The sequence below is a fragment of the Dama dama genome, chromosome 15 (genome assembly GCF_033118175.1).
Source record: "Dama dama isolate Ldn47 chromosome 15, ASM3311817v1, whole genome shotgun sequence".
In the NCBI taxonomy this organism is placed as follows: domain Eukaryota; kingdom Metazoa; phylum Chordata; class Mammalia; order Artiodactyla; family Cervidae; genus Dama; species Dama dama.
In genome coordinates, this window is record NC_083695.1 from 32,802,684 (window position 1) to 32,940,003 (window position 137,320).

The 137,320-nt window shown below is 47.1% G+C and overlaps 2 protein-coding genes across 22 annotated transcripts; one reads left to right on the forward strand and one right to left on the reverse strand.

Moving 5' to 3' along the window:
• Positions 1–312: 312 nt before the first annotated feature.
• Positions 313–55,299, reverse strand: CAMK2G (calcium/calmodulin dependent protein kinase II gamma). Of its 20 annotated transcripts, none has more exons than XM_061161853.1 (22): positions 55,121–55,289; positions 53,670–53,764; positions 42,528–42,587; positions 35,346–35,400; positions 34,434–34,499; positions 32,162–32,234; positions 31,912–32,014; positions 31,400–31,483; positions 30,868–30,962; positions 30,195–30,317; positions 26,765–26,848; positions 26,449–26,491; positions 23,873–23,935; positions 21,889–21,932; positions 11,290–11,316; positions 10,076–10,120; positions 8,584–8,632; positions 7,282–7,395; positions 5,252–5,327; positions 4,802–4,896; positions 2,825–3,069; positions 313–2,343 (listed from the first exon to the last, which is right to left on the reverse strand). In XM_061161853.1, the coding sequence occupies exons 1-21, from the start codon at positions 55,183–55,185 to the stop codon at positions 2,837–2,839; spliced, it is 1,692 nt and encodes a 563-aa protein (XP_061017836.1). In that variant the 5' UTR covers positions 55,186–55,289; the 3' UTR covers positions 313–2,343; positions 2,825–2,836. The 20 variants fall into 20 exon arrangements, with proteins under 20 accessions (XP_061017836.1, XP_061017834.1, XP_061017840.1 ...); XM_061161851.1 differs by having other exon boundaries at positions 11,248–11,316; XM_061161857.1 differs by lacking the exon at positions 31,400–31,483 and having other exon boundaries at positions 11,248–11,316.
• A 31,162-nt stretch (positions 55,300–86,461) lies between these two features.
• Positions 86,462–92,235, forward strand: PLAU (plasminogen activator, urokinase). 2 transcript variants are annotated; one of them, XM_061161872.1, is made up of 11 exons: positions 86,462–86,579; positions 86,927–87,015; positions 87,466–87,499; positions 87,636–87,743; positions 88,055–88,229; positions 88,420–88,511; positions 88,699–88,918; positions 89,117–89,277; positions 89,864–90,004; positions 90,356–90,504; positions 91,149–92,235. In XM_061161872.1, exons 2-11 carry the CDS (start codon positions 86,959–86,961, stop codon positions 91,323–91,325), a joined length of 1,314 nt encoding a protein of 437 aa, XP_061017855.1. In that variant the 5' UTR covers positions 86,462–86,579; positions 86,927–86,958; the 3' UTR covers positions 91,326–92,235. The 2 variants fall into 2 exon arrangements, with proteins under 2 accessions (XP_061017855.1, XP_061017857.1); XM_061161874.1 differs by having other exon boundaries at positions 89,129–89,277.
• Positions 92,236–137,320: the final 45,085 nt, after the last annotated feature.

A 137,320-nucleotide genomic window follows, 5' to 3' on the forward strand; every position in this document is an offset into this window, starting at 1 on the left:
GGGGGAGCCGGGCCGGCACACTGAGGGGCGGCGGGGGAGGGGGCTGGGCGGCCCGAGGCGGGGGCGGGGCCCGGGGCGGGGCGAGACTCCGAGCTCTCCTCTCAAGAGCGCAAGCTCTCACCAACCCCAATCCCGAATTCGCCTCAGCAACCGAGTGGGGTGATTGGAGGCCGATGAGTTCAGGAGGAAGTTTTATTCTAAAATGGGTCCAAAAGGAGTGGGAGAAGGTTCAGCTCTCCACCAGAGGCCTTGTAACCCAGGCTGTTAAATCTAAATCCCTGGTCATAAGCCTCCGACAGCAGTAACACAATGGACTGTTTAAAGGTTATTTTATTAAATATCTTCAGTTCAAGGTTTCATTGTAACAAAGCTATGAAGGGTCTACCAACATTCAGAACAAACACTAACTATTTTTAAATTATTTCTATGTCATCATGCAAAAATTCTGCATCAAATGCCTTCCATTTCCTGTTTAAAAGGTGTTGTTGTTGTTGTTGTTTTTAATAGTCTATTGTCTATAGATGCTGACATTAGCCCCAGAAGAGGAGTAAGAATGCTAAGAAGTGGCGCTGGAGCAGCCATATGAAGCTATGGGTCTTAATGAACTCTAAGACCATTTGTCTTCAAGCCAGCAAAATCAAACCCCGTGGTGAAGGTGTCTGCGTGCTGGCACTGCAGGCTGCAGGGCGGGAGACGGCTGGGACCCGGGGGCTGCGGCATGCAGGAGGTGCTCGGAGGAGCCTGGCTAAATCCAAGCACCAGCACCTGTGAGTCTGCTCTTCTCAGCTGGCTCCAAGGTAAACCTGTAGCTTTGCCTCTTCTCCCAGCTCCTGTGCCTCCTTAAGGCAGTCCAGGGAGCTGGGGTCTACCCATCTCTCCCCCAATAGTGCAGACATTTGTGCAGACAGACCTGCACAGTTGTTTGGGGGGAAACCAAGGCCATGACCAATTGCTCCTCCATTATCGTCTCTGCTATCTGCTTAGAATATACATTCTTCCCTCCTGGAATGGAACTCCTTGAGCACAGACAGGGACAATGAAGGTAGGAGCCTTGGCTCTGGACATCTCTTTTGGGTACATGCAGGTGAGACGGGGGTGATGCCCATGCAGATTGTCCAGCAGTAAGTCTATACTTCAGTTGGTCAGTAAAGAAGTCTCTTTATAGAGGATACCTCTTCTTGCCAGAGTAGTCAAGTCAGTCTCAAAGACAGGAAAAGAGATTGGCGTGCAGCAAGGGAAGAGTAAGAAGGGAGGCAGCCCTGAGGGCAGCCTGAATGCATAGAAACAACTATCAACTCAATCCCGCTGCCTCACTCCTCCCATCCCACAGGGGCACCTGGCAGAGAGCCCAGGCCCAGATGAGAGTCAGCACAGGGACCACCACCATAAGAAGGCAAGACAAAGATGGTCCAAGTCAGCACGGAAACAGAACTGCCAAAGGCGGCAGGGGGAGCCCAGACCAAGGCCTGGCTCTCTCCTTGCTAAGTTATAAGAAAACAAACACAAAGCAAAGCGGCAACCCCTCCCACTTCCCAGCTGCTAGGATTGGGCCTCAAGATCAGAGCCCACGTGCATTGTGCATCCTATAGAAATGGATGAGTAAGTGAGTGCATGTCAGACTAACACGAGGTTTCTCATCAGCTTCGGAGCAGACACGCTTCTGCAGCACCAATTCTCTTCCCTTCTACACTAAATGGTAGAGTACAGCAACGTCCGGGCCCTGCTTCTCAGTCCTGAGGCCACTGCTTCTCAGCTGCCTCCACGGCAGGCTGGGAGCTCCGCATTCTCTCCCAAGTAGGTCTGTTGGCCACGGTGTTCTCATAAGCCTCGTTCTAGGCGCGTATACAAACTCTGAAGTCCATTCTGAGACCTGGGGCAGGCAGGCCATCTCAGAGGCTGCAGTCACATCACACAGCCCCCAGAGCTCTGTCAGAGTTTTTGCCTGGTCCCGAGTCCATGGAGGCCAGAGGCCGAGCTCACCTCTTCAGGGCTGGTGGGTGAGCCCACTGCTTGTGCCAGGATGGGCGTCACACAGACTCCTGCCTTCTTGCCAGCCCAAGGGCTGTTGGTGGTTTTAAAACACATCATGGTATGGATCCTGCTTTTTTTTTAAACAATCTTTTTTTTTCTTTTTTTCCCTTAAATGTAAAAAACACCTCGGTACAGCAGAGACAGACACGAAGGGCGGGCGGGAGGGCTGCATGCAGGGGCGTGCATTGGCTGCTGCCGCTTTGTAATTTAATTGTTTTAAACCTCAAACGAACAGGACTGCCGCTGTCACTCAGGCCCTCCAGAGCCACTGGCTGCGAAGGTTTGACCTCCGGCTGGGATCTCCTCATGCCCCTGTCAAACAGGACAGACGTGGTAACAGGACAGAGGACAGTACGCACACAGGAGTTCCAGAGGCTTAAACACACTACACATGTGGCCAACTCTGCCTGAGAAGGTGGAGGATGAGGAAGAAGCTAGTATTTAAACATAATATCGCCTCCCATTTGCTGAGCACTTACTAAGTGCTTTACTCACAAGTACCTTATTTAAATCTCACAACAAAGGAGGCAGGCACCGCTCCTTCCCTCTTTTTAACAGCTGAGGAAAATGAGGCTTAGGGAGGGGAAGTAACCTGTTCAAGGTCACCCAATGTAGTGTCATGGAGCCAGACCCAAGCCTGACTTGAGAGCATAACTTATTACAACCACCACACTGTCTGGCCTTCACTACTCTTCCGGGATGGCCCATATGTCCTCCCCCAAGGCCACCTCTCAACCCCTTCTTCCTCCTCTGAGCCCACTTGTCCCAGCCCCCCGCCCCCCACCAGGTGCACCTGTGGCTGAGCTCACTGCAGCGGTGCGGCAGGGGCCCCTGAGCAGTGATAGTGGACATTGAGCCACTTGCCATCCCGGCGATGCCAGACCCGGGTCTCCTCCGACTGGCTGGTGCGAGGCCGACCCTGCCCATCGATGTACTGGGTGAGGCGGATGTAGGCAATGCAAGCTGCGTCCTCTCCGATCACGTGGACGTGTGGGTTCAGGATGGTGGTGTGGATGGGCTTGCTGTTCTTGGACAGGACTGTAGTGGGCAGGGCGGGGTGAGGTAGGTAGGAGGGCATCAGGCCTGGGGACGGGCATTTTCCTCCCAGCCTGCACTTCCTAAGTCTCACCCTCTCTCCAGTAACCATTCTGGGAGTCGCCAAGTTCCCCCATACACTCTCCAGAGGCTGGGAAACCCCGTTAGATTAGTTTCAATTATTTAAAAGGAAGAGAAAGGTGGGGAGCAGTGTTAACAGCAGCTAGTATTTTAATCAGACAATGTACTGCGGGTTTTACATGCATGAGCCATATTCCTTGGTCAATATTATTTTTTTCGTTATAAGATATGGAAATAGGCTCAAGGAAGTTAAGTAATTTGCCCACACAACATTTGAACTCAAGATTATCTTAACGAAAGACTATGATGATCTTTTTACCCTGACAGGTGGGTTTAGATTTCACAAGTGTTGTGTGCGCTCAGTTGCGTCTGACTCCTTTGCAACCCTATAGGCTGTAGCAGGCCAGGCTCCTCTGTCCATGGGATTTCTCAGGTAAGAATACTGGAGTGGGTTACCATTTCCTTCTCCAGGGGATCTGCCCGACCCAGGGATCAAATCCTTGTCTCCTGTCTTGGCAGGTGGATTCTTTACCATTCTGAGTCATCTGGGTAGCCCTCATAAGGGTTGGCTTGTCCCTAATTAGGGCTGTAGAGCAAAACCAAGAACTTAAAATATTCAAAATTGATTTTTGATTTTTACAAAGGTCCAAAGTTAAAAAAAAAAAAAGTCAGCAAAGCACCAAGCTGAGGGTACTCCCAGAGTCCCCAGGATCCTCTGGGGGGAAACCAAAAGAAGATGGGTTGCTATTATCAGCAAACACCATGAACTGTGTTGCTTTTACTGAGATTTACATTTTAGTTCAATTCTAACGTTAGGGGCTACACGAGACCTTTAAGAGAGTTTCTGTGAGCTTTGGAATTGCTTCTGGCTAATAGAATTACTTAGATAACCTAGGGTTTATAACTGTAGCTGAGACATGGAGAGGATTGTAGTTAGCAGAGAAAACAGTGAGAAAGTAAAATTTAGGGCAGGATGGGGAAGGCCCAGAATAAAGTGGAAAAGATGAGGGAAAAAAATAAGGAGGGGGGGTGGGGAAGTAAAAAAAAAAAAAAAATAAGGAGGGGGATGGTCTTAGTGGAAAGAAAGATGGGAGGAGGTGATGAATTAGCTTCTTATCCTCTGGGACTTCCAGGAGCTGCCTGGAGCACAACACCCCGGCCACCCACCCCTAGCCAGGACGCCTGTCTCCCTCAGTGGCTGGAAGGAGGACCCTAGCCACAACTTCCGATCTCACAGTCACCAACGGTGCCCTGTTACTTGCTTGCACATTCTTATCCTGGTTTTAATTTCCTCTATTGTGAAACCTGCAGACACAGAGCTTCATTATTACTTGTTGATATCATCTCAACCTAACCTCTCATGGTTTCCAAGTGTCTTGGAAAGAGGTAAGGCTTAAAGCAATACAGTGGCCGTGATCATTATACAGCGGCACTGGTGCAGAACAGGGGCACATGGGGCTCTGCGAGGAGGGCCTTTGGAGATGCCAGCTGAAGACCATCCTCAGGCCCCCGGAGGCAAGCACACAGACCAGGGTGCGGCAGGCAGGCCCAGGAAGGGAAAAGCGGGCGGCTGGAAAGAGGAGAAGGTGAGCGGGGACAGAGGCGAGGGGGTGCGGGGCAGGCAGGAGTATCTCGGCAGCACGAACCCACTCACGATTCTCAAAGTAAAACTTATGGAAATCCATCCCTTCCACGAGGTTACCCAGGGCCTCAGGCTCAAAGGAAGTGAGGCCTGGATCACAAATCTTCCTACAGGAGAGAGAAAAAAAAAAAGCAGCCCGTCAGTCTTATATGAGAATTACTGTCTATCTTCCTCCTCAGCGGCAGCAGGTTAGCTGTAGGCTGGGCCTGACAAGGTGGTTGAGATCTCAGGGCCCTGCCAGCCGAGCAGCTCAGCTCCACCTTTTCAACCCACCAGCTCGGGCACCATGGGTGGGCTAAATCACCGACGTCTACCTGCAAGGGCTCCCTGGGGCCTGGTGTTTAACTCAGATGTTGTGCCCAAGGCCCAGCCTTCTCTTTTCCCTGGGTCCCAACTGCTTTTTGAAAGGCGGGAAAGGCTCGAGAGATGACTTGGGTGTCAAGGAAATGGGTCTCTACTCACGTGTAGGCCTCAAAGTCCCCATTGTTGATGGCCTCAATCAGTTGTTCTGTGATCTTAATGATCTCCTGTTTCCGCACTGTAGGGGGAAGAATCCAGCAATTTACCCATGTGAGACTGGGATTCTCCCAAGTGACGCAAAGCCCTCCCCAATCCAGCAGAGAATCCCCTGTAATCTCTTTGACAAAGACATCCCTCTTCTCTCTTTAAGGCCCTTCTCTGGAAAAGCGAGCCCACCGTTCTCTCCCGTTTCCCTCTGTTGTCCATAGAGCTAATGACCCTTTTGTCCTAAAGCCCGCCTTATGATCCTCTGGCCTTTGCCTCCCTCTCCATCAATAACCAGGATGCAGAAAACACTCTTGTCTTTAAAGCCAAGGAGCCTGACACCCTGTGAAAACTCTGCCCTCAGTCTTTGTATCCCATCCCCACAGGTTCAGGCTCTCAAAGAAGCATCTCCTGGATATGGCTGTTTCCACCACTCATTTCTCTCACCTGAAGGGGCTCAGTCAGGTCTCAATTACCAGCCCGCCCCCCACTCCCCCAGCCCTCACTCAGTGGTCCAAAACTTAGCCCTGGGCACCAGCCAGCCTGAAAGCAGACTCTAGCCAGGGTTGAGGAGGGCTCCAAAGGATGAATAGACCCCTGGGATGGACACTTAATTCTCTTTGCCTTATTCGTCTCCTCCACAGGGCTTTTTTGGGGTAAGGGGTCTTGGAACTATAAACACTCTTTTTAAATGGAGCCTCTTACCAGCTCCATTTACCCTTGGAAAAACTATAAATCTCACACCAGCTCTCAAGCCAGGATGTGTCCCTCAGGAACACCAAGGACAAGGCTCAGACTGACAGGCAGGCAGAGTTGGTGCCCTCGGAGCGTCCCCCCCCACCCCAATTCCAAGCCAAGGGACTGCTGGTGACACCCCGCTCTCGTGGGCAGCTCACTTACAGGGAGTGCCACTATTAGCAGAGGGCGCTGCCAGGGTAAGGGAGGCCTCAAGCGGCTAACCCTGACCAGAGCCCCAGGCTGGCCCAGGCCACGAGCGAGAGGCTGCAAGACAAATGTGAGCATTAGAACAGCACAGCCAAGGGGCGCGACTGGGAGAGGACAGCGCAGCCAAAGGTACAGAAGCACGGGCCCCACAGGCATGAGCACCATCAGGGGGGCGGCTCGAGGCGAAAAGCAGGAGGTTAGGGGGACCACAGAGCTTCATCCACTTTCTAAAGGCAAGCAGGTATGTGCACACGCACACACAAACACACACACACACCCCCTCTCCAATCCCACCAAGCCCATCTGCAAGACCTGACTGGGGCCCTACGGGTGAAGAGGCTCGTGTTTAGAAACTCTAGAAGGATCGATGGTAGGAGGGAAAGAAGCAGACGAAGGCATCCTCTACAAAAACACAACTGAAGATGTAAATACGAGCTACCACTAACCAGCTAAGCATCATGGCAGAACATTCCACTATCCCATTTCTGAGGTGAGTGTCATTTTATTACCACTTTACAGATAAAGAAACTGTAGCTCCAGGAGGTTAAGCTACTTCACACATTTTTTAAGGTAGTGGAGCTAGATTTAAACTCAGGTCAGTTTCATCCCGAGCTCTTAGTATGATATTATGCTGAGCCTCAAGAAGCACCAAGGGGAACACGTTTTCTTGACTATGAGTTTCTCCACCACCTCACACCTACTACCATGGACCTGACTTCTGACTCCACCTTTCTTCCCGCTCAGCGCTGAGATAAGGCCCTCTGCGTATCCCACTGGCTTTCTACTCCTTCCCTCCTGCCACATTCTTCCACCCACTTTTCTTCATGTCTTTGGACCCTGGTCTCAAGGACCCCTGTCTGGTCTTAACAGCACCTCCAATCAGCTCCCCCACCCAGCAGAGGCTGAGCTCCCGAAGCTGACTAGATGGATAGCTGGGCTGGGCTGACAGCTCTGGGGGGTGGGTGGGTGGGGGGGCGGATCCCTGAGGGGCTTCAGGATGAGCCAGGGAGACGGAAGCCAGAATGTTCCTCCCTCACACTTACTGGCTGAGGAGCAGAGAGAAGGCTGGGGCTGCATGCCTGCAGAGGGGGCTGTCCTGTCCCGGGAGCTCCGTCCTTCAGGCATCGAGCTGCCATTCCCAGTGCGGAGCGGGGCAGCTAGCCAGCCAGGGCAGGGCAGGGCAAGGCAGAGCAGCCAAAACAAACAGAACAAGGCAGGTGAGCGAGCAAGCCGGACAGGACCCGAGCCCGTGGCACTGAAGAACCGAGGCAAGGCGATGCCTCGGGTTGCTGTGGACCTGGGACCACGTCCACGCTGCCAGAGAGGCCTCCCAGCTGAAAGCCCCAGGAAGGGGCACAGACCTGGGTTTGCGGCTTCCAGAGGAGCCTTCCAACAGCCTGTACAAGGAGCCCTGCTCCCAGGGAAGATGTTTTAGGGACCAGGGCTACAGGGTCAACAGCCCAGCAGTGAAGGAGCCGCTTACTCTGCCAGTATCACCAGAACTGAAATGACCTAATCTCAATCCTGGCAGCCCTGAAGGCACTGTTCTTTACTGCCTTATATGTTTATGCTTTTTCTTCTTTTCTTGATTGCTCTCGTATTGCCCTGGGTGTGCTCTCTCAGCTGTGAGCTGCAACATTCCTCTGACTTTTCTGAGAACTTGGCCTAAGGTCACTTACTTAAGGCAAAGGGAGCAATCCCAGGAGGCCAAACCAAAGAGCCGGACAGAGATTCACAGTGGTCTGGCCTGCCATGCCTTCCCACATCCCCTGGCGCTCTGGGCAGGCCCAAACTTAAGCTGGTGGTCCTCACAGGACCACTGGGGCAGGGCCAAATGTGGTTCTGACTCCATCGTCACTCATGCCAAGGCTTTGTGACAAGAGTGACCCACCCACCCCAATGTGTCCAGGACTGTTCTAGTTTTAAAGCCCAAAGTTCTACATCCTGGGGAATTACCTTAGTGCCGGGGAAACTGGGATCACTGGTGACCTTATTAATGGCTCATGACATCTGCAGGCCACCTCTGCGGGGACTCAAGATGTCCCTGATCTGGGATATCACACTGTAGCAGCGCTAAGAGCAGCTCTCTGAGCCCTGGGAATGGACAGGCTCAGGAAAAGCCCTCGTTTAACTCTCCTAGACATGGCGTCAAAGAAGAGAAGCCACCTGCCCAGCCCAGAAACACAAAACAGGGGCCTCATTCCTGGGCCCATGGAAAGTAGCTTTTAAGCCAAACCCTCTCCTGGGGTACAAGGAGCCGCCAATCTCAGTTCTGGGGGCAGATGAGGCAGGTGTCCCCTTGGAACACTGCTGGGGCCCCTTCCCCACTATGGGCCAATACCTACCTTTGAGGTCCTCATCTTCTGTGGTGGTGTTGCAGCTCTCTGTGGAGCCCTGTGGGCCAAAAAAAAGAACAAGTTTCTATAAACTCAGGCCCTTGGAAACCAGAGGAACCAAGCAGAACAAAAGCAGAGTATGTGTTCCTATGGGAGCTACAAGGAGGAATCAGACCCTTGCCATGTGACTCTTATAAAACTCTGATTCCCAAACACCCTCCCGAGTCTTCCCTAACTCAGTAAATGTACCACTTATCCAGTTGTTCAGGCTAAAATCTGGAGGTCTGATTTTATAATATGCTGATGCCTTTCTTTCTTCCCCTCATGTCCCAATTATCCAATCTAAAACCAAATCGGTCAGTTCTACCTCCAAAATAAATCGCGTCTTAACCTCTTCTCTTCCAATGCACAGCTACAACCCGAGCCCAAGATACTAACATCTGGTACCTGAACTCCTACCGTAGCTGCCTGGCCTCCCTGTTTCCATACTTGCCTTTCCCCTAAAGTTCTTGCCCCATAACAAGGCCAGAGCTTTTTGACGTGTAAATTGGACTCCATTACTCCCCTGCTAAGAGCCTCTAACAGCTTTTGTTGCTACTGGTAAAAAATACAAACTGACCAAGCAGGTTCCGCCTGGCCCTCCAGCTTCACCACCCTCCTGCCTTCCTCTCCTTGCTCACCACGCTCTGGGCTCTGATTTCCTCTGTGCCAGGCCCGGACGCCTGCATCCTCACTGTCTAAGGCACTCTGCCTCAGGGTCTACCCGGCTGCCACCTTCCAGTTGTTTAATGTTTAGCTCAAATATCACCTTCTAAAGGAGGCCCTTCCTGACCACTTAATTAGAGGCCCTGTTCATTCTCTATTTACTTTGTGACATTTTCTTCATAGCACTTATCGCTACTGGATTCTATCTTATTTGTATAGTTTTTGGTTTATCATCTGCTTCCCTTACACTTGTGGAGAGAGATTTCCTCTTGTCACCTCTGTAAACCAGAGCTGTGGATGGTTCAATAAATATTTACTAATGGCAGTGAAAATAAGGAGACAAGGATATTGAGGGCATCAAGGAGAGAGGCGATGGAGAATTAATGCTCTAGGATTTGATTATGTTTCTGCCTCTGTTTTACTAGCTCATGTTTACTCTAATTTAAGCTTCACCAGTCATGGAGAAAGATTTTATTATTATTAGCATCCCCAATTTTCAGATAAGGAAACTGAGGTGCAGAGTGGAAGGGTGACTTGTCCAGTGGCCCAGGGCCAGGATGCAAATGCAGACCTGTCTGCCTCTAGAGCCTGAGCTCAGAATCACTGGAGTATGATGTCCTTCCCAGGAACACAGTGACGACAAGCCATATGCTGTCCCCAGCCTAGACTCTGCAAACACCCTGGCCTCTAGGTGCAGCCTGTAGGCTGCCATCTCCAGGACCCTGAGACCCTGTGACCCAGCCCACCTGTTTCCTGCTGACCTGGAAAGAAGGAAGCCAGCTCAGGAGCCACTCACCTTGATCCCATCGGTAGCGTTGTGTACCACAGTGGTTTGTGGCTCCTGTGAGAGAAGATGAAAGTTACCCTCCTGGCCTGGGAACAGGCCTACGTCTCTCCCCTGAGGGACCCCAGCCCTCGAATATTGACCCTTTGATGACCACTGAGGCCTGCTCACCAGTCATTCTTACAAGACAAAATACCCTGGTTCAACTGGGTCCCAGGCAGCTGGAAGCCCCAGATTGAGGGGACAGCATTGGCTGGTTGGGAGGAGAGGCCTGGTACTTAATGGAAGCAGGTACTGGGGAAGCTGAGGACAAGGGCCCCTGCTCTCAATTCCAGCCAGACCTGAGTGTCCTTTCTCCCAAGGGACAAGTACACTGGAGCAGCTGTGGGGCTGAGGGCACAGGCTGGGCCTGGCCAACAGTGTTCATCAGGGGGTGTGTGGGAGACAGGGATACTGGGAGAGTGGACTGAGGTCTCCCAGAAAGATTCACAGGTGGCCCTCAGCGAGTTGAGCCCAGACTGCTGCCTGTTCCACCCACCCCTGCCTCTCCCCAAGTTCCTGTCCTCAGCAGACAACTCTGGAGGACAGGGCGCAGGAAGGGGGGGGGGGCGCAGCACCGGTTCCCCTCCCTCTCTCCCAGTCACCCCCCTGCTGTCTCTACTTAGCCAGCAGCAGAGGGGGCCCTGAGAGCACATGGTGCCCTTGACTGAGCCAGGACAGAACTCAGACCGCATGGGGGCTCCCCAGAGACCTCAGCACCATCTAGAGGTGGGGGACTCCAGCCCCACTTCCTATTCATTGCTTTGTAAAGGAGGGGCTGAGGCAGATTTTACAAGGAGGCCTTCAAGAACTGAGGTACAGAGCCCAGCGAAGCTCCTACCCTCTCCCTTTAGAAGCAGCTCACCTTCCTAGCCCCCCAGCAGACCCATTTGGGGCTGGGAGGCTTAGCTGAGAGCCCTGATCACTCTTCCCCACCAAGAGCACTGGGAACAGGAGCAGAGTTATGCCATGCAGGAGGGAGCACGGCCAAGCGGGAACACCAGGGGGCAGAACACAGAGCCACCTGCTCTACAGGGAGAGAGGGGAAGTGACCAAGGGGGCCTGGCAGGGGGGCGAGAGAAGGAAGCAGGCAGAAGCGGGAGGTAGCCAGGGGCAGGGGCGGAGAAGCCGTAGTCAGGAGGTACCATGGCCGTCTGCAAGGGCGCGGGCTCTTGGGCTGGGCTTACGAGACTGTTTTTGTTGTTGCTCTGTGGCTGAGACAAGAAAACAGATGGTTTAGTTCCTCTAGAGTCACCAAAGTCACTTGGATTTGACTCCCAGACCTCCCTTGTGCCCCGGCCTGGTCCGGAGGAGCTAGACCTGAGGTGGGCTAACACTCCTGTAACACTCTGGGGTGGGAGCAGTGGCTGGATAGATGATCAAAGGAGGTTATTTGGAGGGACCAAGAGACCTAGTCCTGGAGGCATCCTCAAGGTGGAAGGAGCCCAAAGACTTGTTTTAAAGCATCTCTCCAGAAATCTTTGCTGATGCTAGGTGCCCTGTCATCATACAATCATACTTCACCCAGAGAAATTCAGGATATTCTCACTTTATAGGGGAAAAGAAATGCAGTTTATAAGAAAGCAGAACAAAATTCAGGAACTCTGGGTCCCCTAACTGTGGGAGCCCCCTGCTGCCCTTTCAACCTGCATTTTCTGCCCCTACTAGACTGAAGCCTGATCTGAAGAGGAACAAGAAGAGAAAGAAAACCTGGTCGAGGAGATGGCATCCACAGAGGAAAGGGGTAGAATTTGACTCTGGATACAAAATGCAACCACTGACCCAGGGGAGCAGACGCAGGGCTGTGCTGTTGGCCTGTTTGCCTGATGGATCTTAGATGTGATCAGCTGGGAACATGGGCAGAACTCCCAAGAGCAGCAGGGGAGTCCAGGTGGATGCTGCATCAGCAGTCCTGCTGCTGCTAAGTTGCTTTAGTCGTGTCCGACTCTGTGCGACCCCATAGACGGCAGCCCACCAGGCTCCCCATCCCTGGGATTCTCCAGGCAAGAACACTGGAGTGGGTTGCCATTTCCTTCTCCAATGCATGAAAGTGAAAAGTGAAAGCGAAGTCGCTCAGTCGTGTCCGACTCTTCACGACCCCATGGATTGCAGCCTACCAGGCTCCTCCCTCCATGGGATTTTCCAGGCAAGAGGACTGGAGTGGGTTCTCCAGTCAGCAGTCCTAGTCCTTAGGAAACAGGAGGCTGCCTAGCAGGCCAACAGCAGCAGACCACCAGGCTACCTCCTTGCCTTTCAGAATATTACACTGAGTGGCACAGCAGGGGAGGTGGGAAGAGGATGGCGAGGAAGGAAGGAGGCCGATCTCCAGGGCAAGGAGTCATACTGATGCTCCCTGCCTCTTACAACCCCCTAACCAACAAATACACTTAGTCTCACTAGGAGTCCCTGTGGAACTGGGGGCCACTAATGGAGCAGCCTGATGCCCGTGAGTTCTCCAACATGCAGACACACAAATGTCCAGCGACCATCAATGTGCAGGGTGCCAATGAGGGCACACTGGCAGCTAGGACATGCTTTTTCTCCCCCAGAACACATCCAGAAAGCTATCCAGACTGTCCCACTTCTTGCCCAGAAGCCTCTTTTGTGGCCCCCTCGGACCACACCCAAAGCTGTAACTTGCTATCAGTGGTCAGTGGTTGAGATGTTCCCAAATCTGGGGCTCAGCATGGAACCTCAAGCCAGGCACCAGGTGCTTTAAGACTCTGTTCAACTCTGCAGGCTGGAGAAGGGGGCCCCAGGAATAGACAGAATGTGGGCCTAATCTCACAAAAGCTCTGCTCTCTTCCATATCCCCCCAAAAGTGCAGAGCCCTCCTCGCTCAGCTGCTGACATGGACCTATTCGGGGCTGATTGAATGAAGCCATTCTGTTTGCAAAGCTGAGATAAAGACCCTGGCATGGGGTAAGGACTGCATCGTGTCTGTAAAACCTGCCATATCTGCGGAGGGCTGGGATGTCACCCAGGTAGCCCCACCTCTGGCTTTAGTATCGAGTTGGCCAAAAAGTTCATTTGGGTTTTTCATGACACCTTATGGAAAAATCCAAATGAACTTTTTGGCCAACCCAATAGATGTTTCATAACGATTCAGGCTGCTGCATTCCACTGGGTGCTCTGTGTCCCTTGAGAAAGAAGACGAGCTCTGCAGCCTTTCAGCTGGTGTCCCTGTGGGTGGGGTGGGAAGGACAAAACTCTGGGCACAGCCGGCTGAGGGGCACCAGCACAGGGGAAAGCCGCGAGAGTGAGAGTGAGGCTCGGAGCCTCCACCCGGCTCCTCCGCACCCCACACGGAGGCCCCCTGGCTGCCGATCTGTAGGAAGTAGTGCTTGTGCCCAGGGCCTCTCCTCCTGAGCGACCATAAGTGAGGGTCTCCCCCAGTGCTTGCCACCTGGCCCCGAATCCCTACCAGATCTACATCCTGCCCTGGGGCTGCTGGGGGCAGTCCAAGCGCGGCAGCAGGGAGTGCCACACCACTCCTTCCAATGCCTAGTTCTGAGGCCGCCGGGTGACCTCGGGCACTGGACCCCGCCTGGCAGGACAGGCCACACCTGCCCGCACGGCACGACATGCAGTGAGGATGAGGGAAGCACACGCACGTGGCAGCGCGGGTTTGCGTGGCCGGCAGGCGGGCGCAGGCAGCATGGGGCGGGCGGACGGGTGGGCAGGCAAGGCTCACCATTAGGTGCACGCTGGAACTCGACTTCCTTTTCTGGACACACCACAGCAAGAGGGAAAGAGAAGGGGAAAGAGGAGGTAAGAAGAGAAGCACAGAGACGCTGCAGGTTAGTGCGCCAGCGTGGGCTCTGCCTCAGGAGGAAAGAGGAGGAGGAGACCTGGAGTCCAGCACCAGAAGGGTTAAAACAGTGTCTAGTCGGACAGGCACACACATCCCTCCAGATCCAGAGAGAGGGAGAAAGAACTTCGCTGTCAGGTTCACAAACACTGAGTATATTCTGAGGTGTCTCAGCTTTGCTCTGAGAAACTTCTTTAAAGGAGATTAAGTCACAGGTCTGAGAGTAAGTAACATTTCACTGCAAATTTATAGGTTTCGGCTTATCGAGCTCACCTATAGGATTATTTCTCTCACTACTAGGTCTGCCTGAGATTTGAGTGAACAGCTATCAGGTAAAGAGCCAAAGCTACTCTTAAGTCATGCTCAGCTTTAACAACGCTTCACTTCTGAACCTAAACTTTTTCACTGCACCTCTATAACTTTTCAGATAAAGATGTTGGACTTTTGAAATCATTTGACAAACATTATAGCTTGGCACCCATTTCTCTGTTGGTATGGCCAGGCTCATTTATGAGATTTCAATGTTTTACTACATTTTGCAACTAGGGGGCAATGGAACAACAGGAGTGTGGGTGGTTAGAAGTGCAGTTATCACATGGACACAAAGACGCCAACCACAGGAAATGCTGAAAGCATGGATGCCTTAGTCTCAAGTAGATGCTCAAAAACTTTATGTTCAGATATGAAACAAGCACAGAAAAATAGACTGTATGGAGCACTGAAAATACATCTCAGAAGACTGTGTCTAAAAGTTGAAAGGTAATTAAGAATTTTATCATTAGCTTGCTGGGAGACAGAAGTCCCCTTTGAATATGTCTGTCTGTCTTTTGACTTGCATATTCATCTAACAATACCCAACAAATGCTTGTTGAGGACTATTCTAGGCATGGTGAACACAGATAGATGTTTCTGCCCTCAAGCAGTTGACATTCTACTTGAGAAGACATTTTTGTGAATGTGTTTTTTTCCCAAAAGAAGGGGACTACAAGTATTTAAAAGAATGGCCCACAATTTTGAAATATATCTAAGGAAAAAGAAAGTCTAAATATAATGAAGCCTCTTGCTTTTAGCCTTTCATATATACTCACATAGGAGATTTTACTTCCAAATTATCCAAAAAAGAGGGATTTGCTTTACATTCATATATACTTATCACTTTATCCAACCAGATGGGTAACACTTTGAAGGAAGGTCTGTATCTTATTTGTCATGGCAATTTAGCAAAATATCTTAAGAGTTAACATGCGATCAACAAATGTTTGCAGAGTTAAACTGGGTTTGTGGATTGCTGACTGTGGTTTTCCCCTGGGTTAAAGCAGAGCACAGGCTTCTGACTCGCCTGGAATCCCAGCACTGAAAACAGCAGGGGCCCAGCCCAGGGCTGGTCTTGTCACAGGCCATGCAGGTTGCTTTCACTCACATCTTGCCTTCACTTTCTGCCGTCTGCTTCAACTAATGAGGAATAAGTTCCCAATTTGCTCCCAACTGGCTCTCTTTTTCCTAAACTGCCCTGCAGGAAAACCCAAGATAATCCTTTCTACTCATGGCTTAGTTTCTACCAGGTGAGCAGACTTCGTTCCATTTCTTTCTCCCATTCCTTTAGGGCTTTGCCCGCAGTTGTGCATAGCTGGCCTCCTCCCCTGCAGCCAGCAGCACTATTTAATTTCCAGATCGTTTTTTTAAAGAACCACACCTCACTTATGTTTAACAATGAAACATTTAAAATTTTAAACCAAAAGAAGGTTCAAGCGTCCATCCCACACTGAAACATTCAAACAGTACTTAAGGAAAATAACAGGACCTCTCTCCCTTTTCTTTTTCCTCCCTTCCTCTCTCCCTTCTTTCCTCCCTCTCTTCCTTCTTTCCTTCCCTTATTTCTCCCTCCTTTTCTTCCTTCTCTCTCCTTAAAGACTGGATGGCCCTCTGGCCTGGGACTAGTGGAATGCACAAGTTACTCTCAAGGAGAAGTCTGTCCTCCTAAATGGCTCTGCTCCTCCATAGACCCTGGGTCACTGGCATCTACTTTTGAAGAAACCTAAGCAGAACCTGACGTCCCCAAATTCAAATGCATGAGGAAGACTTGCTGCTCAAACCAATGCTGATACCTGAGAGAGTCTGTGAAAGCTTCTGGACAGCAAGAGAGAACTCTCCCTATGGACTCCCAGCAGGAACTGGGGAGTCGGGTGGGGCTGGGAAAGGAGGGTGGGGTCTAAAAGAAAGGTCTGGGATGCGGACAGCTCAGGATCTTCTGGGCAGCTTCACAGGTCTTCCTCATAATACAGATCATCACCTTGATGTTCAAGAAGGCCCAGAAAAGCAAAAACCCCGCATACCTTGCCTTGTCTTTTCCTTCCGCTTTTGTGGTACTTTTATCCAACCACGCTGTTCATTAATATATACTTATTCCCGATTATAAAAGGACTGCAACCACATTACAAGCAGCTTGGAAAAGAGGGGAAAAACACCCAGAGTCCTATCACTCTTGCCAGTCTTTTGTATATCCAATTTTAAAATATCATTGTAAGCTGTATACGAGTTTATCGTTCCTTTATTTTAATACCTTACTTTAAAAATAAATAGCATCTTAATTTTTATTCTGATTATCAAAGTAATACACAGTCTAGGTGAAAAATGTAGAAAATACAGAAAAATATATGAAATAAGTTTCCAAATTCCCATCACCCAGTGAAGCTACTAGTAACACTTCAGTGGGTTTTCTCCTTGTTCTTTTTCTATTCACACATTATACACTGAATATAATCTAAAAAACTTTGTTTTTTTAAAACAAAATTTAGACAGTAGTGTACGTACTGCTTTGTACCTCATTTTTCCACTTAAAACATTTCTGTCATTATATAGTCATAAAAATTAATAACTTTGTTAATGGTCAATTAGAATTCCCATAATTATCTAGTCATTATCTTATTGGCTTTTGATGTTCCCCATGTCATTATCTTGTTAGCTTTTGATGTTTCTCATCTTCTCATGGTTATAAATAATGTCATGTTGAACATATTTCTGCTTTCAGTTTTCCCATATTTTGAATGATTCCTTTAGGAAAAATTCCCAGAATTAGAACTAAAGGGTAAAACAGGAACGCTTTTATGGCTTTTGACACACAGGCTGTTTTAGGAGGGGTTCATTCTGATTTACACTACTACCACAAACTGAAGAGTCAAAAAATGGGGACTTCCCTGGTAGCCCACTGGTTAAGACTCTGCCCTCCCAGTGCAGGGTGCACAGGTTCGATCCCTGGTCGGGGAATTAAGATCCCCCATGCCGCGTGGTGTGGCCAAAAAAAAAGTAAAAAATGGTACCGCATTTCAACCTGCCTCTGACACCAGTGAGAGGTTAACCCAAGCTACTTCCTCTTTTCATACTGTCAGTTCATCTTCACTGACCATTTATCTGCCAGGGGTTTTTAGGGAGTATTCTTATTTATTACAGAAAGCTCTTCTGCATAAAAATAATATTAACTCATCCCATCACTGGGCTTCCCTGGTGGCTCAGATGGTAGCGAATCTGCCTGCAAATGTGGGAGACATGGGTTCAATCCCTGGGTTGGGACGATCCCCTGGAGGAGGGCATGGCAACCCATTCCAGTATTCTTGCCTGCAGAATCCCCATGGGAAGAGGAGCCTGGTGGGCTGCAGTCCATGGGGTCACAAAGAGCAGGACATGACCGAAGCTACAAAGAACAGAACATCCCATCACACCTGCTGAGAATATTTTCCCCAATCTCTTATTGGCCTTTCAATTTTGGTTGGTCATGCCCTTCTTAAAAACTTGCATCTTAGTTTCTGGTCCCACCTCTATATTTAAAGTCTTTTCCCAAGCATAAAACTCATTTATGGAGCACTCGATCAGGGTCAGACCCTGGGCTAGGTTCCCCAAAGCAATTTAACTGCTGATTCTGTTTGCCTAGCCTGCGTTTCTGTGTTCCTGTAAGGACTGGCTTTGCTGCACACTTCTGTTCTTCATCTACCTCTTTCTCCATTTCCTTTGCTGATTCTTCTTCCAGCCTCTTAAAAACAGATATCCCTGAAATTTTTGCCTTTCCCGGACTCTTAAACCTTTGTGTGCTTTGGATTCATATGCAGGAATGGAATTAGTCAGATTCTGCCTTCCACCCAAGGCTTTCTGAACCTGAAGTCCAGGCTGGGCCCTGGCATCTGTGTATTTTACCTAGCTCCTTAGGCTAGTCTTAATGGCTGTGCCTGAGGCCAGGATCTACAAAGTTCTGCTAGAAACCTATTCCTTAATGACACCTTTAACCATCCTCTCACCATCTCAGCTGTCACTGCTTTCTTTCAGGTCCTATTTTGAGCAACCACTCTTTGCTTCTGCCATATAAAAGCTAACAGAGTTCCCAGAATCATAATGCTGTTTCAAACTAGTGTATCTTCACATGGGCTATTCCCTCCGCCTGGAATGTCTTTCTCTTCCCTCCCCTTAACTTGGCAAAATCCAACTAGTCCTTCAAACTCAGTTTCCTGTTCTGGCTCAGATACTGGTCTCTGCTCCCCAGTGACCATCCTGCATGCACCTCCCTCCTTGCCCTTAACAGACCACACCAGAACTCGTGGTTTCCCTGTCTGTCTCCCATGGTGAACACTTTAAAGGATGGATCATGTTGCTGCCGACCCAGAACTGGCTGAGTAAGTGGACTCATGCGATTCACTCATGTGAGACACCCTTTGCACATCCAGTGTTGACCTCCCTGGGCTATACCAGCTTTAACGACCTTTCCACCCATTCCCTGGTGGTCTACTCATTGAGAATCTGCCTGCCCAATGCAAGGGTCACGAGTTTAATCCCTGATCCGGGAAGTTCCCACATGCCGGGACTAAGCCCCATGTGCCACAACTACTGAGCCAGTGTTCTAGAGCCCGTGGGCCACAATTACTGAGTCCCTGTGCTGCAACTACTGAAGCCTAGGCGCCTACAGCCTGTGTTCTGCAACAAGAGAAACACTGCAATAAGCCTGTGCACCGCAACAAAGAGTAGCTTCTAGTAGCCACAACTAGAGAAAGCCTGTACACAGCAGTGAGGACCCAGCAGAACCAAAAATGAATAAATAAATCTTAAAAAAAAAAAAAAAAAGACATTTCCTCCCAGAACTCTACCTGTCTCTCAGTCTCAATGTGGTTCAAAAGAAAACATCTCTTCCCTCTGAAACATTCCTTCACTACTCCCCATTCCAGCAGAGATACCACCATTTCTTTTAACAGTTCTGAAACTTTGACATTACCTTTGAAGGATCCTCTTTTAATCCCTGAATCCAATGGGAACATCCTTTGCCACACCTCTTATCAGGGCTAATGTCTAATCCGAGCCTGGCACTCATGGGCAGAGCTGGACCAGTGACCCATAGGCAGCACCTATGCCAGATGGTTGGTCTGTGCTCCTCTGGTTAGTTTGAATATTAACTCTTTATATTTCTCATCATCTTTACTTCACCCTATACCCAGACTATAATAAGTCCTAGTTGATACTTCTGTGTCTAGCTCCTACTGTCAACTTAAAAAATGTACCATGTGAGAGTTGTGAATTAAGTTTTATTTGGGGCAAAAATGAGGACTATAGCCCAGAAGACAGCACCTCAGATAACTCTGAGAAAGTGCTCCAAAGAAGTAGAGGGGAAGGTCAGTATATGTGTGATTTTGGTAAAGGGGAAGTACATGCAATCAAACACATATTTTTTTTTCTTTTTTTCCGCAGAAGGTTTCTGCTAGTCACAAGGAACATTTGTCACCATGAAGGACTTTAGTGGTTTTCTAGATATGGGAAGTTATAAGAATGAATTGGGCTCATAAAATTGGCTCTTGATTATATCTAACTATCTGAAGACCTGTTCTGCCAGTTTTAACCAGAGTATAGAGTGCCTCATTTCAGCTCTCCACCCTGAACTCCTTTTAGGGGGTGTTGAAAATTAGTAGCTGCAGCAGCATATGATTTAATCCTTGTAGAGGTAGATGGTAAGTACCAATGGCAAGTGCCAATTTGTGGTTGACACTAGCGTCCTCTATTTACCCTGACACACTTAGCCAAGTCTTTCAAAAACACCACTCTTAACCTTCTCTGCTCAGTGGCCTTCAGTGTTTCCTGTGGTCTAACACACAAACCTCCAATTTCTCTGCCCAACCAGACCAATCCAGCTGTGTTTTCTGTATCCCTTTACCATATACTCCATGTTTCAGTTGAGCAGAGAACATCAAGATATATAACAGAACCTATAAAAATATCTTTTTGTTGTTTTTAAGTTACAAAAATAATACATTCCCATTTTGAAGAAAACATGTATACAAATTTAAAAAATAAAGGTGTGCCTTCCCCATCCTGCCCTTGCCTCCAATCCCATTTTCTAAAGGCAGTCACTGACGTGGGTCCAATCTTCCTATATCCTTGTAGCTTTCTCCAACAAGTTTCTTCCAAAGCTTCTTGGACTGAACCATCCCTTATAGGGTCCATACACCATTCAGTGCTTAGCTGATTCCAGGTGTGTCCACTTTCCTTTTCAATTAACCTTGCAACTTCTTGAGGCTGAATGAAATCTGCATCTCCTCTTATACCTCTTATGTGCCCCTAGCACTGAGCCTCTGATAGGTATTTAATAAACACTTTGTGAAGACAGATTCTAGCTTCTTCTCCAGAAAGACACATGCAAAATCTCTAAATAAACTGACCACCTTTCCCTAGGGATTCCTAGGTGGCTCAGTGGTAAAGAATCCACCTGCCAATGCAGGAGACACAGGTTCAATCTCTGGGTCGGGTAGATCTTCTGGAGTAGGAAATGGCAACTCGCTCTAATTTTCTTGCCAGGATAACCTATGGACAGAGGAGCCTGGCAGCTACAGCCCATGAGGTCACAAGAGTTGGACACGACTGAGCAATGAAGTTCACATACACACCTTTTCCTAACTTGGCTCCACTATCTAGCCCACAGCCCTGAAACTGAGGGGCTGTCAATCAACCCCAGCTCTATGGCAGCAGGTGTGTGTGGAGCCCAAGCTCCCCTCCTTAGGGCAGAAGTACACGGAAGCAGGCATGCAAAGAATGAGAGAAAAAGGAAGGGATGGGCGCAGGGAAAGGGGCACAGGTCTATCTCAGCGGGGAACATAAGATTCCAGGGAAAAGTCTCATTTAAACTTTTGTCTTAATTTAAAGGTTTGCATGATAATGGTTTGAACTTCTCTGTGGTATAAGTTGGTAGGTTTCAAGATAGCATGAACTCCTATCTATCTCCCCAGCCCAGGGCGCTTTCTGCCCCCAAAGCATCTAGGAACACCTTGAGCTTTGTGTGGACCCCTCTACCTTGGCCAAGCAGGCACCCTCACTGAGACTTCCTGCTTATGGGGCCCGGTCCCTCCTCATGCCTTGATCCCCCAGAAAAGTTTCCCTCACCAAATGAAGACGAGCTGTGACAACCAAGTCCCTTGCCTGTTGCTAAGGCACCTGTGCCTCGAGACAGTTCAAGACGCTATCCCTCAATGGTATTTGAGCTGAGTTCTGGAAGTGCTTTGGAGATCAGAAAAAAGAGAAAAGGATAGTAGCTTCAGGTGCCAAGCCTTGTGTCCTGAGTCAACCAGGCAAACTTTGCTTTCATTTGATTAAATGGGTTTGTGCTTTAAAAAGAAAATAAGATTAACGAATAATCTAAAAAACCCAGACAGTCAAGCCCTGGAGATAAAACCTGTGTCTGGAAGTCAAGTTCAGGATTCAGTTCTAGCAAACTATAGTTTGAATCACCTCCCCTGAGTCTTTCCAATCAAGCTAGGGTCAGATGAAGCACGTATCCCTCTGCCCTCCCAGGCCAGTGGAACCTGCTGTTCTGAGCACAGACGTTTCTGGTTTAAAGCAAAAAGCAAGGATAGGGAGGTTCTTGGGGAAAGAAGTGACAAAGTGCCAAGGAGTCCCAGGAGTGACTTTTTGGGGAGAGGGGCCACACTTGGGCTGGAGGAGTGGAGACACCTACCTTGACACCGCCGTCCGACTTCTTGTTCAATAGGCTTTTGGCAGCTGTGAAAACAAAGAGAAAAATCAAGTCTCCTGCATGGTACCCTCTCCTCAACCTGAAGTCTGGCAGCTGGATCCGCAAGAGACTGACATGTTTGACAAAGGGGCCAGGAGTCTCCTGAAACCCCTAAATGAGGCCCTTCCTGAGGCCCCAGAGCAAGAAGGGCATCTCAGGCGGCGTCAGACCCGCAGGGTGGCACCCCAGGATTTCCTCTGCCATGGAAGAGGACTCAGCAGAAACAAGGACACTCCGGGCTTAGGAGAAAACCACAATCAACACTGGGGCTGCCTGGGCGATTGGGAACTCTGCCTTCAACAGCTTCCACCTAGGCCTGGAAGCAGAGTGCCAGGGTGAAAGGTGAGGGCTCCACCCCTAGATGCCATGGAAATTCTCAGGATGGCCAAGCTGCAAGGATGCAAGACATCTCCTGAGTGTTCTCAAGAAACAAGAGTGTCACAGTTCACGAAGGAGACCAGACGTGAGGACAGACAGACACAGACACGGAGACCAGGAGCACCCACAGGAGGGCTTTGCCAGGGGGGCTGAAGCCTTGACGGGCAGGTCCTCAATGCCACCCTTTCCTCGGAGTCTAGTCTCTGGACCCACTGAGCAGAAAGGACTGGGCAGACAGACTCTAGCCAGGGACAGGGTGATGCTGATGAGCTCCACTAGGAAGGATGGGGATGTCTGTTGGCCACAAAGGCCACAGGAAGGTGGCAGGCAGTGGATGGGAGATTCCAGGGAGAGGGAATCAGTCCAACTGTCTGATCCACCCTGACTCTGATGGGCTTGCATCTTGGGTCTACTGCTAACTAGCTGTGTGAGTTACCTAACCTCTCTGAACCTCAGTTTCTTTATCTATAAAATGGGATCATGGCATGAAAAGCACTAAGCAGAGTGCCTGGCACATAGCAAGCACTCAACAAGTGTTAACAACGGTCAGTACTGCTGCAGCGCTTTCCTTCATGTGGCCATTCCTACCCAAGCTGGGTCTCCCAAGGGAATCACAACAACTCTGACCTCCACAGACAGACTTTGGTTCTATCTCCAGTTAATGCTGGGGTGATCTGAAAAAAAATTTTTTTTTTTACTGTGCTTACTACTATGTCTGACCAGCCACTGTGTTAAGTGCTTTACATACATCAAAGTTCTCAACTCTGATAGCCCATTAGAATCACTTGGGAATTGGGAGAAACAAAAACAAAAACAAAAACCTTATGCCTATCCCATGCCCTAGGGATTCTGATTTTATTTGTCTGGGGTGGGGGTCTCAGCAACAGGGATATTTTTTGGACAAGTCTTCTCCTACAGGCAGCGTTGAGAGCCTTAGTAAAAAATGATTTTAACTGTTATTAGCTCCATTGGAGAGATGAGGAAACTGAGGCTGGGAGAGCTGCTGTGACTTGCTCGGGGTGAGGCAGGGCTAGGATCCAAACCCAGGGACGGCTGTCTGCACAACTTCTGCACTCTATTGCCTTCCAGACCCAGAGGCTTGCAAGGCCAGACCTCACAATTTTGAGGGGCGTGGCTTCCTCCGCGGCGGGGCGGGGCCTACCAGTGCGGCTGAAGCCTAGTCCTGGTCCCCAGCGCAGGTCGCGGCCAGGCCAGGGCTGTCTCGGGTCGCCTTGGCCGCAGCCCTCACAGGTAGGCCAGGCTGTCAGGCGGGCGGCGCATTGGGAGGAAAGCCTCCTGCTGCCCAGCTCCACGTCCCCAGGCTATTGCCTCCTGAGAGTTGGCAAGCGCCCAGCATGCACGGCTGGTTAGGGGGCTCCGTAACACCGAGGCGCTCGCAGATGCCAAGTTAGGTGGTCCGTCCGGCATGCCCATCTCAGCCCGCAAGCATGGGACTCGCCTCCCTGGTGAACGGGCCTGGCATGCTGGCCCTCCTGGTGGGGTGGCAGGGAGCCGAGGCAGGCGGTCGGGGAGGACTCATGCCACGTACCTTGCCCGGCCAGGCCGGCGGCGCTCGCGGCAGGCGAGGCGGGGGCGGAGCTCTGCCTGCCAACTGAGGGGATACAGTCTCTCAGTGCACAGAGCTGCCGCAAAGCCACGGGGGCCAGTCAGCAGCGAGCATGCCCCAGAGCGAGGCGCAGGAACCCGCTGCCGCCGCGCACAGCAGGATCCGGGCGGCGTGGCCAAGCTGGCCGAGCTGGGGGAGCGGAGGCGCCGGGGGCAGGCTGGTGAGCAGGTGCAGCCAGTCCTGCAGCAGTCTGGGGACCTGAGAGGGCCAGGCTCGGACAGGTCGTGGGGAAATCCCGGGGCTCCACCTGTCCCACGACCACCTCGGGTGGAAGGTCTGCAGGCCCAAACCTGACTTGGAGAGGGGTGGCCGTCCTTTCCGAGGCAGCCCAGCCCAGCCCTAGCTTAAGGCTGTGAGGAGTCGGAATCTCATCTGCAGACCTTCCTCCCGAGGGGACCTAAAGAAGGACATTTTCAGATGGCAGCCCTTTGCTTCGCCCACATTCCAAACGGTACAGAGATGGGCACCTGGGGCCCGGGGAGGGTCTGTGGCCCTAGTTCACTGATCTCCACATCCCCCAGCTTCTCGGAGACACAGGTCACTTTCCCTCTTCAAGGCAGGTGGCCAGGGAAGGCTGTATTTCACAGTGTTCCAAAGGTGTAGATGCCCAAAAAATGAGCCCCCAGAAAGAAAATCAAGGCTGCTAAAGCAATACATTCTAGAAGCCCCAATTTCACCTTTTGCCAACCTGCTCGAATCCAGGGATAAGCTGAACTTTCTACTTGGGATCAACTCAGAAAACAGCCTCACTTGTTCCTGAAGAAGCACACACGTGCCCTTTCTTCTTGATTATACCTGTACATACCTCTTTCTAGAGAAGCTTCTGGAGACAGGCTCTGTCTTCACCTGTCCCAGAGTCAGGGCAGAAGAGGTTATCCTGGAATGCTTGCAACATTTTTTTTTTTTTTGTCTCTTGAGCCAGGGCAAAGTGAGTGTGAAGGCCAGACAGAGTCTGAGCCGCAAGGGCAGGAGGCTCTTTAGGGACCAGTGAAGGTGCTGTGTCCTGACAGAGACCGAGTTCCTGAAACTAGGACACCAATTTCCTGAAATGGACAGAAGAAGCTGATGCGGAGGCTGTCTCAGGGCTGGGCACATGCTATTGATTTCCTAGCAGCCTGTTTCACGTCTCTTCTACTCAGAGCAAGAACAGATCACCCCATTCCAGGGTGGGCACAGAACTGCCCTTGAGCATCCTCTCGAAGGGCTTTCTTAAACCCAGAACATAGAAGCTGTAAGCAGAATTAGACGACCAGAGGCCCGAGGAGGGACAACAGCTCCACCTCTGCTGGAGGTGGCTCACTGTGCCCGCCTATCCCCATTTGTAAGGTGAATCCAAAACACAGCCTTTCCTTCATGGGTGCCCACAACACAAGACTGAGCCCTGACCAGGGTCACAGGTCCCTCTGAGGAGGACAGTCTCCCAGCTCACTGTCTAGTCCTGACCTTCCGGGGCCCTGTGGCTCGCAGTCTATAGAGTTCATGAAACTCCAGAGGCAAGGCTGGAACTACTGGAGCCAGGCCTATGGACTCAAGTTCAAGGGGCAATCTCTGCCCAGGGAGCTGTCCACCTGAGCCTTCTGCACACCGCTCCCCCCACCCCCACCCCACACCATGGCTGTGCAGAGGGAAAGCAAGGGAAGGAGTGTGGTTATGAGAAAGCAGGGGAAGTCTTGAACCAAACTAGTGGGGCTGGAGGTGAGGGGGAGGGAGGACAGGGAAAAAGGCAAGTTGGGAAGAGACCTTTCTGTCTTTTAAGTCCTGTCATTACTCTTTTCCTCACAGAAAAGCCATGATGCTTCCCAACTAAAGGTGAACAATGATGGGGAGGCGGGGGGTGGGGAGGGGGGCGGGAAGGTGGAGTGTCTTGCATCTTAAAAAGAAATGTCAAGTGTGATTTACAAATTATTGGTCCCAAGTCTCCGAATTCCATGTACGAATTTAAGCAAGTTCCTTTCCCTCCATCCTGCTGGCCTGTTTCTTCATTTTTACGGTTAGTATCACAGAGAATATTTTAAGCATAGTCACTGTAAATGCTTTAAACATCTGGAATGATTTCTATTAGTCATCGCTGCTTGGACACAACGATGTAGATATCGTCCCAGTTGGCCAATTAATGGGGGTAACTGGGAAGATTCACTCTATCTCATCCCTTTCTTTTCCCAAGCACATCCTCCGGTGCCCTTGAGACTGTCTAAAATCTTAAAGTGCTGAGAGTCTTCAGAGAATTAAGAATCCCCAAGGACAACGTAAATGGAAGACTGGGCAGGTTACTCCTTGTGAGGTTCTAGGAAACGCCGATCATAAACCTGAAGTCAAGTAAAGTCCCCCAGAATTTCAGGTTACAAGACTCAGCTGTAGCAGGGCCTCCAAACAGCATCCTCACCATCCTGGTCAAGGTGCTGCCTGAGATACCCAGCATCGGGATGGCATGATACCTGGCAATGGCCCATCCTGACCCACTCACCTCAGAGAATGAAATGGCACAGCTGAACACATACCTGAAAAGTTCCTGGAGACAAGCATGGTCGTGAGGATGGCACCCTGGAAAAAGAAAAGGGTCCTGTGAATTCCATCAGGCTCTACAGAAGCATGCTCTGTTCTCAGGCAGAGTGCAACTGCTGCCGAGGGGCCCTCCTTGGGTACAATGTTCACAGCTCAGCTCCAGCCATGAGAGATTGTCCCAGCCGGCCGATTAATGGTGGTGATGACTGGGAAGATTCACTCTATCTCTCCTGTTGTGATGGGGCAGGGGGCGCACTGCCAAAAGGAATGATTTCAGGCCGCTGGCAGCCTGGCCCAGAAGGCACAACTCACCTTCAGTTTTCTCCGGGCATTGAACTTGCGTAGGCACTCCACTGTCTCTTGACGATGCATCATAGATGCCACGGTGGACCGTTGCTGGAAGCCAAACAGACAGGCCTGTGAGCCCCCAGGCACATCCTCTGCCCCCTACCATAGTCCCAGCACCGGTGGCCTTGTGCTCAGCCACCCAGAGTTGCTCCAAAGGTAAGACGAGGTCATAGATGTGAAAAATGCTTTTACAATAAAAGCTCTACCCAAAACTCAAGGTTATGTAAGGACAATAATTTGAACATGAAAACACCACCAGTAATTGATGCTGGATGAGGGTGCCCGAGAGAGCATTTTGATCTTTCTTAGGGGATGGAGGCTATGGAAAGGGTGAGTATTCTGTGTGTTGTGATCCTCACGCAGTTATTCCTTCACCTACTATTTAGTGAGCACCTAATGCACTCCAGATTCTGGGCAGTGAGAAAACAGGAGGGGGTCCTGCTCTCTGCAGAGAACATTCATTCTTTCCAAGAGCTCCTCTCAGCAGCCCCCTACAAGGTCCTAAATGAAGTTGTGATGTGAGAAACTGAGGATCTTCACCTTGAAGCATCAATTCTCTTCACCATTTTGGATGTGAATTTTTCTTCAATGTATTACTGCTAACTTTTAAACAGAGTCCCTTAGACATGATTTACATTTCCCTGATAACTCAGGGTCAGCAATACAAGCATTAATTATTACATAATATCCTAATACAGAGGTGTCCTCAGGGGCTACTGAGATATACAGGATGATAGGGTGGAGGGCCCACAAACAGGCCCCCAGAACATACTATTCCCACAATTCTTGAATACCCATTTTAAGTGGCTCATCCCTTTACTCTGCTCTTGTTATATCTTGGCTAGTCTGCTAGAAAAATAAAACCTACAACATGTAGCCTGGTGCCCACACCCCCACGGGACTACCCTGCCATCCTTGCCCTCATCCCTGGCTTCTCCCTTTCCTGGTTCCTGAAGCAACTCTCCCTTCTGTCGACCTTCTGGAGTCGGGGGCGGGTGTGTGTGTGTGTGTGTGTATCATATTTCATTTCCTCCTCCAAAGTGTAAACTTCTAAACCAGAGAAATGAGAGATGATCGAGCAAGAACTTCTTCAGTTCCAGCCTTCCCCCCACAAGCTGATTTTCAACCCCCTGCAACCTAATCCCAGGTCTCAGAAGCATCACCCCTCATGTGCTGGCCCCCTGACCTGGGCTCCAGAGCCCCTCTCTTGTGCTTTCCAAACACTGGTTCTTCAGTTAGCCTATATGTGTGTGTGTGTATATATATATATATATATATATTGTTTTTTTACATAAAACAAGTCAAATTATCTTCCAGATTAGTAGATAGGACACCTTCTACAGGTCTCACATTGAGCCAAAATTTAGCCAATATTTTAAACCCTTTATTCTGGATAATATTCTTCTCTGCAGTCAACATAATATAATCAATGGCAAGATTTTAAAACATCCCCTGACTCATCCATCTTCTCTAGCAGTATCATCGGTCTCTCTGACTGCACTGCCTCTTTCAGTGAAATAATGAAACAATGCTTCTAAGTGGTCACAGGCAACAGGCTCTCTTCCATCTTTATCATGGACTTTCTGAAGCATCTGATTACAGACCCTCCCTTCCTGAGACCTCCTGTTTTGTAGGATCTCCTGATCTTCCTTCTCCCATGGACATTCTCATTCGCAGCCCCCTTTGCTGGCTCCTCTCCGGGCCACTAAATGCTGGTGGCCATATCTTCTCTTACAACAGCCCACAGTAAGGATTCAATTAGCAGAGAACCAATCCCATCTATTTCTATAGCCCCAACACCATCCATACAGAAATGACCACAACCTGTATTTCTGATTAACTTCTCCATACTTCTAACTCCCCACGGGATGTCTCCAGCTGGAGGCCCCCATACTTAACATGTATGAAACTAAAATCATCATCTTTTCTTATAAAAGGGCTCCTCCTCTAGGTTTCCTCTGGGTCAGTCAATGATACAACCCTCCAGCTCAGTTACCAACTCAAAACCTGGCAATTCCCACAGATCTCTCTCTCAAAAGACCTTCACTTTCCAAATCCAGTTGGTCACAAAGTCCTTTTTATTATCTCTCTCAAATATCTCTCAAATGTGTCCACTCCTTGCCACACCACCTATCCTATCATTACCCTTAGCTGAAACCTTGTCTGGCCTTGCTTAGACAACCACAACAGCTTCCTTAGCTCTCTCTGCCCCTGCCTCTTCAATTCCATTTTCTACACAGCTTCCAAAGTGATCTTTCTTAATTGCATATTTCATTCCCTTCCTCGAAACTCTTAAATGGTTCCCTATGCTTTCAGAATAAAACCCAAACTCCTTAGGCAGAAACTTGTATGTCACTGGCATCGTTTTTGGCTTCGTTCTCTTATATTCCTGTAGCCCTACCTTCACCTACAACCAAACTACTTAACATTCCTTAAACTCATCATAATTCCCCATAGCCACTCACCTTAACCCGTGCTAACCTCAGTCTGCAGGTTATCATCCTGGGGAATTTCCCGTAATCTGCCGAGAACCAGGACAGAGCTCACCTCCTCCAGGCCTTCAGCAATCCCACTGCCCACCAGAGACGGCAGGGGCTCCTATACACTCGTTAGATTTTTTTTTTACGTACTTGTCACATTGCACTGGTTGCCTGCTTGAGTGCCTGTCTCCCCAGATCATCTCTGAGATCTGTGGGGGAAGGCACCAGGCCTTATTCATCTTTGTATCTCCAGCACACAGGGACCAGCACCAAAGAGGCATTCAGTAAACATGGAAAAGAGCAAATAAATACATGCATCATGGTTTGTCAGGAGGCCTGACTATAGCAGACCCTGTTTGAAAAGAGATATTGCAGCCAGACAGAACTTTACACAAAAACAGAGCATAATGACGACCCACACTGATAGCCTGGGGGCTCTCCTAGGACGAGCTTTGTAACTGAACTTCAGAAGCTCTTTTTTCATTGCTCACAGGCCTCTTTTGTTTATTTGTTGGGTCTCATCACCTTCCCATTAGAGCTGTCTGATTTGGGATCTGGATGTGCACTCTAGGCATGGCAATTTACTTTTGAGTTCTGCTGGCTGCTTTCTGTCATCAACCGGAGTCTGCAAGGGTCAACCTAAGCCCTCATTCAACAGCAAAACTAAGTCATACCTGCCAAATGAGTGGGGGAAGGTCACAGAGAGGCCAGTTAGTCCCAATCGCTTCCCTGGCTTCTCTTGGTGACATTTGCTGCCCCTGGGCCCCACCCAGTCCCCTGTCCCCTCTGCAGCGTCTTAGCTCAAGGCCCCAAATGATCATTCTCTAGTCACAAGAAGGGGGGTAAAGACAGTGCTATGAGCACGTTGAGAGCTGATATCCTGGATCTCCTTGACCTCGGGAGAAGACACTTACACAGACCCATGGGTGCTTGAGAGCCTGGTCAGCTGTGATACGCTTTGCGGGGTTTATGGTCAGCATCTGGTTGATCAAGTTCTTGGCTTCTGGAGTCACTGTGTCCCACTCTGGTGATGGGAACTAAGTGGGAACAGGAGAAGGAGGGATATGAAACCTGTGCACCTTATACCCCTTGTAACCAGGGTTACAAGGTTAACCCTGGTTAACTATCGAAAGCTGCCTAGCACGAAGTGGGCTAAGCACTGAGTATCCCAGGACCTGAGTCAACTTACAGACTGGGAAAGAAGAACAGAACAATCATGGTTAGAATGCCAGAATATCACACCAGGGGACCCTGACATCTGGTTCAAGTCCATCTCCCCACGAGGAGGATCCCGCTGCTCAACACTATGCCCAAGGCCCCAAGCAGTGGGAGAAGCCGCCACACTTCTCACCTCGATGTCACACGCGCACTACACAGCCACAAATAACAGAACAAAGGGCTTTAGTGGACTCCGTGATTTTACAGCCACCAACAATGGCTGTGCAAAAAAGCTGCTCCCTGGGACAGGTGGTGACAAGAGTTGAGGCCTATATGGTCCTCAAAATCCCTGACACTCCCCACACCCTGCAACATACTCAGCACACCCCCTTCCCCTGGACAGAGGGGCAGGAACAAACTGGTCCTTACATCATAGGCTCCAGCCTTGATCTGCTGATACAGCTTGTGCTGATCCTCATCCCAGAAAGGAGGGTAGCCCACCAGGAGGATATACAGGATGACCCCTACAAGACAGAACACAGGTCACTGGGGTCAGTCACCTGCTTTGCTGAAGAACCAAGAAAAGCCACATGGGGCTCTGAGCCACCCAGAAAGTCAAGGACCATCCCAGAGAGAGAGGTGGATGGCAGCCGACAATGCCGTGCCACTGTGCTTCACACCCCACGTCACCACACCATGTCTGGGATTTCTTCAGGCATAACCCACCCACTAAGGCATGGGTAAATCCCTCTTTGAGAAGGAAACATCATCATCATCTAGGAAGCTGGGGAGGAGGTTGTGATGGGAACAGCCATCCCGGGGGACACCAGAGCAAATGCTGTGACTTCACATATACCAGATGCCTGTGGGACCCGCAGGGAATAGCAATGCCTCTTTCTTGTCATCGCTGGAAGTTGAGCGCCCTTAACACCAAAAAGCTGAGTATGTGGAATGGGCTTACCGCAGGCCCAGATATCCACAGGTTTTCCATAGGGATCTTTCCTCAAGACCTCAGGGGACAAGTAACCTGGGGTGCCAGCAAAACCTGTAGCGGAAGAGAGAGCGGAGGCACACTGAACCCACTTTCTCTCTCATTAAATCCACATCAGCAGTTTTCCCCAAGTCCCTTCTTACTTCTGTTGATTTGGCTACATAAGCTCTCAGCACTTGGGCAGCAAGAGACGACAGGCTGGGCTTCTTGTAGTGCCCGGAATCTAAACCAGAGGGCAAATACATGTGCCTTAAAGGAACTTCCATTGTCCCCGGAGGCAGCAAGAATGCAGTGCTGACAGCAGCTAGTCTCACTGTACTGCGTCATGGAGGGCCAGGGGGAGCTCTCTGCCCTCCCTGCCTCCAGTCTCTGAGGAGGCCAGGACCATTAAGGGTCTGGCTTGTAGTTCTGAAAGAGGAAGGCAGATCAGGAAGAGGAGGAAGGGCGGGAGCTGCATTCCAGGAAGACGGGGTCACGCTTACCAAACCAAGCCTGTTGCTCCCCCTGTACTTCGATGGCTAGGCCAAAATCAGCCAGCTTGACGGCAGCACCCTTGCATTTACTCGCCAGCAGCAGGTTCTCAGGCTGTATAAGGAAGACAGAGAACCTCGTGAGGCACCAATCCCGCAGCCCAGACGAACTTAGCTTGGGACCATGCAGTACTATCACCTGGCACCAGGTGGCGCCAGTGCTTCACAAACAAGAGGCAAAGGGGAGCCTGGCAGTAAGTACCTTCAGGTCCCGGTGGACAATGTCGTGCTGGTGGATGTGGTTAACACTCTCCAGAATCTGATGTATACAGTGGCTGCAAAAGCACGAAAAGAAAGGTTAGTGCAGGGTTAAACCATCCACGACCACATGCCGTAGACTAAAGCACTTAACCCTGGGTCATGGATTCACACAGAACCACTGAACGAGGAGCTAAAACCTTGGACTTCGGACACCATCTGTTCAACCTACTTTACGAAAGAGGAAACTGAGGCCCAAGCAGACTAAGTGGTTCGTCCAGGGTCTCCCACTAGATAACAGCAGAGGACAGACCAGAACAGGGTCCACCAAGCCTCCTTAGATTGTGAAGGCTCAGCATATCCAATTCGTTTCTAAGAAAGAATACCTCAGACGCCTGAGAAAGAGACACCATCCAACCCCTTCCTCCTTTCTCTTTCCCCCTATAGTAACTGTGTTCTTGGAGAAGAGGCTTGTGGTGGCAACTCAGGAAGGATAGTCCCACCAAGCCTAAGTTGTTTTGGGGGTAGGTAAACATTTATCAAGCACCTATAAGCACTGGACTGGGTATCACACCAGCTGTATAGGGGACCCAGTGCCGGCCCTGAAGTTTATCATTTGGTAGGGGAGAGAAAATGAGTACACAGGCATCATTGAGAAATAAGACACTTAAGAGAGTCCCAAAGCGGCCCCCCCAAGGAGCATTTCTCATCATGCTTTTGCACAGAAGAAGACAAACTAGCATAGAGTCACACTGGGCTGCTGATTCTCAAATTCTTGAAGGCCGTCCACCTTCCAAACCATCCTCCACGCCTGTGGTCAACTCCCGGTGGAGTGCCCCAGCAGTCCAGAGCACTGGTGAAAACCAGAGGATGATTTCGGCCCCCAGGGGACATCTGGCAACACCTGGAGACACTGCTGGTTGTCACCACTGAGAGGGAGGGTGCTATTGGCATCTAGCAGATAGAGGCCTGGGATGCTTCTAGACCTACAATGCACAAGAGGGGTCCTCACGACCAAAAATGATCTGGCCCAAACATCAGTAACCTGGACTGACAGTATTCCTTCCTCTGAAATCTGAGGCTGGGGCTTCCACAAGAGCCAAAGTATCTCTCTGGGTTCCTGGAGGCTGAGGCTCAGGCCTCCCCATAAGGACATGGTCCAAGAGTAGGCCGAAGAGACTTTAAGACTGAGCTGAAGAGGCGAGTCTCCACAGAAATATATAATTAGAACAGAGCCAAGCTAGCAGGGAGAGCCTTCTGGCCAAAAATGGCAAAAGTGCGAAGTGTCCCAGCAGAGCCAGGCCAAGCCCACTGGTACAGTCACCCGCCCCAGCTCCCCCTCCTCCCCGCCAGGCTCCCTGAGCTATCACCGCCTCCTCCTCCCGCCCCAGAGCCTGGTCCTCCCCTGCTGGCACTGGAATTCATCTCCCACTTGAGAATTTTTCCTGAGGCTGAAGCATCTGAAGCTGATCAGCAAACGTTGGCCTCTAAGGGTTGAGAAATCTGTGAGGAAGCTGTGTCCCCCCCCCACCCCCACACACACACACACCCAGAGGCAGCCAGAGCTGCCACATATGCCTGAGAAGGCTGCCGGCAGGACACTCAAAGTCAGGTTGTCAGGACATCACCCTCAGAAAAGATTCGGGGGTGGGGGAGGAGCCAGGGCAGGAAAGGCAAGCCAAACAAGTGCCCAAGAGCTGTGGTGTGGGAGGAATTCTGCTGCGTCATGTGAAGAAGCTGCCAGGGTTTCTTAGAGGGCTGGGGGCTGAGGGGTGTGGCCGAGGAATGGTCCTCCAACCTGAAAAGCTGGTCCTGGTGGTCAAGACACAAGGTGATGATGGGTGAAATCTCCCAGGAAGTTCCCTGTATAGATTATTAGCCCAGACGTTTACACTCCTTTGGGACACAAACCATGCTTTCCCCATCTCTGGATCATTCCCAGGATGCCTTGTATGCAGCAGAATTTGTCAGAAGAAGGAAGTGGAGATAGGGAGAGCCCCTGGGCCCTCGTGAGTATACAGCGGTGCAAAGGAAAGGTATTTCTGGTGTGACAGGGTGAAAGAGATTTGTAAGAGCTTTGCAGAAAACTGATCTGGGAGTGCTGAATTATTAACTTCTAAGCATGCCCATGGAATGTAGCCTGAGTCCAACTCTACAGAATCTTTGTCCAGGTAAGAGCTCTTCTGATCGCTTCCAAAGACGGTTCAAACAGGCACCATGCCCTGCCCCCTAAGATGGTTAAGAGGCACACTTATGCCACAGGGCCCTTGTCTCACCTGGCATCGGCTTCACTGTAGTATTCCCTGGCCACAATGTCTTCAAACAGCTCTCCGCCGGTAACACTGCAAGCAACAAAGAGGGTCAGAGGAGGCAGCATCCAACAGGTAACCAACAGCCACACTGTACAACGGCTTTCAGAGACGTGTCAACTCTACATGTGCTTTGAATGCAAGCTCAAAACACACCAATCCTTCAACTAAATGGAGCTTCTTCCTGGGACAATGTGAGCCCTCCCCTCCTCCGGCACACTTCTGTTTCTATAATTTGTAGATTACCTAATACTCTGGTAAAGATGAATTTACAGGCAGTTAAGAGAAAATAACTGACTTATTCGAACAGTCTTAGCTTTATTTGAGACCAATATGAATACTAAAATCCAGCTGCCCAAGAAGGACTGACCTACTACTGAAGTTGAAGAACAATGAGACCAAGGACACAGAGGCCCAACCCTGAAAATACCAAAGAGGCATTTCCATTCGGTGAAGAACCACTTTTAAGACGTTAAACCACAACCAGAGTGGAGGAGAGACCAATGGGAGCCCAGTTTACAGCTAATAAAAGGTGCCTTCAGTTTCCCAGAATTCTTAAGGTCATGCAAAGAGCTATGTTCTATATCTCCACCGAGAAACAAGACAAAATAAGCATCTGCACAAGGTGTGCTACTGAACAGAAAATGCAAGAGCAATGCCACCCCAGGGTCAGAGCCCTGGAGAAACACTGAGGGTGCAAGGAGACCCTCGGCAATCAGCTCATCACCAGAGGGTGTTCAAAATCAAACCCCTCTCCACGGGCAAAGGAGAGGGACCCTTGGCAGAGGCTGAAGACTCAGTTTAGGGCTTTTTTTCCAAGCCTTCCTCTTGACCCAGCTGGAGGGAAAGGCCCCCACACCCTCAGAAAGTAGCACTTACAGGTCAAACACGAGGTAGTGAAACCCTTCTTCAGAAATACTGTCATGGAGGCGTACTGCAAGAGAGGAGATGGGGACAGAGATTAACAGAGAGAAAACCTGGAAAGCCTACTCCTCTCCTCCTTGGCCACCCCAGCCCTGCCCCATCCTGTCAGCCCCACAGGCTCTCTCCCAAGAAGGGGCAGATGCCCAGCATCCCTGGGTCCAAGATGCGGCCGCAGAGCAGAGATGACCAGACCACAGGTCCAGGGCTCGGGTCAGCACCTCAGACCGCCTCAGATGTAGGCGAGAGACAGAAGCTTTGTGGCTAAGAAGGCAGGCAAGACAGAGAAAAGCAGGAACCTTCTTCTGAGAGCGACTGGTCCCAGCGAAGGTGATCCTGGGATGTGATGTGTGAGGGTGATGTGTGAGGGTGCAGTGCAGAGTGAGAAGCACCTAGGGATGCAGACGGCAGAGGGACAGAGAATGACAAGATGGGAGACCCTGGAGTAAATGGGAGCAGAAGAGTTAGGGGGAGGGGAAGAAGTGGGAAAGGCAGAGCCCAGCAGGCAACACACAGATCCAGGCAACGACAATAACCATTTATTAAGTGCTGACTACGTGCCAGGCCTTGAGTTAGGCTCTTTGCCATACATTACTTAAGCTACAAGTATGTATCGAGGGCTGACTGTGTGTGGCAGATGGTAGGATTTAGGAAGGACATAGTGTCTACTTCAAGGAGTTTAATATTCCTGATGACCACTCCGAGATAAGTATTACTCCCATTCCACAGATGAGGACAATGGAGGCTCAAAGGCATAGAGTTTCTTGCCGAAGGCCAAAGATCTGGTGTGTCCAGATGTGAACACAGCTCTTTCTGACTCCGAATACTGGTTTACACCAGTGTTTCCTCCAAGAAATGTGGAGGATCCCACACACCCAGGCGACAAAGCAGTGGAGCCTGGAGAGAAACGGCTCACGAATGTGCCCACAAGATGGGTACGGGAGGCTACTGCATGGAGCTGCAGTAGAGGCGAAAGAAAAGGCTGGTGAGCAGACTCTCTTCCCACTCAGCCTCCAGAGCTCTTGGGCAAGAGCCCAACCTGATGCTGCTGAGGTCTCCTCTTCAGGCTTCAGCCCACAAAGCCACCTCAGGGGGTTAAATGCCAACCGCCCCCCTGAGCATCATTCTAATGCAAATGCACGTCTGCTTTGACCAACCCTCCCGCTCAGGTCCCTTCCCTCACCTGCACTCGCCTGATGGGAGAGCCTGTGTCCCAAGGGGCTCCCTCTGTTTGACCTTCACGCAGTTCCAAGAGCTCCTCACAGAGCACTTCAGCAATGGCCTGACACCAAACCAACCAGTGAAGTTCTCAGATACAAAGAAATCTCTTCTGTGTCAGGCCCCTACCAGCTCGAATGATACCTTCCATTTCCAGTGTGAGGGCATCTCCTCAGGACTGAGGCACTTCCCTACCTCCCCTTTCCCCCAAAGCAAGATGAGCTGAATGTAAAATCTAGGCCCTCAGCCATCGCTGGAGCCCTGAGCTTTTCCTCACTTGACAAATGAGGACTTGGGCCTGCCAGGGCGAGAACCAGGGCCCAGCAATTGTTTATGCTTCATACTGCCGACCTTATTAGATCTGATCTGGTTACTCAACCTCAAAATTCCACCAGAACTCAGTACTTTTGCAATTTACCAACAGAATCAAAGGCGGGTAGTACTCCTAAAATCCCTCCTCCTCAACTGATTCTCTCCTGTACTTGGGCGAACAAGCTCATACTTCTCTAGGCCTGTGGGTGACAGAGTGAAGAAGCTACAGCGAGACCCTTGCCTCCCCTCTACCGTCACTAACCCAGGCATGCTCAGGCGAGCTCCCCCAAAGCCGAGCTCCCCCAAAGCCATGCCACCCTCGTTCCTGACTTGTGCTTCTCTGGCCGGAATGGGCGTCTCATGCTGAGCCCTGCTGCAGCTGCTGCTCCCTCGCTTCCAAAAGGACTTTCCATTTAATTAAAAATTTGCTATTAAAAAGCATTAAAGTGTGTAATACAAATAATCCCCTGGAAATCAGCTGTCCCAGAAGCTAAAGACCAGCTTCATTAGGGAGGTGACTAACAGCAGCAGGAGGAGGCACTAACAGGGCAGCAGGTACAATGCTAATAGTGATTCCCAGGGGAGTCCTGGCACCTGGCTATCCTAATCCCAGACCCACACACCCCACCCCCCAGCCCCGAGCCCAACAGGGCAAAAAGGGCAGGCACCCATGCCTCTGCCCAGACAGGGAGTCATTGGCACTTGCCCTTCACCAGTAAGACCACACACAGAGTCCAGGTGTGAGGAAACTGGGAGGGGAATCAGATGGGCAGAGATGCGAGGGAAGACGAGTCCTCCCAGGCCACCCAGCCCAGAGGTCCGCTTTGATGTGTGTCTCAGGGCCAGGCGCCGCCAAGGCAAGGAGGGACAGGTGTGGAAGGCTCCATCACTGAGCAAGACTGCTATCTTTCTTTTTCCATTTGTAAAGAAAATGAACAGGGGACTGAGGACAAGAGGAGAAACTTGATTGCACCGCTCTAAGTGCCAACCTAGCAGATTCTTGATAATAAAGATCCAAATTATAATACCTAACACTTAGTTGAGCCGTTTCAATGTGCCAGGCATTATGCCAAGTGCTTTACACATGTTATTTGATTGAACCCTTGCATTAGCTCTGTGGGGTAGGTACTTCTATTAACGTCTGTGTAACAGGACAGGAAACAGAGGCTCCAAAAGAAACTCACCCAAAGTTACACTGAGTGGAAGAGCTGAGACTTGAGGCCAAAGCAGGCCAATATCAAGATCCCTGATTTTGTAGAACTGCCCTGAGGGAGTCACTTTCTCCATCCTCTCAGGCAAAGGAGCTCTAACCTGTCCCTATTAGCCCTGGCCATTCTGACTTGCTCAACAATGTCCATGTGGCACCCTCCCTGAAGCAGGCATGGCTGGACACGCCATGGATACAGCTGTGAACAAGAGAAACCCAGCAGCCTCTGAGGGGATGGGCTTTAAAGAAGCACTTATACAAACACATAACCAAGCATTAGGGGCTGTCGGGAAGAAGTAAAGGATGTGTGGGGGAAAAAAATCCAATACCCAGGCCATTCCATAGTCATGAGAGGGTATGGAGGCCAAGGAGAACCAGACCAACCTTAGACAGAAGATCTGGGAAAAGAAGCACGAAGCATTTGCTGCATTACAGTCGTAAACCTAGCTATTGTTCTTTACAAACTGTGGAAGGAAGAACAGGCCAAAAAAAAACACACTCAGTGTCTCATACCTTCAAGTACTGACAAAGCCACAACCCAAATCTTGTGGCTATTTCCAATTCTTTAAAAACCACCGGACAGTATGCCACATTTTAACTAACAAACTTTGATCAAAAAAGCACTGACAAAGTATCACTGTTCATGTCCATGGAAATAACACGGCGGGGGAGGAGGTCCTGTCATCCCAGGGGGTGCTGGTGAGGGAATGAAGGCTGCCCTCTACGAAGGAGCAGGTGGGCATGGGTCTGGGAGCTGCTCACTTATGCTCCAATGTTTCCATCCCTTTCTTTGCAACTGTTATTGCTACACTTACTATTTATTAGCTGTGTGTGGCCTGGGCCCAAGGTAAAAGGCAGCCAGGCTTGAATAACATGTGTGAACTGAGTTGGGGCTGGAGGGACTACTTCTGGGAGCTGGAATCTCCAGTTTTATCACCTCCATTGATTTCCTAGGCCTCGTTCACTTGCTCAACCTTCTCAGAACAACTCTGTGAAGAGGCACAGATGACAAAACGGAGGCACAGGTAAGTAATATCATGCGCCAGAGGTCACAGCTACCCAGCAAATCCCAGATCCAGACCTGGAGGACTGGACACCAAGGCCACAGACCTTTGCTTCTCCATATGCTGAACCAGCAGCATGAGCTTCACCTGGAGACGCGGGGAAGCTCAGGTCCACCCCAGACCCACTGAATCAGAATCTGAATTTTAACACGATCCCTAGGTGATTCACAAGCACATGAAAGTTTGACAAGTTCTGCTCTAAACCACAATGCTAGGCTGTGATCGAAACTGCTGGGGCAGCTCAGCACGAAGGAAGACAGAGTCTATTCATTAGAGGAATTCAGAGCAGGGAGCAAGCAGATCACAGGTAGAAGACACTTCATTCAGACTCTAGACGACCGGCACTACTGCTGTTTCCTCCTCTCAACTCTGCACCTCTGGCCACTCTCCCAGGGCTGTTTTAGGTTCTGCAGTTATGCCTCAAAACCAACAGGCTTTAAAAAAAGACTTTATCTCTTAAAGCAATTTTGGGTTCATAGCAAAACTGAGAGGAACACACAGAAGCTCGCACCTACCCGCTGTCCCCACGCACGCACAGCCTCGCCCACTGTCAACACCTCCACAAAAGAAGCATGCTCATCACCACTGATGAACCTACACCGACACAGCATTATCACCCAGACACCACGGTTTACATTAGGGGTCACTTGTCCAATAGGCTTTCAACTCCTGGGGTAGAGTATCTATCAAGGGAAAAAACTGGGGGTGCCTGGCTCCTTGTACCAAATACCCTTCGGAATGCAAGTGCTGGTGAGTCTGACAATGATCAGGGGTGGACCACGTGCTCTCTGCTTCCTCAACTCTGCATCACTCTTGGGCTGGTCCACTGGTATCCCTGTGGGATGGAGTTAGAAGCTAAAGCCAAAAGGGCCACCGCTCTGAAGGATGGAGCAGTGGAGAGAGAAGAGGAATAGTGAATTAAGGGGACAAAACGGGCTCCTCTTCTGCCACAAGCCAGGTCAAGATCCATGGCAACCCCCATCTCCTGGACCCACAGCTCCCCCTCATCTCTAGGAGTCCTGGTTCCCACCAGAGGATGGACAGCCTGGCCAGATCGTTCTCCCAGGACATGGTCCTGACTACTCATCCTTTCCTCTCCCTTCCCTTGACCCCAAAACAGGGCCTCAGACCAATGCCCCTAGGGTCTGCGAGCAATCATGAAATGGAAGCACAGTTCCAGGCAATGAGACGCTGACAAAGGGAGAGGGCCTTGCCTGGCCTTCCCTGGGTCCTGCTGTCTCCCTAACAGAGCAGATGGCTGGGGGAGACAGTCCCTCCATCTGCCTTGATTCTGCACTGGGGACTGGTGGTTAAAGAAAAAAAGAGCTACCAAACCAAGTCAAGTCTAAAAGGTTCAAAAGTATATATCTAATTTTTGAAAGCACAGAAAAAGAAGGCTGGAGTGTTTTCCAGCTAGAATTCCAGTTCTGTACTTCCGGGTTGATTCTCAATTGTCTTTACCCGACCCTGACCCTTCTGTGGTCAACCACGCCCATGTTGCAGGTAACAAGGACATGGTTCCACCTCTTGCACCATCGACCCCACCCTTTGTTCTCCCCTCCCTCAGGGGGGGGCAGTTCATCATCGCTCTGTGAGTTGTTCACTTGGGGCATAAGGAAAGGAAGTTGTTGTCCTCAGAGCCTGAGACCTGGGACTGGAACACCAAAACGCTTCTGTGCTTGTAGATGGCTTTAGTCACCCACCAGCTTTTTTTCTCCTGTTCTGGCACTGCTAGCTCAGAGTGACAAGCTCGTAAAGCCTAGAGGTACCAGGTAAGCAGTAGAAAGTTAAGTTAACAGTATAGACAGTGGCCAGCAGGCTAAGGGGGCAGTCACTGCCCAGGTCCAGCTGATTCTGGCCATGCATGGATGTGGGCTCGGCAAAGCCAAATCTTCTGATGTGAAAGATTGGGAAATAGATTTTTTTTTTTCAAAATGTGAAATCTCATTTTAAAATACTGGCAAATAATAAAAATATTTTTAAACCACTAAGCCAGCCAAACAAAACATGCCTGAATTGGTGACTTCTGCTTTAGCTGTTCCTCTTGTCGTTTCTCTCCTACCTAAGGTGACAATTTCCCCACTGTGCTGTTTTCAGGTGAGGGTTGAACTTCAGAGAGCGCAGGGGTTCCCAGCCCAGGACTTGTGGGCTGAGAGGTGCCGGCTTCGTGGAAGACTGCACCAGGCAGAACTGAGCACCAGTTACGCCAATCTCTGTCGCGTGTAAGCCAAGCTGCTGATTGTCATCTACAAAGCCGTGCACGGCCTCAGTTCTGGTTACCTCAAAGCTCCCTTCCCCTCGGGCTGGAGTACGACCCTACTCTCCCGTGTCAGAGCTCACGGTGAAAATCCCAGTCCTGGGTCTGTGAAGCTGGAGGCTGAGTAGCTCGGGGGGGAGCACTGAACTTCAGCAAGTCACCTCAGTGCCAGCCACCAGCCCAGCAGCGTGCGCAGCCCCTGGAGCACCCCTAATATTTAGGCCGTGCCTGAGGAGCACAGAAACTCACTGTCCTTTGTGGTAACTGGAGCTTTCAGGGAAAACCTAGGAGATGTTCCCTGCTTTTCTACCTCAAGTCAAGCCTGGGGTTTCTGCTCAGACGCTGAAGCCAGCCCAGTTCCTGTCCCCTCCGAGAGAAGCACCAAATCGGGGCCAACGCTTTTGGCAAAGACTACTTCAGCTGAACAATGTAAAACTGAGCCAGAGTGGGTTGTGGCAGGCAAACCTCCTCAGGCTTTAGAACAACCAACAATGTGCTCTTGTCCCCCGAGTCAGGGTGGGAGCAGGGAGAAATCCTCTTAATTTTTTCTCCTTCTCCGGCTGAGTGGCTCCTACCACCCCTTCTTCAGGGAAGCCAAGCGGGTGGGCAGCTTGCTTTCCTGGCTCCAGGGAATACAAACGGGAGCACCATGGAAACCCCCAGAGTGCGCATGATACCGCAACAAGGAACAAAACTCTTTCAAGTCCAGAAACAAAGTGCGGACCCTTTTATGACGGCCGTGGAAGGCCCCTGGTGAGGGATGCTGGCAGGCTACTTGCCCCGAGCCTCACACGCCGAAGACCTGGACCTCAGCCCAAAGACGGAAGGAGAGGGGAAGAAAGGGAGCCTGAAACATATTCTGATACCTCACTCCCAGCCCTAAGATGGCACACAGGAAGGGAGACATTCAGGTCTCTAAACTAGAACACCCCAGAATTCTGAGCTGCGATCCTGCCTGGGTAAAAAAAGACACTAGGCAGACGCCCAGGGACAGAAGTGGCTCCCCACACAAAAACAGTGGATCTCTGTTCTCTCCACCTTCTACAAAATGCCCAAGACATGCTCTATATAAGGGCACTTACCAATGTTTGGATGTTTCAGAAGTCGGCATATCCGGGCCTCACGTTCTAGTTTCTGGTGATCTAAAAGTGGAAGAGAGAAAACAAAAGCTATCAGACATCCATTCTATTTGTGGCCACTTGCCTATTCATATGCCTTCAATTCTTAGGCACCTACTATGCCCCTCCCTTTGTTTTTTAAACAATTTGCTGAATTAACATAGCAGGTCACATCAATTCTGAAGACAGGTATTAATGACAGCTATTTTCCCATGAAGCAGTGTCTTAGGAAAGCTTCCCAAGCTAGTGAGTGGCAGAGCCAGGATTTGAATCCAAGTCTTAAACTAAAACTCTGGTGCTCTTTCCACCACAGCAGGGATTTCACTGGGCCAGGGTGTCCAGAATCTCTTCCTTGTTGAAAATACTAATAATAATGGCTAAGTTTTATTGAACACCTACTACATGAACATACACCGTGTTAGGAGTTTTGCATATACTCTCTAATGCAGTCTTCATGGCAATCCTGAAACATAATCATGCTGACAATGGAGACTTGATGATAATTTGGAAAAAAAAAAAAAAGCAAATGTTTATTGAGTGCTTACTTCTACAACCAGGCAAACACATCTTTTAATTTAGTCTCAAAACAACTCTTGGAGGTTGGTAGTATTATGATGCCCATTTTGCAGAAATCCTACTTCTCCCCAGGACCCACTTGGCTGCCCACTGCTGGGAGCTCTGGCATATTGCCACGCAGGTTCTGGGGTTACACCGCTTTGGTGAAATGACCAGAATCCAAGAGCCCACAAATCTAAGCAAGATGTGGTAGTTGATTCCTTCCAGAGGAAGGCAGAGCTCCAGGCAGCAGAAAGAGAGGCTGCTACTGCTTAAAACAAGGTAGCCTAGAAGCCCCAGCCACTCTACCCCCCATCTCTACTTGCTGAACTCCACCAAGGCCACCTCCTTCACAAGTCTTCCCTGTTCCTCCCAGTAGACTGTGACTTCTCTCCCCATGACCCAGCCCTGTCTCCCACAGCACCTCTTATAAATTCTCACATCACACATTTAAATCACTTATCTTTCGGTCACAAACTCTTCAGAGTGGCACCTCTCTGTGTGATGCTTTCTAGAGTTCCTTCCATATCAGAGGCTTAATAACGGTTTATCAATAACATTGATAGTACTAGTAAAAACTGTTCTTTATTAAGTATTTACTATACGCTGGGCAGAGGCACAGACAATCTTATTTCATCCTCACAGAAACCCAGTGAAACAGAGGATCTGATTAGCTCAGTTACATTGCAAAGGAGGAAACTGAGGCTTAAAAGTTTCAAGTAACCTGTCCAAGGTCACACCAACAGGCACCAGATGCAGGTGGTCTGAGCCCAGAGCCCTCTTTCTCCATTGCTATGCTATGATGACAGGATCAGGAAAAATGAAAGCATCAAGTCAAGACTCCAGGCTTTAGGGGCACTGTCTAATTCACCCCAACTCCTACAGGTCCAGGCAGGCACCGTCCCTTCCATACCTGCTAAGCGATTCCTGCGTCCCTTAGTAGGGGCTGGTGCCCACTCCACCTCTACCTAAACAGCAAAGAGCCTCTGTAAAGCCTCCCGTGACCCTCACAACCATCCTACCAGGCAGGTGCACTGACTGTCCGCATTTCACAGATGATAAAACAGGCCCAGAGAGGTTAAGTCACCCAAGGTCCTACAGCGGGAATGGGAGAGAAGTGCGAATTCAAACCCAGGCCTGCCTGAGATAATGTACAGACAAGAAGGAGCTCATATTACTGTCTCACCAAGCACCCTCAGCTCTGTCCTAAACGTTCCGTCTAGGGATGGCTCTGCTCTGTGGAAGAAGGAGGTAGGGACAGGCAGAGATTAGTTCCTGCTGCCCAGCTAATCTTTCCCAGCTGCCCACAGATCTGGGTCAGGCCTTCCGTCCCATCCTTGAGTTCGGTATGATGACTGACCAGGATGCAGCCAGGAAAGCCCCAGGTAATCCCACACTGCCTGTGACCCCTCGGGGCAGGGACCTCAAGAAGGCAGTGCAGTTGAGGAAGCAGCACTAGCCTTGCCTGGGGACAGGGGGGGCTTGCTTCTTCCAGACCTGACTGGGGGATGCCAGGGCGACCCCACCTTCCTCCCCACGCCTGGTCGTGGGATGGTGATGCCAAGCAAGGCACACTGAAGCTGAGGACCCCCCAGCCCTTTCTCTCACCACTCACCTCACACCCTCCAACCCGCAACTCTCGGGCTCGGCTGCCCAGCCAGGTGCAGGGGAGCAGTATCCTGTGATGCGGAGGTGGCAGCTGAGGGGAAGGCCCAGAAGATTAATGTTTATCTCCTCCCTTAAGTCTCTTACTGGCTAATGGTTACAGTTCCACAACAGCAACGGCACTAAAAATAAGGGAGCTCTGGCTTTATCAGTGACTCAGAGTGGGAAGAGAAGAGACAGTCACACTCCCAGCTCCTTGAAGGAGCTGCCCAGGGTCCAGAGGGTCCTAGATAGTCACGCAGTTTGACCCTAACTCCACGGAGCTGAGTACCACATCCTGCACAAGTCTTCTCTGAACCCCAGGCTGTGCCGTGGTCCTTGCTGACCCTCAGCCATGGAGTCTGGCCATTAACCCACTGGTTTTGAGTCAGACAGCCCCAGATGGAGTCCTAGAGCTGCGAGTCCCAAAACCCATCTGAGTCTCATTTATTCATTCAGAAAATACTTACTGAGGCCTACTATGCAACAGGTGCTGTTCCAGATGTTGAGGATGCAGCAGTGAACAGAACAGACAACAGTCCCTACCCTCATCAAGCTGATATCCTAGTGGAGCTTGGTCGGGGGACAGACCGTAAGAACTGGATGGCATGTTAGATGTCACGGCAAGTGCAATAAAGAAAAATAAAGCAGGGGAGTGGGAGAGTGCACACTTAAACCGCATGGTCACGGACAGCCTCGGCATGGAGGTGACATGTGATAGAACGGAGGTGACAGAGTGAGCCGGGTACATAGCTTGGGAAAAAGTTTCCTCACTTCTAAAATGAAGGCAGGGATATCTGTGGCTTAAATGATGTATTTGGGTAAACGCTCTGCACAGTGCCTGGCACTCAGGGAGAGCCTCCTTTCCAAGGGTCCAGCAGTAAGACAGATGAGGTCTCCCAGGCTGGGCTTGTGCCCACGGCCATCACCAGAGACACGAGAGACTTGGACCCACTCTTCATCAGTCTGGGCAGTCATGGGGTCTTGGAACACTAACCAAGCCCTTGACCTGGCTCTATCACAGCCTCCCATTTGGGTGGGGCCCACTGGTGTCTGCAGCCTGCAGGGGAAGGTTACCAGCCGGGTAACCTCCGAGAGAGGACAGCCCAGTTAAAGCCACTGTCTGTGGGAGCCCTGGTCGTCCTCGGCCCTAGCCTTACGGGCTGTGGCGCCCTGCCATCCTGAAACTCTGCTCAATGAGCCGTGTGGTTTCTGCCCACCACGCTCTCCCTGCCTCCTCACGAGGATCCTCGCTCAGCCGGCCAGCACCCCAACCTCTGCAGCTGCTGTCTCCCGTCCCTTTCCCCCCCACTTCCTGTCCTGTTGCCCACTGTGTCTGGGAAGAAGCACAGGCTCTGTCCAAGCAGCGGCAATGTTTCAGGAACAAGTCAGGTTTGCAGAGCATCTTTTCCAGCTGCAGGGTTTGCCCTATAAACTCAGCATGCTGTGCTGTGCTTAGTCACTCAGTCGTGTCTGACTCTTTTTGACCCCATGGACTGCAGCCCACCAGGCTCCTCTGTCCACGGGGAATCTCCAGGCAAGAATACTGGAGTGGGTTGCCGTGTCCTCCACCAGGGGATCTTCCCAATGCAGGGATCAAATTCAGGTCTCCCACATTGTAGCCGGATTCTTTATCAACTGAGCTACCAGGGAAGTCCGAGACTCAGCATCCCCAAGTCCCGAAAGGCTAAGGCCACTGACCTGGCCTGGTTCACAGTGGTAGGTCCAGGCCCTGGTTTGACATCCCAAGGTGCTAACATAACACGTCAACCAGTGTTCCCGTCACGAAGGCGGCCTTCTCCCTTGAGACACCCCTCCTTCCAGTGACTGCTGAGCTGTGTTCCTAGAGAACAGCCCAGACCTTCTTCAAGGCTGACCCTCTTCCCACCCACCTTTTCGACCGGGCTCGTCCCCACCCCCTCACACGGCCCAGCCCCCCCTTCCTGTTTGACAACAGCCACTTCCCGCTTTTGCACAGGGCCACTTCCTGCCTGCCTGTGTGCTACTGCCATGGAGAGACCCACCCCTGCCGGCCTTCAGCCCAGCTCCAACCACAGCCCTCTGCAAGGATTTCCCCCTCAAGAGCAGAGGTGGTAGCAGGAGCAGAAAGCAGAAGCGGCCGTTATCAAGATCCCACTTCAGGGCTTCCTGATAGGTCACGGCACTCTCAGGTCACGGCCAGGCCCTGGACGCATGGATCCCTTGCCTCCCCCGCCTTCTGCACAGGAGCTTAAGACTTGGGTCAGGGCACCACAAAGGCTGAACACCCTTGACGAGAAGGGCAGCAAAGCAGGGACCAGATGCAGAGCAGAGGAAGCAGACGGCGAGGAGACCTCGAAAGACCTCTCCCCTAGCACCCCGAGGGATGATGCCTACTCCAAACTCACTTTCCTGCCCCAGCAGGATGAAGTGCAGGGAGAGCCAGCCAGGTTCTCCACAGCCCTGCAGAGACACACCGGCTGATTTAGTGACGTCTCTAAAACCACGAATGCTAACACAGACTTCAACCAAGATCCTGCTGACATCTAAACATACAGCCCAGTGTAAGTGGGAAAAGACACAGAGCCCTGCTCTGGCAATGGGGACCCTCCCCAAGTTCTGATCTCAATGCCATCCTCGACTTTTCGGAGTTATTTCGAAGGTCTGTGCCTGTGGTCCCAACGTGGGTCAGGAAAAGCTTCCCACAGCCCACCTAGTTCAGATGCTGTGTGGGCGTCTCTTGCCGTCCCCCTCCTGGCCCTCTGAGGCATCGCTCAGAGAGGAGTAGAAACAAGGGCAGCGCAGGGATTTGGTGTCATAATCCACATTCCGCAGCTGCTTATTAACAGCCCCTGGCCTTGGGAATCCCAAACTACAATCCCATTGACCTCACCCTGACATTGTGATGCCACAGCCCTTCCTCTTTGAATCTCACTCTAAAGGTGCAAAGTCCCTAATTAAGAACAAAAGTGTGTATCACATAAGAGCGGGGGCCACAGCTTCTAATTCCTTCATATCCAAACACCTGGGGACTAGCTGAGGGCTGTGAATACAGTACAATGGGGCCTGAAAAGTCCCCACGTGAACCCCCAAGGCTCTGGCCTTTGAACTGGTGTCCTTTCCTTCTCTTCAGCCCTAACTCAAGCAGTTTTAACTGGGTGACGTGAAGACCTGAGCCTTACTCTGGTCTTTGGATCTTAAGACAAGAGAAGCTTTAACTAAGGAGGACAAGGAGAGAGGCTCCAAGAAGAGGCCCATAGTGAAAGTCTTCCCAAACCAGCTTGGACAGAGAAAATCCCCATGGGGTCACTAGCAAGCCCCAAGAAGGCAAGGCTCTGCCTCTGGACACTCTCAAGGCCAGAACAGGGTCAGCCACTGAGCTCTCCATGCCCCCAGCAGGGCTCTGGGTGCCTGCAGCCTTTGCCCACTGTTTTGGTGACATTTCCTTCATGGTAACCAGCCCCAAGTAAAACATCCCAGGAAGCAGCCCCTAAAAATAGCTCCTCCCAGGGCAGCAGCAAGCTGGGGGAGGGGAAAGAGAGGGAGGAGAGAAGAGGGGAGCAGATGGGAAGCTGCTGCTGCTGATAGGGCCCAGGAAGTAGAGGTGGTGTTTGGGGGGGAAGTGGCTGGAAACATCCCTACCATAGCGCGGTCTCTACCCACAGAGGTATGTTCAGACGACAGCGAGACCTAGTCAGGGGAAGGGAGGGATCTGCTCCTCTGGGCTCCGAGCTCTGGGTCTAGATGGAGAGGCGTGGAGGTGATCTATCAGGATTTAGCATAGAAACAAAATATCCAGAATCTGTATTTTAAAGGGAAGAGCTAAAGGGTAAATGATGACCACACTGCTTAAAGATGCTGGGATCTGAGCACTGGCAATATCAATATCACTGGCATGCCTACAGCTCAAAATGAACAAACCAGTCTTTTGCGTCTTGGTTTCCCCACCTGCCGTAAGGGAGATCTGTACAGCCCATGGACAGAAGACAGAGGGCTTCTGCCGAGAGGCACTCGAAAGGTGCAAAGTGCCCATCTCTTCCTGTCAACACCCATTTGGCACCCATGGGATCAGGCCCTTGTCAGCCTGCCAAGGCTGTACAGAGAGCAGCACACTCAGAGATGGGGCAGGAGCTGGTCACACCCACTCCACCCCTTCTCTCCCTCCAGCCTCGGCAGAGAATGGGGTCAGCCACTCACCTCTAGGGTTTCACCACAGCCTCGAAGCTTGGAGCCCAGCTCTTGACAAGGGCCCAGAGCAAAGCAGCAAGAAGCAAGCAGGGGCTTCTCCTACAGGATGGGGCTCCTTCCAACCTGCATCACCACCCTATGATGCTAGCACCCAAAATCACTCTGGGAAGGGGCAGGTGGGCAGGACGGCAGGCCAGTGTTGTAGGAGCTAAATCACACAGCTCACAGCATGGCTGGATGATGAAACCGACCCTTAGCACAAAGAAGGGGCCTCCAGGCTGTTTCCTCATCCAGTGGGGAGAGTCAGAGGAGCTCAGTCACCTCTATACAGGATGCTCACTTCTCTGTCAACAGAAATCAGTCTGTTTTATCCTCAGGAGCAAAGCACTGTTTTGGATCTAACCTCCTTAAATGCTTCAAGTCCCAGAGTCCCGGTGTTCCAGTGCTGTATAGATCTCTCTTCCTCCTGCCCCTCCCTCCCTGCTGCATCACCCTCCGCTCTCTTCATCCTTAACAGGAAAGTCTCACTTGGAGATACCACAGGGGACACAAATGTCATGGGGGCTACTCAGGCCAACCCTAAGGGGGTGGAGACTTTCAGCTGGCACCACCCGGGGGGATCCTATTTCAGTCCCCAGGGCCAGCTGGACCAAGAAAGGCACAGCCTTTGCGCTTCTGGTGGCCAACATGCCACAATTACAGCCTCTCAGCTTGCCACAGCCTTGGACGCGAACTGACACCCCAATCTGGGGGCTCAGAAGAAGCCCCTAATCGCAGAACAACCCATGTGCACAGATGGTCACAGAGTGGCAGAGACGCCACCTGGAGAGGGCTGGGCCAAGGTGTGTCTGATAAATATCAAAGAGCATGGCAAGAGCAACTGCCACGGCTGTCGCTTTTTAGACGGCATTTCTTAAAGTGTGGCTCGGGGCCCACCTGCATGAAATTCACTAAGGCACTTGTTAAAAGGGTAGATTCTGAGGCTCCACCCCAGACCTCCCGAAGCAGAATCTCTGGATAGAGCCCAGGAATCTGCATTCTTAACCAGTCTTCACAGTGATCCTCTTGCACAGTAAAATTGAAAACTGCTGCTTAGAGGAAGTCCTGACATTGCCCTAAAAGGCTGTTTATGACAGGGAAGGAAGATGATAAGCTGCAATATCTTCCTATATCTCCCACCTGTCTTATTCCCCAAGCACAAGTCTTTAACTTCATCTGTTCTCTCCTACAGTTGTGTCAGGACTACAGCCTGGTCCACGGATCAGAAAGAGAGAATCCAAGCCAGTACCAGGATACAAGGGTTCCAGCAACTTGGCTATGAGCTTCCTGAGAGCCAAAGCCAAAAGGCAACCTGGCTGGTTACACAGTCCATTCATTCAACCTGTACCGGAGGCGCAGTGTGTATCAGGCACTTTGTCTCAATATGGATCAGGCCCCTGTATCACTACGTATCAGTCATATACGTAAAGAAACAGATATGATTCCTATCCTTACCTCCCAGGTCCTGGGGAAGGGGAAGGCTTTTGCTTACATTTAACTTCAATAGAAATTTCTTCACATGGGGTATACAGATTAAATAAACAAACAAGGCAAATGCTGTTAACAGATTTCATAATATTGTTTCCCATAGCACCTCTTAGTAAGGCTAAGCTCCCTTCCCAGTGAAAGCAACTGGAATCCAGATAAATGGTCCAAATAGAGAAAATTCTTATGATGTAAACTGCTCCAAGGATAAATCCTAAACTACGTAGAAAACGTAGAAAAAAGAAAGGACCATTTGCCCTTCAACTGTAGCAATATGGGAAATGGTTTGGATACAAGCAAGAGAGTGGGATATGAAATGTTATGTTCTACGAGGTGAAAATCTATATGCATATGAATAAAGATAAGAAGGGAATCTGAAGATTTAAAAATAAAAGAAGACATAAGGGCTCAGGCTCCTGGGGGAGGGGGTGCTCTTAAATCTTAAAATAACGACTTATCATTGCCATCACCTGGCCCACTAGCTCTGCATCCAAGCCTATTTTAAATGCCTCCTTCAGCCTAGCTGAGAGCTAAGCTTGGAATCACGGGCTCCCTTAAGAGCCTCAACTCCACACCTATTGCTGTTCCAAAGCAAATGGAGTGACATTATGTGACTTTCAGTGATTTTACGCAGACAGACCCGCAGACCAAGACAGTGCTCAACACTCAGCCGCCTTAGCTCTCTACGTTGCCGCACAGCCACCATCATGGGCCCCTGAGGCCACCAGGACAAGAAACAACAGAGCAAAAGGATTCCTGTCCAGAGCTGACCCCCCAGAAGACCAGGTGATCTCTCCCCATGCCTCCTGGGCCACCTCACCACGGGTGGCAAGGAGAAGCAGCCTGACACTCTCTCTTTGATTCTGCAGCACAGAGAATCACAGACGAGAAAGGAACAGGCAGAGAGACTCAGCAAACCCCCTTCAGACCTTCATGGATGACCCTGGTGGGCCCACCACATTCCCAGGCACAGAAATCCAACACCTGTGGAGCCCTAGACAGACAGACAGCGATGAGTGAAACCCAGCCCCAGCTGCTGCACCTTTATAAAATATACAGCGTAAACTGAGAGGCTGCAGGAACGCCACGGCCTTCACTCACTAACCCCATGGGCACTAGCCTAGTGGGCAACCTGGCCCAACCCTCCCTGGGAGCTCAAATCCCCTACACCCACACCTACAGTGCAACCCCCGGACGACTCCCTCCATCTCCAAGACAACAGCCTCCCACTCTCAATCTCCAAACAGTATTGGCACTTACATATCCCTGACCTCTCTTGTTGGCATCTGTACCTACCAGCCAGGACCAGGCCTCTGTCCCAAAGTTAACCTGGCATACAGGCCTCACAACAGAGCCCCAGTTTTGGCATAACCATCTTGAGAGGGGGAGCTGCTGCCTGAAGCATATGATCTTACACAAGAATCTTCTTGAAGAAAAAAAATCAAAGGGAAATAAAATCTCATCCAGTTTGGGCAGGGAAAAAAGATATCAGCTGGGAAAGATGGGACAAGGTTGAAAGAAGGTGAAGCCTGGAAAGGGACCTGACCGCACAGGTTAGGGAAGTTCAGGTAGGTAGGGAAGGAATAGAAAAAGAAAGCCTAAGGCAGGCAAGTCCACAAAGTCACCACACCAGCTCTCCTCACCCTAGAGTTCAGCTCGCAGCTGTCTCTCCCACCCTCATCCCTGGGTCAGAGGACAGCGGTGAGACCGGGAAAGCAAAGCATTGCATCATTAACCGGAGACACCAGACACCAGCCCTGTTACTGATGCACACGGGCTATGCTGTGTGGGCACGAGGAGGTATCCATTCTCAAACCGTCATCCCTGCCTGCACCCTGCATCCTTGGCCAGAGGATGTCTGCCAAAGAGCCCAACCCACTGCACTGTCCCCCCTCCCCAAAGGAGGTGGGCATCTGACTGCCCACATATCTCTATGACAACGATTGCTTCTGACTCAAGGTACCCAGAGAGAAAGAAAACAAACAAATAAGTCAACTTAATAGCCAATGTAGAGTAACAGCAAGAGACAGGGGCTGGAAGGAAGACAGCGAGTCAACCCCTGCTTGTAGGGATGGAGAGCTGTCCTCCCAGCCAGGAGGCAGACACAGCGCTGCTAAACAGGTCCCAGAATAACTGACAAGAAGCCCACTGTCAGTTTATAGCTTCTCCAATGCTTAGAGACATGTATCACATCTCTTAGTCCAGAGACGCCCAGGTGATTCCTAGTCACGGCCCGCATCTTCTCCAGGGCATCCTATTGCCCGGTCTTAACTCTTTTCTGAGTCTTATAACCTCTGTCCCAGGACTACACCTTGCAGCTCTCGGATGACCTGCCCCATCCACATACCTCCCTACTCGCTACACCTATGAAGAGGACTTCACATTGCTGGCTCTATATCTATCAGATGGGTTGACTTTTGGCAAGCACCCAGCACAAGGTGTAGGGAGAGAAGGTTCAAGGTGTGAGGCACAGGGCCTGACCCTTCCCAGCCCCAGGCACTGGGGAGCATTTCACAAGTTAGGCTCTCAGGCCTGGGCCTTCACCATCTTCAGATCTGGAGGCCCAGCTGCTCATATTCAGACCAGGCCATTGAGATTTCCAGACCATGAGGCATCACCCTCCACCCAGGACAGACTGCATCTGCTGCTGCACAACCAACTTTGTAATTTGATCAAAAAAGCAATCAAGTTCATCTGGCAGGATTTGTTCCCGAGAAGCCCTCGCCAGTAGCAGCCTCCCTTGATGTTTACAGATTCCCTTCCCTTGGGAGTCTGTTCTGCCGCCTGGTGGGCAGGGGGAGGCTGGGTTTCTCAGAGCTGTTCACTTACTGCATTTCCATCTTAAGTCACCACCGGGACACAGGCACTAGTGCAAGCCTGGAGTGGCTTCCATGGCCCCAAACACAGAGATTCCAAATGCCCCAAACGAAGAGCTAGCCACCCACCACTCCGGATATCCTCCCCCTCCATAAAAACCAAACTCCCTTGAGCCTTCAGGGACCACTCCTCCTAGCAGCAATCAACATCTCTTACATCTTTATTCTTTTCTCTCTGTTCCCTGTATAATTCTCTGCCTAGCTTCAAAGGTCACCCACCCTGAAATTCCAACTCTTCTCCAAGAACTAAAGCCACAAGCCCCAACTGCTAGTTCTTCTTCAGAAGAACCCATAGCCCTTGGAGGCACCCCAGGGAGAGACTGAGATGGGGAATACTCACCCCGAGCAGATAACTTCTTGGTATTGATGATTTTTGCTGCATACTCTTGCGTGGACGTTTTCTTCACACACCTGCGGACCACAGAGAAAGCACCCCTGGAGGGAGAAGGGGGAAAGAACTGGGACACGGAGCCGAGCAGAGTGACACAAACACACTTCAGGTCTGAGCACAGCGATGCTCCCATCACCAGACCTTTAGTCAAAATCACACACACACACCAGTGTAGTGACTATTACCATCCAACCTGGGGCAGAGGATATGGCCTCTGCAGGACGCTCAACAGATGTGGGTGGAGGACCACCCTACTCCCACGCCCACATCTAGTTCTGGGTAAAGCAACAACCCTAACCTCAGGCTGTGCGTCAAGAGCTGGTGGGAGATGCTTAAAACACACACCTGCTGCATTTCACGGGCAGCCCTGCAGTCCCAGCCAAGAAGACCCGAGAAGGGAAGAGACCCTGCCCTTTTCTCAGCAGGAAGAGTTGGCGTAGGGGAAGGAGAGATTAGAAAGAGGGTATGTCTTTCTAATACATGTCTCCCTCAACCATGGGGAGGAAAGTGAGACTCAAATCCCCCCAGCCGGCTTCATCCCACTGCATCCTAGCTCAACTGACAACGGGGAAAGAGAGGATCCAGTTGTGGATCTCAGACATCAACAACTCCCCTTCCCCAAGATATTTCCCTCTACACGCCCCCCACCCCTCAGTGAGAGCTCGCACGCTCCAGCCCTGGAAACATCTAGGGGGGCGGGCTGGGCGGGGGCTGCAGCGGCCGGGCTCGGCGCCGCGGGTGGGGGTGGGGGGCCGGGGCTGGTGCAGCGGCCAGCTCAGTGCGGAGGGGAGGGGGATGCTGCGGCTGCGGCGCGCGGCTCCCGGGACCACTGCAGGGAAGGGGGGAGGGGACGGGGGTGCCGCAGCACTGCCCAGCAGCGGGGCTGGGATCCTGGAAGCGGCACTAGCCGGGGGCGGGGCCGGGTACCAAACATCCCCCACACCCGGGCACCGCAGCAGGGTTGGAGCTGCAGGGCCGGGGAGGGTCCTGAGTCTCAGGCGCGTGGGACATGGGACAGGGTGCTGAGTGAGCTCTTGAACAGAGTGGGGAGGGGGCAGCACACAGGCGGGGCTGGGATTCGGGGGGGGGGGGCGCCTGAAGGGTGCGGAAGGGGCGGGGCTGGAGGGCGCCCAGGAGCGCTCCGGGGGCTGCAGTCCCCGCGGCAGCGCGGGGTGCAGCAGTCCGGGCAGCTGCTGCAGGGCGCGGAGGGGGCTGCGGGGCAGGGAGCTGGGGGCGAGGGGGCCCCGGGAGGCGGCTGGCGGGAAAGGCTGGGGGTGGGGCGGGCCGAGGGGGCGCTGCAGCGGCCGGTGCAGGGCCGGGGGGCGGGGCGAGGAGCCGCATAGCGCCCGGGCGGCAGGGGCAGGGTGTGGGGGGCCCGGCTGGTGGCGGACGAGCCGTACTTGCCGAGCTCCTCGAAGAGCTGGTAGTCGTCGGTGAAGCGGGTGCAGGTGGCGGTGGTGGCCATGCTGGCGGGCGGGCGGACGCGGCGGTGCAGCCCGCGCCGACGTCGGTGCACAGTCACCGCCGCCCGGCCGAGGGAGCAAGAGGAGGAGACGGGGCTGAGCCCGGCAGCACCGCGAGACTTTACCGGGGAGAGCGAGGGAGGGAGGGACACCCCCGCGCCGCCCGCCCGCCCCGCCCCCAGCCCCGCCGGCCCCCCGCCCGGCCCCCGGACCTCCCCGGGGGAGGGGCCTACCGCCGCCGGCCCCGCCCCGCCCGGGGAGCCGCTGGGGCTGGACTGAGGCGCCGGGGAGCGAAAGCGGGGGCGGGGGTCTCAGACCCCTGCCACCCGGAGGGGGCTAGAAGGTTCCTGACCTGTGGGCTTGTCCCAGGGCAGACCCTACAAGTGCTCAGGATGTGAGTGCAAGTATGCATGTGTTGGGAATGTGTAGGGGTCTGGACCACCGAGTTCTCTGGCGGAGCTCCACACTCGTGTCCTAAGCCCCGAGTCCGGCTCACACGACGAGACAGGACCAAGGTCAAAAACGCCCGTGTCATTCTGAACACTTGGGAGACGCCCCCAACCTGTGCAGAGCCAGCTTTCAGCATCCTTCCCTCGGGAAACTGACAGTCTAGACTTGTGTAAGCGTCAGGGCCATTATTAGATAAAATCCTTCAGGCACGGTTTGTTCAGGGAGACCAGGCCAGGGCGAAAGATGCAGGTGGAACTTTGCCTTCCTGCTCTCCAGCCTTAGAGATGAGAGAATGTTCTGTCTCTGGCCAGCAAAGAAAGGGATGAAGTGGGAACCACTTAGAAAAGGCTTAGTGCAGTGTGGGCTAGAAGAGCAAGTGGAAGCAAGAAGAAAATAACCCCATTTTCCTTCAGGCACCCTTTGTTTTTATTTATGGCTCATCACATTGTATGGTGATGTGTTTACTGGTATGAGAGGCAGCAGACAAGAGCATGGCTGTCTTAAGTGTGAACTCGGGTTAGACTGCTTGACTTGAGTTTCTGGACGACTCACTGACCAGCTATGTGACATTGGGCAAGTCAATTAGTCTATCTGTGCTTCAGTTACCTTATCTGAAAACAGGGAAGAATAATAGTAACTAACTACCTCACAGTTTTGAGTATTAATGGACTAAAGCGCATAAAGCATTCAGAATAGTAGCTGGTAGCTAAGTAGAACTGTGTTTGCTGTTTAATATTTGCCTTCCAAGTAAATTGTAATAGGGTAGGGCTGCCTTTGTTCACCTCTCTACTCAGTCTCAGACCCTTAGTAAATATTTGTGGAATGAAGGGACTCCTTGGGATGCTGGCAGAGGGAGTTACCATCTCTTTCTCTATCTCCACTGTCAGAGGATAGTAGGAACGAGACACATAACTGTCTCGGAGGAAGAGAAACAGGCTGGGCAGGTTCCTGACCTGCCTGGGTAGCCGTACCCCCCAAGTCTGGAGGCCAGCCCCCACTGGGCCGGGCGGAGCTCAGCCAACTGCTGCTGTAGTCTTGATTACAGCAGGACGCCCACTGGGAGTCAGGCTTCCATTGTCAGCAGGCTAACTCGCCTGCCCGGAGAAGGCAGCTGAGAGGTGTCCCAGCCTCCCAGACCTCCGCCCCCAGGGGGTGGGTGGAGCAAATCTCTCCGGGAGAGCTCCTCTCCTTTCCTTACTCAACAGCCCTTGGAGCTGGTTTGAGAACCAGACTGCCTAGTAGGGGTGATTAAGGGACTAGGAGAGGAAAAGAATTAATAGATTGCCTGGGAGAAGGGCAGAGGGCCAAAGGAAAGGGGTGAGGTGACTGAATATCATGCCCCACCCCTCCCCAGGGCAACAGGAAGTAAGGCGCTGGGGAGTAAGGCCACTTCCTATCTTGAAGCACAGGGGTAAGAGCCTGGTTCCAAGTGCCAGTGTGGGGCAGGGCAGTGAGATTGTACACACAGGGATGACCGTAAATCATCCACCTTAAAGGCAGGCGTGCAGGCTAGCCTGCGCTCCAGTAACAAGGCCTGCATGGTGGTTAATCATCAGTGTGTCCTTCCTGAGCCCTCAAGGCAACTTGGTTCCTGACCTCCAGATGCTGAAACCTTTATTCATTACTATAAGGCAGAGTGAGAAGATGGAGGGACATCTCACTTCTTCTCACAGAGCAAGCACAGATCAGGGCTTCTAAGGAGGCCCCTAGGGCATCCCAGGGGAAAACAGAAAAACAGGATTACAAACCTGACCTGTTCTCGACAGAGGGTGAGAGATCTACTGCTTCTCCCTCCCTCCCTCCCTGCTCTCGACAGCCTCTCTGACTTGGCCTCAGAGGCAATTTGGAGACTACAAATGCCTTCATGTGCACCCACAAACACACCCTGGCACACACCTTCCTTGATCCCCATTGCTGTAGCACCCACACAACTCCCAGCCACCCCATGGCAATTAGAGGGAAGATACATACAAATAATAACAAGTTTGCCAGCTCCCTCTGCAACAGTAGCTACGGCAACCTCACGGGGTCCAAGGGTTGTGATGTTCCATTCAGTTGGTCCCCTGGGCAGCTCCAGCACTCAGCTCCCCGCAGCACAGGGAGTGGGGAATTACAGAGGAAATGGATTTCCTGATGATCCCCAGAGGCACCCCACTAGGTGAACCCTCTGTCATTCTGCTGATCTGTCTTTTGAAGACTCTGAAAATTACACCAAGGACTGCGCCCTGACTGAGAGACACTTCCCTTCCTAGTTTTGGAATGCAAGTTTAGGGTTGGTTTGTACATGTTCAGTCGTGTCTGACTCTTTGGGACCCCGTGGATTGTAGCCCGCCAGTCCTCTGTCCAGGGAATTTTCCAGGCAAGAATACTGGAGTGGGTTGCCATTTCGTTCTCCAGGGGATCTTCCTGATGCAGGGATTGAACCCGCATCTCTTGTGTCTCCTGCCTTGGCAAGTGGATTCTTTACCACTGCCCCATAAAGGTACTTACTCTTGAGCTGAGGAAAATGGAGCAGTTCAAAGTGAGAGTTTCTTTTTATTGAAGTATGGTTGATTTACAATGATATGTGAGTGTCAAGTAAACAGCAGAGTGATTCAGTTTTATATATATTTTTTTTCAGTTTTATATTTTTTCTGGTTATTTTCCATTATAGATTATTACAAGATACCAAATATAGTTCCCTGTGCTATGCAGTAAAGCCTTGTTGCTTATCTATTTTATGTATATTAGTTTGTATCTGTTAATCCCATACTCCTAATTTATCTCTTCTGCCCTTCCTTTCTCTTTTGGTAACCATAAATTTGTTTTCTATGTCTGTGAGTCTGTTTCTGTTTTGTCAATACATTCATTTGTATTATTTTTTAGATTCCACGTGTAAGTGATATCATACGATATTTGTATTTGACTTTGCTTAGTATGATAATCTCTAGGTCCATCTATGTTGCTGCAAATGGCAATGTTTCATTCTCTTTTTTAAGGTTGAGTAATATTGCATTGTCTATATATACCCCAACTGCTTAAACCAATCCTCTGTTGATGGGCATGAAATTGAGGTATTTAAAAGCAAGAGGGGGCTTCCCAGGTGGCGCTAGTGGTAAAGAACCTGCCTGCCAATGTAGGAGACCAAAGCAAGAGGGATGACATTCTTGAAAACAAAGAATAATTACCTGCTTGTTAGGGGTTATTGTAAAATAAATTTGAAGAGACTTCACTCTTGTACTAAAAGGGGTTTTTAAATCCACAGAATGCAATGGGTTACATGGTCATGCCCCAGCAGCTGCTCAATATACTGGGGTTCCATGTAAGATTTTGTTAAGAAAAGAGTCCCTGGCTAAAAGAAGTCCCTGAAAGAAGTTTGAAACCCACTGGACCTTCTGAGGTCCCTTCCAACTCTAAGATTCTATAACTAACTTTGGAGAATTGGGAGTGATGAGGTCATTGCCTTTCTCCAAGGACTCTGAGAAAATTTATTATTTTGAGGCTTTTGAAACTAGTGAGAAGATGTGATAATGAGCATAGGAAACAATGAGAAAGACAAATGAAAACATTTAAGTAAGTAATCCCCAAACTAGGAGGGGATGTGGGATGCCCCTCTCCCCTGGAAGACACTTCAAATCACAACCATGAACAGAAAAATTGATATGACCCATCCTCAATGAGAACTACACCCAACAAAGCCACTGACCTTGATGAGTGTTTTCCCATCCCTCCTATGACTAAGAGCTGAAAAAAAGGGTTAAGAACTACAGACTAAATCAATGACTGCAATATTTCTTAGTGGAGAAGCTGAGGTTATTTTAAGTGAGGGACTCAATTCCTACTGGGCATAGGGGATGAGATTTTGGGGTGAAAATCTGAGAATGTTTGGGGTGAGGGCTAAAGCATTTGGTGTGAAGAACTGAGGTATTTGTAATAGCTATGGTCTGAGATGCTGAGCTTGGAGCTCAGAATTTCAGGTGAGTTGTAGGAGTGAGTTTCAGGTGAGTTATGAGGAGTCAAAATAATTGGAGTGAGGGGCTGAGGGGTCAGCAGGGAGGAACTGCCTTCTATTTTCCAGCTAGAGGGTTGGTTCTGAAAGGCAGTTGGATTCTGCCTTCGGATCCTGCAAGTCCAGATCAGGGCTCCCTTGGCCTCTCAGCCACTCCACCCTCCACTATCCCCCATAGACTGTGTGTTCCTTGAGGACAGAGGGTATCAGATCTTTCTCCCTTGTATCCTCAACTCCTAGCACAAAGCCTGGCCTATAGTAGGTGCTCAACAGGTATTTGTGGAATGAATGAAGTATTGGGGCAAGGGGCTGAGATAGTCGGGGTGAAGAGGGGGCACTGGTAGAAAGGTGACAGAGTTGTTATCACAGAAAAAAGGGAGGAACTGAGGTGAGGGGCTGGCTGCCTGCATCAGCAGGTATGGCTTGGGCATGAATAGTGGCATGTGGGGCCCCCTGGTGGGCAGACCTGAGGTGCACGGGTGCTTGGAGGGAAAGACAGAAAAGCCAGAGAAGACAATAAAAGTTACAGTTCTCCATAACATTTGGGGGAGAGCTTGCTATACAGAAGACAAAGCCCCCAACAGGAGCTGTTTGATTTAACCCCCATCACCGTCCCGTGAGTGTAGGGGCCAGCAGCCCCATTTTACAGAAGAGGAAACTAATCAGAAAGGGAAAGCCTCTTGCCTGAGGGCAAATAGCTACTCTGGTAGAGCTGGGATAACGTGATTGAAAGGAAGTGAATAGAAAGAGATGTGGGGTGGCGTGGGGGTTCAGTTTGAATGTGCTCATCCAGTCTCTGGGGGCTTCCCTGGTGGCTCAGCTGGTAAAGAATCCTCGTGCAATGTGGGAGACCTAGGTTCAATCCCTGGGTTGGGAAGATCCCCTGGAGAAGGGAATGGTTACCCACTCCAGTATTCTGGCCTGGAGAATTCCATGGACGGTTCAAGGAGTCAGACATGACTGAGCAACTTTCATATCCAACCTATAGGATCTAGATTGGATTCCTAAACCTAACCCACATTTATCCCAATGTAGACCTGGTCCTGAATGCAGGCACTTACTCAGAGGGGACACTGATCCATCCATTCATTTCTTCATTTTATAAAGCATCTTTCCTCTTCCCTGGGTTTCCCTGGTGGCTTAGATGGTAAAGAATCTGCCTGCAATGCAGGAGACCCAGGTTCAGTCCTTGCGTTGGGAAGATCCCCTGCAGAAGGGAATGGTTACCCACTCTAGTATTCTTGCCTGGAGAATTATATGGACAGAGGAGCCTGGAGAGCTACAGTCCATGTGGTTGCAAAAAGTCGGACACAAGTGAGTGACTAACACTTTCACTTTTTCTCTTCTAGTCAATGGGGAAGCAGAAGAGATTCTTGTGGGCAGGTGATGAAACTAGAAAGAGGTCATTTTAGATTGGAATTCTACAGAGAAAGTAAAGCAGTGGATCAGAGAGCCAAGAATGGGGAGGGACTAGAGAACTCCTTTAGCTGAAGTTCTTAGCTCTGGCTGCCCTCGGAAAGTGACTAGTAAGGGAGACCTAAATGATGATAAGGAGCCAGTCACTTCAAGATCTGGGACAAAAGCATTCCTGGGGGAAGAAAGAGCAGTGATAGCCTGAGAAAAAATATTCAAGGGGTGGGAAGAAGGCTGGTATGGTGGGAGCAGAGTGGGCAAGTGGAGAAATAGGAGGAAACTAGGACCCGGAGCCTTGTCAGAGCCCGCCTTCTGGTACAACGGCCCTAGTGCTCCTTCCACAAGGAGAGGCTGCCTCTGTGCTCACAGAGGCACAAGACCCCAAACCCCAACTCAATGTGAGAAGATCCCTTGATCACAGATGGACATAAATCCGGGCCTGAAGCTAGAAATGATATTCCTTGGATACCATAAAGGAGGGTGGTGAGACGAGCACAGGATGACCTCTAAGCACCCTAGGGACTCTGGGAGTAGTGTGCAGAGGGGTTCTTGCAGAAATAACCAGTGTTGTTACTCTGCTTCTTACAAAGCCATCTACTGACCCTGAGTTTTGGTGAAGGGTACTACAGCAAATATTTCAGGATGCCAAGCAAGGAGAACAGGCAACTCATGCTCAGAATACCCAAACTTCTTGATAGCTTTCAGGGAATGGTTTTTAAAGGCAACATTAGGGGTGAGGGTTGCAGGGTGTGTGATCAGCTCAACAACTTTGTTCTATTTGGTTGGTGGTAAGGTAACAGGGTGATGTTTTGGGAATCTCCCTCATTAACTTTCTGGTTCCAACCAGTCTGGGGTCTAGAGCTTGTGGTCAGGGTATAGTCACCATCCTCCACCTGGGTCAGGGTGGGGGATAGTTTCTGCAGAACGAGTCAAAGATATGCATCGGATTGTTATCTGTATCTCTTCTGGAGGAACCAAGAGTCCTGTGATTATTCTAATCATTAACTGCTCTAATCTGCTCTTGGAAATTCCAGGAAGGCCTAGGAGACTAAAGCTTTTTCTATAAACAAGAAATGGGTAGACACAGAGGGTCTCTTGTGCCCAGGAAGGCTCTAGAGTCTTCTTCAGTTTCAGCATCCCCTCAGTCCATTTAGATAACCATCTCCCCAGAATGGGTAATCTTCAGTCCTAACTCTTATAAGGGATAAAAAGATGGGCCAGAAATAGTTCCTGCCTTAAAGGAGCTTTATTCACTGGGGACAAGAAGATAAGCAGGGTAATAGAAGGACAATATGAAAGATTAGTACCACAGTACAAGGGGCTGCCTGAATCACATTTCCCCTCCTCTGCCTATCCTCCATTTCTCTGCTCAGGCATCACTTTCTCAGAGTGGTTTTCCCTGGCCTCTTAATCAGATAAAATCCCTATCATGACAGCCCCCCAAAGTCCACACACCACTCCTTCAAAGTGTCCCAAGTGTGATCTCATATTTGTCAGTATGATTTTACCCCTTTGTGTAGGGTGTTTATGTTCATCCTGGTATCCTCCATGTCTAAAGCACCTGGGATGTAGTAGGTACTCAGTAAATGCAAAGAAGATAGAAGCAAAGTACTATGGGACTTTGGGGCTTCCCAGGTGGTGCTAGTGGTAAAGAACCCCACCTGCATTGGCAGGTGATGCAAGAGGCGTGGGTTCAATCCCTGGGTGGGTAAGATCCCTTGGAGGAGGTCATGGCAACCCACTCCAGTATTCTTGTCTGGAGAATCCCATTGACAGTGGAGCCTGCTGGGCTTCATTGGGTCACAAAGAGTCAAAAATGACTGAAGTTCACGTGCATGTGTGGGACTTTTAAAGGGGGAATAATCAGAGTTGGAATAATCAGAAAAGACTTAATGGAAGAGATAGAAGAAGGGAAGGGAAAGGATGTTGGCAGATGGGGGTGGAGATGGGAGGGCATTGCTAGCAGGGAAGAGAATGTGGGGAGTTCCCTGGTGGCCTAATGGTTAGTTTTCTGGCTTTCACTGCCATGGCCCGGCTTCAAGGGTTCAATCCCTGGTCAGAGAGCTGAGGAGAAAAAAAGGAGAATTCAAATCAGGCCTTGAGATACAGAGGGCCTGGCAGATGTTTGGGCGACTGTGTGGTGAGGGGAGGGCATGAAAAGGAGAGAAACAGGAACCAGCCAGATGAAAATAGTGTTTGGCTGAGGATATGCTTACAAGTCAGGCAGGGATAGTCTCAGGGAGACCAATGTCCAGCTTTCTGGACTCCAGAGCAGGTCCCAAGGCTCTTAGATTCCAGTCCTGAGTTACAGATGATCACACATCAGATATTCCCACTTGAATGTCCTGCTGGACCCCGAGATACAACATGGATGGTTGGTCTATGGTTCTGATACGGTCCATTTTCGTGGTAGTGGTGCCATTTTGTGTACTCTTGACCATGAGTCTAAGGATGGAGAACCTGGAGATCCTGGGGGCAGAGAGGTGTGGAAGTGCCCCCAAAAGGGCAGTGATTCTGCTTGTCCACTAGAGGCCGCGGTAGGCCTGGTTTTAAAGAGCCAGCAGGGCTGTGGCTTGCTCAGTTGACCCCACCCCTAGGAGTCATTTCCAACAGCAAGTCTGTTCTAGACCTCAAGGCCACAGAGACGGCCTATCAATGTCTCTGCTTCAGTTTCTTCTGATAGGTCATCAGATTCCCAGACCCGGGACGAGTTAGCTGCAGAAAAAGTTGCTGATGGCAGCTAGATAGCAGGAGAAGCACCAAGTAGTTCCAGATGCTCCCGAATTAGCCAAATCAAGGAATGTATATGGAGCGACCTACTGAGTGCCTGCCCAGTATCATGCAGTGTCCCAGACTCCAGATCTACCTCGGTGAACAAGACAGACGCTGTTCCTGCCCTCCCTGCTCTTACGATCTAGGGAGACAATTAAACATCAAATCTAAAATAAGCTGCGGACATGGTTTAAATTCCAGGATTAGTTTTCCTTGCATCTTCAGTTCACTGTGGATCAACCCATGTGATATCTACCTGATTTAGAGAAAGGAAATAAAGGCAAGAAACAGAGAAAAGAACCTTTGCCCGTATTTGGAGAATTGCTGCAGGGCCCCGTCCTCTCTTGAGGTGGAAGGATTCCCAGTGGCTCCTAGCACATCTGAGGGTGTCTGGGGGCAAGGAAGTTCCAGGGCACATCACCACAGCTTTTCTGGTCTCCTTTCTCCAAGCAGTCTAGGAGCTTTGCCTGGGAAAGGAAGTAGATTCCCTAGATTTTGGAGTGTGACCCAGACTTCTGGCTTTCTCATCGCTTTCTCTTTACCTCTTTCTTTTCTTTGTCCTCAGGTTATCAGCAAATCAGTATATTTACCAGATGAATAGTATGTTCAGGGCATTTTTTTTTTTTTTTTTAAACCAGGAAACATGAGATTAAGGAAGTTGCAACAGAATTGGGTAGATAAGATAACTAGAAAGAGGGGTAGAGATAGACACCCAGGCAATGCAGTATTTTGTTAAGGGCAAATTGGTAGCTGTAGGCAGTCATTGTCAGGGTTGATCCCTGGGGGCTCAGGTGGTAGGGGAGTTTTCCTTCCTGGACAAAGTGACCAGGCTAAGGATAAGCCCTCACTCTGCACCATGGTGAAGTTTCTCTGGAAAAGGCATTCTTAGAGAAGAGGAAGAAGGGTGAAACATTTCCCTCACCCCAGCTGTTCATTCCACAGTGACTGGACAAGGGCTCAGAGGCCCATGTGCTCAACATTCCTGAGAAGCAGCTTCTGAGTCAGAGTCCCAGAAACAGCTGAGGCAGCTTCAGGCTGGAGTCTTGGCTCTCTTTTCCCCTTTTCTGTCCAAAAGCAACTCCCTCCCTAGTTATTTGGATGTGACCAGAAACCCAAGCAGGGATCTGGTTAGGAGCTTGGTTCAGCCAGTCTGTAAAATGCATTTGGTCCCCACATCCCCTCCTGGGCTGCGGCCCTCAGGTTAAGGCATGTTCCCAATGCCACCTGTGCCAGGAAATCCAGGGGTGAGGGAGACTCTTCCTTTGCCTATAAGTTGCAGCTACCAAAGCGACCATTGTTGGACTGCCCTCTGGAAAGGGGGTCTTAACTGGGAACTGGCTTAAGACAGCAGCATTCCCTGGGGCAATCTGCCAGTGCCTCCTCACTGCCTGGGCGTGGGGCCCAAGACATGCCAGGGCGATGCCAGAGAGCTGACTCAGGTGGGTGGCATGAGGGGAGTGAAAAACCCTTTGCCCCCGCCCACTAAGAGAGACGATGAAGCTGCCCTGATGCCTGTTGTGACCACCCTATAGTGCCAGACCACCCACAGGATGTGGGGCAGGCCCATTCCTCAGCCACTGATGCACTAAGCCCCACATTTCCTGGGGTCACCAACAGAAGGCCAAGCTTCCCCTTCTCTCTATATACTCCCCTCTCTCTATAAAGACCTCTAGTTGAGGTCTAGACTGTACCTCTAGTTGAGGTCTAGTTGAGGTCTAGACCTGTACCTCTAGATGTACAGGTCTAGGTTCCCAAACTCCCTTCTGCAACTGATTCAGGCAACTCATTGTCACTTTGTTGACTATGACCTTGGGCAAGTCACTTCACTTTGGTGAATCCTAGATTCCTTATATTTAAGGTGGGACAAATCATACCTGCCTGCCTCTTGGGACTGCAGTAAGGATTAAATGAGATCACATCCTTGAAGGTAACATAAACAATGAAGCACATTTATAGCATATTATTATTGTCATGGTTATTCCTGTGATAGCCATTATAGCCACTGGGCCCTGAACCTTTGCTTCCTCTTTTGCTCTTTTGTTGGACAAGTTGCTCAGAGGCCAGTGCTGACCCCTAACTGAGTCCTGAGCCCAAGAAGCATTGAGCTCTTCTGCCTGGTGCTGTGTTGCCAGCTCAGGGATGCAGCTCCCACTACCCCAGCTCTGTTAAACCGGTTCTTTCCCTTCTAATCAGACTCCCTCAGTCCAGTTTGCTTGCAGTGATGACAAAGGAACTTAAAATAGCACAGGTTCTGCAAACTCTGCTGGAGACGGCTTGGCATAAGGTGGTGCCTGTCACCCGTGGACCTGTCTGGGCATCTCGGCCAAGCACAGCCCTCTGCCCTCCAGGGCCTGGTGTGTCTTCCTCTGTGCAGCACCAGGATGACAGTGCCTCCAGTCAGCACTTTGGGTGCCTGAACTGGATGACTACCAGAAAGCTGGCTTGGTGAGAGGTGCCAAAAGAAGGGGCTCTCAGCTTCCTGCATCAGCTCCTCACACACAGTTGTGGGATCTCTCCTTGCACCAGGAGACCAGGTGAGCTGGACCAAGATGGTGCAGAGCAGCAGCTGTCTCGTGGCTCTGGGATGGATTGCTGACTGGGAAACAGGAGAGTCTGATTCTGAGGACCCTGGGGCTGGCAGGCTCTGGCTTGTCTCTCTTGCTGCAGAACCAGTTTGGTGTAGGCGGCTGCTGGGCCTGCTGTGCGGCTCTGAGACTTCCCACGGGGCCTTCATGTGATTTACCCTGGTGGGAGTGGTGGCTGCCGCGGGCACATTCAAATGAGGAAGCGTGCTTCAGGGAGATTCGGGTAGGAGCTGCCATTCTAGCTGTCGCAGCACTGCCCAACCCCTCTCTAATTCCTCATATTTTAAGCAGTCACTGCCACCCAGCATGGGTTTCCACCCTTAGGAACTTTCTCATTCAACTCTTTCTTAAACATCCTTCAGCAAACATGTTCCCTTTCCTGGGTGATTGATGAAGTCTTAGCTTACATCAGGAATCCCGAACTGATGCTTTGTTGGCTAAATCCAACCCTTAAACCTGTTTTTGTGGACATGCACAATTCTAACTGGGAAGTTTTAACATAAAGAAAAATCTGCATTTCAAATCTTTCTTAACATTTTGTGTCCTTGGTTTCTCCCAGAGGCAGACCCTGAGACAAGGCTTCAGTTGCAAGTAGTTAATTTTGGAAAGTAATCCTGGGATAGTCCTGTCATGGAGTGGAGAAGTGGGACAGAGGAAGGAAGGGATCCAGGGCAAGTTATCAAGGAAATTACCATATGGGCATCCGGGAGCTTAATTCTTCCCCGGGAACTCAGGGAAACAGTGTAGGACACGTGTCTCAAAGTTATCTCAACTGAGAGGCAAGGGCCTTAGTATATTTATCCACTACACCCATCAGTCATTCATTGTGTGGGGGAGGTGGGGTACTGGTGGTGTTAATTCCTGGGGAACATTCAGCCTGCTGTACAGTAGGGAAGAGCAGGCTCCAAAGGCCAGAGGAAGCTGAAACTGACAACAACTGCTACAAAAGGGAAGATCTAGCAAAATTGGTCCTCAGTTCCTACTTGGCAACAATTCGTGGTAGCTGAATAGCAGTTGCTTCCTTTAAAGGAGACAAGAAGTCTCAGTCTGCCATAGTCTCTACTCCCCGCCCACCCACAACGTCCTACACTCAGCCTGCTTTACTCTTTACATTACCTGCTTAGCCTTAGTTTTTGTGCTTGTGACCTCTGGTTTATGTCTATGTGTGGGCTGTGAGTCCCACTGTCTCTGTTTCCAGTAGGCTGTTTCTTATTCTTCTTTGCATCCCACAGGGAAGCTAGCCCAGTGATTCCAACGGACGCTGACTTATGACTTCTGTTTCTGTAGCCCTGTACTCAGAATTGTTAACTTCTCTGTGCTGAGTCTTAGACCACCTCACCTCCATGTTGTTACACGTGCTGAGTCAGAGCATGTGAAATAGACCCTCACTTTGGGGACTGACTTGGGGAGGCCCCTGGCTATCTCTTCAACATCTCCAACCTGATTGGCTTTCATCTGCCTCAGGTCAATTCCTCTGCCTGGAAAGTTCTTTTTACTCCTTAAGATAGGCTAACTCATATTCACCCTTTACGACTTACCTTAAAACTCACTTCCTCAGTGAAGCCTTCCACATCATTCATCCCTCCACCCCTTACTAGGTTATGTCCTCCACCATACATTCTCACAGTGCATTGTGTTGCTCCTTAACATGTTTATAATAATTACATGAAAGTGAATCTGGCTCAGTTGTGTCCGACTCTTTGCAACCCCATGGACTGTAGCCTGCCAGGCTCCTCTGTCCATGGAATTCTCCAGACCAGAATACTGGAGTGGGTAGCCATTCCCTTCTCCAGGGGATGTTCCCAACCCAGGGATCGAACCCAGGTCTCCCCCATTGCAGGGGGATTCTTTACTGTCTGAGCCACTAGGGAAGCCTGGTTACATGCTTATTTGTAAAATTTGTATTTACACTGGAGTCCCATCATTTATGCAGTTAACTTATGTAAACCCAACTATAAACACTCAGCTAAAAGAGCCAGAAACAAAGAAATTACTTTATTTAAAGTCACTTTCCATCATTAAAACCAGATCTTGACACCTACTACCCCAGGGTCATAAGCAAAGTACAAAGAGAAATAGATGTTATTGCTTGGCTTTTGTGCTTCTAAATATCAAGGTTCTGGTGAATTAAGGGATCTTCAAGAATAATTTTTGCTATTTTTGACTCATGAACTTATTTTAGAATCTATTACCACCCCACAAACACACAAAAGATGGAAATCCACCGTACTATCTGTCTCTCCTTCTAGATTGAATTTCCATGAGGACAGACAAGACACTTGCCTCCATCATTGCTGGATCCTCGAGTCTAGCAAAATACCTAACATGTAATAAGTATTCAATAAACGTTTGTTGGATGGATGGTGGAATGATGGGTGATGGATGGATGGATGGATGATGGAGGAAAGACAGTCAGAACTTCAAGGACTAGAGCTGTAGGAAATGCATCTGAAAACAGGCTGAAACTTAATGTGATGTAACTACCTACCTGCTTGGGAGGAGAATTGATGAAGGCATTGCGGTGGCTGAACTACTGCAATTGAACGGTCTCCCTAAAGGCCTGCACTTCTACAGTAAATCTCACACTCTACTTTCCCCCAAATCAAGATTTCTGGATTAGAGCCGTATCCCAGACAGCTCAGCCACCTGTGAGTCACTACACAACACTGCTGTATCCCTTAGGGCTCAGACAGTGCACACCATCTGGCGGCATGGATTCCTAGGCCAAATCAAAATTTCCACATAACCCCCTACTGTGACCCTGCTCATGACTCCCTTCCTACCCAGAACTTTGCTTTGACCCAATTCCAACCCTGATCTTGATCACAGTTGTTTTTACAGCCCTAGTGCCAGTCCTGACCTTGACTCTCATCTTGACCCTAACCTTGGCCCAGACACATCCTTGAATATATTATAATATTATATATACATATAATATTATACATCTATGCTCTTTTGGCTTTATTTATAGAACTTTTATACAGATTACTTAATTTAATGTTTACAACTCTATGTAATCATCCCTATTTTACAAATGAGAAAACTGAAACTGAAAATGCCCAAGGTCACACAGCTAGTAAATCAGGGAACCCAGATGAAATTCAGGTCTTCCTGCTCTAAATTCAGGGCTACAGGAGTGTGGGTTACTAAAGTTCCACATATGGTCTCCATTGTGGCAAAGCAATCCTAGATAATGAAAGACTTCAGGGTACTAACAGTAGTGCTGATAACTATAATTACCTTAACTTACTGGGCAGTTTATCTGTGACAAGTGAAAAACTCCATGTGGTTATCTTACTTAGTAAGCACCACAAGGCTATGGAGTTCTGTAACCCCATTTTACAAGTGAGGAAATCACGGCTTTTGGAGGTTAAGTAATTTGCTCAAGGTCACACAGCTAATGAGGGGCAAGATAGAATTTGAATCTAAGTCTTTCTGACCTTAAAAGCAGTTCATGTCAACCTTTACAAAGAACTGAGATGGCAGCAAGGAGCAGCAAGGAGCCTGGGTCTTGCAACCACGTTCCCACCATACCTTTTGGGCTGCATTGCCAATTCCAGAGTGTTGTGTTTGATTACCAAAACTGTGTCAAAATGAATCAAGCCTCGGTAGGACTGACTCACTGCGGTGTCTGTCGGCTCTACAAGGAGACAGGAAGCCTCAGTGGGCCACAGCCAGCTGACCACTGCCTAGTGGATGAAGGTCCCAGAAGCATCCACCACAAGCCATGTGGCGGTTAAATGTGGAAACTCACATGCCAAAGAAGCACCCAGACTTAAGACTCACTTTAAAAACCAGACCCACCAATCCCCATTTCTTTCTCCATACTCAGCTCTAACCCCTAATAGGTCTCCATTTTGGCCAACTTCTCTGTATTTCATCTCTGACTCCCACACTTTATCCATTTTCCTCATGGACACACTGCTTTGTCTCTGTCCCAGTTCCCATGCCCATCTCAGCTCAAGGCTCAGCGTCTGTGCTGCCACTTTTTCATGTTCTGCTTCTCTGTGTCTTATTCTCAGTGCCTTGTCGATCCCTGAGTCCTAGGGTCCCCCCTTTTTGCAATTATTTCTTGTAAAATACACATAATGTAAAATTTTCCATTTTTAACCACTTTTTACATTTCAGTGGTATTAAATACATTCAGTTTGTTGTGCAACCAATGTTCAATTCCAGAACTTTTTCATCATTTGAAACAGAAACTCTGTATCCATTAAACAATATTTCCTCCAAACACCTGGTAACCTCTACTTTTTCTGTCTGTATGAGTTTGCCTATTCTATGTACTTCATAGAAGTGGAGTCATACAATATATAGCCTTTTGTGTCTTGCTTATCTCACTAAAGAATGTTGTCAAGGTTCATGCATATCATCCCATGTGTCAGAATTTCATTCATTTTTAGGGCTAAAAAATATTCCATTCTATGCCTATGCCACCTTCGGTTTATTCCTTCATCTGCCAATGGACAGCTGGGTTGCTTCAGCTTTTGACGACCATGAATAATGCCACTATGAACATGAACTATGAACTATGCTCAGCAGCTCAGTCGTGTCTGATTCTATGTGAGTTCATGGACTGTAGCCCACCAGGCTTTTGTGTCTATGGGATTTTCCAGGTAAGAATATTGGAGTGGGTTGCCATTTTCTTCTCCAGGGGATCTTCCCCACCCAGGGATCCAGCCTGGGTCTCCTGCATTGCAGGCGGATCCTTTACCATCTGAGCCACCAGGGAAGTCTATGAACATGGCTGAGCAAGTATTCTGTTTCAGTCCCTGCTTTCAATTCTTTGGGGTATATACCTAGGAGTGGAATTGCTCAATCATACGGTAACTGTTTAATTTTTTGAGGACCTGCCAAACTGTTTTCCACAGTGTCTGCATCATTTTACTTTCCTACCGGCAATGCACAAGGGTTCTAATTTTTTCCACATCCTCACCAACACTTGTCATTTTCCAGTATTTTGATAAAAGCCATCCTAATGGATGTGAAGTGGTATGTGAGATCCCATTGGACCACAGCACTCCAGAAGTCCAAGTGTTCCATATTCCTAAGGTCTGCTTTGCTCCCTGGGGGTCCCATGAGGCTCCCTGGCTCTGAGAATTGGTATTTCCAGCCAACACATTTCTTTTTTTCCGTGCCCTCGGACCTCTTTTCCAGGCTCTGACAAGATGCTGCCCTTGTCTCTGCCTTTTGCTTACGGAGACTTGGACCCAGAAGTAACAGACTTTGGGAAGAATACAAATTAGATCTCTTTAGGCCCTACAATCTTCTGAGCTCCTTTTTCCATGTTAGTTTCCAGACCAGAGACAACTGTGCTGGCTCCACGTGACCGACTTTATGACTTTGACCTGCCACTGACCTCAGCACTAGAACACCACCCAGCTGCCTCAAGCAAAACTGTTTATTGGTCTTCCGAGGACCTAAGGGAACAACTTACATTCTAGCTACACCCCAGGGGCTATCTAAATCAAGACTTCCCTGAGCCCCTGCCTTTGCTGTGGCTCGTATTTGGTGGTTTAGGTCTTCAAGATAGATCCTGGGTGTGGTGATTCACCTCCTCATGAGCCTCGTGACTCCTTGAGGGAAACTTGGAGACCTGGAATTTTGGTTATGATTCCCTGTTCCTATTCCCAGAATCCACTCTCTGGGGGCAACATTTGTTTATATTGTTTAATGCTTACGTCCTCTCCATAGACTTCTGATGTCAAGGGTGTGTCAAACCTGACCCCCTGTCCTCAGGCTTTGCTTCAGCCCAGACCTCACCCCTTCACTTAAATTCTTTTTCTTTCAGGCACTTCTTTCTTCCATGGAAGCAGGTGGAAAGGACATCCTTCTGCTTTCACAAAATAGGAAACAGGCCCATGGAGGGAAGTGAATCACCCAGGTTCAAATGTGGACTCAGCAACTGAGATGGGAATGGAACTCCATTCTCTGACTCTGAAACCACAGCTCTCAGCATGGCAGTCACCCGCTTCCTTAAGAGGAAGCTCTTGGCTCATGCTTGGAGACATGGCTTTTGTACTTGACAGGTGCCTCTGGGATTGGACAGTGGGACTCTCTGCCCTCAGATGAAACTATTGTTGAAACTATTGTTCTGGCCTTCAAATATGGATTTCATGGTTCAGCCCTTTAAAGGAACTTTCTAAAGATCTTTATAAAATAAAACATATGAGCCTGCAAGTTTGGAAAAACAAAAGTCCCTAATGAATAGGAACAAAGACAGCTATACATGAGTATGGGTCCCGTTTCCTCCTTGAATTCTCACTTCCCCTTGGTGCCCTCTTATTTCAGTTCTTACTCCCCCTTGGTGCCCTCTTATTTCAGTTCTTATTCCCCCTCTTCGTCCAACACTGGGGGTTTATCATTCCCCCATTCCCTCCAGCCCAAGCCCAGACAAAATGCAAGTTACTTTCTTAACTTCATTTATTTTCATTGAGACCAGTGGGAATTTTCAGCTTTACTAAAAATCTTATACACATCCTTGTTCAAGAACTTACAATACTTTCCTGGAGTCTATGTTATCAAGTATAGACTTCTATTTGGCTTTTAAGACTTTTTTTTTTAATTAAGACTTTTTATAATCTGACTTCACCCTACCTATCTGTACGTGGTTCTCACTGCTCTTCGATGTAAATGCTCCCTAATTGGGCAAGATTTATCACTGCTTATGTACACGTGTATACACATACATACACACACAGAATTAAACACATACAAAGTGTACTCTCCATAATATACACAATGTTTATTTAAGCTCCTGTCTTGCTTAGAACTTCTTTTTCCTATCCTCTACCAATCCTAACATGACTCACCCTTTAAGATTTGTTCAGGTCCAGGAACTCTCTAATTGCAGTGTCTCTGTTCTCTAAGTTTTTACTTCATTTATGGTCAGTGTACATAATGTTTAATGTTAACAGTTTTTTGTTTTTTTTTTAATTGGGGTTAAAAAAACCCAAAAAAACCCACACAACACAGGGACTTTCCTGGTGGCTCAGTGGCTAAGACTCCGTGCTCCCAATGCAAGGGGCTGGGATTTGATCCCTGGTCAGGGAACTAGATTCTACATGCTGTAACTGAGAGCTCACATATTGCAATTAAAGATCCTGCATGCCACAACTTAAAGATCCCATGTGCCTCAACTAACTTTATTTGGCACAACCAAATAAATAAATAAATAAATAATTTTAGAAAACACATAACATAAAAAAAAAAAAAAGAAAGAAAACACATAACATAGAATTTACCATCTTAATTCTTTTTGAGTGTACAGTTTAGTAGTATTAAGTATATTCACTTTGCTGTGCTACAGCTCTCTTGAACCTCTTTAAGCTCTATGTTTTAAGTTCTAAGACAGAGAGGGCCCCAGTAAATAAAATCAGAAGTGAGAGAGAAGTTACATTTGACCCAGAAATATAAAGGATCATAAGAGTTTACTGTGAAAAATTATATGCCACAAAATTGGACAAACTAGAAGAAATGGATAAACTCCTAGAAACATACAATCTCCCAAGACTGAATCAGAAAAAAATACAAAATATGAGCAGACTGATTACCAATAATAACATTGAATCAGTAATCAAAAAACAAACAAAAGTCCAGGGCCAGATGGCTTCTCAGGTGAATTTCACAAAACATTTATAGAGGAGTTAACACTTACCCTTCTCAGACAATTCCAAGAAGCTGATAGGAGAGGCATACTTCTGAACTCATCCTATGATGCTACCATCATCCTGATATCAAAACCAGGCAGAGACACCAAACAAAAAAGAAAATTTCAGGCTAATATCACTGATGAATATATATGCAAAATTTTTCAACAACATATTAACAAACTGAATTCAACAATATGTTAAAAGGATCATACTCCCCTATGCCAGGTACACAAGGATGGTTCAATATCCACAGATGAAATGATGTGATATGCCACATTAACAAAATGATGAATCAAGATCATATAAGGATCACAGTAAATGCAGAAAAAGCTTTTGACAAAATTCAACATACATTTGTGATAAAAACTATTTAAAAAGACGGTACAGAAGGAACATACCACAACACAATAAAGGCTGTATATAACAGAACCATACTGAATATCATATTCAATGATAAAAAGCAGAAAGCATTTCCTCTAAGTTTGGTAACAAGACAAGGATGTCTATTCTCATTAATTTTAGTCAACATAATATTGTAAGTCCTAGCTACAGCAAACAGACAAGACACAAAAATAAAAGGCATCCAAATTGGAAAAGAAGTAAAACTGTCACTATTTGCAGATGACATGATACAACATATAGAAAATCCTAAAGGTTCCTCCAAAAAGCTATTAAAAAATGAATTTAGTACACTTGCAGGATACAAAATTAATACATAGAAACCTCTTGCATTTTGAGACACTAAGAACAAACTATCAGAAAGATAAATTAAGGAAATAATACCATTTATAATTGCATCAAAAGGATAAAATACCTGGGAACAAATCTAACCAAGGAGGTGAAAGATCTGTACTCTGAAAACCATAACACATGGGTGAAAGAAGTTAAAACTGACAGACCATTGGAATATGCCATGCTCATCGACTGGAAGAATTAATACTATTAAAATGTCCATATTACCCAGGGAAATCTACAGATTCAAAGCAATTCCTACCAAAATATCAAAAATATTTTTCACCAAACTAGAATAAATAATCCTAAAGTTTTTATGGAAACACAGAAGACCCCAATTAGCCAAAGAAATCTTAAAAAAGAACAAGGCTGATCATATCAGTCCCTGATTTCAAACTACACTACTAATACAGTAATCAAAACAGGATGGCACTGGCACAAAGCAAGACACATGGATCAATGGAACAGAGGTCCCAGGAATAAGCTCATTCTTATGTAGTCAATTAATATACAACAAAGGAGGCACGGGCTTCCCAGTTGGCGCTAGTGGTAAAGAACCCGCCTGCAATGCAGGAGACCCAGGTTCGATCCCAGGAAGATCCCCTGGAGAGGGAAATGGCAACCCACTGCAGTATTCTTACATGGAGAATCTCATGGACAGAGGAGCCTGGCAGGCTACAGTCCACAGGGTTGAAGAGAGTCAGACGTGACTGAATCGACTTAGCATGTAACGGAGGCAAGGATATACAGCCTCTTCAATAAATGGTGTTGGGAAAATTGGACAGCTACTTGCAAAAGAATAAAACTGAACCACTTTCTCAAGCCATATACAAAAATAAACTCAAAATGGATTAGAGATTTAAATGCAAGACCTAAAACTGTAAGATTTCTAGAAGAAAACATAGGCAGTATACTCTTTAACAACAGTCTCAGCAATATTTTTTTGGATCTGTCTCCTCGAGCAAGAAATACAAAAGTAAAAATAAGCAAATGGGACTACTTCAAACAAAAAGCTTTGTACAGTGAAAGAAACCACCAAAAATATGAAAAGACTGCCTACTGAATGGGAAGCTGCTGCTGCTGCTAAGTCGCTTCAGTCGTGTCCGACTCTGTGCGACTCCACAGACGGCAGCCCACCAGGCTCCCCCGTCCCTGGGATTCTCCAGGCAAGAACACTGGAGTTGGGTTGCCATTTCCTTCTCCAATGCATGAAAGTGAAAAGTGAAAGGAAAGTCGCTCAGTCATGTCCGACTCTTAGCGACCCCATGGACTGCAGCCTACCAGGCTCCTCCGTCCTTGGGATTTTCCAGGCAAGAGTACTGGAGTGGGTTGCCATTGCCTTCTCTGACTGAATGGGAAGAGATATTAGCAAATAATATATTTGATCAGGAGTTAATATCCAAAATATATAAAGAACTCACACAACTCAGTATTTTTTTTAAAAGCCAAATAATTCAATTAAAAAATTGGCAAAATGTCTATTGACCTAAATAGACATACAGATGGTCACACAGACACATAAAAAGATGCACAACAGCACTAATTATCAGGGAAGTGAACATTAAAACCACGAGATACTATCTGATACCTGTCAGAATGACCATGACCATTAACAAGAAAACAACAAATAACAAGTATTGGCGAGGATGCAGAGAAAAGGGAATCCTCAGGTATTGTTAGTGGGACTGTAAATTGGTTAGCCATTATGGAAAATGGTATGGATGCTCTTCAAAGAAAGAAAGAAAAAAAGAAAGAAGCTACTATACAATTTTACTTCCAAATATTTACCTGAAGAAAGAAAAATCACAAATTCAAAAAGATACTCGCACACTTATGTTCATTGCAGCATTATTTACAATAGCCAAGATATGGAAGGAATCTAAGTCCACATCAATAGATAAATGGATAAAGAAGATGTGGAGTATTTATACAATGAGATATTACTTAGCCATAAAAAAAAAAAACCCTGCCATTTGCAATAACATGGATGGATCTAGAGAGTATCATGCTAAGTGAAATAAGTCAGAGAAAGACAAACACCAAATGATTGAACTCATATGTGGGATCTAGTGGGATCTAAAAAACAAAACAAATAAATAAAAACAGAATGAAAACAGGCTTGGAACTTTCTTCAAGGTCCAGGGGTTAAGAATCTGCCTGCTAATGCAAGGGACACAGGTTCGACTCCTGGTCTGGGAAGATCCCACATGCCAGAGGCAACCAAGTCCATGTGCCACAACTACTGAGCCCACTCACCACAACTGCTGAAAACGCATGCCTGGAACCCATGCTCCACAAGAGAAGCCACCATGATGAGAAGCCTGTGGACAGCAATAAAGAGTAGTCCTTGCTCACTGTAACTAGAGAAAGTCCGCAGGCAACAACAGAGATCCAGTGCAGCCAAAAATACATAATTAATTAATTAAGAAAAGAAAACAGGCTCTTAGAGATCAAATGGGTGGTTTCCAGAGAGGGAAAGTTTGAGGGAACTAGGTGAAGAGAATTAAGGTTTTGAATTTCCTGTTATAAAATAAATAAGTCACAGGGATGTAATATACAGATTGAAGAATATCATCAATAATATTAAAATAACTTTGTATGAGAACAAATGGTTACTAGATTTATTATGGTGTTCATTTCAGAATGTATGTAAATGTTAAATCACCATGTTGTACAGATGAAACTAACATTACATTGTATACCACTATGTTTCAATTAAAGACAAAAAAACCTGAAACTTTATAGCTGTTTCACAACAACTCCCTAGTTCTCCCTCCCACCAACCGCTGGTGACCACCATTCTCTGTCTCTACAAATTTGGTTACCTCGAATACCTCTGCATCTATAGATGCATGTGGAATCTTATATATCTATATATGATTTTTGTGACTGGCTTATTTCACTTAGTATAATGTCCTCAAGGCTTCCCAGGTGATGCAGTGGTAAAGAACTCTTCTGCCAATGCAGGAGACACAAGAGATTCAGGTTCAATCCATGGGTTGGGAAGATTCCCTGGAGTAGGAAATGGCAACCCACTCCAGTGTTCTTGCCTGGAAAATTCCCTATACAGGGGAGCCTGGTGGGCTACCAGGGCTGCAAAGTTGGACACAATGTGTGACTAAGCACGAGCTTGGCAATGTCCTCAAGATTCGTCCATGTTACGTAGCAAGTGATAAGCTTTTCTTCCTTTTAAAGACTGAATAATATTCCACTGTATGTTTATACCATTTTGCTTCTCTCTTCATCTGTCAGTGGACACAGATTGCTTCACCATGTGGTTACTGTGAGTAGTGCTGCTATGACGTGGGTATACACATTTCTTTAAACTCTGTTTTAAGTGTTTTTTTGATATATATCCAAAAGTGGCATTACTGGACCTTTGCTAGTTCTAGATTTAATTTTCTGAGGAACTGCCATACTGTTTTCCATTGTGGTTTGCAACATCTTACAATCCCACCAATAGTGCATAAGAGTTCTAATTTATGTCCTTTGCCAACATTTGTTACTTTCTTTTTTTTTTTTTTTAATAAGCCATCCTACCTAGTGGTTTTTAAATTATTTCATGTATATTCATTTTTTCTTCTTTACTAGGTTTTAAACTTCTTCAGGGCAGGGATCATGTCTGCTCTTCTGTGTGCCCTCAGGGCTTAGAGTAGTGCTTGGCATACCTTAGGTATCGGAAAGTAATTTTTAGTTCATTGAATGAAATGAGCAGTTTGAGTTGAGTTCAGTTCTTTTAGTTTTAGAACTTGGCATTGAATTTTCTTTATGGTTAGACTAAGCTGACTGTCACAGTGCAGACTGAATAAGTCTTTAGGACAGTTTGCAAAGGAGCAGAGGGTGTGCGTGGGGAGAATGACATTGCTGCTTCCTCCTTGACTACAAATGCGAGCATTGCGGTCATCCCATACGCTGCTGGGTCCATTGTTGAAAGGCATAGTTGCCACACTCCCTGCAGAGGGATAGTGCTCTGGAAACCCAGTTCTATTCATGTGGAACCAGAAGAAAATAAACAAATAAGCTGACCTTGGGAAGCTCAGAAGTTGAGGAAATATCACAGATAGACAAATACCAGTAAGAGACTTCCCTGGTGGTCCAGTGGTCAAGAATATGCCTGCCAGTGCAGGGGACACGGGTTTGATCCCTGGTCTAGGAGGATCCCACATGCCACGGGGCAACTAAGCCAATGGACCACAGCTATTGAAGCCCATGTGCCTTGAGTCCATGCTCTGCAACAAGAGAAGCCACTGCAATGAGATGCCTGCACACTGCAACTAAAGAAAACTGGCACAGCAGCAAAGACCAATAAATACAAATTTTTAAAAAGAAAAGCACCAGTCAGTACAAGTATTCTCAATGCTTCTTTGTTCTCAGGGTCACTCAGCTTCTCCCAATTTTTCTGAAGCCTTGAGTTGTCAATTTCTTATCCATTCCCGTGACTTTGAGGGTTACTCTGATTCCCCAAATTCTTTTAGCTTCTACATGGAAAAGTCCCTCCATTAGCCATACGTTTGGCATTTTTTAAATGAAACTATCATTAGTACCTAAAAAAGGAACAAGTAGAGAGGTGCTGAAGCAATTAGCTTTCAGAGAACAGATTCTTTAGAAAAATCGCCTCAGGGCGACTAGGTTGGCACAAGACTCTTAGGTGTACATCCCCGTCTTGATTCATCTCTGTCTGTGAAACTCTGTCCCAAAGTCAGCCTTCCAGCCCTGGATTTTCCCACCTCTGCTTTCTTCAGGCCCCCATCTCAAAGGATGGGGTTAGAGTAGAAGCCCCAGTGGATGGAAAGTTTGTGATTTAGTTAGGCATTCCTAGGTGAAAAAATAAAGGAACACCCCCTAGGCATGCACTGACTGACATTTTCTCCAAACTTGTTTGATCTTAAGAATCTTCTGGAATGTGTATAAAGAATAAGATTCCTGAACCCACTTCTGGACTTAATGAATCAGAATTTCCTAGGAAGTTACCTGAGATTTTGTAATTCTTAAAACCTTTTAAGACAAGGTTGGAAAACATAACATTAGTAAATATTTATTATTACAGATTTTCAGGGAACCTACCTAACAGGGTATTTTTTCCCCCTCAGAAAGAGGTAAGAGGACAATACTATTGATATTGACTTGGCTGTGTGTCCTCAGCCTCTCAGGGCCTCAGTTTCCTTATCTGAGGGGTCCATACTGCATCTCCTTCACTGAGGATTAAATGAGAGAATGCACACAGGATGATTACTCAATGCCTGCTAAATAAAATGCATGCTCAGTGTAGAGATGCTATTGCTATTTCCCCACAGAAAAATCCTAGGTATCTCCATCCTATAAATATGGGTGAATAACAGTTTTGAAAAAGAAAAAACTCACCTTTGATGCTTCCAGAGAGAGCTACACAGAAAAATAAGCACAGGCAGAAGACCCAATGAACTTCTCTGACTGGACCCTGCAGATACAGCCATGGCTGGGTTTATTAAGCAAAAGGAGGAATATTTTTTCAGTCTGGCTCAAGCTGCACAGATAGGACTCAACCCAGACATGACTGGGACTACCGGGGACACTCTGGGATGGCACCATGGGGTTAGAATAGGGAAATTAGGTATAAGGACTAGCATCTCCACCTTCCTGACTGAATATGATATTGCCTCAGAGGCAGTTCTCCAAAACTTGGAATCAACCAACTCTGGTTGTGAGTCTCAGCTCTACCACTTGCCTGCAGCATGACCATGGGTAAACTGCTTAAACTCTGGGAGCCTCAGTTTTCTCATCCCTAAAAGGGTGATATTAATAGTACCTTCCTTAAAGATTGTGGTTAACACTGAAAAAATGCTGATGCTGCTCAGTCGCTTTACTTGTGTCTGACTCTTTGCGATCCCGTGGACTGTAGCCTGCCAGATTCCTCTGTCCATGGGATTCTCCAGGCAAGAATACTGGAGCAGGTTGCTATACCCTCTTCCAGGGGATCTTCCTGATCCAGGGAGCAAACACATGTCTCCTGTACTGCAGGTAGATTCTTTACCGCTGAGCCACTGGAAATGCCAGAAAAAGAAAATGAATGTAAGCAACAGAAGTTGGCTATTATAATCTATCTTCAACAAGGGATAGATTATAATATCCCCTTGGAGAGAACAGACTTCCTCTTCTTTAGTTTCAGTCATATTACTACCATCACTGTTCTCAGAGTAAACAAGAGCCTCCTGGCTAGATTATCTACACAATATTCCTTCTCTTCGCTCTGCACACACACCTCTTTCAGGGGCTCCCCTGCCCCCTCTTCTCACAGACTTCCATACATTTCATCCTCTAGTACCTTCTAAAAAGGAACTGACCTCTCCCCAGGACTTGGCTGCCTCATCACACTGTTATCAATCACCGTTTGGACAAAAGAAACACCTTTTGGTGGGTAGGAAGACAAAGAGACTGAGGGTGGGGATTGAGGGTGGTCAGGAAGGGAGGAGAGCGGATTCAGAATAGGAGGGGAGGGGGGAAATGTGTCATGAGGTTCCTCAAAATTGGTGAATTCTGAATCTCATCATTTTCAGTGATTCACTTCCTTTCTTCAGCCCTCTATTTTCCTCTCTGTGTAATGGAAAGGGAAGTGCTGCATTTGTGTTAAAGGCAGAGTTATAGAATGCAGCTTGCGAGAGTCCTAAACGCATGAAATTATACCTCATATAGGCTATGGATGTTATGTTGGTTTTCTTCCAAACAATATTTTTGAGTATGCTAGCTCCTAGTTGAATGTACTCCCTTTAACAGCATTGACTTCTTGGCAGTTTTTAGCAAACCCATTAGTTTTGGGGTTCTCATTATAGTCCTTTGTTCCTGGAATCCCTTTTAGCTTCCAGCTAAGGAGCTATTGTCATCCAACAAGGTGGCCTGTGCTCCAAATAGAAGTCCTAGGACCAGGGCCTAGCTTTGTTTCTGGTAGGTGGCCTCAGAATCCAGAAGGTCTAGAAAGCCTTGACCAACACTCTTTGAGGTAACAAGTTCCTGATTTAGGAAGTAACCAGATTTAGATTAGGGATAAAGGAAAATCTGGCCAAGGCTCAAAATAATTCATTCAGAGGTCTGAGCTTACTGGCTTGGGTGGAGCTAGGAATTGGACCAGAGATGATGAGGCAGAAATGATGAGAAAGGGTAGGGATCATAAGATGAAGCTGGAGGGTCCAATTTGGCTCCTTTGTTCACTGACGAAAGAGTATAACCTCAGGGTATAGCCCCTGGGCTTTTTGCATTCCATGAGTAAGAAAGCAAGTATGTGGTTTCCCCCACCCTACTCTTTCCACAGGCCACTGGGGGCCTAGCAGCTCCAGCACCTCCCCTATCATGTTACAGGCCCCAGACGTGGCTTCCAGTGCCTACTGTGAAACAGTATCCTCACCCTTAGCATTAAACATGTAGAGACCCAACATGTCTTCAGACCCAAGGAAATTGTGACCAGCATTCAGTACCTCCTTCCCGGAACTGCAGAGGAATCTGTCCCATGCGTGTGAGAGAAAGAGGAGTTTCAGGCCACGGACAACTAAAGAGGAGAAGGAGAGAGTGGGAGTCAGCGCTGTGGGGATGAGCAGCGCACAGCTGGCCGGCTGCTGGGAACTGTTGGCTAAGGACGTAGCACTGCCACTTAACTGCAATCCTGGGATGAAGTCCCAGGAATGGCCTGGACTTCTGAGCCAGGACAGTCATAGACAGGAAGGCAAGACAGGCATTTGAGGTAGGAATTACAGTTTACAAATTTCATCCGTGAGTCTCTAGCATCTAGAACTGTGCCTGACACATACAAGGCCCATGATAAATACTGAGTGATTTAATAGAGGAATGAACAAATGATTTCACACACGACTATGACCTCATTCAATCGGCAAAGTGAGGCACAAGCAGGGCAGGCGTTGCCTCTTTTTGTCCATGGGCAACTGAGACCCAAAGGATTAACTATCTTGCCTGAGGTCATTCGACTTGGATGTGGCTGACCTGTGGCTAGACACTGTACTCTATACACAGTACCAAGTTGAACATTCTTGGTATAGCAACCCAGGAAAACATCCTGTGACTCGACATGAACTTCCCTTTGGGTCCTGCTAGTCAGAAAATAGCCCTTCAGTGGGCCAGCTTCCTGGACACAGTCTCAGGGCTAAGTTCGGCATCCTGGTCCTCCTTGCACACTTGGCATCTGCCTGCTTTTTTATGAGTCTCTCCAGGAAACCGCGCCTCTCCATTATTCTCTTTTGCCACATCTAACTTGTCAGGTCTGGACTGCTGAGATGTGGAAGCAGGAGGTTGGTGGTTTTACTCTGAGAGTCCAGAACAGAATGAAACCACATATATTCAGTTCCTTATTTTCTCACACTTGACAGAAACTTCAGATACCCTAGACCACTAAGTTAGTTTCAGGAATTCAGGCAAGAGACTAACTCATATTATAGCCAGGCCTCCCGGGAGCTGAGTTCATAGTCTGAGGTGTGTTTCCAGAAAGAAGTCTCCAAAGGCAGCAAGAGGGCTCACCTGAGCAGGAGCATCTTGCATCATCTGATCCTTCTCTTCAGAGTCTTCTGTTCTGAAACCTTTTCTTTGGAGGCAGTGAGGTATAGAGCACAGGACCAAAGATCAGAAAATCTGGGTTCTAGTGCTTGCTTTGCCACTTATCAGTTAGGTCTCTTCTCTCCACCTCATTTTCCTCATTTACAGAATGGGAATAACAATTCCCAGCTATGTAAGGCAGCTCTGAGTTTAAAGAGGAATGGTTTGTATCAAGGTGCTTTTTAGCAAAAGACAGAAATTATGTCAGTACTATTTTTTTTATGGAAAGGAAAAAAAGAAAAGACAAAGAGAAGGAGGGAAACTTCCAGGATGCCCCAGAATGCTTCCTTTTCACTTGTTCATGGATTCCTTCATAAGAAAGCACCTAGGTGAACAAGGCGTGCATCAGGTGCTGAGGGAGAGAAAGATACTTAAGATGTAGTGTCTGCCCTAAAAGAATTAAAAGATGACTGTGCACCAAAAGATGAACACAGATTTCAGAGAGCACCAAAGGTCACAAAGTGGAAAAGAAATTCTTTCTTCACCAAGGCTCTAGGATTGTTCAACCAGGTGAAGAGGCCACAACAGGAAGGAGGGGGAAGAGGAGTGTCATGGTGCATAACGGTCTCCTAGTCTCTTTGTCCGGAGGAAATGAGGTCATCCTGCTCTCAGAATCAGCATGACAGCCTCCAGCCAAGTAATCTGAAGTCATGAGAGCTGCCGGGAGAGTGCTGTGAATCACAACAGTCAGCTGGGAATTTCCTGATAACTAACCTACAAGTTTCGGGGTAAGTCCTCAGGCTGCAACGTCTCTGTTTACATTTTGATCACGTTTATTTACAATTAGTGGGTTCTAACTCCAAACAAAACACCACAATCTTCTAGAGGAAGTAGCAAGGCTGGTTCGGAGGCCTCTAGCATTCTGACTCAGTACGTGAGGCTGGCAGTTCAGAGCTGCACACAGAAAATCTCTCACTGGCCTCACAAGCTGGAGAGTGAGCTTGTACTTTCCCCAGGCAGAGGCCGGACTCCTGAGACCTCTGGCTGGAGCAGAGCAAAGAGGCTTTCCTTCTTGCTGCTCTCCTGGTACTCTCTCCTACCCCTCTCAGGTGAACCCACACCCAAGGTCCAGGTTTGCCAGGCAGCAAAATGCTATAGGCCTCTGGTGGCTCAGACGGTAAAGAATCTGCCTGCAATGTGGGAGAAGACCCAGGTTCAATCCCTGGGTTGGGAAGATCCCCTGGAGAAGGGAATGGCTACCCACTCCAGTATTTTTGCCTGGGAAATCCCATGGACAGAGCCTACAGTCCATGGGATGGCACAGAGTCAGACATGACTGAGCCTGTAACAGTCAGACATGACTGAGCTTTATGCCTCTTTGGGCCTCCCCGTGGGCCCCCTCTCCTAAGCCTTGGGAGGATTCAGACTCCTATCCTTCCACTGAGGTGACAGGGAGATTCAGGTGACCCCAAGCCCTGGTTCCCAACACTAGGGGAAAGGGATGGGGGTGACTGAACTTCAGAGTCCCTACTGTGGTTCTTCAGCTCTGCCTGAGACATATGTGTATATGCATGGACTTGTGTGTGTGTACACAACCGTGCACTTGCCCTCAGGTAGGAAGCATAAGTAGAGGTCTTTACACATGGTCTTTCTGAAGACCAATCTTACTTGATGAACAATTATTTTATCTTAGTAGAAACAAGGTTTTATGATATAGAATACTAAATAAACATGCATTTAGAACTGTAATTATCTTTTTGGAATGGGTGATATACAAGGATATGTTCAAAAATTTAACAGTGTAAAAGGCCATATAGTGAAAAATAAATCTTCCTATTCTTGTCCTCCGGTTTCCCAATTCCTTTCCTCAGAGGTGAAAATAGAAGTTTCTATATTAAGAAGGCTTTATTCTTCCATTGTCTTTATTAAGTGACAATACTATGGATGGTTCATTAGAGGAACTTCCTGGAAGACACATCAAAACTTCAATAGAAAGCATCGACAGTTTGTGCCCTAAGACTTTATTCTCATGTGTGTGAGTGTAAAATCGCCTCAGTCGTGTCTCTTTGGAACTTTATGGACTCTAGCCTTCCTGTGTCATCTCTCTATGGAGATTCTCCAGGCAAGAATAGTGGAGAGGATTACCATGCCCTCGGGGGTTCCAATCCAAGTCTCTTATGTCTCCTGCGTTGGCAAATAGGTTCTATGCCACTAGCGCCACCTGGGAAGCCCTGTTCTCACAATCCTACAAAATCATAGCAGGATTCTTATCCAGTCCTTATCAAGCCCTCACTTTCAAAGACTCCCTTAAATCAAACTGCAAAAGTGAAAGTCGCTCAGTCGTGTCCGACTCTTTGTGACCCGTGGACTAATCCACGGAATTCTCCAGGCCAGAATACTGAAGTGGGTAGCCTTTCCCTTCTCCTGGGATCTTCCCAACCCAGGGATCGAACCCGGGTCTCCCGCATTGCAGGCGGAGTCTTTACCAGCTAAGCCGCAAGGGAAGCCCAATCAAACTGCAAATTCTCAATAAAATCCGACGCCCTCCCCCACCGCCTGTCACGACCAAACTGCCTTACTGCAGTAAGCAATAAACTCAACTTGTCTTATCCACTGGTTGTGTTGATTTTGGAGAAGCCGGCATACTACAGGGGCAGCCCCAGTAACCAGCGGGGTGCGGCGGGGGGGTCTGTTTCAGCGAGCGTGCATTTTCACATTGAGAAAGACTTCACACATCGCTTCTCGGCCTTTTGGCTAAAATCAAGTGAGAAAGACTTCACAGCTGTATGAGCTGCGGGCTCTACCCCTAAGCCCAGGGGTCCGAATCTCTGTCCTAGGCAGTTGGAGGCCGAGGGTGGAGAAGAGCTGGTTTACTGGAGGGGAGAGTCTCCCTAGCGCCTCTCCTTCTGGCAATTCGGGAGGTTGAGGGATGCTGCACCCAGCGGGCCCAGGTCAGGTGAATGGAAGGAACGGACGGTGAATTTCGTTACCTCTCCATCTCTAAGTTCAGACCTGGTTAGTCCCCTCCACTGGTGACTGCGCTGCCCCTCAGTCTCGGCTGTGGAAGCCTGCGGGGTTCAAGTGGCTGCGGGCCCGCAGGGAAGGGGCGGGAAGGGAGCGGACGGGGCGATCCCGGGCTGGGGCGGGGCCAGAACTGGGGCGAGTCCTAATATAGAGCCTGCAGTGCCGGCTGGCAGCACAGCGCAGACTGGAGCCCTAGACCTCGGCGGAGCATCAGAGTGCCTACAAGTCCCCACAGTCCCGGTCCTGCGCCCCTCTGGCCGTAACCGCGGGTGAGTGTGAGCCTCCCTGAGAGCGCAGAGTGGATGCGGGCGACCCTGCTGCTGCCGGCTTTACCTCCCCTTACCGGCTGCCCCGGCTCGACTGCGTCTGCGCGCTGAGTCACCGCGCCCCGTGCCCATGTGTCCCCCTGCAGCGGCGGGTCCAGGCTGCGCCACGACCCTCTGAACCTCCAAAAAGGGGAGACGGCCAGGCCTGGGGAGCCAGGTCACCGCGGGCTCGTCCCGCAGGGAACCTAGGGTCTCCAGCCCTGAACTGCAGTAATCCACCCCGCCGGCCTTTGCGCTTCTCCGCTTCTTCCCCTGACTTCTCCTTCCCCTGACTTCTCCTTCCCATGCAGAGCCTCTGTCTAGAGCCCCAGCCTCTGCCACTATGAGGGTCCTGTTGGCGTGCCTGCTCGTCTGTGCCCTGGTCGTGAGCGACTCCGAAGTGAGTGGCTTCCCTGCTTTGACTTTAGGTGGCGGGAGGCGGCTTGCAAGACCCCGGAACAGCGCAGGGGAAGGAAGAGGCTGCATAGGGAGTTGGAGTCCTCCAAAATTCATCAACAGTAGGGCCAAACAGGGGAAAAGGACAGGTGTGGCATTGGGGCCTTGAGAACTGGGGAGCCTGTACTTGCTGGCAAGGGAAGAAGAAGCCACAGGGACTGCCTGAACCTGCTGGCACCTGATTTGTGAAGCTTATTTGAGTCAGTCCATTTCTCCCTGCTGGAAACCTATGATCTTCCATATGAGGGCTAGACAGACATGAACAGGGTGAGGAGAGAGGCAACTGGAGGGAGGGTGAGTTTTGGGATTGGAGCCAGTTAATCTTTGCTCTGGGGTCTCAGGAACATGGAACCTTTGTTGAACTTTCTCTCCCCCATTCCCCTATCTCTTCCAGGGCAGCAATGAAGTTCATAAAGAGTCTGGTGTATGTGAGTATCCACCCCTTGCACAGACATCTTGGAAAAGCCTCAAGGGGCAGCCCCTCCCTGTTTTTGCTTCAAGGCTGGTTCTCCCCAGGCCTACTCCCACGCTCCTTGCTTACCCTTCAACCTTTGTGTTTTCCAGCAAACTGTGACTGTCTGAATGGAGGAAAATGTGTGTCTTACAAGTACTTCTCCAACATTCGGCGATGCAGTTGCCCAAAGAAATTCCAAGGGGAGCACTGTGAGATAGGTATGGGGGTCCTGACTCTAACTGGGAAGGGGCAGGGGGTACCAGTGATTTGGGGGTAGGGAGACATGGGTGGGATGGAAGAGCAGGCAGGAGTTAGGAGGTAGAGTGGAGGGCATCTTCACCCCCATGTGATATACAGTGAACACACACTGTCTCATGAAGCTGGGGCTGCCCAAATGTAAGATGGGGGTGGAAAGAGACCCTCTCTAGGATCTTCTACCTCACTGATATCATCTGAGGCCTGGCAAGTTCTCTAAAATGCCTGTCTGAACTTCCTTCTCTAATATTCTCATCCCCACATTCTTCCACAGATACATCGAAAACCTGCTATCAGGGGAATGGTCACTCTTACCGAGGGAAGGCCAACACAGACCTCAGAGGCCGGCCCTGCCTGGCCTGGGACTCTGCCACTGTCCTTCTGAAAACGTACCATGCCCACAGATCTGATGCCATTCAGCTGGGCCTGGGGAAACACAATTATTGCAGGTAAGTGGTAAGTGGGGGTAGCAAGGACCTTCCTCATGGCCTCACAGAAACTCTTGTTACTATCCTGTTTGCCAAGTGCTGGCCATAGTGTGAGAAAATCAAGGCCGTTGGTTGAGTCTTCTCTGAAGGGGAAGATACAGAAAAGGCAAACTGGCTTGGAGTGACACCCTCCTCCCCTCTATGTTGCCAGGAACCCGGACAATCAGAGAAGGCCCTGGTGCTACGTGCAGGTTGGCCTAAAGCAGTTTGTCCAGGAGTGCATGGTGCAGGACTGCTCTGTTGGTAAGTGTCACTGGCCTGTTTATGATGGTGGGGTGGAAGGTGACAAACTCCTATGTTCCCTTATTGCATCACAGGAGGGATGAGGAGGGAGGCCTGCCTGGCCCTGAAAACTGGGTGGTCAGAGGACCAGGAGCAAAAGACTTTATCCTACCTCCCTCCCCAAGACATCCCTTTCTTTCTCCTCCAGGAGAAAGTCCCTCCTCTCCTAAGGAGGAAGCAGAGTTCCAGTGTGGCCAGAAGGCTCTGAGGCCTCGCTTTAAGATTGTTGGGGGAGAATTCACCACCATCGAGAACCAGCCTTGGTTTGCAGCCATCTATAGGAGGCATCGAGGAGGCTCGGTCACCTATGTGTGCGGTGGCAGTCTCATCAGTCCCTGCTGGGTGGTCAGCGCCACACACTGCTTCATGTATGTTCCTCGTTTCTTGTCCCTGACCCTTCTGCCCAAACTAATCCCTTCCTCCTTCCCAGCAAAAGATTCCCCTTATTTCTAATCCCTCAGTCTCTCTCTATATGACCCATGGCCTTGGGGAGAGGTGATGCTCTCAGGTCATTGTGGCGGGGAGGGGGAAGTGACAGGACCTCACAGGATCAGACTATCTCACAGATCTCCCCACAGTGATCACCCAAAGAAGGAGGACTACATTGTCTACCTGGGTCAGTCAAGGTTTAAATCCCACACACGTGGGGAGATGCAGTTTGAGGTGGAAAAGCTCATCCTGCATGAGGACTACAGTGCGGACACCCTTGCTCACCACAATGATATTGGTGAGTGGAAAACCCTCATCTGCCCAGTAATGATAGCTGGGAGGAGGGGGATCTGAAGAGACCTGAGTGGGAAGTTGGGGTTGTAGCGGAACTTGAAGACCCTGCTTTAAAGGGAGTGGTGGGGAAGAATTCGGAGTGAAAAACATGAGAGGCCTGGTGCTCCTCTGTAGAGTCCCTGAATTTCCAAACAGGTGAATTTCCTCTGGGTGGCAATAGCTTGGACTGGGATGCCCTTTCTGTTGTGGGATGGAGCCTCTGTCTGTCCCAGGATATAGAACTTGGAGAGGGTATTGGGGCTGGTTTCAGCCTAACTACCTCTGCCAGGGCTTTTTGCAGGAAAAAAAATCCATACAGCTGTATGCAGTAGCCCTGGCTGTCTAAGCCTCTGTCAGCAACTGGAACAAAACTCTTGAGGCATGGAATAGAAGAGGCTTGTTTTAGGTGACAGGCTACCAGCAGACCTCCCAGGATGCCCTCTGACCTTAACTAATGCAGGAACAGACAGCCTCAGGGTTTGGAGGGGAGTGATGGTAACCCCCTAACCACATGGTGATCTTTCTCCTTTGCCTCCTTCCTGCTCCCCTAGCCTTGCTGAAGATCCGTACCAGCAAAGGCCAATGTGCACAGCCCTCCCGGTCCATACAGACCATCTGCCTGCCCCCACTATATGGAGATGCCCATTTTGGCACAAGGTGTGAGATCACTGGCTTCGGAAAAGAGCATCCCTGTAAGTGACATTTGGGTCTGGCTGAGAGGGTCCTGGGCAAGTGTTGTAGCCTGGAAGTGAGCTCAGCTTGATCAAGGGAGGACTGTGGAGAAAGAGATGGGAGAATGGTGGAAGCAGCAGATGGGTCTGGGGATGGAGTGCAGAGCATTATTTAGGAACTGATGAGCCATAAAATTAAATGGGTGAGGGGTGAGGGACTACAGGTGGGGTAAATATGTAGATTTTGGGTGGGAAAAAAATAAGGGCTTTCCCTGGTAGGGGCACTTTTTGGTCCCCTCCCTGACAGAGTCACGGTGTGCTGACTGGACATACACATCTTAACATAAATTCCTCCCCGTTTCCTCCATCCAGCTGACTATCGCTACCCAGAGCAGCTGAAAATGACTTTTGTGAATCTGGTTTCCCATGAGAAGTGTCAGCAGCCCCACTACTATGGCGCTGAAGTCACTGACAAAATGCTGTGTGCGGCTGACCCACAGTGGGAAACAGATTCCTGCCAGGTGAGAGTTCCAAGCATCTCTCTCCATCACCCTGGTCTCCCAGGGCTCCTGGGCTTTTTCCTATCAACTTTGGGGAGTCTTTCTCCAGTCAAAGTCCCAAGAAGCCAGGACCAGGACTGGGGTTCCAAACATTTGTCAAGAGCCTGGCTCTGTGCTAGGCACTTCAGACTCAGAAAGGGACAGGGACTAAGACCATAAGAAAGAGAAAACAATAGAAAATAATACAATGCAGTGCTCAGAGTGTCATGTAAATTATAATTGATCAGCTCTTTAGGAGAAGGAGGTGAGCACCAACAAGATGGTCATGGCGGGGAGTGCTTTAGAAAGAATGTGCCTCTTAATCCATAGGAATTTGATAGGGAGGCAGAGAGAAGACTAGAGAGCATTTCAGTTTGCAAGATACAAAAATGAGAATGACCACGGTATATCTTGGGACAGGAAGGAGAAGTATAGGGTCTGAAAATGTAGATGGAATTGTAGATAACAGGGCTTTGAAAGGCAAGCAGAGGATTTTTAAATTTGATGTAGAAAATTGGGAGTCACTAAGGACTTTGACTCTAGGAAACTCTCTTTTCTCTCTTCGGCATGATTGGCCCCCTTCTCACTTCTCCTAGGACTCACCTTTTGTGTCTTTGGCTTAACAGGGAGACTCAGGGGGCCCACTGGTCTGCACCATCCAAGGCCGCCTGACCCTGACTGGGATTGTGAGCTGGGGCCGTGAATGTGCCATGAAGGACAAGCCAGGAGTCTACACAAGGGTCTCAAAATTCCTGCCCTGGATCCACACTCACACCAGGGGAGAGATTGACCTTGCCCTCTGAAGGACCCTAGAGAACCAAGGAAAGCACCACCCACTCACATGCTGACCGTCATCTTTGCAGTAGGGCCAGCTGCACAGCTATATATAAGGAAGAGACTGAGGAAGATAGACTCTGCAGAGGTGGTTTTGCCTGTGCTGCTCCCAGGGTGAACGACAGTAGACTTACCCTCAGATATAGTCTGGGTGCTGGATGCCCAGATCCTTCCTGATCAGGATGGAAGGGTGGTCCTGAGCCAGGATAGTATTGTCCATTTCTGGACGAAAGCTTCCTGGAGTTAAAAATGGCATCTCCTGTGCATAGGTGGAAGGAGACCCAGCTTCCTGGCAGTGGGCCATTCATGAGGCCCACTGTTGGGAAATGAATAATTTCCCAATTAGGAAGTATAACAGAACTGAGGTCTCTTGAGAGAGCTCAACCAATGAAAGAACAATGGTTTGGAGAGTAGAGACACTAATGACTTGAGGGAAGGGCTCTGACATTCTATGAATGTATCAGGAAATGTTACATTTGCGTGTATATGTTTGCACACTTGTGTGCAAGCTGTGTCAGTGTAAGAGCTGGTGTTCTATGTCTGACTGCAAGTCTAGATACTTCCCCAAATTGTCTGGATGTGACATCATACAGAATAGCCTGTTTGGAGAAGTCGTGGGTCACTCCTGGGGCCTCTTGGGCCTCCCAGGCAATGATATGTATAAATGTATCATTCTGGGGCACAGACTGTGAGAAGCACTAAATTTGCAGTTTCAGTTTCACATGGATATCCCTTCTGACCTTCTAGCCGAGTTCATCCAATCCTCGCTGAGTGAGGTGAGGACCACTTCTGTACACTGAATATTTAATAATTATATTCTGGTATTTTTATTTATATCTATTTTTGTAATTTTGAATAAATATGATCAATCAAATGTGATATTTCTGAAGATTTTGGCTCTTTCCTGGTGCTTGTATGGGAGGGAATTGGGAGCATAAAAAGTAGAAGATGAAGGTGGTGGAATGCATCCCAGGGATTCCCATGGGGCTATATCTTGGACTTACTGGGCCTTTGGGAAGGAGAAGCTAGGAGAGTTGTAGTGCAAATCCTCCACAGCACATAAGGTACAAAAAGGTGCCCCAGGGACTTCTGGCAGTCCAGTGGTTAAGACTCTGCCTTCCAATGTAGGAAGTGCAGATTTGATCCCTGGGGAACTAAGATCCCACATCTGGTGGTATGGCCAAAAAAAAAAAAAAAAAAGGTGCCCCAAGCCAGAAGTCCACAGCTTGATAAATGGTGTGCAGGCTTTGTCAACTCTCTGTTCCCTCCTGAGCCTGATGCCTTTGGGCAGTGCACATCATATTCAAATTTACACGTGATCCTCTTTAGGATTGCATGTGTGCTAAGTCGCTTCAGTTGTGTCCAACTCTTTGAGACCCCATGGATTGTAGCTGGCCAGGTTCCTATGTCCATGGAATTCTCCAGGCAAGAATACCAGAGTGGGTTGCCACGTCCTGCTCCAGGGTCTTTAGGATTAGTCTTACCATATTCTTTTCATTCTATCCCCAACAATCCTTGGGCTGAATTCACCAAAGCGGGAGACATGCACAAGTTGCTGATCCAAAACCCAGCCCAGCTTGAGTTGGTGGTATTCAGGAAACAGAAAACGTAACTTCCCATAATTTTTGTATGAGGTTGGTGCTGAGTTTCCCCGGTGTGTTAATGAAGTTCATGACCAGCCTTTCCTATCCTCAATATCAGGAAGTTCAGAATCTAAAGCTGAGTGATATCCTGATGTATGTATACATGTATTTTGAACCAAACATCAACTTCTTAAAGATTGTATATAAAGGCAAGCCAGGAGTTATAGCTGGATGCCAAAATACTGAAATTTCCAAGCTAGGTTAGTGAGTTTTGGCAGTGTTTCTTTACTAAGTCACCTGAGAACTTTAAAAATAGATAGTCTATGCTCCACCCACAGAGGCTATGATTCAGGTCAGGACTGGTGCCAGGGCTCGTGATTTTAGAAAAATTCTCCAGTTCTAACTGTTGCTTCTGACCTGCATACAGATTTCTCAGGAGGCAGGTAAGGTGGTCTGATATTCCCATGTCTTTAAGAATTTTTCACAGTTTGCTGTGAACCAATGAGGAAACTGAAGCAAAAAAGGTTATACTGTATCCCAAGTCATACAGGTATCTAATCTGCGCCACCTGACTCCAAAATCCATGCTCTGAACCACTGCATCATAATGAATGAAACATGCTACATTATGGGGATTAAAAACTGAATGCTCTGGGTCCTTGCCTTCCAGGTGTCCATGGTCTAGAGGGTCTCTGAACAGGAAGACTAGCAGACCTTGTACCTTCAAACCCTTCTCAGAAATCTAACTGTTCATGAAGAGAACATATGCTGAGCACATCTTGAATTTACTGAGCCCTTCACATAATCAGGCCAACTGCAACAGTTAGAACTGGACATGGAACAACAGACTGGTTCCAAATGGGGAAAGGAGTATAGCAAGGCTGTATATTGCCACCCTGCTTATTTAACTTATATGCAGAGTACATCATGTGAAATGCCAGGCTGGATGAAGCACAAGCTGGAATCAAGACTGCCAGGAGAAATGTCAATAACATCCAATACGCAGATGACACCACCCTTATGGCAGAAAGCAAAGAAGAACTAAAGAGCCTTTTGATGAACATGAAAGAGGAGGGTGAAAAAGTTGACTTAAAACTCAACGTTCAAAAAACGAAGATTATGGCATCTCATCCCATCACTTAATGGCAAATAGATGGGGAAACAATGGAAAAAGTGAGAGACTGTATTTTTTTGGGCTACAAAATCACTGCAGATGGTGACTGTAGCCATGGAATTAAAAGATGCTTGCTCCTTGGAAGAAAAGCTATGACAAACCTATAAAGCATATTAAAAAACAGAGACATTACTTTGCCAACAAAGGTCCATCTAGTCAAAGCTTTGGTTTGTCCGGTAGTCATGTATGGATGTGAGAGTTGGACTATAAAGAAAGCTGAGTGCTGAAGAATTGATGCTTGTGAACTGTGGTGTTGGAGAAGACTCGTGAGAGTCCCCTGGACTGCAAGGAGATCCAACCAGTCAATCCTAAAGGAAATCAATGCTGAATATTCATTGGAAGGACTGATGCTGAAGCTGAAACTCCAATAATTTGGCCACCTGATGTGAAGAGCTGACTCATTTGAAAAGACCCTAATGCTGGGAAAGATTGAAGGCAGGAGGAGAAGGGGACGACAGAGGATGAGATGGTTGGATTGCATCACTGACTCGATGGATATGAGTTTGAGCAAGCTCTGAGACTTGGTGATGCCTGGCACGCTGCAGTCCATGGGGTTGCAAAGAGTCGGACACAACTGAGTGACTGAACTGACTGAACTTCTTCATTGGTATAAAAGAGGTATCTACCTCCCAGGATTGTTATAAGGATTCATGCACTCAGAAATCTCTTAGCCATAACCCTGGCACCTGGTAAATGCTCATAAAACAGTGCCTACTATCATAAAACTCAGTACATTCTTATAGAATTGAATTAGGAACCCCCTCCCCTCTTGCACACCAGGACTGAATACATATGTTTTGTGGAAGCTGAAATCTGCTAGGAGAGAAAAGGCACCGTGTGAAGCTAAGGAGCCCAGCCCACACTGAGTTGCTTCTCAGCCTCTGCATTCCCCACCCCAGGGGCCAAGAAAGATCGTGTTCCAACACGAGCAGCGCCAGCATCAGGGCTCACAGATACTGAAAACAGGAAGTATAAACCCCACTGACAAGTTGAGCAATGCACTGCTAACAATCTTCAGACCATTTCCCAGCCACCTGACTGACCCCCAGTCAGCTGCTGTCTCTTCCCTGTCACAGACTTCACTCAGGGTTAGCAGGGATCAGCCACTTCTCCAGTAACCAGTTTTGTGGCTCCAGATACGACCCTGTCACTCACTTTAAGGACTACGTTCTTCTAGTGTCCCCATGTACTGGACCTTGTGCTAAAGGTCCTTCACCAAGGATCTGGTTCAATCCTTGTAACTATTCTATTGATGCGGGAAGGTGCCACCCTTAGCCCCACATAACAGTAGAGAAAATGGAGGCACAGAGAGATTGGGTGACTTGCCCAAGGTAGTGTGGCTGGTAAGTTGTGGAGCCAGGCTTCTGACCCAGGCAGCTGGCTCCAAAGCACACAGGCCCAGCACTGTGACATACGACTTCTCAGCAGGGCCCCACCTGAGGGAAGGTTAGCAGCCCTCTTTTCAAGCTCCCTATTTCAGGGATGCTGGCTTTGGGGAGGCTAGGTGTGTCAGAATTTCAACCCTGGCCTAGATTATAATTCTTCTCTCTTAAAAGAATCCCAGGCAAAGTGAGCAGATCACATTCAACCACCAGTTGGAAAGTCACACTTCACCCTTCTCAAGTGAACCTCAGTCTTTTTGGTTGAAACCTGATTTCATTGAAGTGGTTTTTGCTTTCACCAGAACCCCACCTTCTGAAATAGTCTGTGGCCCATTGTATTATCAGGATCTGACTTGATTTCCACTCATGCTCTGCCTTTCCCAAGCCAACCTCCCACAACAACCACACCCCTGCTTACACCCTACCACCCTCACCCCAACTTGTCCACCTTCTTCCCCAGCTGCAGACACGTGAGCCTGCCCTTTGAATCACAGTGAGAGGAGTTTGCTGAGCTCTTCTTTAAATAATAGTATTATTGGGATATACTAATTCACACACCATACAATTCACCCATTTAAAGTGTACAACTCAATGATGTTTAGTATATTCACAGAATTGTGCAACTATCATCACCATCAATTTTAGACCATGTTTGTTACCTCAAAAAGAAACCCCATACTGGGGAAGAGGGATAAATCAAGAGCCTGGGGTTAACATACACACTCTACTATATAAGATAAACAACCAACAGGGACCTACGATATAGCACAGGGAATTCTACTCAGTGTTCTGTGATAACCTACATGAGAAAAGAATCTGAAAAAGAATGAATATATGTACAACCAAAACTAACACAACATATCAAATCAACTGTAATAAAAAAAAGAAATCCCATACCTGTTAGTAATCACTCCCTTTTCTCCCCAATTCCCTCAGCTGCTAATCTACTTTCTGTCTCTATGAGTTTGCCTACTCTGGACATTTCATATTAATGGTTTGCCATCTCAACCTCCTCCACTCGGCCCTGAATATTGGGTTCCCCAAGACCAGACCCAAGACCAGCTCCTCTTCCCGCCCTAAACTTTCTCCCACACAGTCTTATTCACACTCAGGTTTAAATTACCATCAATCAACAGTTGACTTACAGATGCTTATCTCCAGCCAGACATCTCCTCTGAGCTACAAACCCTTAGTTTTCATTGTCTACTTGACATTCCTTTTGGTTTTCACATACCGGGCACTTCAAACTCAACCTGTCCCAAATCAGCCCTGTCTTCAGGCCCCAACCTGATTGACTTCTATTACTCTCTGTCTCAGGTGATGGCACCACCTCTATTCACATCCAGAAACCTAAGAGTCATCTCAATACGTCTCTCCTTTCACCCTCTTCATCCCATCCATCTCCAAATTTGGGCATTTTGTCTCATAGTTCTTGAGGTCATCCATGTCTCTCTATTTTCACCACCATCATTACTTGAGCCCCTGCCACCATCCACTCTTGCTTAGACCACCACAATAACTTCCCAAATGGCCTCCCCAGGTTGGGAAGCTATTGACTTCTAGCTTTGACTCTAGAGTCAATTTGACTCATTGACTCTATCACTTCTTTCACTCCCTCCACACTCCCACCACTACCACACTACTGCACAACTGCACTCATCTCACATGCTAGCGAAGTAACGCTCAAAATTCTCCAAGTGAGGTTTTAACATGCACATGGTTCATAGTACACGAACCATGAACTTGCAGATGTTCAAGCTGAATTTAGAAAAGGCAGAGGAACCAGAGATCAAAGCACTAACATCCATCGGATCATTGAAAAAGCAAGAGAATTCCAGAAATTTCTAACATCTACTTCTGCATCACTGACTATGCTAAAACCTTTGACTGTGTGGATCACAATAAACTATGGAAAGTTCTTAAAGAAATGGGAATACCAGACCACCTTACCTGCCTCCTGAGAAACCTATATGCAGGTCAAGAAGCAACAGTTAGAACCTGACATGGAACAACAGACTGGTTCCAAATTGGGAAAGGAGTACGTCAAGGCTGTATATTGTCATCTTTTTAATTTAACTTATGTGCAGAGTACATCATGTGAAATGCCGGGCTGGATGAAGCACAAGCTGGAAACAAGATTGCCAGGAGAAATAACATCTGATATGCAGAGGACACCACCCTTATGGCAGAAAGCTAAGAAGAACTGAAGAGCCTTTTGATGAACATGAAAGAGGAGAGTGAAAAAACTGACTTCAAACTCAACATTCAGAAAATGAAGATCATGGCATCTGGTCCCGTTACTTCATGGCAAATAGATGGGGAAACAATGGGAAACTGTGACATCTTGGGCTACAAAATCATTGCAGATGGTGACTGTAGCCATGGAATTAAAAGATGCTTGCTCCTTGAAAGAAAAGCTATGACCAACCTAGACAAGATATTAAAAAGCAGAGACATTACTTTACCAACAAAAGTGCGTCTAATCAAAGCTATGGTTTTTCCATTAGTCATTTATGGATGTGAGAGTAGCACCACAAAGAAAGCTTAGCGCCGAAGAGTTGATGCTTTTGAATTGTGGTGCTGGGAAAGATTTCTGAGAGTCCCTTGGACTGCAAGGAGATCAAACCAGTCAATCCTAAAGGAAACCAATCCTGCATATTCATTGAAAGGACTGATGCTGAAGCTCAGGCTCCAGTACTTTTGGCCACCTGATGTGAACAGTTGACTCATTTGAAAAGACCCTGATGCTGGGAAAGATTGAAGGCAGGAGGAGAAGAGTATGACAGAGGATGAAATGGTTTGATGGCATCACCTACTCGATGGACATGAGTTTGAGCAAGCTCTGGGAGTTGGTGATGGACAGGGAAGCCTGGCATGCTGCAGTCTATGGGATCGCAAAGAGTCAGACACGACTGAGCGACTGAGCTGAATTGAACACTCCCAACAATCCATTCTGCTCATTTGAAGTAATAAATCTTTTGAAAATGCAAATGTGCTTAATAACTCCCATTACTCCTGCTGTCTAGCTTGGGCTCAGTCCAGCCTCTACCTCTTATCCAGCTCTGCCTTATACCAACCTCTTCCAGGCTTGCCCTACTCAGCCATTCTCTTACTCATCAGTTCCTCTATCATCACAGGGCCCTTGTTCATCATGATCCTTCTGCCTGGGACTTTCTTCGACTGGTTAAGTTCTTTGTATGCTTCAGAGATCACTTTGCCAAGGAAGTTTTTGCTGGGTTGCCTCTATCTATAGATGATCCCAGGGCTTTTCTGGTGGCTTGAGACGGTAAAGAATTCTCCTGCAAAGCAGGAGACATGAATTTGATCTTTGGGTCAGGAAGCTCCTCTGGAGGAGTAAATGGCAACCCACTCCAGTATTTTTGCCTGAAGAACTCCATGAACAGAGGAGCCTGGCAGGCTACAGTCCAAGGGGGTCACAAAGATTCAGACATGACTAAGTGGCTAACACACACACAAGTGATCCCACTATTTTGTCTACAATCTCATTACGCTATGCATCACCTCTCTGATGCACTTGTCACTGTTGCAATTTTACTTTTGCTGTATCATATCTGATCAACATTTGCTTTTCCCTATCGAGTTGTAACCTCCATGAGGGACAGTGTGTTTTGATCACCACTATATCCCCAGCACTAAGCATGATGTCTAGAATATGGCAGACATTTAACAAATGTTTATTGAATGAATGCATTCTGGTGCATTTCTTTCCATTTTTTTCTCTGCTTCTTTTTTACATAGTTATGTTCACATTTTAAACATAATTTCGTATCTTGTCCTTTGCCTTTGTCATATTTTATCATAAGACACTTCCTGTGGTATAACAAATCTCTCCAAACCTATTATGTACAATGGAGTTAATAATTACACTAATTCAACTTACCTTTCTGGATTGAGGCATCACAGATAAGGTATGTGAAAGTTATCAGTAATCTATATGTACATATGAGACAGTACTATTTTCATTTAGAAGGAAATAGAGGTAAAATTTCTCTCTGGTGTCCTCCCCACCCTTACCCTTATACCTGTTTACCTTGGGCATTTTTTGTTTGTTTGTTTTTTGGTGCCCTTGTTCTGCCTGACCACATAGTTAAGGTTTAAAATAACTCATTAACTTTAACATGCTACCAACCCAAAGAGTTTAGAAGGTTTTCTGAAAGAAGGGCATTCTGGCCAAGTTGATGAGGGTTGGGGGCTAGGAGAGGACTCAAGAGACTTGCTGATTTATTCTTCACTCATTCATTTAACAAATGTTTATCAAGGCCTGCCACTGTGCTATGTACTGAGTGTAGAGATGAAAGCCCTAGTTGTTGCCTCAGTGGGCTAGAAGTCAAGTAAGGAGCAGACTTGCAAATAACAGAGTACAGTGGGAGCACAGCTATGAGGACAATGTACGAGATGGGCATGGAGGGCTAAAGCAGAATCTTGAAGGGCGAATATGCAAGGGACAAATGACAATCTGAGTAGAGGAACCAGTACAGGAACGGTAAAGAGGAAGGAGAACACATGGGCACTCAAGGAGCTGGATTCAGCTGGATGGGCTATAGGGCTGACACTGGAGAGACAATTTGGGTGGAGGGGTTGGCGAGAGCTGAAATCTGAGGGCCTAGAGGACTCTGCCGGCCTCATGAAGGACTTTGGACTTTATTGTAATGAAGAGTCATCAGAAAGTTTGCTGCATGTGGTAGCAGTGTGAAAGATTGAGTAAAAGATTCTTTGGCCTAGATGAGACTATGGAAAGAGAAAATCAGCTCAGAGACTAGTACAACCAGCTAAGTAGAAGCTGAAGAGTGTTTGAACCAGGGCAATGGCAGTGATGTGGAATGGAGGGTATAGATATGGGAGATGTGTTGGGGGGACAGGGTAGACTTGGAGTCTGGCTGGGGTGAAAGGAGGAGAAGGACATATCCTTTGATTCAGCCTCCTGCCTTTGGATAAGTAAGATATTACATAATTTTATAGGTGAGAAACTGAGGTTCCACTCTAAGTGATTTCCCTAAAGTCGTATCTAATAAGTAGGACTTCACTGGTGGTTCAGATGGTAAAGAATCTGCCTGCAATGCAGGAGACCTGGGTTCAATCCCTGGGTTGGGAAGATCCCCTAAGAAGGTAATGGCTATCCACTCCTGTATGCTTGCCTGCAGAATTCCATGGACTAAGGAACCTGGTGGGCTATAGTCAGTGGGGTCGCAAAGAATTGGGCACAATTGAATGACTAACATTTTCACTACTTCACTTTCGCATCTGGTAGGTAGTTGACCAAATGAGTTACTACTGGTGCAATTTTGGAGATCAGCATCTACAGGGCAAGCTAGCCCTGCTGATGAGTTCTGTGACTATCCACACAACTGGAAAAATTCTCATCATTATAACCCAAGTGGTGATATCATCTAAACCTGTGGGTGTTGACACTTGTTCCCTAAACTTCCCAGGTCTGTTCAACCCTGTGACTGTGGTTCTGAAATGAAGAAACTTCTCCAAAACCTCGCAGTCCTGTGATGCATTGTCAGTGAACTGGTGGATGGGTTTGTGGTATGTATAAGGGGATTAGCAGATGCTGGATCTAGCTGTTTGCCTTCTGGCTTCCCAAAACAGAGGCATGACTTCTGGTGTTTGGGAAGATCATATGCACTTGGCACATAACCAAGTTCTGCGCTCAGGGTGTGAAAATGAAGTAGATTTTGTAAGAACTCTGATTGATAGTGTTTTCAGCCCAATCCTTCTATCCCCCTTTTCTGTGACCTGCCAACTGCCTTTACTTTCTTGCTCCCTATTATTATAAAGGAAAGGAAATGACTTTCTTCTGTCCCTTGGCTCTTTTCATCTTTGCTCTGTAGTCTCTTTAGCTCTCTGTCTCTCCAGAGCTGGTGTCAACACCATGGGTGAACAGGACTCCAGCTCCAACTTGACTTTCCCCCTAACTAGCTGGAGTATAAGGGTCAACCCCTACTTCAGATTTTCTCTTACTTCTCAGTACACCTGTTGGCTTCCCTGGTGGCTCAGATGGTAAAGAATCTGCCTGCAATGTAGGAGACCTGGGATCCATCCTTGGGTCAGGAAGATCCCCTGGAGAAGGGAATGGCCGTCCACTCTAGTATTCTTAGCTGGAGAATTCCATGGACAGAGGAGCCTGGCAGGCTATGTCCTTAGTGTTGCAAAGGGTCAGACACAACTAACCACGCATGCACATCTGTATACATCTTACTATTATGAGCTGAGAGGCTCTGCCAGGGAAACTCTAAGCTTCTGAGCCTCAGGGGAGCTGGATGTATATGTGGAGTTAACAGCTATTGATAAGATCACTTTTATTCTCCACTGTAATTTGGCTACCATCCTTGGCCTTGGAGAGTTATTAGAATTCTGCCAGGATGCCCCCAGTGGTGAGCTTACCAGAAGTCCTGCTCTGACAGCCCTCTCTAGTAGCCCCGTCAAATCAAGACTCCCTCATGCACTCACCTCAACTCTTTCTCTCCCCCTGGCTGGACTCCTTCATGGCTGAGAGAATGAGGAGGGGGGATGGATACAAGCACAGGGTGGGATAAGCACTTTTCTTAAAATATCCATCTAAAGCAGTGGTTCTCCAAGTATGGTCCTTAAAATAGCAACTTCAGATGACTTAGCTCTTGTTAGAAGTGCAAAATTATCAGGCCCCATTCAGACCTACTGAATCAGCAACTCCAGAGATGGGGTCCAGCAATCTGTGTTTTTAAAAGACCTCCAAATGATTCTGTTACACACTCAAGTTTGAGAACCACCCATCTAAGCCATTTATTCTCAGACTTTAGTACACAGCTGAACCACTGAGCTTATTAACAATAGCCTCGTTAAACAAAACTGGATTAGTACCTGAGCAACTGTATTTTTAGCAAGCTTCCTGATATTCTTCAAAGATTGAGAATCACTGATCTAAGGAATTCATTTTATCAGTTAGCTGAATCTCCTGGGGAGGGAGGAGACAGAAGGCTGTAGAAATGTCTCAACGTTCCAAATGCTACCTGCATCAGAACCTCTGGGGAGCTTGTTAGAAAAGCAGGATCTGAGTATCAGATGTAGTGACCCAAAATCTCTGGCCCTAAAGCCTTGGCAGCCACATTCAGACTTCTCTAGGTTATTCTTATGCATGTGGAAGTTTGATAATCACAGAACAACAGGTCGGCAGGCATTCTCAATGGTGGATTCACGTTAGAACCACCTGGGGAGCTTTAACAATGACCTGATATCTGAACCCCACCTCCAGAGAATCTGATACAATTGGTCAGATATGGGGCTCCAGTACTTTATACAAGTTATTCCTCCTACTCCCACCCATGTGATTTTAATGCATAATTAGGGTAAACAACCATCAGGTTAAAGGATGGTGTTGGACTTCCCTGGGGGTCCAGTGGCTAAGCCTCCACACTCCCAATGCAGGGGGGCATGGGTTCTATCCCTGGTCTGGGAACTAGATCCACATGCTGTAACTAAGAGTTTGTATGCCACAACTAAGACCCAGCGCAGCCAAATAAATAAGTAAATTTTTTTTTAAGTAAATATTTTCAAAAAAGGGTGATTCAGATCTGGAAAGAATCAGGAAACAAGAGAAAGTGAAGGAGTGCCAACGAAACAATTGGCGGAAGCCTGTGGGGGAGGTTAGTTAGAAGTCAAGTTGGAAGTGCAGAGGAGATGGAAAGGTGGAAGGGGCCTCAGGTGGGAGGGCAAGTAGGTTGGCTCAAATGGTGTGGAACTCAGGGTGGGAAAAGGGCTAGTGTACTAATTTTCTACTGTTGCTGTAACAAACTACCACACATTTAGTGGCTTAAAATAACACAAAGGTATATTCAAATAGGAAAAGGAGTATGTCAAGGCTGTATATTGTCACCCTGCTTATTTAACTTGTATGCAGAGTACATTATGAGAAACGCTGGGCTGAAAGAAGCACAAGCTGGAATCAAGATTGCCGGGAGAAATATCAATAACCTCAGATATGCAGATGACACCACCCTTATGGCAGAAAGTGTAGAGGAACTAAAAACCCTCTTGATGAAAGTGAAAGAGGAGAGTGAAAAAGTTGGCTTAAAGCTTAACATTCAGAAAACTAAGATCATGGCATCTGGTCCCATCACCTCATGGGAAATAGATGGGGAGACAGTGGAAACAGTGTCAGACTTTATTTTTTTGGGCTCCAAAATCACTGCAGATGGTGATTGCAGCCATGAAATTAAAAGACGCTTACTCCTTGGAAGGAAAGTTATGACCAACTTAGATAGCATATTAAAAAGTAGAGACATTACTTTGCCAACAAAGGTCCGTCTAGTCAAGGCTACGGTTTTTCCAGTGGTCATGTGTGGATGTGAGAGTTGGACTGTGAAGAAAGCTGAGCGCCGAAAAATTGATGCTTTTGAACTGTGGTGTTGGAGAAGACTCTTGAGAGTCCCTTGGACTGTGAGGAGATCCAACCAGTCCATCCTAAAGGAGATCAGTCCTGGGTGTTCACTGGAAGGACTGATGCTGAAGCTGAAACTCCAATACTTTGGCCACCTCATGCGAAGAGTTGACTCACTGGAAAAGATCCTAATGCTGGGAGGGATTGGGGGCAGGAGGAGAAGGGGACGACAGAGGATGAGATGGCTGGATGGCATCACCGACTCGATGGGCATGAGTTTGAGTAAACTCCGGGAGTTGGTGATGGACAGGGAGGCCTGGCGTGCTGTGATTCATGGGTACGCAAAGAGTTGGACACGACTGAGCGACTGAACTGAACTGAACTGAACTGATTCTTTTAAAATTCTAGAGATCAGAAATCCAAATAGGTCAGTAGGGCTGCATTCCTACTGGAGGGCACGTTTATTCTGCTCTAGGGGAACAGAATCCATTTCCTTGCCTTTTCTAGCTTCTAGAGGCCACCCACATTCCTTGATATCACTCTGACCTTTGCTCTGGCATCTTATCTCCTTCTCTCATCTTCTCTCATCTGGCATCTTATCATCTTCTCTCTGACTTTCCCATTTCCCTCTTATACAGAGAGCCCCTTATGAGTTGTGATTACTTGGGTCCTACCCAAATAATCTAGAATAATCTCCCCATGTCAAGGTCTTTAACTTAATCACCTCTACCAAGTCCTTTTTGCCATGTAAACTAATGTAGTGAAAGATTACAGGGGTTAAGATGTGGTCATTGTTTGGCCTACTGCAGTCTGCCCTCTTGCCCCCAAAGATTCACAATCATCACATATACAAAATATGCTCACCGTCATTCCAGTATCCTCCCAAATTTCAACTCACTAGAGCACCAACTCAAAGTCTAAAATCTCATCACCCCCAAAGCCCCAAATTTCATCGTCTAAATATTCTTAAATATGGTTTCGAAGAGGAAAAGTTAAAATTTTACATAATCTCCTTCTCTTTCTGCCTCTGTAACTTAGCTTGCCCCTTGCAAAGTCTAGATCATATAGGTCGCATAGTCTCAGAAAGTGGGGACTTGCAATACTAGGAACTGGAGTTTATTTCACGCACCCTTGTCCTGCTCTTTGCAATTGCCCAGCCCCTGCAAACCTGCTTAATCACGCCTGTCCAGGCCAGGCATCCCTCCCCATCTTGACTGCTGTTCCCATGCCCGCGAAGCCCCTTAGTTTAAACCAGCCTATTAACAGCTGGTGTTGCCCACTACAGTCTGTCTATAAAAACTCTGTGATTCCTTTGTTTGGGGCTCAGAGCTTGGAGTGTTAACTCCTCTGGGGCTGCTGGCATAATAAACCTGAGTTCTCCAACTCTCCAAGTGTGGTGCTTGGTTTCTCGAGTACCGGTTTCTGCAACATTTCTGGAGGCCCCAGCGAGATTCCAACCATGCCAGCCTCTTGAGCCGCCAGACTGGTGGCTTGGCAGGGCTGGAGTGAAGTAACCCTGAGACAAACGAGGAGGCACGCCACCTGATGGTATTCTGGGTTCTCTTTCGGACCAGTATTCCTACTCTCCGGATGGTCAAGTCCCAGATGAACTCGTTGGAGGGACAGACCAACTCACCAGGAATGGCCACAGGATAAGGTGAGGCTCCAGGGCTGGTCCCCAGGCAGGAACCTACCCCAACTGGTAGAAGAGGAGACTGGTCACCTCCTTGGGCTACCAGGAAGGGAGCATCAGATAGACAGACCTAGGGACTTGGGAGGAAGGGAGGCATCGTGAATGATAACCTCCTTGGAGCTCCTAGGAAGGGAGCAACAATTAAGGAAACTTTTAGACTCGGGAGGAAGGGAAGCATCATCATGACTGATAACCTCCTTGGGGCTCCCAGGAAGGGAGCAACAGTTAAGGAAACCTGGGGACTCAGGAGAAGGGAGGCATTGTGATAGCCTCTGAATGATTGTGAGTGCGTGATTGCTGATTGAACAAAGTGAGAGAATTTTTCTTTTTGGAAACTGCAAAATCAATTCTTTTTGCACATGCAATTAAAAACAACTGGCTTGTTATAAGGCCTGCCCAGGGAAAAGCTTGACATTAACACTTTCCATGTCCTTGAAATACACAGCCAGCTTTGCCTGAGACCTCAGCCTTGGGCAAATTAGAACTTCAAGCGAAGAGAAGAAAACGGAAGGGGTCAAAGAGATATTTAAATCTCAAACAGAAAACTATAAGATCTCTGTCAGTCTGTCTGTCTGGATTTATGTATGTCTCAGTGTATGTCTTTTTTTTCTGAGAATATTGTTGAAGTTGTAAATAAGTTCTAATCGGCCTAAAGAAAAGTAAGAGCTTACGAATCAAACAATTCTAAATAAAAGAAAAAATAACTAAATAAATTTCGGATTCATTTGAATCTGGGAAATGGGAAATATTCAATAGTAAGTATCAAATATTACGTTTGCTAATCTAATAAGAAAGTAGGATGTATGTTTTAGTAAAAAATACAAAAAAATAAAATTACATTTTATAAAGGGAAAAGAAAGTAGGTCTGACTTACAGGTGGCTGTTACAGAAAGTGATTAAAAGGTTTGTGAAAGGTGGACCCTGAAAAAAAGTTTTTTGCATGATTAGGACTAACTAATTTAAAATAAATTTAATTAAGTCTACCTAAATGAGTTTAAAGCAAGCTGGTGCAAAAACTTAAATTCAGCCTTTCTCTCTGTTAATAGGACATACTTTCTTCAAATGTTGAACTGCTTTTAATAATAGATTTAAGTTTCTTTACCTCTAAATTGATCTGTTCTATATTTATCTTTGAAATCTTTAAAATCTTTTTAACTTTGGCTAAGTAAATAATTATTATTTCATAGTAACTTATATGATCTGTCCTGCCAGAGTGGTATAAATCTTTTTGATATTTATCAACAAAACTTCCTAAATAACTTGACTTCTAACTAACTTTAGGATGCTTCAGAGGGCCCCTGAGACATCCCAAAGAGCTATTAAGCTACCTGGGTTCATTGGACTTGTTAAATTACATGGGAAGTACTATTAAAGGGGTGAAAAATCTTTTAAGGTTATACCATATGGTTGATATTACTAATAAAGATATCCTAAAATTATGTGAAATTCATATAGATCTGATATGCCCTGAGAAAATATGGTTAGTAATAGTTCTAGTTATCATATTAAAGTGTTATGACCAGGTTTCTTTGTCAATTGCAATAGAATCAGATTTTAAACATGCCTTCTATGGTTTTACTCTCATACCTTTAGAAGAATACTGCTAGTTCTTCAAGCTTCACGGAAAAGACTTTCTAAGATTAAACAGATAAACAAATTTTGTTATTAACAGTAAGCTGGAACTAGTCTGGAATTTGGTCTTCTCTCTGTTTAGAGAACAAAGTTTTCTTAAAATGCAGCTTTCGATAACAGATTATAAATTTCTTTCTCTTTAAGTGATTTATATTTATTAACAAAATCTTTTTGTTACTTTGGTAAAGTAAATAAACATTATTTAAGATTATGGTACATGTAGACAAAGCTCATTCTGCTTCTACAAAAAAATAACCCCTCATGGTTAGACTTTTGCTATCTTGATGTCCTTAAAACATGGCAATAGTCTGCTCTTAAATCAGGAAATTAAAAATAAATAAACAACAGCTAAAAATCAAAGAGCCAGGGCTATGGGAAATCCAAGATGGCTGCTTGGCTCTTCCCGGCTCCCTGACAGACCTCATTTTTATTTGATGGGTTAAAGCCTTACCTGGATACAGTGTTAATGCCCTCACAATGAGTTCTCTAAAAAAAGAAAAAGTTATGTTTCACTAAATATTAAGTTCTAGTTTTGTTAATTAAGGTCTGTGCTTACTAAGACTCACTTCTGATATAGATCCTTGTTATGTTATATTGCTAAAAGGTTTAATTAAGTTATTAAAAAGGACACTCTAAGGTTGTTTCCAAAGCTTATCTCAATAACCAGTCTTTGGATAAACGTCAGATGCTCCATGATGTACAACCAGGAGGCTAACACTTGGCTATAATCATTTAACTGAGACAGGTGACCTGAGGTATGCTGGGCTACACCCAATGAAAGTTCTTGACTTAAATTCTTACTTGTGACCTTACTAATAAATCCTAGCTATATTATTTTCTATGTAGCTTGCTTTGGAAGATTATTTCTTATGTTACCAAATGTGTGACTGAGCCTGTGGTAAAATGCTGATATGCAGTTCCATATGAGAAAAATAATTGTAATACTGTATTTCCAGACATGGGAAGAAGCAACAAGAGGAAATATTTTCCTGACCAAGAGGCTAGTAAGACAGGTATGGTCCAGAGACTTTTGCTACTTACAAGGCCTGGTCTAGTGACAGCACATTGAGTGGCCTGTCAATGGAATCTTTGTTAGACCTGGGAATGAGCCTTCCCAGCACCGCGGGACACAATGGACCATGAAATGACCCCCAAACATGGTCAAATGTGACTATGAAGGGGCCTCGCTGACTGGAAGTTGGCCCTTGCCAGCTGCCTCTACAAAGATTACATCATGACCACTACAAGATGCTGACCTTCAACGCCCCCTTGAAAGGAGTTCAGGGTGGAGACAAAAGATAAGACACTCTGTGCTCTGGGAAAAACAGGCCTTCAGATAGTCAGATGTTTTCAGGTAAAGAGTTTTATGAGTCCAAATTCTTGCATCTTCTCATACCTAGAGAAACACTAATGTCATGAATCAATGTCTGGACCTGGTTTTCCTGGCTAGCCCTTCAGCAGCTTTCCTACTTCTATTAATCTTTGGGCCAAATATCTTTAACTTTCTTGTTAAGTTTGTTTCTCCGAGTAGTGGTATGACAAGAATATCCCCCGGCCAACACCCAGCAATGCTGGAACAAGCTGCCTTATTCTGTGAATTCTCATCACCCTCTGTAAATGCACCCCTAGGTCCTCAGGCTGTTCTCCCTTTGAGACCTTATACAGGAGCCCACCCCCAGTGATAAAAAAGCTCAAGGGAGACCACCAACAACTAGCTGATCTGGAGATGTCCCAACATCTCCAGGCCCTGGGAAAGTCTTCCGCCATATCGCCCAAGAAACCTGAAAAGGACACCCATTCCAGTGGGCAATTGGGTTCATCCCTATCAGCCAGGAGATGAGGTGTGGGTTAAAGATTGGAAAAAGGAACCAGTTCAATCAGTTTTGACAGGCCCTCACATAGTCGTCCTGGCATAAACCCTACTGCTGTTAAAGTTATAGGTGTCAGCCCTTGGATCCACCACACCAGAGTCAAGAAGGCAGCAGCTTCCTGTGATGAGGACACCTGGAAAGCAGTTTGGGATCCCCAAAACCCCCTCAAGGTCTGCTTCCAAAAACAACGGCCCTCACCCACGAAGGACGCTGAGCCCTGCTCTAGTCACTCTGGAAGCTGACTAGTCCATGCCTGGCAGAAGCTTGAGGATTCTTCAGCCTTGCTCCAGCCACACTCCATCAGCTGGCTGGTCAACGCACAGCAGAAGCTTGAGGATCCAGCTGGACTCTATCCCTGATTGCTATTATTTCTGTGCTCTTCGCTACAGGACTAGCTTCAGTCGCATGCCAGGACTGGGATTTGGGTCAGAAGCTGTGGTTAACTGTCTGTTATCTCACTGTAGTGGGAAGTCTCATTCTTATTAGATGTCTCTTATGACCGATTCTCCCTACTAACTAAACTGCTCTACAGTATAGCTGAATCCCCTTCATGATAGCCTCTGTTGCTATAGCCATGACAACCGAAAGATGGGGAGAAAACCTTTTGCTAATGTTCAGTTATCTGTTATGTGCAGGCTGCTTTGCAGCCTTTTGGTGTCCCTTGCTGTGACAGATGGTGCCACCCCCATCAAGGCCTTTGCTTTGTTTGTGGGACAGATGCTTACTTATGTCTACCTGTCAATTAGATGAGTATCTGCACCTTAGCTTTCCTCACTCCCCAGATGAATACTGTCCCTAACAACCAGACTCTCACTGTACCTGTGGCAGCACATACATGGTCAAAAAGAGCCATCCAAAAAAAAGAAGGAAAAAAAAAAAAAGAGCCATCCAGTTTACACCCCTACTAGTTGGCCTGGGAATTACGGCTGGGATAGGTATGGGAATAGGAGGAATTGCTTCATCAACCACCTTTTACCATACACTATCCAAAGACTTCACAGATGACATTGAGAGATTGGCCAAATCTTTAGTGGCTTATAGGACCAAGTAGACTCCCTGGCTGAGGTGGTTTTACAGAATAGGAGAGGGCTAGACCTACCGACAGCTGAAAAGAGAGGACTCTGCCTCTTCTTGAATGAAGAAAGCTACTTTTATGTAAAACAATCAAAAATATTCAAGGACATGACCCAACAGCTAAGGGAACAAATAATAAAAAGGAGAGCTGCTGCTGCCAAGTCACTTTAGTCGTGTCTGACTCTGTGCGACCCTATATGGTAGGGTATAGCCCATCAGGCTACCCCAAGTAGCCCAGCAGGCTCCTTTCTCCCTGGGATTCTCCAGGCAAGAATACTAGAGTGGGTTGCCATTTCTTTCTCCAAAAAGGCGAGAGAGACTAACTAATTCCTGGGGTAACTGAAACAATATCTGGAGCTGGGCGTTGTGGCTTCTCCGTTTAACAGGTCCTCTCTTCACGCTCTTTGCCACGCTCTTGTTTGGTCCTTGTATTCTCAATGCAATTACCCAGTTCATAACCTCTCGGATTGAATCCATAAAGTTACAAATGGTAATAGTTCAAAATAGCTCCATAAAGGATGGGGAGCCCTGAATGTCCTACCAGACCATGAGATGATTCTTTCTACAACGAGTGATAGAAGCATCAAGAGGGGGGAATGAAGAGGGAAAGTTAAAATTTTACATAAACTCCTTCTCTTTCTGCCTCTGTAACTCAGCTTGCCCCTTGCAAAGTCTAAATCACGTAGTTTCAGAAAGTGGGGACTTGCAATACTAGGGAATGGAGTTTATCTCACTCACCCTTGTCTTGCTCTTTGCAATTGCCCAGCCCCTGCAAACCTGCTTAATCACGCCTGTCCAGGCCAGGCATCCCCCTCCGCATCTTGACTGCTGTTCCCAAACACGCGAAACCCCTTAGTTCAAACCAGCCTATTAACAGCTGGTGTTGCCCACTACAGTCTGTCTAAAAAAACTCTGTAATCCCTTTGTTTGGGGCTCAGAGCTTGGAGTGTTAACTCCTCTGGGCCCGCTGGCGTAATAAACCTGAGTTCTCCAACTCTCCAAGTGTGGTGCTTGGTTTCTTGAGTACTGGTTTCTGCAACAGTATGAGTGAGGCACTGGATATAATCAATTCTAAGGTCTATATTCTCTCTATCTGTGAGCCACTGAAACTCAAAAAACAAGTCATCTGCATTTAGGAATAGGTATAGGATAATAGTTATAGATACTCTCATTCAAAAGGGGAGAAAATGGAAGGAAAAAAGAAGTCACTGGTCCCAAGAAATTTAAAAATATTGTTAGACAAACTCCTTTAGGTTTCAAGGCCTGGGAATAAGCCTCTGTGGCTCAAAGCTCTGTCCTCTGGGCTTGCTCCTCCTCCCTCAGGAGGAGTCATTCTTCCTTTTACTTGAAGAATAACATATTCCCAGCAAGAAATTTTATCACCCTGTTTCCTACCTGTAGAATGTTGGGAGTCTGACAATCTTTAATTTTGTTTTCTCTCTGTCACTTTCAGTCCAAACTAGCAGTGTTTCTGCTACTATAAAATTCTCGAGTCTTGTGAGTCTTCCACATGTCACAAACATTCTCTCCATTAGATAAGAAGTTCCTCCACAGATTTTTCTGGATGATCCCTTCTCTGTTTCTGGATTCTGCTGAAATGGTTGTGGGGATCCAATGAGTAACATGCCCAATCCACTGTAAGAGCACTTTGTATTAACAAATACTCTGACTTTTTGCATTACCGAAAGGTTTTCCAGCCACAACTTTGACTTTCTTTCTAGAGTATTCTTTCCTGACAGTGAATATGCTAATTTTTTAACATCTTTTCCTATCTAGGTAAGAGAACTACCCAAACCACTAAGTCCTGGTTCCTTTTTATTTAGAGTTCTTCCCTCAATTTACCTCTTTCCTCTCATATTTTACTACAAAGATCAAACATAAACCAGGATGTAACGTCAACACTTTGCTTGGAAATCTTCTAAGCTAAATATTCAAGTTCATTTCTCACAAATTCTGTTTTCCATAAAAGTTTAGGATACAATTCAGCTAAGTTTTCTGTCATTATATAACAAAGGGCCCTCCTCCCCAGTTTCCAATTAAATATTCCTCACTTCCAGGCCCTCACTATACCTTCAATGTCCATATTTTCACCAATATTGTGTTTATGATTTAAATATTATCTAAAACAATATAGTTTTTAAAAATATGCTCTTCACTTCCTTCTTATCCATCACCAGTAGAGTTTTTAACATCCATAGTTCTACTAACAGGCTATTCAAGACAACCTAGACTCTTAACAAAAATTTATTTATTTGACTGCATCAGATCTTCATTGCACCATGGGAGGTTCAGTAGTTGTGGCATACAGGCTTAGCTGCCCTGAGGCATGTGGGATCTTAGTTCCCCAACCAGGGTTTGAACCCACATCCCTAAGTTATAAGGTGGATTCTTAACCATTGAACTACCAGGGAAGTCCCAACCTAGGCTTTTCCTATCATACCTCTAAAAATGCTTCCTTTCATTGCCTATTGCCCAATTCCAAAGCCTCTTGGTACTTGTTACATCACTACCCTACTTCTGGTACCAAAACCTACGTTAGTTTCCAATTTTTGCTATAACAAAGACCGCAAACTTAGTACCTTAGAATAATACAAATGTATTATAGTTCTAGAGGTCAAAGTCCAAAACGAACGAGCAGGACTGGAGGGTCTAGGCAGAACCTATTTCCTTGCCTTTTCCAGCTTCTAAAGGCTGCCAACATTCTTTGGCTCAGGGTCCCATATCACTCTGACCTCTGCTTCCTTCATTATATCTCTTCCTCTCACTCTGGTTCTTGTTTCCCTCTGAGGACCTTTGTGACTGTTTGGGTCTACATGGATAATTCAGGAACATCTCCTCATCTCAGTTTAATCATACCTGCAAAGTCTCATTTGCCATGTAAGGTAACATATTCATAAGTCCCAGAGATTAGAATGTTGACCTCTTTGGAGGTCACTGTTTAACCTACTCTAGTTAGCACAGCTTAACGGGAGTGCAACCAGTTGCTTCAGGGACAGTGAAAGTCGAGCAGAGGTGAAGGTGCCCAATTGGGAGCACCCAGGGTTGGGTGGGTCATGTCTGGCTGACTGAGATGTTTGGCCAGTCAAACATGCTCACTGGTGTTCCTTAGGCCCTAGACTTTCCCCTCAATTCAGAGAGAGGAGAAGGGAAGTGACATTTGTTGAGGGCCCGCTAAGTGTCTGTAACTCAGATAAGCAAAGGAGCCCTGGATTGTTAATTCTCAGCCCTAAGGCCTTGCCCCTGGCCTGGGTCCTTGAAACCCCCACGGGCTCCTCTCCTTCCTGCAGGCGGATGTGTCATGTGGGGCAGCACCTTTCCCTCCCTGGCACCTGTGTGTGACTCAGACCCCCAGGTAAAGCCCAACCCAATGGGAAGTGACTAAGCATTGAACTTTGCTTCCTCTTACTGGGGAGAGAGGAGGAAGCCTGAAGCTGGGCCTGGCCCTCTCGCTCACTCAGATGTCTCAAGATAGTGAGGGAGAAGGTTGGGCTTTGCAGGTGACCACACCAGGGGAGGTCACCTAGAGCAGCCCCATACTTCTGCATTTACCCTGCGCACGCGCGTGTCTGTGTGTGTGTGTGCACACACATGAGTGCAGTTTAGGAGATTTGAGGGTAGTGATCATGCTGGGATCGACCAGATTTTCTCACCTTCTATAGTTTGTTTCCTGCTTTCAATGAGTCAATTTTCTTGAGTATGTAAAGTGGGATTTAGGAAATCAGGAGGACTCTGGCTGATTGCCCAAGATGGACTCCTGACAGCGTTAAATTACAATGGTTCTGTTTAAAATGCATTATTGGACATCTCTGCAGCTGCTATTGTAGTTGTCTCTAAGAAGGGAAAGTGGGTGGTTGGGCAACTGGAAAGGGAGCCTTACTCTTCTCTCTTACTCTCCTTTGATAACTTTTAAATTTTGTTCCATTTGCAAGTACTCCCTGTTCAAACAGAAAGAACACTTGATAACCCAAGAAAGAAGAGAAAAAAGAGAATCCTTTTCCATATTAGTGCTAAAATAAGTCACAATATTAGTCATTGACTGGATAAACATTATGGTGTCCCTGTTGGATGTCAGGCACTGTACTAGGTTCTGGAGATGCTGCAGAGAGCAACACAGCATCCCTTGCTTCACAGAGATTCCAGTTGGAAGAGCAATTGAGACAGAGAACCAGGCATTGACCATGCAGTGTTAGAAGTGTGATGATGGGGAAGGTGCAAAGAAGGTTTCTTTGCCCAGACTCGGGGAGAGGAAGCCTTCTTGCACCTGGTGTTGTCCAAGCTGAAACTCAGAGTTTGGAGTAGGAGTTAGCCAGGGGAGAAGAGAGAAAGAGAGGCATAGGGAACAACACAAGTACAAAGACTGTAGGGGCCATAAGAAGAAACTTGATTACATCCCTGGGATTGCAAGCAGTCAACAGGTATGGAATGTTGAGTTTGGAGGAGGTGTTGGAGAAGTAAAGTTGGAGAAGTAAAGTCAGATCATGAAGTGTTTTATAAGTGAGTTTTAAGACGAGTTAGTGGTCACTTTGTAGGCAGGCGTGTGGCACCGAGGGACCTCGGTTAATAATAACCTACAGAAGAGTTGGAATGCTCTTTTGTGCCAGGGTACTATAATCTTTTTACGTAAATTTCTTCACTCAATCCTTCCAACAAGCCTAAGATATTTACTATCATTTTTTCTCTATTTTATGATTGAGGAAACCGAGGCTCAGAAAGGTTAAATGCAGTGAGAAATATTACAGAGTCACACAGGAAATAGTATAGATGTTTAAGCACACAGCTGTGTGTGTTAGTCGCTTAGTTGTGTCCGACTCTTTGCAACCCCATGGACTGGAGCCCACCAGGCTCCTCTGCCCATGGAATTCTCCAGGCAAGGAGTGGGTGGCCATTCATTTCTCCAGGGGATCTTCCCGACCCAGGGATCAAACCCAGGCCTCCTGCATTGTGGCCAGATTCTTTACCAGCTGAGCTGCCAGGGAAGGCCAAGCACACAGCTAGACCAGGGGAGATCTGGTGTCTCTGTAAGGCACTCACTTAGTCTGCCATATTACTTCCTCATTCAGATAGAGCTGTGGTTCTCAACAGGGAGTGATCTTGCCCCTCAGGAGACACATGGCAATGTCTGCAAACATTTCTGGTTCTTACAACTTGGGGGACGCTACTGGCGTCTGGCGGGTAACTAACATCCTACAAAGGACAGTCACACACAGCAAAGAATTATCCGGTCCCAAACCGTGGTCAACAGCACCACGGTTCAGAAAACTTGAGATAGAGAATGAGTTGTAGAGGACAGAACACAGGGAAGCAGCCAGAGTTTGAGTGTGAGAGTTTTAGAAAAAAGTGTGTGTGTTTTGTTTTTAAGGACTTGTATATTCTGTACTCATAGCAGCAAGAGACAGAGGTCAATTGCATCAAAGCCCTGGATGGATCTGGCATATTGTTTTCCCTAGCATGTTTCAGCTACTCCCAAGCACCAGCCTTAAGAGCTCAGAGATAACCAATCATGAATTATCCTATAGTTACCCAGAACTCTGAAGAGTTTCCTGCCATCTGATAGATCCAGGACTGTTAAGGGGTTTTAGCCAAGATGACCACCTCCTCACAAGCCTATTGTGACAGGCCAGGGCTCCCACCTCTGGTCCTGCTGACACATGGTACTGGAGCCCAACATTTTTGGTCAATGCATAATTTTAGCAAATGGTAACAAGCAGCAGCCCAGAGAACAGAGACACAAGAAGAATATTACAAACCTTATTGCCTGAATCTGCTACTCTTACAAGTATCCCTTCCACCTTGGTCAAGCGAGGACATTAAGTGGGTTAGCTGCCTGCTCACTGACTTAACACACTGGCTGGGAGCCCACTCGTCTTTCTACCTGTAAACCTCACACTCCTATAAAGTGGATCTTTATAGGAGACTTGTAAAAGCTCAGAGGATGAGGCAAAATATTGCCTTAGTTTCCAGGATATTTCATGATGGGTCTCCTGATCCTGCATATCTCTTGGTTTCTGACCTTTGTGTGCTAAATTTGCTTCAGTTGTGTCCGACTCTGTGCAACACCATGGACTGTAGCCCACCAGGCTCCTCTGTTCATGGGATTATCCAGGCAAGAATACTGGAGTGGGTTGCCATTTCCTACTCCAGGGAATACTCCTGACCCAGGGATCGAGCCCATGTCTCTTGCGTCTCCTGCATTGGCAGGCGAGTTCTTTACCACTAGCGCCACTTGGGAAGCCCCTTCTGACCTTTAGCTGAACTGTTAACTGTTTCCCTCCTGGTTCTTGTCTGACTCTGTGGTTTGACTCTTGACAGAGGTATCTGTCCTGTTAATTACTGGGTTTTCCAGCAGGCTTTGTCTCTGTTCCAGGCCTATGTGAATCATCAAAGCCTTGCCTCTGTCTTCCCATTATAACTTTTCATCTTGCCCATAGACTTAGTGCTGAGTGAAGTAAAATTGTCCCCAGGGTCTAGGTTCTAAGAGCACTCAGGAAGATCCACCTTTTCCTACATCTGAGAGTCCGTTCTTAGAGAGTTAAGTTCTTCTAAACATCCTGTGTATATCAAAGCCTCCACATGAAAATTCTGTATTAATTCATATTAAGTGGAAAAAAGAGTTTGTAGCCAAATACTTTTAGGGAATGCTCTGTAGCCTTAGTTTCTTGTCTAAAACAAGGTTTCTCAGAACCCTTGATAAATTATGTTCAGGATAAAGATCCTGTAAGGGCATTTATACAGTTCACAATCCAGTACCCCAAACCCTTGGGATGAGATGTACTTGGAATTCCAAATTTTTCAGATTTCAATACAGTAATATGGTGAATGTATGATTTATCCCATAGCATTCCCAGCAGAGTGGGAGAGGCCCTGTAATCACATATTTCTGCAACAAAACATATGGATATTCACACTAAGTAGGTTAAGTAAAGAATCTGAAAAGTTACACATCAATTTAGGTCAGGTTCTGTCCCTGAATTATGAAAAAATATTTATTTTTCAGGACTTTTCCGACTTCAACATTATGGATAAAAGATGGTGAACCTGTATATGAAGCCCTCTGCTCCAAACATATTTGACCACAGAATCCTCCTTTTCTGGGGGCATCCCACAGGAATAGAATCCACAGACTCTGGAGGACACTCAAGCTGTTGGTCTACATTGCAACCTTCCCAGGGGAGGGAACACACTGTGGTCTCACTGGGCACTCACGTTAGTCTCATCATCTCTGGTGACAACTGGATGAGATGGGGATTCTAATACCTGAATAAGGAGGAAGAGGTTAAAAGACAAAGCTCTGACCAGACACAGCAGATCTGGTCAGATAGTCAGGGTGCTCAACCTTCAGGGTGGGAAAAAAAGAGCATGAGGAAGAGCAGCACTGTGGAAAAACAGCCTAAAGTTTTCCTCTTAGCACTCTTCCACATTTTTCTAATTTCCTCAAAAAACTTCGCTTTTTTTCTCTCCCTGATTGTTCTTTTCTACTGCAAGGAGTTATTGTTCTGAGTGTTGCTGAGGGAGAAAGGCAGGCCCAGGGCTGATGCTTAGCCTGAGGGCAAGATGCTGGGTCCTTGGGAAGAAGACTTCCTGTTACTCTGGCATGATTGTCTCAGCTCAGAGCTGAGGTGGGGTGGGTGGAGTAGGGTGCACGCCTAAGGCCAATGTCCCCTGGGTAAGGAGGAGGATGTTGGATTTCTGGAAGATTTCCAGGAAGACTTCCTGCTCTGACAAAAACAACACAAACACAGGAAAAGGCTCTGGGGCCTAAGGGGAGGGAATAGTGGACCAGAGTAGAGACTTTGGAGTGGGTCAGCAGGATACAGAGAAGCCTTCCCTTCCTTAGCCAGCTATGCTCCTCCAGCCAACTGAGAGCATTTCTCCACTGAGGGTGAAGGTTGGGAGCTGGAGGAGTGGGACCAGTAACTCTTGAACCCTCCTCACCTTCCTCTTATCTCCTCTGTGCTTAGTATAATATTTCGCTATGGCTTGGTCCATGGTAGTTGGAGGTGGAGAGGAGAGGGGGCAGTGAATCAGAGGGCCATTTAGCTAGGGCCTCACATTTATGAAGGGTCTCAAATACAGACCTCAAATGTGTGGGATTGCATATCCTATGAGGAGCCTCATTCACCGAGATTAGCAGAAAACATGCATCCTAAACTTGTCCCATTACCGGACCAACCACCTGGGCCAGAAAAAGTACAAAAGCCCTTAAAATCTGAATAATGTCTGAATTTAGGTTAACAGTATAGGGCTAATGTTAATTTCTTAGTTTTGATGAATGGACCATTCTTCTTACTGTTGTTCGGTTGCTAAGTCATGTCTAACTCTTTGTGACCCCATGAACCACAGCACTCCAGGTTTCCCTGTCCTTTACTATCTCCAGGAGTGCTATAAACTATTATTATTTTCATATGGTTTGTCGATCGTACCATTGGCTTCCCTGGTGGCTCAGATGGTAAAGAATCTGCCTGCAAAGAGGGAGAACTGAGTTCGATCCCTGGGTTGGGAAGATCCCCTGGAGGAGGGCATGGCAACCCACTTCAGTATTCTTGCCTGGAGAATCCCCATGGACAGAGGAGCCTGCTGGGCTATACTCAGTCCATTGGGTTACAAAGAGTTGGACATGACTGAGCAACTAAGCACATGCTACATTATATATGCGTATGTATGTGTGTGTGTGTGTTGGGGGGGTCATAAGCTTTAATTTGCTAAGTATAAACATTTGAAATAGGCTACAATTTAGTAACTATTTTTTGGCAATTAAAAAAACATCAGGAGCCACAAAAATGGAAGTAGTAAACATTTTTAAATAACAAAATGGAAATAGTCTGGTGCTATCTTAACCTTTGAGAAGGATAAGGGGAACCCCAGGCAGGAGGCTCAGGGTGCCTTCCCAGCTGTGTGCTGGGATTCAGCTTCTAGAGGACAGGATATTCTGCCAGCTCCTGGGCCCTCCTTTCACAGCTCCTGCCAACTCTGGCTTCATCTGCATCACTCTAGCGGCCTCTGCTGGGCTGGGAGTGAAAGGCGACCAAGGATGAGGCGGCACTCAGAACTCTGGTTGGGAAGTTGGGTGGGATGCTCTGGTGGGCAGTGTGAGGACATTGGTGTCAGAAGAAACTCAAAGAAGATAAGATCTAAAGACTTCAAGTTTGTTTATACCACGCTTTGTTGGAACAAACTATTCTGTTAGCGGTGCTGAGGATGGGAGGCAAGTTTAGGTATGAAGGCAAGATGGCTGAGCCCAGGGAGAGAAATGTTCTATTGCTGAGTGAGGATTCATGACTCGATCTCTCCTCTTCTGAGCCCTGCCTCCATATGGTGACCACAAAGGGCCTGGCCTCTCTGAAAAGGGCAGCCATTCTCCTCTATGCAGCTGGTTGGGTCATGACCTCTCTGATTCAAATAAAGAGAACAGGAAGTTCTCCTGAGGCCTCTGGCCACAGCTGAGTTCTCTGATGAAGCTTTTACTAAAGGACCTTGTTTTGAGGGTGAGCAGTAGCCTTACCCAGGCAGTTAATGAAAATCCTTCTTCTTAGGCACATGGCATTTATTCCTGTGAAGTAGATGGTAACATTCAGGCCTCCGATCGCTTCTTTGAACCTACTGGTGACCAAGTGAGTCCCAGTGCGTACTGGGAATAAAAATAGCACACGGGAGCCCACAGCTTATTGCAGCTGCTGTGGCTAGTGACAGAAGCTGGTATCAGGTTATTGAGAAAACAGAACCTTTTAGGTCAGGCAAAGGTTCACTTCAAACAGACAGAGGTTGTTGTCATCATGAGTAAAGCAGTTTATATCTCGACAGCTTGCTTCCCCCTTCACTGTCTCTCATTTAACAGTGTAGGTGGAAACTTTATACTGCAGACGAAGATGCTTAGTTTCATCTGGCCTAAGAACACTTATGTGTGAACTTTGGGCCCTTAAGTTGCTAGTGGTAGCAGCCTCCCCCAGTTCTTTCCTCTTTCTCTTGCTTTGCTTATTATCTAGGGCTGCTGAGGGGGCTTGCCAGGTGGCGCTAGCAGTGAAGAACCCACCTTCCAATGCAGGGAGATGTAAGAGACTCAGGTTCGATCCCTGGGTGGGAAAGATCCCCTGGAGGAGGGCATGGCAATCCACTCCAGTATTCCTGCCTGGAGAATCCCATGGACAGAGAAGCCTGACAGGCTGCAGTCCATAGGGTCACAAAGAGCTGGATACAACTGAAGTGACTTGGCACATACACATGCACAGGGCTGGTGAGAGCTGCTGCAGAGCTAACCGCTCAAGGCCATGGGCAAGTGAAGAGGTTCCTGAAATGATGCCCCTCCTGTACTCACATGCCCAGGTCAGCCTGGGCTGCTTGATGGCACAGGGCCTTGTCAGGGTTGTGGATTTCACAGGACAGAGATGATGGTTCAGCCACAACAGGGTGGTTGGTTTTTATCAATGGACAGTAAAGAGGAAGAGCATATCTGTAATAACTGAAAGCAAGACCATTTCTAGAGTAGCCTGAATCTAGGAGTTGGATCTGTTCAGACTCAGGATTACTATCTCCAATGTACAGAAAATTCCCAAAGATTAACAACAAAAGAGACCAGACATCCAATGGAAAAGTAAGCAATGGACAGACTAGAAAATCACAGAAGGGAAATTAGAAGAGCTAGCAAGTGTGTAAAGAGATGTTCAACCTTAGAAGCATTCTGAGTGAAGCAAATTAAAACATGATATCACTTTTTCATTAGATTAGCAAAAATTAGGCAAGTCATGTATCACTTACCAAGTGTTGGCAAGAATGTGGGAAAAAGGGAACCGTTGTTGGTGGAGTATAAACTTGTAGACCATTCTAGAAGCCATCTGACTCTTTTCCATCAGTTTAAATATGCTATGACCTAAGAGCCTGAGATCCCACTCTTGGGTATATTGCTCCCCCAAAACTCTCAAACAAGCCCATAATGGAACATAAGCAAGTATATTTGTCAGTGAATTGTTTATGGAGGCAAACCTGGGTGTCATCATTGGAGAGATGGAGCAGTGAAATGTGTGGATGCAATGTGTAGACACCAGACACAACGAACCAGAGGTACCTAGAATCACACAGCAATCTTAAAAACATGAGTCATGTAAAGAAGAAATACAATAAAATCTATGCTACAGTATCATGTATGTAGACTGAAGTCATATCTCTCCACAAGAGAGCACTATGTATCTTTTAGGAATACCTATATACCAGAGGATATACTTTACACATATTATAGTAAGTGCCCCTTATGGGGTGGGGAGAAAAATAAATGGTTAGGGGAATGAATAGGAAAAAAAATAAAAGAGAGGCTGCTGCTGCTGCTAAGTCACTTCAGTTGTGTCCGACCCTGTGTGACCCCATAGACGGCAGCCCACCAGGCTCCCCCATCCCTGGGATTCTCCAGGCAAGAACACTGGAGTGGGTTGCCATTTCCTTCTCCGATGCATGAAAGCAAAAAGTGAAAGTGAAGACACTCAGTCATGTCTGACTCTTAGCGACCCCATGGACTGCAGCCTACCAGGCTCCTCCGTCCTTGGGATTTTCCAGGCAAGAGTGAGTAATGGAGTGGGCCGCCACTGCCTTCTCCAAAAGAGAGGCACTTACCTACTAATGATGAAATGATGTACCATCAGTTGAAGAGATTTGTCCAATTTTCTGTTCCAGAGACAAAAAAAAAAAAAAAAATTACTGTCAAAACTTTTCATACAGACTGTCAAAAATAAGGGGCATCTGGAGCGTCCCCTAACGATAGTTGGTGGTTGTATAAAGTTTGGATAGACATTTCAAATGAAAGACCACAAAGACTGTCACAAAATTCTTCAGGCATCTTAGAGGCACCTTAGGGTGAGCCAGGAATTGTATGAATGAGAAGGCAGGTAAAGGCTTAGGCCCCCAAGTGACATGCCCAAGGAAGTCATGGGATGAAATTACAGCAGAAACGGAAGATGTACATTGAGGGAAGAGAGAATACAATGGATCTCATCTTGTCTCGGGTGACATGTCTCCTGATGGGAATCCTCTGGTTCCTGGGATCAGCCTGCTCAGAGTCAGCAGGATTTGTTTTACTAAAGGAGTCCTTCCAGAGATCTCATATCAGAGTTCCCTAAAGGCGGTCAATGGAGAAGAACAAAAGGACAGCAAATGACTGGCCTGAAAGCAAGGTGATAGAAAAATGAAGGAAGGCACTGTGACCCCAGGTTAGTGACACATGTGGGGAAAGAAAAGGAGCAAACTTAAGAAGCAGGTGAAATTTGTGAAAACTTTTTTGTCCCAATGCAATGTACTATCCTTGGACATAAAAAGGACGGAAGTGCAAAAACTCATAAAATCTGAATGCCTGAATTTAGGTTAATAGTATAGTACTAATGTTAATTTCTTAGTTTTGACAAATGGACCATTGTTAGGTGTCTATAACGTGTTAGGGCAAGCTGAGTGAAGTTTAGACACTTCACTCAGAATTTAGGAATTTAGGAATCCTGTCTTCGCAAATTTTCTGTAAATCTAAAATTATTCTGAAATAAAAAGTTGCTTTTTTTTTTTAAGTTAAAGCTCCAGTCCAAAGACACCTAAAAGGAAATGGAAATAAGTAAATATATCAATCAGGTATATATTATATCTAAGAAGCGTGCATACATCATATCACCTGGGGCTTCCCAGGTGGTGCAGTGCTAAAGAATCTGCCTGCCAATGCAGGAGATGCAGGTTCAGTTCCTGGGTTGGGAAGATTCCTTGGAGTGGGAGATGGCAACATACTCCAGTTTTCTTGCCTGGAAAATTCCATGGACAGAGGAGCCTGGCAGGCTACAGTCCAGGGGTCACAAAGAGTTGGACACAACTTAGCAACTGAGCACAACACTATAATAACATGCATATGTGTTTATAAAACATACATGTTTATATATGTATGAATTTTAAAATTTGGAAGAATTTACACCAAAATATTATTACCTCTAGATCATATTATAACTAGGATGTGGACGGTATAGCTTATTGATTTTTTTCTTTATACTTTTTTGTATTGTCTATATATTTTACATAAATGCCATAATTATGAGGAAAAAACCTCATCTGGGTCTGCCAAAAGAACAGGATGCCACACTCAGAAACCTCCTTGCGTGCCTTGCATAGATTCCAATCCCCACTAGGTCCCAGGCCCCTCCTCTCCCAGGGCCTGGTTCGAGCAAACCTCCAGCAGATGAGCAGCTTTCTTCTTCTGTGAGGTTGTCAGTGAAAAATGTGTGGTCCTTCCAGTGTTCAGGGAGAAGCCCTGATGCTCTCTTATTGGTGGTCAGAGAGCTCTGAGCATGTTCACATTCTGCCAGCTACTGGACATGGAGATGCAGAGTGTGGACTATAGGTATAGACTGATAGTGTTTCTTTCTTTTCTGATCTTTAGTATTTTTTTTATTATGAAAGTAATCAATATATGTGCATTATAATAAATTCAGAAAGCACAAATATGTAAATAAAAAAGAAATCTCCCCATATATGGCTCAGGAACTTTTTCAAAAATAGACTTTTTAAACAAAAGTTTTAAATTCACAATGAAATTGAGTGCAAGGTACAGAGATTTCCCATATACTTCCTAGCCCCATCCACACAGGGCCCCACCCGTCACCAGAGTGGTACATTTGTTACAATCAATGTGGGTTTTGACAAATGTATAATGACAAATGTATAATGATGTGTACACATGTCATTATGTATACATGTCTGTATGTTTTTCATATCATACAGACTAATTTAACTGCCCTAAAAATCCTTTGTGCTCCACCTATTCATCTCTTCCTTGACATTTTTCATAAGAGTAAATGTATATATTTGTCGTTCCTTTGAATGGTTATTGCATAGTATTCCACTGAAAGTTGTGCCACAGTGTAGCAACCACACGGCAACAGCAAGGACAACAATTATACTGTAGGCATTTTCTAAGCCTCTGCTAATACAAATGCATCCACACCAACATGTACATGTACAACTTGCACATGTATCTTGTGCAGTCTTGCTATTTCTGTGGGAGAAATATTTTCTGTGTAAATCTGAATCACATATTTACAATGTTGTAAGAGATTTCCTTCTAAACGCCTTTGTTCATTCAACAAGTATCTATTGGGTATTATTTTGTATCAGACTCTAGGACTTCAGCTATGAATTAAAACAGATACCGTTTCTAGTTGAGGACTGTTGTCACTAAAGCAACAACCACACAAACTGATACATTACTGCAATTGTAACTTCTCTGAAGGAAAAGAAAAGGCTGCTGGAGAATATAGATGGAGGAATCTACTTTATACTGAGGGTTCAGAGACAGGCGTCATCAAGCTGAGAATTAAAGGATAAATAGGAACACACTAGGAAGAGTGGGGGTCTGGGAGACGACTGAGGGAGAAGGAGCCTTCCAGGAAAGGTGAAGGCCTATGTGGAGGCCTTGAGGTGGATAGTGTGCTGAGTTGGAGGAACACCACGCCCAGTGTTGGGGAGAAAATCTGGAAGTGAGGCTGAGAGGAAGACTGGGCCAGGCCATGCTTGGTCTTCTAGACTGCCTGATCAGTCTCCCTAACGGAGCAGGAAGGTTCCATTTCCTGTATCCTTGAGACCAGCAATGCTTAGAGGTGCTTTCGTTTCCCTCCATTCTATAATTACATGAACATTCCTTGATTGTGGCCATGCCTTGATAGTCAACACGAGCCTTTTTGAGAAGTGTGTAACAGCTCACGTAGAGATGGTCAGATTCAATACGCACATCAAATTTACTTCACAAAGTTAACCAAATTCCCCAAATCCCTGCTCACCCCAGCATATTTATTCTATTTTAGGACTTAAAGTATGAAAGAAATTTCCTGTTTTTTCTGTAAAACCAATTTCTTCATCTAAGGCAAACAGTGCTTGTTGCATTCAGCTCATGTTCCAGAAGCTCCCTCTGGGGGTCCTGGATCTGCCTTGTTCTGGCCAATGAAGTGCAAGGCCTGTGTGGGAGGAAGAGGCAGCTGGGCAGTTGGCCTTTTCAAGTCATGCTTCCGTTACACGCTTGATGCTGTGAGTGGTGCTGTCAAATACAGTCCTTTGCAGTCTGTGTGTCCCACAGTATCCTGGGATAAACCTGTCTTCACAAGGTCCACAGTGTTATTTAATCTTTCCTACTGGTGCTCAATAAGTATTTACTGAACAGATATATTGTATTAGCAGAAGGTAGAAAATACCTAAATCATGGTACATCATTTAATGGAATACTATGTAAGCATGAAAAGGGGTGGGTAGATACATATTTACTGATGTAGAAAGATGCCCAGGAGCTATTAGGTGGAAAATGCTAGCTACAGAACACATACAGTACATTCTTTTCTTTTTAAAAATTGTGTACACACATATATGGAAGACATTTATGTTTTTATTTATACATTTCTGCATTGTCTGAATGTTACAGTGCACAGATGTGAGTTTTGTAATTAAAATGAATGAAGGAATGAATGAATAAGGGAATTTTTAGGATTTTCAGAGGGCTGAATGGAAAATAAAACTCAGTCTTTAAGTTCCTCTCCCTGATCTATTTACCAAATCTAAGACTTGTTCTTTCAATCTCTATTTGAATAATATTTTTAAAAAATTACCAAAGGGTGCTCATGATAGATTAAGTAAAACACACAGGCAGAAAACCTGGGAAAATTTTGTGTATGTATAGAAAAATGTCTCAGAGCAAACTGCTTACAGAGCTATCCCTGGGTATGGGGTGGATTAGAGGAAAACTCTACTTCTACTGCTTGAATATTTTGCAATTTGTTTCTATTTCTCTATATATCTATATGTATACATATATAATGAAGGGTTAATTTCCTTTTTTTTTTTTTTTTTACTATTCCATACTTCCTTTTCATTCAAGGTTTATTCATTCATTCAGAAAATATTTATTGAACAAACACTATCAGCTTGACCCAGTACTAGAAATTTTTCTTCTTCTTTTTTTAATTTGGCCATTCTAGTAGGGGGAAGTAGTATATCATTTTTTAGCTTTGATTTACACTTTCCTAATAATGAATGATGTTGAGTATCTTTTCATGTTCTTATTGATCATTTGTATGTCTCCTTCAGAGAAATGTCTATTCAAATCCTTTGCCCATTTAGAAACTGGGCTGTGGGATTTTTTGGCCATGTACACACTGCTGTATTTATTTATTTGTTTATGGCTGTGCTGGGTCTTTGTTGCTGTACATGGGCTTTCTCTAGTTGCAGAGAGGGGGCTACTCTCTAGTTGTGATGCACAGGCTTCTCATGTGGGGCTTCTTTTGCGGTGGAGCACAGGCTCTATGTGTGCAGGCTTCAGTAGTTGTGGCACTCGGGCTTAGTTGTTCCTTGGCATGTGGACTCTTTCCAGACCAGGGATTGAACCTGTGTCCCCTGAATTGGCAGGCAGATTCTTATCCAAGTTGTGGGATTTTAGTTCCCTGACCAGGGATCAAACCCAGGCCCTCCACAGTGAGAGCATGGAGCCCCAACCACTGAACCACCAGGAAATCCCTAAAACATTTTCTTCTTAAGGAGCTCAGGGTTTAGTGGAGAAGACTCACAAGAAAGCAATGTGGGGACTTCCTTGGTGGTCCAGTGGCTAAGACTGTGCTCCAAATATAGAGGGCTAGGGTTCGATGCTTGGTCAGAGAACTAGATCCCATATGCCATAACTAAGACCTGGAGCAGTGAAATTAATTAATTAATTATTTTAAAAAAGCAATGTGATATGAGAGGATATATATATATATAATGCCAAGTATTAGGCAGGCCCCCATCTGCCAGGAGAGCCATAGAATGAGCAGGGAGGGCTTCAGAGAGGATATGCTGCTTATGCTGAATCTTAAAGAATGAGGAGGTGTTTGCCAGTTGGACAAGGTGAGGAAGGGTATTCCAGAGAAATGAAAACATTTGCATGAAAACACCTTTTATAAAAATCTAGAGAAGTCTAAGAGGCTATCCTGCTCATGATATTAAATGGATCAGCATGGTGGAAACACAGGGGACATGGGGAGAAGACGGGCCAGAGAAAGACACCCTCGAAAAAATAAGAAGCCTTTGAAGAAACTGTGTGAGCTATAGAGCTGGCATTGTTGTCCCATTTAATAGCTGAGTAAACTGTGTCACAGAAATGACATGCCCAAGGCCACATTAGGGTAGGAGGCCAAGCTGCAACATGTTCTAGGGCTTTCATGCCTCAGGCTACAGGGCTTCCTGGGCCAGGTCCAATCCTTGACAGCCTTCTGATGTTCTGGCTTGAACCACTCCAGTTTGTTAGCAAAGAAGAACAGGGCCGACCTCACAGTAGGCTCTGACCACAGTGGCCACACACTTGAACACTCCCTTGTACCAGAAGCCACAGGAGAGCTTTCTCCCAGAGGGATTTTCCTAGAAAAGGACATGTGCACACTCAGCCTTGAAGTTGCTGGGTACCCCTTATAAATGATGGAGGAGGCAGCTTCCTGGAACCTAGCTGTCCATGGGAGCCACTTTCCATTCTTGCTGTTAGCATGTAAGAAAGTGGTACTTAGGCATCTTGTTCCCACCAAAGCCAGAGAGTCATGGATGTAGCAGTAGCTCAGATCCAGAGCTTGATAATGCTGTATAGGCTCTGGAATCAGAAAGAGCTAATTCTTACATTCACTCTAATGGCAAAACGAAAAGATTGACAAGTCCATGTGTTGACAAGAATGTGGAGCAACTAATGATTTGGCAGTTATTTATTTTTTTTTATGATTTGGCAGTTATTTAATAAAATTAAATATATTCTTACCTAAGAAAAATGTTCATGACAGTATTATTCAAAATGACCTAAAACTAGAAACAATGTAAATGTTCATCAGCAAGTGGGTGGATAAATAAACTGAATGGTATATTCATAAAATCATATGCTATTCACCAATAAAAAGGAAGAAACTGCTGATACAAATGACAATGTGGACAAACCCTATAGACATACTATGTTGAGCAAAAGAAGCCAGATACAAGAGTATGATTTCATTCATATGAGTTCAAGAATAGATAAATCAAATCTATGTGAATAGAAGTCAGATTACTGGTTATTTGAGATTTATGGGGTGTGGGTACTTGCTGGAAAGTGACATGAAGGAAAGTTTGAGAGGGATGGAAGTGTTTTAATCTTGATCTGGGTGGTGGCCACATGGGTGTATGCATGTTAAGTGTATATAAGTGACAGTGTAATAAAGTATTCTGTGCATGTGCGTATGTGAGAATGAGGCAGATGGACGACAGAGACAGAGAGAGACAGAGAATTTAAGTCTTGATTCTAGTTCCCAGTTCTACCACTGTGGCTTCTCGGCCAGTTAGTTAACATTTATGACTCCCTTGTCTCAACCATAAAGTGGGGATAATAATAGTACTTCTCTCACAAGGTGGGTCTTACATTTTTATTTTACTGTGATTGGAGCACTTAGTATGAGATCTACTCTCTTAAGAGATTTTTAAGTGTAAAGTACCACGTAGTTACAGTCACTACACTATACAACAGATCTAGAACGTATTCATTTTGTATTATTGAAGCTTTAAATCTATTGATTAGCAACTCTTCATTTCTCTCCCCCCCTTGGCAACCAAAGTTCTGCTTTTGGCTTCTATGAGTTTGACTATTTAAATTCCTTATATAAGCAAAATCATATAGTATCTGTCCTCTGTAACTGACTTATTTCACTTAGTATAATGCAGGGGTCCCCAACCCCCAAGGACCCTGGCCTGTGGCCAGTTAGGAACTGGGCCACACAGCAGGAGGTGAGGTGAGTGATGGATGAGAAAGTGAAGTTTCATCTGTATTTTGGCACGCCCACTCCCCATTACTGGCTGAGCTCTGCCTCCTGTCAGACCAGTGGTGGCATTAGATTCTCATAGGAGCACAATAAATGTAATGCACTTGAATCATCCCAAGACCAAACCCCTCCCCGCCCTTGGTCCCTGGAAAAATTGTCTTCCACAAGGCCAGTCCCTGGTACCAGAAAGGTTGGGTACCACTGATATAATGTCCACAAGGCTCCACCATGTTGCAACATATTTTTAGAATTTCTTTTTTTTTAAGGCTTAATAATATTTCATTTTATATATCTACCACATATTCCTAATCCATTTATCCTTTAATAGATATTTAGATTGTTTCCACAACTTGACTCCTGTGAACAGTGTTGCAGTGAACACGGGAGTGCTAATAGCTCTTCAAGATACTGATTTTAATTCTTTTAGATAGCTACCCAGGAGTGGGATTGCTAGACCATACAGCAGTTCTCTTTTTAAATGTTGAGAAATTTTGACACTGCTTTCCATAGTGGCTGTACCATTTTGAATTACCACCAACAGTGTACAAGGGTCTAATTTCACATCCTTGCTAACTCTTCTTTGCTTAAGGTGGTTTTAAGAGTGGAAGGGAAAAAAAAAAAAAAAAGAGTGGAAGGAGATGATGCACAAAACTTTCTTAGTCCAAGAGTCTGGAAAAAAAGCTAAGAGTTTGGCAAAAGTTATTCTCACTGTTGCTTCCTCATCCACCACTTACCCAACCAGCAACAGGCCCCTGAAGCCTCACCCCTCAAAAAACAGTTTCACCACTGGATTGTGTCAGATCCCTAGGCAGTGCTCCCAAGCGCTAACAACACTAAATGTTGTCACGCTCGCAGAACCCATGAGGCTCTAGTGACTAGAAAGAAGCTTCATCGAGTTCTGAACAGGAAGCAGCAGTGGCAGCTGATAATCTGTGACCTGAATATAGCTATCCATTATCTCACTGTGGTTTCTTGTTTCCCTGACAGAGGAAACGCCTACGACTTTCTTGAAGTTATTCTAAACACTCAGTTCCCTGTTTAGCTCTGGCAGGATAAAGTTACCCCTGGGCACTCCTGCACTTTGGGCTGTGGCCTCCATCCCAGGCTGGGGGTCTCAGCTCAGCAGCCAACCTATGGGGTAACTGTCCCCTCTACTTGGGAGGGTGGTGACAGGAGCAAACAGCTAAAGAGGCCAACAGTATCTATAGCCGTTGGAAGACAAAACAAAGCAAGAAACCTTTACCACAACATCCCCTTTTTGTTCCTGTTTAAGAAACCAGCCAGGCCAAGCTGCCAGGCTAGGAAAGAGGGTGTCGCCAGTTTCTTCTCATCATCATTAGCTTCTGAGTTGCTCTTTGCCTGTAATTGCTTCTTTCTGGTTCTATTCACCTCAGGGAAGCAAATATGTCCTCTTGGTGAGTCCACCCTCCGGGCAAGGAGTAAATGCAGGCCCAAGCTTCAGGCTTGAGCAGGAAAGCCTGTCGACTCTTGTTCTTGTAGAACTTAGAGCCCAGGAGGCTCTTGGACAAACTGCAAAGGAGAGAAAGTTTGTCTTTGACTTTTCATCTCCTTGGCTGTCCTCTGACCAGCCTGTTCTTTACCAAAGCTTTTATGATACCAGTACACACGATCTGGGGAATAATTCATTCTGAAGAATTAAGGATTTCAGGTGCACCCTCTCTCAGGAGTGCTTATGTTTTAAAAGAGAACTCAAGATAGTAATGCTTAAATCAAAGGACTACATCTCTAACTGACATCTGGGGAGCTGTGTTTGGCAGGAGGGGAAGGCCTTTGGGCTCTCTCTGGCCCCCTGGTGGCCATCACTTCTTGGTCAGTTCTCCAGATGGAGATGACACAAAATGACTAGTCTTAGAAGATTGTTTTTTTCTTAAGAGGAACAGGAAGGTGGAACTCCTGCAATCAGAACAAAATGGGGAAACTATAAAAGCTGCTAAGTCACTTCAGTCGTGTCCGACTCTGTGCGACCTTCGGGCTCCCCCATCCCTGGGATTCTCCAGGCAAGGACACTGGAGTGGGTTGCCGTTTCCTTCTCCACTATAAAAGCAGGTGGCTTCAAAACATAGGAAAATGTGTTCAAAATCTCCTCTCACAGGCCCAGAGTTTGTGCTCAGAGCTAAGAGGCCCCAGGAAAGCTAGAGGAGTAAGTGGTTATTAACGGGTTCTGATAAAGAATCTGCCGGTAATGCAGGAGACCCAGGTTTGATCCCTGGGTCAGGAAGATCCCCTGGAGAAGGACATGGCAACCCACTCCAGTATTCTTGCCTGGAGAATTCCATGGACAGAGGAGCCTAGTGGGCTACAGTCCATGGTCTCAGAGTTGGACATGACTGGGCGACTAATGCTTTCAAGGGGTTCTGAGATGCAGTGGAAGCAACACCAGATTAGCAGGGACAAAAACAGCCTTCTCAAGGCCAGGCTATGCCATCAGCTAGCCACACCCTGAGCAATCCTTAACCTCTTGTGTTTGTTCTCTTCAGTTAAAACATTCCAGGCAAGAAGAACACACACTGAGATGTTGACAGAGGTCCTCCCTGGGTATAGGATTACAGGTGGATTTAGTTTTTTCCTTCATGTCTGTATCAGCCAGTGTTTAATCAGAGATGCTACTAGGAATGTCATAGAATGAGTTTATTATAATGACTTGACATTTTGCAATTGTGGGAGCTGGTTAAACAGCTTGTATGTGACTGAAGAGCATGCTTCTGGTGCTGGGCCTGAAGTTAGGAGGGCAGGTGGTCAGGAAGAGTAGCTACATGTGAACTGTGAGACAGCAAAGGCAAAGCAAACTTGGAAAAAAAAAGTATATATATATATGGTGCTCACAAGGGTGAACTGGAAGCTCTGTTAATCTCTTACTGGGTCCTTTGTCATGGAGCTAAACATACACTGGGCCCAGGAGGTGACAAAGTTTCAGGATGAGATTTAGTGGGAATTGAAGGAACTGTGAGCCTAATGCTACCCTGGGGCTAACAAGGTAAGCCGGCAGATCTGAGAATGTGTGTGAGTTACAATAGCACGTGATTCTACACAGACCTTCTGAGCTTATGCAAATATTTTTGTGGCTAATCCTAGCCCAAAACCAGACAAGGAAAGCAATTCTGAAAAACATAGTTTAAACATTTAGCTGGATTGACATAGTACAAATTTATCATGATTCCTTTCTGCATTTGTCAAACCTTCTTCAATAAACACATATTACTTTAATAACCAGGAAAAATCTTTGAGTTCCTAAAATATTCAAGTGGCTAATAAATATATGAAAAGATACTCAATTAACTAACCAGTAGGAAAACACAAATGAAAAGCACAATATGATATCCATACACACCCACCAGAATGGCTAAAATGAAGAAGATAGACAACCCTAAGTACTAGTGAAACTATGAGCAACTGGAACTTGCATTCATTACTCATGGGGGTGTAAATCAGTACAACTATCAATACTTTGGAAAATTGTTTGGCAATATCTGCCAAAGTTGAACATATGTGTACCCTATGATTAGCAATTACACTTCTAGATATACATATGTTCACCAAAAGACACATACAAGAATATTCAGAGCAGCACTATTTGTAATAGCTAAAAACCAGGGACAATTCAAATGTCCACCAATAATAGAAGAGACAAATAGTTCATGATGAACTTACATAATCCACTATCCAACAATGAGAATAATAACCTATAACTACATATGACAATAAGGATGAATATCATAAATATAACATTAAGTGGAAGAAACCAGACATAAAAGAAATCATACTTCTAATTCCATTTATGTCGAGTTAAAAAATAAGAAAAATTAACAGATGCCTTTAATCTACGAACAGGGATTGGCCTTGAGCCATCAGTGACTGGAATGGGTCAAAAGTGGGCTTCTGAGGTATAGAGATGTTCTGTTTCTTCATCTAGGTTTTGGATACATAGCAGTATTTGCCTTTTGAGAATTTATAGAGCTGTATGTTAATGATTTGTGCACATTTCTGTATACAAGTTATACTTCCACAAAGATTTTTAAGAATTAGTAATCCCTGGCTTAGGGAACGAAAGATAACTACTCTTGTTATATCACAAGTTGAACAGATCAAATTCCACAATGTGTTCAGATGGAAAAAGAAAACAAAACCCTGATGAATATGTAGACACAGGAATGCAGAGAGAAAATAGAATATTTAATCTGGGTTGGTATCTTTAAAAAAAAAATGAGGTAAAATCTCCACATCATAAAATCCATTTCTTTATAATTTTTTTTTTTTTTTTTTTTTAAAGAGAATGTGTGTGATTGTGTGTGTGGCAGGGATGACTTGTTAGGGGAAAGTGGGAAGGAAAGACAGGTTTCCTAAATTCTTGACTAGCTTTGGCCATGGCCTGCCCTGATGTGACAAGCATCTGCTCTGCTTGCTAAGCTAAGGTCTTGTGACCAAACAGGGAAATGTCACTGCTCCCCCTGAAGTCAGTCCCTTCATTGACTAGGAGGTGACTCTTCATTCCCCTGAAGCCAGGCTGGACCAAATGATAAAAATGACTACAAATTTCAGAAATGCCACTGAATCCAGGCCCCACTCTGCTCCCTCTAGTCCAACAACACGCATTCAGCCTCACCTGTGACTATGTCTGTCCCCAAAGCTTCTTTCTTCATTAGTAGTCATGAGACAGATCAGGATGACAAGGTCAGCAAGGGCTTTAGTCGTCTGGCAGTGGTAGCTGTCATTCGCTGTGCAGAGTTGTGACATGTCTGCACTTCTAGGCTCACTGGGGCGGCTCTTTCTTTGTTCGGCTCCCACACTAGCACCAGCACCATCTGGAGAGGGAAGCAACCCACAGCTCCTAAGTACCTACACTGGAGCAGAGGCCAAGGATCCCAGAAGAATTTGTCCCTAATAATACCTGGAGAAAATTAATTGAGTGCCTACTGTATACTTGGCATGACACTCCCAGGAAGACATCTGAGCCTCTCAGACACCAGCAGAAGGCTTAGGACTCAGCCAACATTCCCTGAGCTAGAGCTTTTTAAGGGCAAGAGAATTCTGGATCAATTACAGTGGGTGACTCATTCTCCCTCTTCCTAGAAGCCTAACCAGCATCAGACTTTATTTTCTTAAAATCAAATTAAACACTATGAACATGTATATAAAGAGAAGTCTGGAAGTACAACAGCAGAGGTTGTCTTTTGAGTCCTGGTGTGAGGTTGATATATCTCTTCTTTATACTTTTTTTTTTTCTTCTTTATACTTTTTAAGGCAGCATGAGTGCATGTTTAGTCTGACTCTTTGCGACTTCGTAGACCATAGCCCACCAGGCTCCTCTTTCCATGGGATTTTCCCCAGTAAGTATATTGGAGTGGGTTGCCATGCCCTCCTCTGGGGATCTTCCTGACCCAAGGGTCGAACCCGCATCACCTGTATTGCAGTCAGGTTCTTTACCACTGAGCTACCAAGGAAGTCCTTTAAGCCCACAACCTTCAGAGAGTAAACACTAGGGTTCAAATCTCTTCCTTGCTGTGTACTAGCATTGTAACTTTGTGCAAGTTACTTCACTTATATGAATTTGAATCTTCTTACCTGTAAAAGGGAATGAAAATAAACCTACTTCATAGGGACATTATGAAGTTTGAACAAAATGATGCACATTAAGTGCTTTCATACTGTGTCTTATACAGAGAAAATAATCCATAAATGGGAGCTGTTGCTGTGATCATCTGTGTGTGTTAGTCACTCAATCATGTCCAACTCTTTGTGATCCCATAGATAGTAATCCACCAGGCTCCTCTGTCCATGGGATTCTCCAGGCAAGAATACTGGAGGGGGTTGCCATTTCCTCCTCCAGGGGATCTTCCCCAGTCGGGGATCAAACCCATGTGGCCTGTGTCTCCTGCATTGCAGGCAATTCTTTACCCACTGAGCCATTGGATGTTACATTTCTAAACTATTTGAAAATTTTTTCAACAAACATGTTTTAAAAATAAAAACAGTAAAAAAAAAATTTTTTTTTTTTTTTAAGAGAAGTAAAGGATGGCTATATAGCTGTTAGGGGAAGAGAGTTAGTAAGAAGGCATGAGCATACGCAATAAGGGTCTGGGCAGGAGGGTGGGGCTCGGATGTGGAGAAGGGAGTGTGAGCCTTTCTGTTATCTCTTTCTGTTCTGGGACACTGCCCCCTGCTCTCTCAGGTCAGACATAAAGACATAACTGGAGACAAACTGCTCCAGTTAGCTCTACCCTGGCAACATCTCTGATTCTCATAGAACCCTGGGACACACTGGCCACCAGAGGGTTTCTTGCCATATCTGGGTCCAGGGTAACCTGGTGAGCTCAGCACAAGGTTGGTATGATTTCATCTCCTGGTTTGACAGGCTGTGTCTGTGAAAACTGCCCTAAAAGGTTAGCTCCTTGAAGATGCTTCTTGTTAGTCCCTGAAGCTCAGGATTCATCTTACATTTAATAAGACAGCCACTGCCATGATATCATCAAGATAACTCTAGATCAGAGATACTCCTTAGCCGTGGTAGCCTCTCTCCCTTTTCCTGAGGCTTTTCATTTTCTGCTAAGTGGATGCTGGCTCTGGCCCTTCACGCCTGGCCTGGTGCTCAGCATACACCGTGGGTTTGCCTTTTGTCACACTGAGCATGCCTTCTGCAACCACGCTGGGGCACACATTCTCCCATATTTGGGAGTAAGCCGGAGACTTGGCGGCATGTGGGTTTCTGTTTAAAATTCCAAAGCCAGCGGGGCGTATATTATCCATTTCCTCAGATCCAACATGCTGTAAAGCATGAGTCAGAGTCGGATAAGCTTCTTCCCAGGGGAAGTTGTGTCAGTTGGTTAGTGAATGTAATTAAACAAGGATAATGTTCACTGGCATTAGCTGCAGATTAATGCAGAGAAAAACAAAATCTCCATCTCGAGTTTACAATATTCCTGCCAAGATAAGACAACTTTCCCAAGTGTCACTGATCAGAGAAGGCGCAATCCAACCTTCACAAAATTTGAGGGGTACAGGAAGACCCTTCCATCAACACTTTACTTCCACATAAATAAATAATGCAGAAATGAGGACCTCTATGGGGAGAGATTATATTCTGATTACTTTTAAGGTATGTTTGTGAGTGGGATTACATGTTAGCAAATATCCATGAGGGTTATTTTATCTGATTTAATCCATCATCGCTGAGGGCCAGGTGGTTGAAAGCAGACTCTGGGGGAATGGAACACGGGATAGATAAGATTTCATAAGCATTGAGGATAACATCCAGTTTATTGTGCTTTGCATACCAATAGGCCCTTTGGGAGGTTCCTCCCAGAAGCCAGGAAGCAACAAAGGCCCTGAGCTTCAGAAGGGCTGAGGGGATGAGGGTACCAAGGAGGAAGTTAGGAAATGAGGAGTGGGTCTAGAAAGCATTGGAAACCACGATTTTCATAGCATATTTTAGCCTAGACAAGCCCTTTTCTCAATCATGGAAGCCATAAAATAGAAAGACAATTCTAGAAAGGCTGCTGCAAGTCACTTAGTCCAACTCCTCTTTGGAGAAGAGCAAACTGGGGTCTAATCAGAGAGGTTAATTAAGTTGCCCAAGTTTCAGTCCTTGGGTTGGGAAGATCCCCTGGAGAGGGGAAAGGCTACCCACTCCATTCTGGCCTGGAGAATTCCACGGACTGTAAAGTCCATGGGGTTGTAAAGAGTCGGACATGACTGAGCGACTTTCACTTGCGCTTTCACCCAGCAGGTTAGTGGCAGAGTTGAGACTTAAGTCTCCTCCTTTCGTCTTTCCAGGGATGACAAGAGCCAATACTCAGGTTGATCTCACTGGCCCATATCTACAAATATCTGTCCTGCCTTTTCAAATATAATCTCTACCCAGGGTGTAAAAAGCAATGCTAAATCATTGCTTCTGAAAAAGTAGTCTCCTGCCACTCAGGTCCCTCCTGACATAAATTAACAATTTCAAAATGCATTTTTTTCTTAAACTCCACTAAAAAGTATGCTAAATTTTATATGTTAGTTGCTCAGTCGTGTCCAACTCTTTGCGACCCCATGGACTTGTAGTCTACCAGGCTTCTCTGTCCATGGGATTCTCCAGGCAAGAATACTGGAGTTGGCAGCCATTCCCTTCTCCAGGGAATCTTTCTGACCCAGGGATTGAACCCTGGTCTCCTGTATTTCAGGCAGATTCTTTACGGTCTGAGCCATGAGGGAAGCCCAAATTTCATATAATTGAAATTTAAAACATTACTAACTGGAATAACTTCTGGAAATAAATAAAAAGAAATTGGTGAATGTTCTTTTAACTCTCTGATGAAGTATTCTCACCCTCACGCCACTCCCACCTTCTACCTGAAAAAAGCATTTAGAAATATACTTTTTTTTTTT

Coding starts and splice junctions, on each gene's coding strand:
- CAMK2G (XM_061161851.1), bottom strand. CDS start 55,185: ATGGCCACCACCGCCACCTGCACCCGCTTCACCGACGACTACCAGCTC. Junction 34,500..35,345: donor CACTACCTCGTGTTTGACCT/GTAAGTGCTACT, acceptor TGTTGCTTGCAG/TGTTACCGGCGGAGAGCTGT. Junction 21,933..23,872: donor CGCCGGCCTGGCCGGGCAAG/GTACGTGGCATG, acceptor TTGTTTTCACAG/CTGCCAAAAGCCTATTGAAC.
- PLAU (XM_061161872.1), top strand. CDS start 86,959: ATGAGGGTCCTGTTGGCGTGCCTGCTCGTCTGTGCCCTGGTCGTGAGC. Junction 87,500..87,635: donor TCATAAAGAGTCTGGTGTAT/GTGAGTATCCAC, acceptor TGTGTTTTCCAG/CAAACTGTGACTGTCTGAAT. Junction 88,230..88,419: donor GGGAAACACAATTATTGCAG/GTAAGTGGTAAG, acceptor CTATGTTGCCAG/GAACCCGGACAATCAGAGAA.